Source organism: Malaclemys terrapin, chromosome 1 (genome assembly GCF_027887155.1).
Source record: "Malaclemys terrapin pileata isolate rMalTer1 chromosome 1, rMalTer1.hap1, whole genome shotgun sequence".
In the NCBI taxonomy this organism is placed as follows: Eukaryota; Metazoa; Chordata; order Testudines; family Emydidae; genus Malaclemys; species Malaclemys terrapin.
This window is the reverse complement of record NC_071505.1, coordinates 191,213,991-191,358,169: the sequence shown is the minus strand read 5'-3', so window position 1 is coordinate 191,358,169 and position 144,179 is coordinate 191,213,991.

Sequence of the window (144,179 nt, the reverse complement as noted above, 5' to 3'; positions counted from 1 at the left end):
CATGCGGCCTTCCAGACAGAGAATTATACTAGAATTTAACAACACTTTCATTTTGTTTATTTTTGCTCTGTTGTAGATGATACAAGAATGGTCCATACTCAGGCCTTCTTCAAGACATGGTTAAGAAATACACATGCTGTTTACTTAGATAGTTCAGAGTTTTCCAAACGATAGTAGGGGAAAATGCTGTCTGTATGACTAGCATCCTATCATTTCAATTAATTGAAAGGTAATGTCAAAAAAGAAAACAGAGATTTTTCTTTTGACTGGTGTGACGTTGCACTCCATATTATAAAAATATGTTTATAAGTGTGGATATGATATAGCTGGAATATGTTATATGCAAAAGGTCTATTGTAAGGAATCATTACAAAGCTTATAATCTACTGAGTGTGTTCATCCTATTTGTATGAATGTATCATTCTTGTATCTGAAACTAGAAATATGAAATATAATTCTGAGGTCCTATTGTAATTATGCAAAGTGTGGGCCATTAATGGTTTGGAATCTTGATGGCTCCCATTAACCAGGACAATTGCTTGTAAATCGCTCTGTTTGCTTGTAAAACTTCCTGTATACATGTGTGCCAGCGAGTGGGTAATGAAGTCTCACAGGACATGTGATCATGTCACCTGAACTGGAATCCATCTTTAACTTGGAGCTTTTCCATTTAGAAGAAGGGGGGGGGGGGACCCAGAGGGAGACAAAGGATTCCCGCCTTGTGCCAAAGCTATAAAAGAGGGTAGAACAGAACAAAGGGGGTTGCAGTCATGAGAAATCCCCTTTGTTATCACCTGAGCTGGAACTGTACCAGGGGAAAGGATTGGGCCCAGACTAAGAAGGAGTCTAGTGTGAGAAAGAAGCTTATTGGAACCTCTCTGAGGGTGAGATTTACCTTTGTTCAGTTTCTTAATGTATTAGGCTTAGAATTGTGTGTTTTTGCTTTATTTTACTTAGTGACTTACTTTGTTCTGTATGTTATTACTTGGAACCACTTAAATCCTACTTTTTATACTTAATAAAATCACTTTTGTTTATTATTGAATCCAGAGTAAGTGATTAATACCGGGGGGAGCAAACAGCTGTGCATCTCTCTCTCTCAGTGTTATAGAGGGCGGACATTTTATGAGTTTACCCTGGATGAGCTTTATACCGAGTAAAATGGATTTATTTGGGGGTTTGGATCCCATTGGGAGCTGGGTGTCTGGGTGCTGGAGACAGGAGTACTTGCTGAGTGGTTTTCAGTTAATCCTGTAGCTTTGGGGACATGGTTCAGACCCTGGGTCTGTGTTGCAGCAGAGTAGTGTGTCTGGCTCAACAAGACAGGGTTCTGGAGTCCCAGGCTGGCAGGGAAAATGGGCTCAGAGGTAGTTTCAGCACATCAGGTGACAGTCCCAAGGGGTTCTCTGTGACCAAACCCATCACAGTGACGGGACAATAAAGTAATGGGAAAATTAAGAAAATGTTGAAATCCTATCTGACACAATCTAAAATATGTATCCAAAAATATGGGGTTCCTTTTGGGAAACCTTCCAGACTTGGAACAAAATAAGGAAGGCTAACCATAGGGCTATTTATCATATGTAACTAACTGCCAGTTATCAATAAAATTCCCCTAAAATGCAGTTGGGGGAGGAGGCAAGGGAGGAAAAAAGGGATGGTGCTGGCCTGATAGCCTCATAATGGTACTTGGCAGTGCCACATGTAGCTACTTCTGGGGCCTCACTCCTTAGGGGGCAGGGACTGAGAACTCAGCGTTGGGGCAGTGAGAGTGGGCCTTGCAGGGCTGGTTCAGATAATGCTATGGAAACCCATCGCTTTAACCAAGGGTGGGGGGCAGATTAGAAGTTCCAGCCTCACTCCACCGAGGACAGCTTGAAATACTTGTGTGATAGTTACTGCATGGTGATATTACTCTGGTGTATTGGTGCAGGGTGTGAGCTGGTTCGTGCTGACTGAGCTCCGTGGTGATAGCTTGAACTCTCTGGTGAATCAGGATACCTTCCTGTTTATCACAGCTCCAGCAGTGGCACTTCACAAGTTCCCTCAGCTCTTGTTTAAAAAAAAATCTTCAAAGTGCTCTCTCCCCAAATCTCTCCACACATACACCTTCTAGTTCTGTACATATGACCCATTCCCTGACCTCTCCTTCCTCATGGGCTTGACCCCCTCTAACAAGCAAGTTTGTGGCAGATGGAGCTGGTGCAGAAGGCTGTACACTTTGGTTATGTGGCTGGGGAGTTCAGTTTGCAGGTGGTCCCAGATTTTTTTGGATTGACCTTGTTGTCACTCAGCAGGAACCCAAGGTTGGCAGAAGTGTCAATGAACTCCAAATGGAGTCTCACCCAGTCCTGTATTCTGCCAGGGGACTATGCCTGGGCTTTCGGGAATTATGGGTCTGTAAAGTACACAAGAGAAAATTGGAGGAGGAGGAACACCAGGACTCTGACAGAGTCTGAGGACTCTGGATGAGAAAAAATTAAGTAAACCTTTCCACTTAAAAACATATTGTTGTTGGCGAAATGTAGAGGTTGCAACATTTTGGTTGCTTTAGCTAAAACATTAGCACTGTGCAGTCTTCTGAGAACACCTTAAAATAAAGATTCACTTTGGCAATAACAACGTGCTTGTAAATAAAATATTTTTGAGAAATGTTCTTAACTGAAAATATTTGCATAGAACCCCTGTGGCTATTTTCCTTTCCTCTATATATAGTATGAAGAGTCACAAGCAGATCATATTTTTGTTTTTTGCATTCATGTGTTTTTCATTAACTGTTGAAATCACAATATGACAATCAATTTCTGATTTGTTTATCATGAACCAGTATAGTTTAAGAAACCTGGGCCAAATTCAGAACTGACTTAAATAATGTAAATTACACATCTGTAAATTGGCATAAGTAAATGTGAGTGTAAAATGGTGTAAATTAGAAGGGTAGGATTGTAGCAGGAAAAACAACCACCAAGAGGTGGTAGAGGTGTCCTACCTTAGAAAGATGGCTTCAAAGGAGAAGTTACGAGCTTAGAGAGCTGCGGTTATATTTTAGTGCATTGTCTGTGACTGCAAAATATTGGTATCACAGAAAATTCAAACACTGATTTCTGAGCCTCATTGAATTGGCAAAAATGGCTGCTGGATCATATGCTAAAATTTATGCAAAGGCTTAGGAAAGTAGATGAAGAAAACATGCACACTTCTAGGGTGCCATCAGAAGAAAGAGCTTTTCTCTTAACTGTTAAGTCTAAAGCTTGTGAAAGAGATTATTCAAAGCTGCATAGATAGACCACTCTGGTTTAGAGTCTTTAAACTGCACATCCCAAGTAAACCACAACAAAAGCTTCAAGAGGAAAGGTCAGACCTGCGAAGTGCTATTTGTTTTCACTGAAACTTCATCTCCCACTTTCCCCAGCCTAACCAGCAGCGGAATCAATTACCACTTGTCAGACTGAAACCTGACCCAAGAAATGAAAGAAGGACGCGACCTCTGGGGGAAAAAGAAACCATGAATAAGCCACTTTCTCCTGTAATGAAGGGTTAATAGGCCTGATCCTCTCCTTCTCCTTCTTTTTAATTCTCGATCAATACCACTGCTCTGTACATTTGCTCTTCCTTTCATGAGAGATGGTCAGTAGGACGGTGAGGTTATTGAGATTAGGTTACATAAATTACTCCATTTAATAATTGAAGACAAAAAGATTCCATACTTTTTAATAGCATTTAGTGTAACCATTCAAATTGGTGGGAATCATGGTAGATCAATTTCAACTGCCATTACCGTTTTGGGTTACACTTACCATAGTTGACAGAAGCATGGTATCAGCCTGTCAAAAAGTGGTCATGTTTAAGGTAATATCATCTACTCTCCCCCTTTATATAAATCTGAAAAGAGCATTCGCCAAAGGGTGTCCATGCAGCACCAGGAAAACCTCTGTTAGTGAGGCTAGTCTAATGGCACCTTAGCAGCTGAGAAGTCTTTCACTGGAAAAGGCCCCACAGAATTGTCTCATATTTATTTCAACTTCTAAAAATATATAAGAGTCACCTCTCCAACACACTAGGTCAGGTTCTCTAAGGCCTGATCTATGCTGAAAAATTACATCCGCAAAGCTCCGTCTCTTAGGGGCGTGCAAAATCCACACTATGACAGAGGTGGGTAAGCTGATCTAACCCCTGGTGAAGACAGCACTCCATCGACCTAGATACCGTCTTTCAGGGAGGTTGATTACCTACAGTGATGGGAGAACCCCACCTGTCGCTGCAATGCGTGTCTACGCTGAAATGCTATAGTGGTGCAGCTGTGCCGCTGTAGCATTCTAAATGTAGATGTAGCCTCAGTGGAGCCTAGACAGTGTCTGGCTGTGTACGAAAACAGATGTCAGTTTTAATTAAAATCTTGAAAATAAGGAATCACAAATTGTTGCTTGAGATTTCCTTGTGGCTTTCCTGTGTGCTTAGTCTAGCTCCACAGAAAATCTCTCTCATGTGTCTTGCAGGGACAGAGCAGGGTTTCTCCTTCAGGGTTTCTCTTTTGGCCAGTGGGGGCTGCTGTGATGCCTGAACAGACAGAAAGGAGACTGTCTGTCTGTCCTCTGCTCTCAGTGCTGTTCCTGCCAGTGCCCTGTCAGGATGAAGCTTCTAGAGGGAAGAGAGAGTGGAGACCTGGCCACCACCAGCAGCAGCACCTACCCGTGTCACGGCCTTGCTTGGAGGGAGGGAGAGAAGGAGGCCAGGATAAAGGAACAGGGACTCTAGGGGGAACAGCCTGTGGTGAGGATAGAGCTCCCTTTGAGCCCGTTTCCCTCCATTCTGTTCCCCCTTGTTTCCTTATCCCCCCAGCCTGCTCCCCAGATCATTCTCCATTTCCCCTTGGGTCGATCTTGGCACAGTTAGTTAAGCTCTGCGCACAGCTCCAAGCTCGGCCATTTCGCTGAGGTGAAGATCAGTATAATTGCGTATACTTCATTCTTCTAGTATTTCATCAATAATTGATTTTCTATCTGTGGCTGTTGTCTCTTGGATACATGCTGTTGGGGCCTAAGCTCATTTGTAAAGATAACAGTGGAGACTGACGGTAAAAAACTTTGAGAGAGACTCACTGTCCTAGGCGCCTTTGGTGTAAATTAAAAAAAAAATTCTGAAAGAGGTTTTGAAAATGTAGAACAATCTAGGACAATACAGATCAATCTTTCATGTAACACTTGCTTAAACTTTTTATAAAGATGTATTTCATGCCCACCGTTTGCAGTCTGACACCATACCTCACTTACACATACCAATTCAAAACCAGATGCAGCACCACATACAGTGTAGCTTTTGGAAATTACACCCATCCATTACTAATAACTAACACTCTCAGACGTATAGCCAATAAAGATGACAAGAGTTCCAGGGTGCCCATTGGCTGCCTAGGATTAAGATGGAGAAATGTGAGCTGTGGGGGGACGGTGGGAAGTAGTTGAGATTGAGAAGAGGGGCTGATAAGTGATGTGACGGTGGGGTTCTGAATGATTTAACTGCTTATTTCCTTGATTTTTATGGTTTGTATTAATAAGAGCTATGTTCCAGCAATCTTAACTTTAAAATGACAATGACTTTTTAAAATGGAGTCTATAATAAAAACAATCTGGAATTTCTTACACAGTCTTACATACAGTAAAGTGTTAGAACAGATTTATGTATGAGAAATATGTAATGTTTTCCATATGCCTCCGGTATGGCAGTAGATAGTTTATTCACACACCTATTTAAAAACATCACAAATATGAAGTAGCATAGGAAGGACTGGATTGACTGACATTAGCAGTCTGTGCCCTGATATATATTTAAGTTTACAAAATACATCAACCAATGGAATTGTGATGAGACCTTTAAAAAAGTATAACTGTTTGGGAAAACATTTTAGAGCTTTTAGACTTTCCTAAAACAACTCCTCTTTTTCAAGGGAAATTACTTAACATGCTATAAAATCTTTTCTAAATAGTTTCAATTTTTGGCATCACAAAATAAAGACAGAAAAGATCTCAGACTTTAATACCTATGTGGCTGGACACATCCGCCCAGGATGGATGGGATTTCTTGGCATTGCTTTCTTTCCTCTCAGGGTCTCTGTTCTCTTCCAGGACTCAGAGTAGCAGCCGTGTTAGTCTGTATCCGGAAAAAGAACAGGAGTACTTGTGGAACCTCAGAGACTAACTAATTTATTTGAGCATAAGCTTTCGTGGGCTACAGCCCACTGCAGCTATGCATCTGAAGAAGTGGGCTGTAGCCCACGAAAGCTTATGCTCAAATAAATTAGTTAGTCTCTAAGGTGCCACACGTACTCCTGTTCTTCTTCCAGGACTGGATCTCTCATTCTCTTTCTAGGTCTTTAAGGTCTCAGCTCCACTTCTAACTTCTCTTTGGTCAGGTTTTCAAGGTTGACCTCCTTCTCTGGCTACCATCAACCCCTCCTTTCTTCTCTAAGAGAACATGTACATGGCAGCTGGGAGCATGCTTCCCAATGCCGGCTGACAGACACACACTAGCTCTGGTACGGGGAGATCTGCATGTGGAGGGCTCTATCGGGCAAGAAAACATCTCTACTCAACACATGCTTTGTGCAACATGGATGGAGTTAACTGTGACTTTAAATGCTTTCCTGAGATGACCTAAGTCATGATCAGGAATCATGGCTGAGTAGTCATGTGATTATCTGGACATGTGGCAAGAGTTGAACAGGCCAATATCATCAAAGGAAATGTCTATTTATATGCAAATTGAACTTTGACAGCATTCACATTGCTTTTGGGTTCCTTGTCCATGAATATTCTAGCAGACATGTTTACTAGAAGAAAACTTTGTCAAAAGAGTGATTTTAAGTGAATGTTACAGGATTTTTTGAGAAAACATATTTAATATTCATACTCCACCCCAGAAACATGCTTCTAAGAGTTGTGGTCACCCAGTCAGGTAAGATAAAGATACCATGTGGCCCTCATGTCCAATAAAAACAGTTCATGTTTAGATGACCAAATACTTTCAACAAATGGCCTGTGATTAATCTACAGGCCAAGAAATATTTGCACAAATTGTTTGGCAAATACTTTCAAACAACAAATAAATTCAAGAAAATCCCGATCTGTTTGCAGACAATTCCCAAACAGGGAAAGAGGCTGTGAAATGGACAAAAATGAGGAGCACCTGATAAGAACCCAGAGCACACAAGGGACAAGAGGATCAGATTCTTAGCAGGTGTAAATCAGCATAACTCCATTGAAGTCAGTGAAGTTATGTCAATTTACATCATCTGAGGATCTGGCCCATTGTCAATAATTATTAACTAATCTCTGTCAGTATAAGAACAGCCTGAGTTTGTCCTTTTTAAAAAGAAATTTACTGGCATGAAAATGGAGTGTCACTAAAATAAAACGTTAGTAATGGCCATGTCATGTAAAAGTTTCCGAAGGGGTGTTTCCTTCTTGCTAAACTGATCATAGGTTTCCTAAAGTATTTTCATCTTCTTGGAAATTAATGTTTTACAAATCAAGTGCTGTGGAAATGTTTCCAAAGTCTTTAAATCCATAGCATTGCAATCTGTCTAGGCACATGTGATTAATTCATGACATTATAAGCAGAGTCTGTCTTTCTCAGTTTCAACTTTGCTAAATTAATATAGGCTATCTGTGGATTTAGCCTACATTATAACTATGATAGGAATGATAATAAAATAAGTGACTTCCTTCTACTTGCCATTAAGGTGTATTCAGCATTCCTATGGCTAGAAGCTATTCTCAAGCCTGAGGTGTTAAATTTGGCTTGATGGCGGATATGTATCACATTGCTATTTTTGTGGGGTCTCGCTGGGATGACACATAATTGGATGTGTGAAAGGTATAAAGTTGCCTGTTTCAGTTCACAGAGTTTTAGTTGGATTAGGCTGGGAAAGCACTTTAGCAGATTAGCTGCATAAAACAAAATCTCCTAGTAGAGATTAAAGTTTATTGCTAAATTAAAATTTCATTTGGTGAAGGCCACTTGAATGTACTGTGTATGCACTGGTCCCAGCTGATGGCTTCTGAAACTTGGATTAGCCTTGTTGGTTTTTCTCATTATCAGATTTATATTTACACAAAAGAAATGCCAGTTACAGAACTGACAGCCCAATGTTTCCTAATCTTCCTCCTTGACAGAGTATATAGTAGTTTTATTATGAAGTAATTCATGTGGTAAATCTTAAAAGCCTGAACTGAAGTGCTAGAAAATTATATCTGTAAACACATGAGTACAATATAAATGCAAAGGTTATTTTTTTCTGACTAAATTATTAGAGGATGGAAATGTGACTTGCTAATTGATTTTAAATTCTTTCCCCCTTAATTGTGATTTAAACACCAGCATTATGTATATCTTTTGATTCATGGTTATTATTTTCTCCTTCTGAAACCAAGTTGCATTTTAATATAATAAAGGATATTATTGCATGATTTAGGTGGCATTTTTGCCATTTGATTCCTTTTATGTAGTATCCATAATTTATTTTGCAGCACATTTGTCTATCATGAAAATGGCTAAGCTATAAAACTAAAAGATGGATTCTCAAGACACAATACCTAGATTTTATTTGTAAAGGTTTTTTTCAGTTTGTTACTTGTACTCACTTAGGCTCCAATACTGAATCTGGATCTACTAGTGTGGACTCTGCACTCACCTGGAGTCCCACTCTCTCTTGCTCTGAGTTTTAGATAGTTAATACAGGAATCTTCTGAGTCTATGTTGAAGTGCCTGCTACCCCCCAGTAGCCCCGGGGCATGTCTAACAGCCATATTGTGTGACATCATTTCTGGAAGTACCATCTAAGGAATACTACTACTACTGTATGAAACACTTCTGTTGCACTTTATAAGTTCAGAGCATGGCACAAACATGAATTAACCCTCACACACCCCTGTTTATACATCCAGTTTAAAGGGGGGGAAAGTAAAGCAGAGAATCATTTGAAGTTGGAGGAAGGCTGTGCTTCCTATCTCAATTGATTGGGTAACGTTTCTGGGTGCTGCAATGTCATTTTGGCACTCTTTCTTTCTGTGACAATATTTGGGATGGCATTAAATGCATCCTTCTCCATTCAAAGGAGATGAAGGCAGTAAAACTACATTCTCAGACTTTCCCAATGCCTTTAAACTGGAAGTGTCTATATTTTAACATAATATCTCATTTCCCTTTTATAATTGTTTGAAAAACAGTTTTAACTCAATACGGTACTGTTACCCACAGCATAATACCATCATACTACTGCATTGGTGCTTGAGACATAACGCAACGTTACATCTGGGTATCCCATGTATATAACTGCCATAAAATTATTTTAATGGAAGAATCCAGCAACAAACACTGAGATAGTGCCTGCTCAGGGACCCACAGGCTGAAGCCCTTTGTGCCCAACATAAGTATGCTGCAAAAACAGTATAAATATACAATCAAATTTTGCCTGGGACCAGTACCATGCCCAGATTCCTATTCCTATTAAAATTAGGAATTAGCTACTCAGGAGGAAATGAGGCCATGCATAGAGATCATGGTTTAGTCAGTGAGCATGGGTTTTTTTTGCTGATGCATGTTGATCATCCTGAACTACTGTTGAACCAAAGGGGATTGAGAGCTCTCACCACCTCCAGGAGTGCTCAGCACCTTGCAGAATCCAGTCCCATCTGAGCATAAGTTTGCGAAGTATTTTTTTAAAAAGATGTTAAATGACAGTTGGCACTTCTAAGACTGTTGCCACATGCTGAAAAGTGATTTAATTGGGATGCTGGCAGTGTCAAAGCCCAATAGAAGGGAATGCAAACCAGCTCACAAATTGTTTTAATATTGCTTTAAATTCCAGAACAACCATTTAATTTTAAAATAGTGAACACTGCATTGATTATCAGAAATGATAAGTTATTAATACAGGTCCCAATTGAAATCCCTCACCCCTTGTGCTATAAACAGGGCCACCAAGAGCGGGTTCGGCCCCGGTGAAATTTTTTTTTCGGGCCCCCCAGCAAGGGTGGACTGGCTAAACAGGGCCGACAAGAGGTGGGGGGAAGCCGGGCCCCGGGTCCCCTTCCAGACCGCCGGGCCCCGGTAATTTGTACCAGCTTCCCCCCCCTCTTCGGCCCTGGCTATAAATATAGTAAATATAGTAAAAGATAAATATAAAGATAAATATAGTAAGAGGCAGTCCCTGCCCTGAAGCGCTTAAAGTCTAAGTAGACAAAACAAGGGGTGAGGGTAAGGAAGCATCATTACAGTACGTCAAAAACTAGCTTGGGTTCACACACGACTGGTGTCAAAAATGATAGCCTTGCTAGCACAAGGCTTAGAAACACCACTTGCAATGTGAACGGCATACTTACGCAGTTCATTCATAGTGAGAACTGCTTGTTACCCTGACGGCTCTCACAGCACTGGATTGAACAAAATGGGTGCAGTTTTCCTTTTATAGCATGCTCGTTGTTGCCTCTGCAAAGCATCTTGTAGCGGTAACGCAGACATTGCCCAAAACTTAAACAGCTCCATTATAATGGAAAGTGGTAATTGTCGCTAATGATTATCATCATCAGTTGAGGTCTGTAAATGGCAGCAACACACATATTTGCTTTAAATGTCACCTAATACATCATATTACCTTGACAGGAAGTGACATCACTTCAGAATGACAAGGCTTTATATTGTATCCATTATTTAGTGTATTATATTGTTGTGGGGGAGGGATTGAGCATCAGAGGGAGATATTTCTTGAAGGAAAATAAAGGAAGACAGAACAACTGATTGGTTACTATTATCAGACACTAATGGGTGTCATGTTGATAAGGGTGGTAACCAGATAGCATGTAGAATGGATTTTAGCGCTAAGTACCCTATTGCCTTAGTGCAATGCATCATTTCTGCACTTGGATCCCCTACTCTGTAAATTTTTAATCAGCTTACAGTTTTTCATCGAACATTTCACTCCTTTTTGCTTGCTCTCTTTTTGCCCTGTTTGGGTCCTGAATTGAAGTGGAATGCCTGTGTGACCAGGTGTATAGACTCCAGTCTATTGTCTCCCCGTGCACAATGCCCTTGTGTAGACAAAAAATGCTAGCTGCAAATCCTTGTTTCTTGCCGGGATTATCCATGAGGGAAGTGTGCTAGGACCCAGCTGTGGGGACAAACAGTATTTCCCCAGGACATTATGGGCCACATTCAACATAGTTCAGTGGTGATACCAGTTCAGAGGGATCATAGGGGAGACATAAGGCCCCAAGGTAAATAGCCCTAGGGCAAGTGGTGCAGAGCAGATTCCATCTCTTCTGTGTGGTCTCTGTAGAGGCCCCAGTGCAGGGTGGATTCTGTGGTGGGTGGGAGTGTCTTGGGGCAGGCTATAGGGGGAGGGGGCTTACCAAGGGTGGGAAGGGAATTGACCAGGGCTGTCCTTTGGTCTGGCAATTCTCCATGGCTGCAAGCCCCATTCAATGAGGGGACTGGATGTAAATTAGAGCAGCCCTCTGGGCTGCTGTAGTCAGTGCTAGGGAAACAATAGTTGGAAAAAGCCCCTAGCTTCCCCACATCCCCAAATCTTTTATATATAATTGAGTTCTGGCTGCATTAATATGTCCTTTTGATTTTGATCATACAACAGGATTGAAGGAAAACCTCTTTGAACTCTCCATTTAAACCTCTGACTGTGGGAAACCCTTTGTCTGCTGGCTGGTTTTGATTGGGTTCCAGAGAAGTCCGGATACACTTGGGATTCCATACCCTGGGGAACTGGCTTTTATGAGCTCTCACAGGAGAAAATGGCCTCATGTTGTGGAGACTGCAGTGTTGTTCATAACAGATTTTGTATAATTTATTTCAGGATGCTCATTCAGTGTGAGCAATCAGGATTTTCTGAAGGGGTATCTCTTACCTCAGACTTGCATTGTCTGTTTATAGAATTGATTTTCATGATTTTACTTTGCCAAATTTTTCCCTTGTTATAAGGAATTAATCATCATTGCTTCCTTTCCAAATAAATGAATCCCTAAAAGGGATCCAAGTTTTTCTCTTTGGAAGGGTTTTTTTTTTGCAGGCTGAAGGATACAGTATCACTTCTGTGATCCCCTCTGAAAACATCTGAGTCACATTTGTGTGAGTAATGGGACATAATGAAGAGCAAATGCCATGTCTGGGATAAGTGAGCTCACTGTCCCAGATTGCCAGACTAATGTTTATAAATTTAAATAAATGTCACATTTACCTTTTCAGCTTTTAAGATATGTCTGAGCATGAGGAAGCACCTTGCAAGCTCATGCTACTGAGATGCTCTTTGATGACATCAGCCAAGGAATGGTATTTTTTAAAAAAAGACACCACTTTCTGTGTTGCCTGGCCAATGGTCAGACATGTGACAAAGAACCTCTGAGCAGTGCCAGCTGGCAGGGCCTACAGTAACTGGCAAAGCACAATCCAGCACTGGAATTTAGCTGTCAGGAGTAGGAGTGAGAGGCTGGGAGAAAGAGGAAGATTTACATTGTTAAATTTACTCTGGTTTCCTGTTTTTGAATGCTTTGTGAACCCACCCTGATTTGTACAATTTTATTTGGTATTCATAAAAATCACCAAATATCTTGGATGAATATTTTTCATCCTATGGGTTGTTTGAGAATTGTTCAGTTTTGCACTTCTTTATTAATTATTTTTAGTGTGGATTTCCTCCTTCCCTTTCTTGACTGGATGAATGAAACATTTTAAGCAAGAGAATAACAACAAATGTTGTATGTGGTATGAATTTTCAGATGAATTCTCACATGGGTTAAAATTCATGAAATTTTTTGGATTTGCAAACTGTATCATGAATAAACTAGTCATTCAAACACTCACAAACTATATAACTCCATGAATAACAGTGGAATTAACTCTCCATATTTATGTTACTCCTGGGGGAATGCTGTGCCACTGTGCAAGCGCAGAATTCATGTCTGGTTCAGAATTATTTTTCTGCATGAGAAGCAGTGCAGTTCTGCCTTTCTCCCACAAGAGGCTGCTGTGGTGTCAGAACAGCCAGCAGCAGCTGACCAGCAGAAACACCCAGCAGCTGGCTGCAGTCATCACAACACCCTGCTCATGGAGCTAGTTAGGAAGCATGGGATATGGGAGGGGGATAGACAGAGTGGGGCACATGGGGCTGCTGGGCTAGTGGGGGAAACAGACTAGGGTGGGGGCTCAGAAGCTAGTGAGGTGACAGCATTGAGCCAGGGACAGGGCCACATGGGGACAGGGTAGGGGGGCTTCAGAGACGTGATGATATGTGTGTATGTGGGGATGCAGGGACATGTGGGGGCGGGGTGTGTGTGCAGGAACACAAGGGACAGGAGCAGATGTGCCTGACTGAATGGGAGAGGCTCAAGGGTGAGTCAGGGTCTCCATGGGGGAGGCTTCCCAACTCCCTAACAATCCACCCTCCCCCCCAAAAATGTTCCATACTTCTCCCACTGATACCCAACATCCCTCCAGGTTCACTCCCAGGCTCCTTCCCTCTCCCTCAGCTCCTCCCTCCCCTAAGCCTTTGCACTGCTTCTGAAGGGTGCAGGAAATACATTTCTGTATTGTAATTTAAATGAATTATTACTCAAAGTTGTGTATTAATTTGCCTAGTAAGGAATCTATTTGTCAAAAAACCAAACCATTTCCTGAATCTTTTTTTTGGTCTGTATTATTACAGACATACTTGCTGACAGATATTTTGAAATAAATTACCAAAATAATTGGAACTAACATGATTATATTGTGTTATTTTGTCAAATATGCAGAATTTTTATTTTTTTGATGCAGAATTTTTAATTTTTTTGGAGCAGAATTCCCCTAGGAATCTTATGTACAAATATATTGTCAAATATAGTGATAGATTGAGCTCCTTGAGTCTATTTAGCTTAACAAAGAGAAGGTTAAAAGGTGACTTGATTACAGTCTTTAAGTACCTACTTGGGGAAGAAATATTTGATAATGGGCTCTTTAGTCTATCAGAGAAAGAAATAACATGATTCAATGACTGGAAGTTGAAGCTAGACAAATTCAGACTGGAAATCAGGTGTAAATTTTTAACAGTGAGGGTAATTAACCATTGGAACAATTTAGCAAGGTTCATGGTGGATTCTCCATCACTGGCAACTTTAGTGCACGGTAGCAGGGCTCACATGGACGCTTACTATATGGCATGACAGTGCAGGGTAGATTTACGCTCCAGCTTGGTGAGAACTAAGTATTCACACAGACAAGCCTTTAGAGATGGGGGCCCATATCAAATCCTGAATCCCCCACTTTGGGAAATTTTGGTTCAGGATTTTCACTTTGCCACTCAGGGCCATCTCTGTTCTATAGACCCGTTAAACAGCGGCATTTTTTCTTTGCCTTCTTGTTGTCTTATGGTATTGCAGTGATATTTTCACATTATGGCCACATTCATGCTCCTGTGTCCAAATGGGGAATGGTTGGGCTAGACTCTGGGGGGATGTGTACGTGGAAGAGGAGAAGAATTCTCCTCCGATGACATGGAACTGCTCCAGGGAGGTTACATTTTTAATTTTGGTCCTTAAAGCCAGAGAGCCTGTTGACTGCTATTTTAATCTGCGAGTTTCATTTTGCATTAGCCATATTGCAGTGAACTGAGTTTTTGGATTGTGCTGTGCTATATTAAAATCCATATTTCAAACAATAAATGTTTTCCATTTATTCAGGCAAGTATCCTTTTCTACTGAGCCAAACTTTAAGGCAGCTAGCAAAACCTTTCAGTCATATAAAGCACCTTTTTCATCTTGTGCCAGCACTCTAATGTCTCCAATAACTTACGTTTAATTTTTAATACAGTTATCTATCATGAGTAATTATGTGGGCTGCTCACAGTATTCCATTTTCTGTTATGTGGTTTTTCTGAAGATTAGAATTTTTTTAAATAAATACCTTGCTGATGAATTTCATCTATAAAGAGATATTGAATCATCTCAGAGGTACCGTGTGAGATAGTTTGTTATATCCCTTAAAGTAACTTGAACACCCTTTAGATTTATGCCAATGTGCAAAGGAGTCTAAACTGGTGTAATTTACTCACTGAGGAGCCAGAACAATGTTTGAGAAAATACAAGTTACGGTAAGATGTAGTCTACACACAGATTTTGCACTGGGATAACTGTTCCAATTAAAGGGTGTAAATATATATATTTTCTTTAAATTGAAATAGTTATACAAGTACAATGCCTAGATTGGATGCAGTTATATTGATATAAAGGTGCTTTATATCAGGATAACTTATTCCCCTTCTCTTTCATATTGCTTGCAATGCTGTTGCCACACGCCGACACTCTATAAAGCTTTCACTACCATCTCTAACAGATGACGAAAAGCAACTTGTACCTGAACTTCAGCAAACTCTTACTCGAACATAAAACCTCAACAGCAATCCCATATGCTCTCATATAAACAGATTCATACATCTGACCGTCATGCCTTTCTTTGGGAAGTTATTCTGTCTTAATGTTACTGAGATCACTGTAATTATACACTTACTTTGAACTACATTATAACTACAGCCAGTTTATTGTAGAGTATATCTAAACATTTTTTACTGATCTTCAAGGATGGCTGTAGGGTTCTACCTTCTGAAAGCAAAATGCAAAATATCTGCTCCCTCAGAGCCCTGAGCTACTTACACAAGCATTTTTCCCCTTATGCGACAGCCTGTTTTGCATGTACAGTAGGAGAAGTTTGGTTTAGTGATCTATATTTGGGAATAAACATTGCACATGTATAGAAGGTTCATCTGAAGGGGCTTCTAGTGGCCACATGTGTTTTCTGCCTTGATCTCATTTGTGGATGTCTATACTGGAAAAATATCTGTACAGTAAAAAAAAAAAAAAGTTCTGACTTCCCTTCTGCTCCCTGTCCCCAGCCTGACCTGGCACACTCCCTATGCTGGGGACTCGATGTGGGACTGATGTAGGGCTGCTCCAGAAGCTCTATCTTAGCAGGGCAGGCCTCTGATGCAGGGGTATTTCTAGGGGATGTTTTAACCCTACCAGGGCAACAGAGAATCAGCACCAGCATTACTCTCATCATGAAAAGTGAAATGTTTAGTGTGCACACAATATATTAAAGAAACATTGTTCAGCAGAACCTAAAATCTAATAATATATTCAGAATAAAATACTGAAAACATAATAGGTGAAATCCTGGCCTCATTGCAATGAATGGCAAAACTCCCACTGACTTCAGTGGGGCAGAATTTCACCCATAATGTCTGAACTATCCAATTTATTTTGGTCACAGTCCAGGGTTTAGTTATCATTTCACATGTTGTACCACATATATACATAGCAGTGAATAATACAAGATGTGCAGGTAAATTTAAGGCTGTAATTCAATCAAGGACTTTTGTTGATGTCTTAAACTGAGAGTCGAACAGCTTAAGTAGTTTATGACCAGCAGCAGAATTCTCTCGATTGAATTACTGCACGGGCATTCAATTGTGCAAGTGTATTGCTATTTATAAGGCATGCCAAAGGCTGAGTCTAAAGTTACTGGTGGCAGGTGGTAACTAATGGAGAAGGAACAGTACAGTATTACAGTGCTATTTAAGAAAGGGAAGGGGATGGATTGCATTGTGTTCTCTGTTTATATAAAAATAATTATCAGAGTTTTTTAGTATTCAAAGTACATTCACCTGCAAAAAAACCCAGGGCACCTGTCCATTTTTTGGAATATTAACAATTGATAGACGTACCTGGTCCGTTAACTATGTGCATTTAGAATTTTCCTCAATTTAATACAATCACTAGAAACGATATAGGTATTGTAATGATGCTCACTCTGTAATATGATAACACCCTGTTAAATAGAAAGATCTGTTGACGATATTCCTATATAATATCTCTTCAAACAAAAGCTAATTGTTGTTTTTTTTCTGATATTAACATGGGAAGGATTTGTAAGCTTGTTAAAACTTACTAAATAAATAGTTAAAAAAACAATACTGATCAGTGCGCTATAGGGAATTAATAGTGCTACAGGGAATTAATTTCTTAATATACATTAAGCAAGGGGAACTCAGTGTTTTTATTTAAGAATACTCCCTGGGCCCTATTGTATAATTGGAGGATCTAAGCAATTCCCATTGAAGTTAGTGGGAGCTGCTCATAGACAGTAGTAGGAGAACTGGGCCCAGATATTTCAGTCTCCCTTTGAGATTTAAAGAAAAGGAAGTGAACTGAGGTACAATATATTACACTACAAAAGATACAATAGAAATGCTAAAACCAGGTGAAATTTTGTGAAAAATTTTCTGCCAGAAAATGCAGATTCAGGTGACTGAAACAATTCACAAATTCAAGTCAATTTTGATTAATTGTTTCATGGACGGGGGAGAGAAAAACAATTTTGGAAGTGTAAGGGTTGGTTCAGCATTCTTCCCCCACAACTTCCTCAAATAAAACAAAACCAAACCCCACCATTTTGACAAGATGCTTCATTTCAGAATTTACCTGAATGTTACTCAAAAATAAATTTATAAACATTTAAAAACCTCAAAATTGAAATGAGACATTTAGTTTTGGGTTGACAGAAACTTTTCAGTTGATGTGAACAAAGTTTTTTTTTTTTTTTTTTTTTTTTTCAACCTTTCAGTTTGTCAAAAAATTGAAAGCATTTTCATTTTGGGTTGACCCGAAATGAATTTTTTTGTGTTTGTTTGTTTTATTTGGACCTGCACTTGAACCACATATTCAATTATTCGGACAGCCCGACGGAATACAGTACCTATAATAGATACAATAGAAATACAGTATGCTGCAGTGGTTAGAAATCACTTGGACAGATATTTCTTATTTTCAGCACCTCAGTGTTGTGGAAGTGGGGACGCCCATGTCAGTGAAAGAGTTTATTGAATTCAAGCATTCAAAGACTCTCCCGACTTAGAGCTTTTACGAACTTGCATTAACTTTATATACTGTAACTTAGGCTGCAGTTTTTTCTCTCTCCATTTTAGGCCAGAAGAGCTTCCGAATAGGATAACTTTACCAGCAGCTTTCGAAGGGAGACAGATAGACCAGGCACATTCAAATCAACCATTTTCTGAGGCAGTCAAACCTCCTCAATAACACTGCAAGCTGTCCGTGTCGTGGGCTGTCATTGCAAATTAGAGCTGACAGCTAGGAACTGTTCACATAGATTTCCTATTTCTCCTTTTAAACGGCCTGTATTAAATCGCACCAAAAGGGCTGACGTCCTTAAAATCCATGCTATTATATCACATTAAAGGCTGTAAAAATCTGCCTGCTTTCACAAATTTCAAAGTCACTTGACATATAAGCTTGGTAGACGCATTAGAACCTTGAGACACATTATAACAGGCACACATGTGCATGTTCAACTGTATATAGAGCATCCATGCCCATCTGCAGCTTTCGAATATACACACCCAGCTTTTCACCTACATTTTTCAAAAATTTACATTGAAGGAGGAGCTTTTTTACAGGAAAAATAAGTGGCATCTAATTATGGTAGAAAGTTGAAATTGATCCTGGTGACAATATGAAGTATTTGAACATAACAAACACCTGATCCTTCAAACCCTTATTCAAAGGACTATCCCTTGTACACATGAGTAGTTCCACTGAGGTCAAAGAGGCTACTCATATGAGTAAGGACTGCTTCTGAGAGTAAGCACTTACTTATTGTATTTAGCATGTCTGTCTCTGGAACCTAGAGAGAAAAACAAAGCCTTAGAAGAACAGGGTTTTAAAATATTTATAGTAACTGGATACAAATGAAAAAAACACAGGCATCTGATGCAAATTTTCTGACTTTCTCCTTGCCAAGTTATGAGATTTTTCTGGAAACTAACAATTTTCTAACATACATTATACTATCTATATTTGCATAGCCTACAATAGAATTCTTTCTCTAAAAGAGCGCTTCAGCAAAAAGTCTCCAGAAAGTAAAGCATAGTATTATTATTATTTGTTGTCTGTGTTGCGGTAGTATCTAGCAGCCCAATATATGGACCTGGACCCTTTTGTGGTAGGTGCTGTACAAAAAGACAGTTCCTTCCCCAAAGGTCTTACAGTCTAAGTAAGGATTAATTCATAACCAATAGTATGTAGCATACAGACACGTTGATCAGATTTATATCAGAACTGTATTTTTTCAAGCTTGCAACATACTGCTATTCTCATGTACCACTGTTCTCGCACCTGGCTAGTTCTGGTGGCTGCATAAGGGGTTCGGTTTTGGCTCCACCAGCCCTCTCTTGTTAAGGTGTAATGGACGTGTTGGCCTTACTCTCCTGCCTGCCACAAGCCAGCAAACCTCATGTGGTCCCAGAGAGCCCATCTCTATTCCCCTTCTGTGGCTGCGATACTCCTCCCCTGCCCTCCGGTGTGTCTGCTTTAGGGAAAATTAATTCCTTAATGAATGTAAATATTTAATGTAAGGATTGATAAACAAGCTCACTTTGAAAATATAAACCTAACAAACTAGCCAAACTTTCCTGCCTGTGGAGAGCTTAATTGAGACTCAGGAGAAAAAGCACTTAAAGATGTTCTTGGAGCTCAAGCTGCACTACTTTCTTGTTCAACAAATGAGCGAAACAGTTCAAAATGTTCTTTCGGGGCTGAAACCTTCTGGTTCAAACCGCTCAAAATCCTTCTCATGCTTATGCCTTGACATGAACAAAATGTGCCCAATGCAAACACAACACACATGCACAACATCAGATTTCAGGTGGTATTGTAGTTTCACTGGTTCTTTTGGCCCAGAGACTTTGGAGCCATCTGAAGTGTTATAAGATGTTGTGGGAGACTGGGACCATATTTACAACCTACTTCATTGCAGACTGGCTTTGGCATTACTGCAAATGAAAGTGATCTCTTAAAATACTGAAGGGCCTAGATCACTGGTGTTCAAATCTCTAATAAAACAGACAGACATTGCAATTGCAGTCTGATAAAGCTGATTTTCAGCTATACAGGAGAAAATTTTGCCAGAGCTAGTGAAATCTATCTTCTCTTGTATATATATGTATGATGTATTCTGGATCCACTCCTTCTGTTTCAAAGCAAAGGATACTTTGATAGAAATCTAATTTTCACTGAAAGTGTATTGTCCCTTTTGTTTATCGTTCTGATAATACTGCATGTTTTGGTGCAATAAGATGTGAACTCTTGGAAATCAGAGACTGCATCTCTTTCAAGTATCAGGGGGTAGCCGTGTTAGTCTGTATCTACAAAAACAACAAAGAGTCTGGTGGCACCTTAAAGACTAACAGATTTATTTGGGCATAAGCTTTCGTGAGTAAAAACCTCACTTCTTCGGATGCATCTCTTTCAATTTGCCTCCTATTACTATATTCAAATATGGCTCTTACAGTCTCTTTCTAATGCAGCTGTGTATATACTTGGAAGCCACTTCCATGGTCACTGTTGATTACATTTTCTTTGACCTGAGGGTATGTTAAAGACTAATGTTGATTTTATAGGGACATGATAGTTTTCATTGTGTAGTTCAATATTTAAAATTAAAAACAAAAAATTAACCGATTGATTTTAAGCTTGCAAATGAAAAGCCACTGTCCTAAGGAAGAGGCTAAATCACGGCTTTCCCATGAGAACAGAGTAAGGGTCAGCATATTGTTGTGCTGTCCCATGAGCAATATGGGAGGGAGATTGTGGCTCAAAGTTTTACACCCTAGTGCCTTGCACCTCTATCAGTAATTTACATCAGTAGATAGCTTTATAAGCATCATAAATTGCTTTGAAGGTTCAGTGTCTGACTGAATGTACCAACTCATGGAAAATGTTATATTCATTTGTACCATTAATGACAACAGCAAAGGTATTTGCCAAAGGTTGCCAGGGAGGGAAGATCTGTGTGCTCCCAATCTGAAACTTTAGCCCTCTGTCCCCTGCACTAAGCCTGTCCCCTCCAAATATACAGGTACGGGGAATGTGCCATGGAAGTGGCTGATTCCCCTCTACACATTTCACATGGCTTGGGGGCCGGGTAAATCTGTGTACAGTGGGTCCCTTCAGAGTTTGGATTTATGGGGCATGATCTGGCCCATTGGTAACAGACAAGTAATGTTTTAACAGACTGTGACAATACAGTCTTGTGGAAAACATATGTACAAGAGATAGTCATCACAAAACTGTGGGGACTTGTCAGATGGACTAGGATGTGTTAAAGAAATAAGTTTCCAATACTACTTTCTGCATTTTTCTAATCTGACCACTGCAATTTTTGGGCAATGAACCAAATACAGTAGAATTAAACTATTTCCCAATTTTGTCTAACCTCAGGTATTTTTTCCCCCATTAATGCAGAAGTCAAAGATTTCTTATTGCAGAGAATAATCTGTTTTGCTACTAATAAAGACAGTGAAACCCATTGTTGCCATTAATTGGAACATTTAATCTAAGTATTAAAATACAGTGTTTTCATTAGGGTAATTCTACTGCATAAACGTTTTTGTCTATTTCCCCCCCACAAAAATTAGCGCAACAATCTTTCTTCTGTATTTTTTTAGCATAAAAATGTGCAAATAGTAAATCTAAGCTAAATAAACATAAGATGTACCACAGTAAAAGGAAGATATCAGGACAAATGATGCTGAATCAAACTTCCAACCACTAAACAAACCAGGATGAGAATCATTAAATTAATTCTGGTTTTAATTTTATTTTTCTTACTAAAAGAAAAAAGAAAGAGTCATGAATTCTTATCAAGTTTCCTTAAAGACAGGTTGGCATTGGCTCTGACTTCCTAAAATTAAAATTATATTGATTTTTCAATTTTATTAAATGAATGTTCCTTCTCGAGTTTGCTTTATGAAAAGAAAAATGTTTTCAGTGCAATTTCCCTCTTCAACCATTGCCTGTACTTGGAATGTGGAATGCATATCTGTGTCTTCCAAATTACCTGAACAAAGAGATTACTGAAAAGGGCCCTTTTTAAAGTCTGTGACCAGCAGAACTGAAGTTTTAGTCTCCTCTGTGTTAGGCAAATAAACAAAACTCAGCTAGTGGCAAGTTTTCCCACATGATGTTTTATTATTTTGAAAATCGTGGGTGAATTTTTGCATTGCAAGAAACTGGTGTAATACTGACTACTGAATAAGTGGGATGAGATATCTTCCCCTCTCCCTATGTCCTCTGACAGTGCAGCTCACTTTGAATGACATGAGGCACCTCTTATACTTCAGTTTATGAAACGCATTGATATTGATTCTAAGAGTGCGGGTACAAGACATCTGGAATACCCAGTCTGCCCAAAGCCAAAAGGAACACGAAGGCAGAGCAGAAGGACTGATTCAGCTCCAGTGGCCTAACAAAACAGACAAAAAATTCTTTTCAGGTTGACCCAAAATGATTTTTAGAAAATATTTTCAGTGAAATGAACACGTGGAAAAAAATCTGTTTAAGTGGAACAAAATGTTTTGTTTTGATTTTGAGGTTTTAAAAACATTTTAAATGGTAATTGAGGGAAATTCCAAAAGGGAATGGTTTTCCAAAACAAAAATGCAAAAACATTTTGTTTTGGGAATAACGAAACAAACCATTTAGATCTTTCTTTCTTTCTTAGCTGAAGTAATTCACCAAAATTGGGCTGAATTTGTGAATCTGCATTTTTTGGTGAAATTTTTTTTGTACAGAAAATTTGTTGTCCAGCTCTTCCATGTGGCAGCCTGCACTAGTGCTCTCCTATGGAGCCATGAATAACATTTGATGCTGCCCTTCCATGGGGCTAATCTCCTCTTCCAGTGCAGCAGTTGCTGTCACTGCAGGTGCAAAGGTATGTGGGTAAATGTTCTCACAGGATATTTCAGGGCAATGGAAAGATTCAGAGTGAACATGCTGGTGTTAATTTGGTGCACTCTTATTGTGCTAATGGTGAGATTTTAAGAACCAGTCCTCATTGCTTCGCAATTTCAATTCCCGTCTTAGCAGAGCATTTCACTAGAAGAGTGTTGGGGAAAGAGAAATACTAAATATAGAACACATGCAGTTTCAGGTACCCATTGTGTGAGTGGTTATGAATGTTCTATTGGATCCTGAACTACTCAGTTTCCCTTTTTAATTATTTTACCCCCAATACAAAACAGTAATCTTGTTTTAATTGAGGTAGTCAAGATGGCAAATATTATGGAGAGGCCATAGTCTTGCCATAGTAAAGATTGCAACCAGCTTCCATTGTATAGCCCTGGTTTAGCACCCCTAGAATTCTGGCTTGCAAAACTGGTTCAGCCTGAAAATTTTCAGATTTATTCTGTAAGCAAATGGAAAAAGCTTCTATAAAGTCTGGAGGCTTTTTCAACTTACAGCATTAAAAATTATACTGCTTTGAAAGGTTGAGTTGTGTAACATTTTTGTCTCCCACTAGCTCAAAAACAGCTTGTCACTACCACTACACAATTTTCATATAGTATTATGTCTTTGAAAATTTATGCACCGGCTAGCTTATAAGAAAATTGATTTTAATTAAGCAAAAGTTATGAATGATTTTTGTTGCTAGCCTGTAGGAACAATCTTGCTCTCATTCATTTCAATTTGGAGTTATGGTATTAGTCTTGCTCCCACAGAGTTCACTGAGAGTGGGATCAATCACATATATATATGCAAGAGTATGTTTAATTCTATTGGCTGATTGCAGTTTAGAAAGAACATAATGGCCCTTCTATAGCTGGCAGCTAATACAGTTCTTCCTTTACCTCAGTGGTAGAAGCCTGTTTTTTGGGGAGGACTATGGGACCAAGGTTCTAAGTTAGTCTCTTTAGGTGCTTGTTGTTTGTCATGGAGAATTGGTAGCTTCTGAAGTGAAGGTTGCAATGAGACTGATTTTAACTGCTTTTGTTGATCTTTTAAAAAAGTTCTCATACTGTTGTGTGCTTGAATGTGTGGCCAATTTAACTATATAGTAAATGTGTATCCTGTCAGGTGAACGCTGGATAACTCAGGGCTTTAAAGAAAACTTTTCCATGGCCAGTCATGTTTTAAAATTAATAATGTGGTACCCCGTCCCACCTATCATCTGTTCCAAAGGGAAAAAATGAAAAATGTTAAAATAGAATCAATGGGGAATTCCAAAAGAAAAAATTTTGTTTCAAAAGCCCACTAATGTTGCTTAGTGACATAAATATACTTCTCCCATCATGTAATTTACAAAACTCAAGCACTTAAAAGCAAGGAAATGAATAATTAAGAACATCCTAAATCTTACACTGCCCACATGATAAAGAAACACATCAATCTTATAAAGTACAAGGAAGTACCCATTTCATCACAATGCAAGAACTTCCACTTCGACTCAAAGCAAATACTCTTGTTTCATCAGCAATTCCCAAACGTAAACACAACACAAAACCCCTCTGCAAAACGTAACAATTGTCTATATACACACTAATGCGATATATTGATCAGCCTCAAATATATAGGTCCACCTGCATATCTAATTTGACCATCATGTCTTCCACTTTTCCTATTTCAACGGCATTTGCACTGTTGGTAGGATTTTACTAAAAATTCTCCATCAGTTGATAAAGATATCATCTGATGTTTCCAGTTTAACAGAATTTCCTAAGAAAAGGTTTTAGATACCCAAAGTCAGGATAAAAATAATGCAAAAAACTGCCCAACATTCCAAGGGCCAGAGCTAAGGTTGTTGTGCTGTGATGAAATAAACATTTATGTGTAGCTGATGTAATAATAATGGGTGAAATCCTGGTTCAAATAAAATCAATGGAAAATTTCCCGTTAACTTCAATGGAGCCAGGGTTACAACAAATATGACTCTCGTATGATCCAGCCTCCTTGCAAAGTTCAGGCAGTGGAAAGGTAGTAGGTTCTGGTTGCTGTGGAGGGAAACTCTACTAGGGTAAATCTGGTGGAGTGGCTCCTGTGCCAGCTGCCCCTATTCCAGAGTACTGTGTACCTCTGGGTCAGAGCATGGCTGACTAGAACTCTGCTCAACATTGTAAGATCATGTAGAGTTCCTCTCAGTTGCTCAAACTGACATTGGGCTGGCACAAAATAAGGGAGTAATAGCTGGCTTCCTGTGGCCCCTCTTTCCCGGTGTAGTGAGCCAGGCTTGAACACTGACAGAGAAATGAGTTTTTGTTTATCCAGTGGGCAGTGTAAGACTAATGGCACTCTTATCTGTTCATTTCTTTATTTTTAAGTGCCTGGGGTTTTGTAAATGATCTGATAGGGTATTTTATATATATAAATTTGTTACTTAGCAATCTTAATTGGCTTTGGAAACAAAGTTTCTGTTTTTGTATTAATTTCTGTGTGACAGTCTCATGGCATCAGCAAATAATGAGATGTGTAAAATCATTGTGCTGAGATCCTGATCCCCTCTTGTAAAGAACTGAGGTGTTTCTTTCCATAGAGGTAAAATAATTCCTCAAGATCAAATTTGGAAGTGTCTGTGGCATTGTAGAAGGTAAATATAATTCTAGTTTCTGAAAGAATAATAATTCGTTTACAGACTCTTTCCTCTTCACTGGAACTACATAAGAAAATACCTTTCTTGTGATATTTTTACAGGAAATACCAGGAAACTGAGCATTCCTACCTTATGGTATTTCCATAAGAACACACACTCTTGCTTTATTTTATTGAGAAATGCTGAAAAATAACCTTTCTTGTGTTACAGTATGTTCAGCAAAAGACCCCAGGAATACCCTTTCCGTAACCATTGACAATACGAGCTTTCCAAATTTCATACTTTTACCCCTAGACTTAGTTTATTTCTCAAAAAAAGCTCACAATGCAGTAGCTCACAGCTTTGTGGAAAGCTTGTTCCAACACTGCACTCATATAAGTGGAATGCTCAGCTTGGCTTCTGGGATTCCTAGGTTTATAAGGATGGTGTGATGTCTATAACCATGTGTTCTGAAACTGGTGGTCACCAACAGGTTTCATGGGGTCATGAGGAGGTTTCAGGGGATTGCAACCATCCTGTTTTTTTAATGACTAGATGGAAATTATTTCTAAAATGTTTTTGTGTTGTAACATAGGGCCACATTATGGAAAATGTTGAAAACTGCTCTCCTACGCTGATATTTTAGCATCCAAAATCATAGATGTCATAATCAGTAGTTTCTCATCCTTTCTCCTTTCAGATCCCCTGCCTCTTTCCCTGGGTCTCTCTTTCTTCTGAAGGCTACCAAGTTCCTTTTTCTTCTACACACCAGTCTTCTTTCCCCTTCTCTCATTAGGCCACTCTTTCTCTTGCTTGCTTCCTCTATCTGTGTTATAAGATTCTTAGCCTGCCTGCAGACTACTCCTGATGTTCTCTGTCCTTGCCTCACAGTCTTGTTTTAAACATTTTGACATAATTTGTTCATAAAAGCCCAGGACTAAGGCCTTGTCTACACTACAACTTTGGGATATATTTAAAAATGTTTCAAACATGGTCATGCCTAAACTCTTTTTTAAAACAGTTGGGTGCAGCAGTGTTGGAACAATTTTTATAGTGAGGATGCTGATGATGGAAACCATGTATTTGGTTATTGTTATTACTACTTCAAGTGGGGGTGTGTGTGGCAGCACCTCCAGCACCCCTAGTTATAGCACCACTGGTTGGGTGGGGCTATGAATGGGTCTAAACCATGAGTGAAAATTTGAGCCCATTGAAGTCAATGGGAATTTTACCATTGACTTCATAAGAGCCAGAATTTCACCCCCTGTGCATACACAGTTTCAGAAGGACATAGTCCTGTGCCTGGAACATGGTTTGGCCTTGTCTGCGTGCCTGGACAAACTATGCAAAACTGTTTGGCGGAAGCTGAGTTTAGGAAAGCATTCAGCCAGAGTTGGCAGCATAATTGTACTGGGTGGCGCCCCAGGTATTAGGGGGCCAGGGACACAATAGGCTGTGTTCAACTAAATAAGCATATTTATATAAACACTCACTACACTTCTAGATACGTGGAATAGATTGAAGACTTGAAGCACCAAATTAAATGTTTACCAGTCAAACACTGGCTATAATGTATGGAAGCAGTGTGAAGATTTCTTTACACAGTTCTCCTAACGCCTGGCAGTCCTATTCTTATTTCAGCTCTTCTCTGGCAATTCCTCTTGAGCTATGGGCTGGAAGATCTGGGGGCACAGAGGGGCTTTCATTACACAAGGTGAATCAGCTGAGGGCTGGTAAGCAAATTCATAAAAAGTTCTAGGGTGAAATTCTGGTCCCAATCCCATTGAAGACAATGGGACTTTTGCCACAGACTTTAATGGGGCCAGGATATCACCCACGTTTCCCACTAGAAAGTTCTTAGTTCGCAAATCTCACTTGATCACATCTTCCCTGACAAAGTGACAGTGAAGACTTGGACTGTTTATGCCGCAGGCCATTAGAGCTTCTCATACCTCAGGTGACTTTATGGATATCTTATTTGACAAATTGGATTTAAATGCATGTTGAAAAATGACTTTGTACTGTCAGAGCTCATTAGGTTTTATGCACAAAACAAAATCATTATTCAGAAATTTGGTATTGCTTTACTAAAGTGGGCATCTATTGAATATCTCCAATGCAATTGTTCCTTCTAATATGGTAATTCGTTATCTGTATTTAATTATCTGCAAGGTGAAAGGTTGCTGGGCAGAGTTGTTCAGCAATAGCCCAATGGAAATTTTTAAGTACTTTCACTCTGGGCCTGCTGTCTTTACAAATCAATCTTTCTGCTAATGACAACCAATACTTTCATATGTGATTACAGACTAGCTCCATCTTTTCATGAGCCGAGACTCTTTGGAATCATATGTATTGATCTTTTTAATAGAAGTCAAGAAAAATGAAATTACCGTGGCTTCTTGTTGCAAAACTATGACAAATGGGAACTTGGAAAGTTATGGAAGAAATTTTTTTCCTGATGTGGATTATTTTAATCACTAAAAATGATGGTCTTTTTAATAATGTTTGTCTTTCCATTATGCACATTTGCAGCAAAGCCAAATATTGTTTTTATATTACTTTATGTAACCACATTTGAGCAGAGACATGTCAGAGCTACCTGCTGGGAAACTCAGGTAACGCCAAAGAGGATGTGGGCAGATTTGTATTTTGTTGGCAACTGCAACAAATTCAAAGCAATTTATACAACAGCAATGTTTTAAAGGTCAACTGATAAGTACTTGTTTTTTGTATATGTTTTACCCTCCATTGCTTGTAATACTCTCTTGCAACCTCAAAAATTATATTTCTTTCCCCATTAATTTAGTTCTTTTCCAACTGGCACCCATGAGTCCCCCCCCCCCTTCTTGTTTTCACTGGAAATAAAATTAATGTGGCTTTGATTTAGGTTTCATTTCCCCCCTTGTTTGTAAACCAAGGGCTTGATCCATTAGTAGGGTGACCAGATAGCAACTGTGAAAAAAACGGGACAGAGGGTAAGGGGTAATAGAAGTCTATATAAGAAAAACTCCCCAAAAACATGACTGTCCCTATAAAAATGGGACATCTGATCACCCTATCCATTAGTATTTACACAGCAAAACTCCTATTGTATTCAAAGTGTAAAAACTATAGGACTGGGCCCCAACATTAGATTATGCTCCAAATACTGTTTGTACACCTGTGCAAATAAAATTGTCTACCTTAATTTCTCATTCTTGTGCTATTTGGGTGGCCAGCAAAAACATATTGAAGGTCCTACATAAACTGCAGTTATTCCATTAGTTGATTAAGATAAATCTCAGTGAGTTAGTACCTGACAAAAAAATGTGGCCAAATCCTGAGTGGTGCAAAGGATATATAATTTCCATTGATATTAATGGTAGTTGAGAGTTGCCAAGCACCAAATAGGATATGGTAGATAGATATTTAGAATATGGAAACACTTCTCATCAAATTATACAAATCATGTTTGGGGATCAGGCTATTTTAAAGTGACTTTTATAGATTGTGATGTATTGCAGGTGGAATGTGTTAGGTGACAACATGTTGTGACATTTTGTATCTAGCTAGATAAACTACACTATTCCCAAACTACATTAGAGAAACCTCTGTTGAAGAGAGCTCACTGCTAATAATTGTTGTGAATATCTTTAATTATTTTCATAGCAAATAGTGAATGATTCAGGATGCCTTGAAACCATCCATACAAAACAAGTACCAATATTTTCTGTATCATTCTTAGGCTTCAATTCTCAAGCACTTAATACACACGAATAACTTCGCACCCATGGTTCAATGAGAATATTTACCTCTACGAAGTTACTCACATTCAGATGTGTTTGCAGAGCTGGAGCCTAAACCAGTGATATATCTGACATAGAAAAGTCAAATTGCTCTGCCTGGGCCGTTTTAGTCACAAAATGAACAACGTTGGAAAAAAATCATATGGGCTCTGATGGCTTGTTTTGAACTGTAGGAGCTCATTTTGTCAGCTTGTTTAAATACAGCATCATGCTGCAGTTCTATGCTGCAAGGTAATAAATATTCTTAATGAAGTTCTGTGAAACTGTCTTTGTCAGTGTTTTCTGTTAGTACAAAAATCAGACACCAGCTCCCTATTGTTCTGTGCTTAATGAGGGGGAAAACAGGACAAGAGGAACACTAATGCTCCTCCATTCTGTTTATTTTAGTTCAGCAACCTTCTGGCACACATCTGTTCAGACTACCGTGTATTTCTCTACCATTTATGGCAGAATATATATAATGCAATGTATTACAGTGTCACAATAGTGAGGGATGAAATAATACTTTTATTGTAATGCCTCAATCCTACAAACATTTAGGGTATGTCTACACAGCAAAAAGCAAAACAGAAAAACCTCACAGCAGCCAGTCTCCAAGCCTGGGTCAAACTGACTCAGGCTAGTGCTACGGGGCAAAGAATAGCAACGTAGACATTCGGGCTCAGGCTGGAGCCCAGCTCTGAGGCCTGGTGAAGGGGGTACTCAGAACCCTGCTCCAGCCTGAGCCTGAATGTCTATGCTGCAATTTTTAGCCCTACAGAACAAGCCCAAGTCAGTTGACCCAGGCTCTGAGACTCGCTGCTGTGGGGTTAATTTTTCTGTGTAGATGTACCCTTAGACATATGAGTGTTTTTAGTCATGCAAATAGTTCCATTGAGCTCAAAGGGTTTATTTGCCTGAGTAAAATTACTCGGGCATGTCTTCACTACCCGTTGGATCGGCGGGTAGCAATCGATCTATTGGGGATCGACTTATGGCGTCTAGTGAAGACGCGATAAAATCGATCCCTGATGGCTCTGCCGTCGACTCCGGAAATCCACCGTGGCAAGAGGCGGAAGCGGAGTCGACGGTGGCACGGCAGCGGTCGACTCGCCACCGTCCTCACAGCCAGGTAAGTCGACCTAAAATACGCAACTTCAGCTACGCTATTCACGTAGCTGAAGTTGTGTATCTTAGGTTGATCCTGCCCTGTAGTGTAGACCTAGCCTCAGGAGTGTAAGTTTTGGTAGGATCCCCTGAATAGTCCTTATTTACTTGAGCAGTCTCACTGAAATCAACAGTGGTACTTGAGTCAGTATACAGGGAATATTTGCATGTATGGGTATGCAGGGCTGGGCTTGTTTTGAATTTCTGAACTTTTTTTACCCCCAGTAAGTCAAACCTTTGGGCTTGATCCTGAAAACCATTACATGTATGAGTAGTCCTTATGCATGTGTAAGCGTTTGCAGGATCAGCCTTGTGATATTTTCTCCAGGATGATTCAGTTTACAAACTTAACAAGAAAGGAAGAGTGTGCTACTTATTAGGGATAGAAGAACAGTCCAAAAACAAAGCAGGCATAAGTGGGTGGCCCATATGGGATATGTTGTATTTTCAGTATGTTAGATCATGTACTATTTCATATGAATTTTTTCTCTACTTCTCTCTGCGTCTTCTTTCAAACTCAGTCTGCACAATTTTTCTTTCACTCTGTTCTTTTACTCAATAAAATTATTAGCCTCTTCCCTAATCCTTATTCATACAGTCTATTTTCATTTAGATTTTATGGATATCATTATTAAAACTCACTTGTATAGAGCTGTGCATTTACACAGCACTTTATAAATATACTATAGTTGCTGTTAGAATGTAAGCATTGCCTTTTAGGCAGCACACAGGGGCACCTAAGATATCACAGTTATTTTATTTCCTATTTGAAGTGTAGAGAGAAACTGTGTTATCATAGGTGCCACTTGTATGGTAACTTTTGACTAATGCTGTATTTTTAATGTTAACCAATGTATAAGAAGACATTCTCTTATTCTGGTTTCAGAGTAGCAGCCGTGTTAGTCTGTATCCGCAAAAAGAATGAGACTACTTGTGGCACCTTAGAGACTAACAAATTTATTTGAGCATAAGCTTTCGTGGGCTACAGCCCACTTCTTCGGATGCATAGAATGGAACATATATTGAGGAGATATATATACACATACAGAGAGCATGAAAAGATACTGGGCTATCTTGATTATCACTTCAAAAGTTTTTTTTCCTCTTACTTAATTGGCCTCTCAGAGTTGGTAAGACAACTCCCACCTTTTCATGCTCTCTGTATGTGTATATATATCTCCTCAATATATGTTCCATTCTATGCATCCAAAGAAGTGGGCTGTAGCCCACGAAAGCTTATGCTCAAATAAATTTGTTAGTCTCTAAGGTGCCACAAGTAGTCCTGGTCTCTTATCCTGAAGCACTTACAATGAAAGGCAGACCCAGACAAACCAAGAATGAGAAGCTATGGAACAATAATTCTGGGTAGAAAGCCTACTGTGGAAGAGGTGATAATAGCTACTCTATCCAAGAATACTACCTAAGTAGGGATTTGAAGGAAGAGAGGAGAGAGTGAATGCTTGAAAGAGAAGAGAACATAAACTGTTCTAGGTAGAGGAAGTAACAGGAGCTGTGGCTTTGGTGACTTCTGTGTGTACTGCAAATGAGTGGATGTGATAGCAAAGAGATTAACTAGTTTTCACTGAGAATCTTGAATGTTGCTCACTGCTGTTGGATGGAAGACTGAAACTTAGTGAAAACAGTTCGGTGACATGAAGTGCCAGATTCTGTGAACTCACACAAAGAGTTTCAATTCATCTGAGCTAATTGGGTTTCTCCCCATTTTAGGGTGAAAGAGTCTTTGAAAAGAAGTTGGTTAGGGTTTACAAAGGTCAGGTCTTGACAGTTATACTATAGTTCTTTGTAGTATCTAATACCTTCTGGTATGGCAGAACTAGTTAAATCTCTCATTATCACAGAATGACCAAAATTCTAGTTATCTAAAATGGAAAAATATTTGGGCTTGTTGCAAATTTTCTGCTGAAACTGTTTTGTGATAGAAAATTGATGTTTTGAGCAAAACAACCCAAACAAACCCACCCATTTTTTCATGAAAAGTTTGTCTACTTTCTCTGGAAAATTTGATGTTGAAAAACCAAATACTCTAAAGCTAAAAAAGATTTGTTCAGGTTTTTTGTTTTGGTTTTGTTGGGTGTGTATGAAGTCAGAGGAAAATCAGTCAAAACCCAAATATTTTAATTTGGATATGCTGACATGGCGTCTCATGAGAATTGCAGTTCAAGTGCCTCACACTCCCATTCTCCTTTGTGGACTGGGTTCCCCATCTGTACTATCTCCCATAATGAACCATGGTGACTCAGCAACAGGAGTAACTGTCCTGTATCATGGGAGATGTAGTCCTGTCAAGGGGTCCAGTGTATAGTGGAGAAGAGGGGTCTGAGGCACATTGGCAGCATTTCCAAATAATTTTTTTTATTTTTGGCTGAAAAAATTCAGTTTTCAGCAAAAAGTATTTTGGTTTTTCACTGAAAATTGTCAGTCTTTGATTTTTCAGCCAATTTCCAAATTTTCTGCTGGATTTTTTCCCCCAGACACCTCTAGAAAATACAAACACCCATGACATTTTGATTTAAAAACTTGAAAAACTCTAGCACCATAATGGTTGCCTTTTTGGCCTTTGACTATCCTTTGACATTTCCTAAAAATTGCCTAGATAAAATAACACTCTTAGGGTTAATGTTCTGCTGACTAGCTTTAAATCATTCCCATTGACAGCTAAATATCAAAGCTGTCAGTGGCATGGGGACTATTTATTCCTTTATATACTCAACCAAATTAACAGTGATCATAGTAGCAACATAAAGCTTATCAAACCTCTATCTCTATTTAAGATTCTAATCCTGCTTCCGTTGAACTCCATGGCAACATTTATGACTACAGTAGAAACAGGATTGGGTCCTAGAGCTTGCATGAATGTCCTGTATGCAATGGAAAATGAGTCTCAGCGTACTGAAGGCTGCTGATGGCCAACAAAGAGAAATTCATGTCTGTAAATGGAAGTGTGACAGTTGGCAGTGGTCTCTCTAACAGAAATTGTTTTTCCTCTGGAATTTGATAACTGTTAATTCTTCATATACTTGGTTTCTGCCAATGTACATTGTACTTTTCACTGATAGGAAATTATATTGTTAAACTCCACATGAACTCCAAGTATTAATGTATAATGCTTACCAGCAAAAACAAACGGCAAATGTCAGAGAAAATTTAATAATTAAGCTTAATAAAATAAGCTTTTTGAAATCTTGCTTTATACATTTTGGATAGAACTATCAGTCTTGTTAAAATGAAGCCAGGAATGAAATGCACTGCATTGTTAATTGTCAGATGATCAATTGATTTAACAAGGAGACTGAAAATACTGCTTAGAAAAACTTTAAATGTAAGTTTAGAGTATGGTTGATTTAATATTATCTCTCTCTCTCTCGAGCGGTCAGTATATGCTTATGATATATGAGGAAGAGAGTACTTGTTACTGTAATATGGTATGGGATTGTTATCTGTGTGAATTTGGGGTAGCTACCTTATTCATGACTGAGCGAGGCTGGTCATCCTAACTGAATGCTAATAAAACCTTTGCAGCACATCATCATGTCTTCTGTACGTGCCATATATTAAAATATTTTAGAAATTATATATAACATTTAAAAATGTTAGTGGGCCTTTTCTTTGATATTTCTCTACCTATAAAGCTAGGTGACTTAATTACCATAGGCCTAGTCCTCTTTCTATTAAAGACAATGGCACAACTCTCATTAGGCCGGATTCTCAGCTGCAGGCAAGGATCATTCAGCAAAACAAAGGAGAAGGGAGCAGAGGTGCCATCTATTCACTTTCCCACACCTCTAGCTGAAATGTGGTAGGTTGTGGTAGACACAAGTTAGAACAACCTACAGACAGGAGCGAGGAAGATGAAGAATGAAAGATCTGGAAGGTGGAGAAGATAAGGAATAAAAAGTGGAAAGTCATAGTGCTTTGGTTCTGCTGACTGAAAAGACGAGCAGTGATGTGAAAGGAACAACAATATTTGAATTCTTAGCAGAAGAGATGTGACATATGGGTTATGAAAGGTGTGGGGAAAGGAGGGATGGAGGAAACAGCAAATAAGAAAGATTGGAGATGGAGAGAATCATTCTGGTCACTGGCAACTGGCAAAGGAGAAATACAGAAGGAGACAGAATTGGGGATAGTGGGTAGGGAATCAAGAAGGAAAGAGGAAGGGTAATAACATCAGGAAGTTTGATAAGCATTAATGGTAATGTGTAAGGAGTGAAAAATATTGTTAGGATGGCAACTTGGAGGAAATGATCAGATTAAGAGGTGTGAGATGATAGCTAGTTGTGCAATAGATGAGTTCTATCAAAGGCAGGTTTATCGTTTGGGGAGACTTTGAAGAAAGATGAGGGCAGCTGGTGAGGAAGATATGAAGTGGAGGAGGAAAATATGGGCACAAGACAAATTGAGGTGAGACAAAGGAAGGGGCGGGACTGACTGAAATTAAGGGAAAGAGATGTCTGTATGGAGTAGAGGTAGAAAAATGGGTCTAGGGGAATCCTTTTGCCGTGTCCTGTCTGGAGCTTGAGCTCTATGTGAAATGCTGAAGCTGGCACCAGAGCAGTGCGTGCACAATGCTGGAAAATATTGCTGGTTTTGGCACGCTGCCACAAACATGCTGCATCCAGCAACCCACAGGTAGGAAATGGCAATTTTCAACAGCTTATAACTTGGCCAAACTATGAGGCCACCGAACCTACACAAACATTTAATTATTCTTGAATACTGTTGCTCTCTCTTTTCTGAGGCAGTTTGACAAACCTTGGATACTAGCAATATATATTGATGAAGCAAGTGGCAGTCTCCTCAGAAAAGCTTCCTAGCAAGCTGTGTTCCACTTCAGAGTTTTTCTTGGGACATCTCATAACTCTTGTGGACAATAAAATGTCCAGATGTTACTGAAGAGATGTCAGAGTTTTGATTTGAAGGAAGATGTCTTTGTATTTTTGTTCTAATGATTTCCATATGCCCCTCAAATGAAGCAGTGTTTTTCATCTGTTTCTTTGGACATCCATTGACTAATTCTGTATTAATCTTGAGTAAGTGTGACAGATACCTCGCCAGAATCTTTATGATGATTAAGCAGTGCTGAAGACGACTTTGCTCAGCTGTGAGATGAGAATGTGCTGGAGGGATGGATGGACTAATCTTGGCATTTTACAAAGTTCGAGGTTTATGAACGTGCAACATAAATGTACCGTAATGCAAGAAACTGGGACATACATGGCTTCAGAACATCTATTATGTGCCCTAATGTGCTATTTCAAATTCTGGCCCAGCTGTACTATTAGAGTTGGGGGCGGAATTGCACAAAACTTTTATTAGTTGAAAAATGCAGATTCCGGTCAATCCAAATGTTTAGCAAATTCATGTTGGTTTTGATGAAATGTTTTGGCTTTGAAAAAGAAAAAAAAAAAGAGAAATGTTTGTTGGACGTATCAAAATGGTTCATTTTCAAAACAGTTTTGATTTTTTTCAGTATGGATTCACCAAGGGTCTTAAGCATCTAACTACAACATTTAGGTGCCACTGGAACTCACAAAACTAAGGAGGAGGTGGCAGCAGCTGGTCCCTACTGCCAATAGCTCAGTGGTTAGGGCACTCCGCTGAGAGGTGGAGATACAGCTGTGACACCTAACCACCAGGCCGTCGAGTCATTCTCTCCTTGAGTCTCTCTCTGGCCTAATGAATATTTGTAATTGTGTAATACAATGTGGAACAGCTTCAACAGGAGAGACTGAGAGTAACCTACCCCAGAACAGCCAATATCCTGGTGGTTAGGGGACTCACATCGGATGTGGCAGATCTAGATTCAAGTCTTCCCTCCAGAGCAATGATTCACACCCAAGTCTCCCACATCCCAAGGGAGTGCCCTCACCACTGGGCTGTTGGGCATAAGGGTGCACCACTGCCAGCTTGTCTTCTTCAATGCTGTAAATGGTACCTAGGTCCCCTTGTGAATCTAGACCTTTGTTTCCAAATGGATAAAAATGTCTGAAATCCAAGAGAAACACTTCATTTGACCTGAATTTTTTTTTTTTTGATTTTCAGAACAGTTAGTGAACCAGTTATTCACACCCAGCTCTTGTTCTTAGAGCCTGTGAGGATCCTGTTGCAGGACTAGGGCCTTTCTGAATAGTTGAATGATCAGCCCAGTGTTGAAACTAGTGACTTTCTTATAGCTGCTTCTGACTTTAGGCTCCTGCTGGATCATAAATAAGGCTGCAATTCTGTCATGGAGTTCACTGAAGTCACAGATTCCGTGACTTTACGTGACCTCTGTGACTTCCTCAGCGGCTGGTGTGGCTGATTTCAGGGCCGCCCCAGACACTGCCAGGGCCGCCCTAGAGCCAGCTGCTCGGGCACCCCACGGCCAGCCGCCCCAGCCACTGCTTGGGTAGCCCTGGGCAGCTGGCTTTGGGGACTGCATGAGCAGTGACTGGTGAGGTTGATCCCAGGGACCGCCCAAGCGGCAGTCCTGGGGGCGGCCTCAGGCAGCATCTGAGCAGCAGTCCCGGCAGCTGCACTAGGGACCACCAGAACAGTGGCCAGTGTGGCTGGCTCTGGGGAGCACCCAAGCAGCAATCCTGGGGTGTCCTGGGGACCCCTCAAGAAGCAATGGTCCCGGGGTGGCTGGAGGCCAACCGTAGAGTGGTTCCTGGAAGCAGTGGCCAGGGGGCAGACAAACCCGAGCACTGGAGTAGGGCCCTCCCCCCAGTAAGGGCGCCCTGGAGCATCAGGCCCCCAGAAGTAGAGATTTAGTCACGGGTATTTTTGGTAAAAGTCATGGACAGGTTCACGGGTCATGAATTTTTATTTATTGCCTGTGACCTGTCCATGCTTTTTACCAAAAATAACCGTGACTAAATCTTAGCCTTAATCATAAAAAGTGTTGTGACAAAGTTCCTCCTCTTCCTTGGTGGTCCTGCGCTTATTGGCGGATTTGCTCGCTTCACAGATCCACCCTGTGGGTCAGGAAACAGTCCAGAGACCTTCCCCTCTGGTAGAAGCTATAGTCCAGGTCAATTCCTCCTGTGTTTGATCAGGAGTTGGGAGGTTTGGGGGGAACTCAGGCCCGCCCTCTACTCTGGGTTCCAGCCCAGGGCCCTCTGGACTGCAGCTGTCTATAGTACCTCCTGTAACAGCTGCATGACAGCTACAACTCCCTGGGCTACTTCCCCATGGCTTCCTCCCAACACCTTCTTTGTCCTCACCACCGGACCTTCCTCCTGATGTCTGATAACGCTTGTGCTCCTCAGTCCTCCAGCAGCAAACCCTCTCACTCTCAGCTCCTTGTGCCTCTTGCTCCCAGCTCCTCACACTAACTTCCTCTCCTCTGGCTCCCCCTGGCTTGACTGAAGTGAGCCCTTTTATAGCATCAGAGGGGCCTTAATTAGAGTCAGGTGCTTAACTGCCTCACCTGACTCTTAGCAGGTTAATTGGAGTCAGGTGGTCAATTAGCCTGGAGCAGCTCCTGCTCTGGTTACTCAGGGAACAGAAAACTACTTATCCAGTGACCAGTATATCTCCCTTCTGCTACTCTGCTGTTCCCAACTGATCTGGGACTATCACAGTATGTAACATATTTGTTTTTAATTTAAACTGAACTCAAAATGTAACATATTAAAAATGAGGTTTAATGGGTTAGTATCAAATTCTGGAAGTTTTGCCACTGACTTCGATGTGACATGTAGCCTGAAAACATTAGATAACAACTATTTACATACTCTTCAAGCAAGTATACAGGGCACCCATCAGTATCACTATTTTGCTCTCTATTAGGGCTCATTCCAAACCCCATTGAAAACTATTGAAAAATTCCCACAGCCTGAGTGGGCTTCTGATAGGCCTTAGAGCAGAGTTCTATAAATACATGTGAGTAAATTTAGTTTTGTGCATAAATGTTTCCAGGATCAGAATCCTTAATGTAGACCAAGACCGGTAATACATTTTGCCTCGGCTGGCTCAGTTATGACCTATATTTATCTACCGAGTGGATGATGACGACATTTCCCTATGGGAAAATATTAACTACATAACCTTTTCCCTGTCTTGCATATCATCATCATCATCAACATTGTCAGATGTCAAGTGCACTGTTGTGATGTTAGCTCACATTCCTTCAGTTCAGGCATATATCACTGCCAGTCATACCCTCTGGATTCTTAACTACTGAGTGCCGCTCTTTGTGTGGCTGTGTGACCATTAACCAGGTTTGACAAAAAGAATGTTTTTACGCACTGCTAAGGAAATCCTTGGTCAAGATAGCTTTCCCCTACTACTTACTTGCTGCCAGGAAGCTCTAAATAGAACCTCTGTAGCATTTTTTTTAAAATTACTTCACATTGGAGTTGAGTTATGGACTTTGAGCCAGAAAAATTAAGCTGTATTGACCCTGCTGAAAGGCCATAGAGCTCACTGTCAGCGGCGATGTTTCAACGTTGTGAGAGCATGTGCATATCGTTAATGTGTTAATCTAAAGCATATAGATAGGGTGTGTTTGTATCTAATATATTGGAGGCACTGATATCTTCTCACTCGGTTTGATAAAACTATTATTGCCCAGCAATAAATCCTTTCAAAAGTTGCTTCTGCACTTTGTTCCCATTTAAGGTTTTACCATCACTGCTCACTCTTCCGCTGGAGTTTGGCAACACAATGTTGCCTTCCTCTCACAATTGTATCTGGAGTGGCAGGAGTCAGATGATATTTGTCATACGGGCCCAGCTGCTTGAATAGATTGCAAGAGAACCTCAGTTTATTTTTTTTAAAAGTAAGTGTTGTAACAAAGTTCCTCCTCTACCTTGGTGGGTCATGCGCTTGCCTCAGAGATTCATCATGTGGGTCAGGAAACAGCCCAGAGACCTTCCCCTCTGGTAGAAGCCACAGTCCAGGTCAATTCCTCCTGTGTTTGATCAGGAGTTGGGAGGTTTGGGGGGGAATCTGGGCCCACCCTCCACTCCGGGTTCCAGCCCAGGGCCCTGTGGACTGCAGCTGTCTAGAGTGCCTCCTGTAGCTGTGTAACAGCTACAACTCCCTGGGCTACTTCCCCATGGCATCCTCCCAACACCATCTTTATCCTCACCACAGGACCTTTCTCCTGGTGTCTGATAATGCTTGTACTCCTCAGTCCTCCAGCAATATACCTTCTCACTCTCAGCTCCTAGTGCCTCTTGCTCCTAGCTCCTCACATGCATGCTACAAACTGAAGTGAGGTCCTTTTAAACTCAGGTGCCCTGATTAGCCAGCCTGTCCTAATTGATTCTAGCAGTTTCTTCTTAATTGGCTCCAGGTGTCTTAATTAGCTTGCTTGCCTTAATTGGTTCCAGCAAGCTCCTGCTTGTTCTGGAACTGCCCCTGTTACCTTACCGAGGGAACAAGGGACCTGTTTGTCCTGAGGGCTAATCTACCTGCCTTCCACTCTTTTGAGGTTGTCCTGCTGGCCGGTTGCCCCCCTGGCTGTTGTTGCTGCTGTGGGGTGGTCTCTGCTGGTGTGACCCTCAGAGGGGAATGTGAGGTCCCACTTTTTCCATCATCTCTGGGGCCTCCCCTGGCTAGGTTGCTGCTGCCCTTGCTGCTGGGGAGCTGTTACTGCTGCTGGAGCTGAGGAAGGAGTAGAGGAGGCCTTGTTTTGTGGAGGGGGTTTGTAACATCCTTGCTTCTGTGGTGGTAGGTGCCTTTGTCGTGGGAAGCTGGGGGAGTGGCCTGGAGCCCTCCCCCTAGTCCACCTGCTCCCCTACTGCCACCACCACTGCCCCCTCCACCTTTCCATCTGCCTTCTGGCTCTGTTCTCTACTCCCTGGCCCAGCAGTTTGCTCTGCCCTTCTAACCATCCGGCGGGGCTCTGATCCCCGCGTGCCCGTCTCGCTGGGCCACGGGGCTGGCAGGGGGGTCCAATTGGGATGTCCCGGGGTCCGTGACCCTGGTCCCTGCTGCACAGAGGAGCGAGATGCACTCTTTCTTGGAGGACACTCGTGGCTCCACGAATAGAGTGCATCTTGCTCTTCAGCGCTGGGGCGATTTCCATCTTGTTCTCCAGACCGTGAGGGCCATTATGGGGGAGGGCAAAGGGACAGGGAAGCAGGATGCTGTGGCTTACCAGTGGGCCCGTGGCTTCCGTGATGCCCTGCTGGCTTTCGGGGTTGGTCATGGTTTGCTGCGGGGTCCGATGGGAGCCACTAGCACCCCAGACCGCGAGGATCATCCCCAGGCCTCCTTATGTCGCCGTCCATCTTTGCCACTTTGAACCTCCGCGGCTGTAGGTCAGGTCTCTGCAGGTGCCAGGTGCTCTCCTTCCTTCGGGATGGGGGGTACTCGGTTATTTTCTTGCAGGAAACCCATGTGGATCCAGCCGCCGAAGCGAGCTGGCGGCTGGAGTGGGGGGGGACAGGGTCTACTTTAGCCACCTTTTGGCCCGTCAGGGCAGGGTGGCGACCCTGTTCTCCCCGCACCTATAGCTTGAGGTGCTGGGGATTACCGAGGTCGTGCTGGGTCGCCTGCTGCACCTCCGGGTTTGGATGGAGGGGCTAACGTTGTATCTTGACAATGTCTATGCCCCAGCGTCCGGCCCGGTGAGAGAGTGCTTCTTTCAGCAGGCATCTGCCTTCCTCGATACTTTGGATCCTCGCTAGTGCCTGGTCCTAGGCAGAGACTTCAACTGCACTCTTGAGGAGTGGGACCGCATGGGGATTGAGCCGAGCCCGACCGCTGCAGACGTCCTCAGAGAGATCGTAGTCCATCACTCCTTGGTGGATGTCTGACACGACCACCACCCGGACGACGACACTACGTTCACTTTTGTCTGGGTGGAAGAACAACGGTCGAGCCACTCCCGGTTGGATCGCATCTGTTTCTCTCGTTATCATCTTTCGCAGGCCCACTCCTCCAGCATTCGGCCAGCCCCGTTCTTGGACCACCATTTGGTGGCTGTGACGGCCTCTCTTTCTTCTGAGAGGCATTTCAATAACAGCCTGCTGTAGGATGTGGGATTTGTGGCATCCTTCCGGAAGTTTTGGCTGGCCTGGCGGGAACAGAGGCATGCCTTTCCCTCAGTGCGGTGGTGGTGGGATGTGGAGAAGGTGCACGCCCGGCTCTTCTGTCGTAGCCACACCCGGGGTGCCAGCCAGCGGAGGGATGTGGTGATAGAGCAGCTGGAGCGAGAGGTATTGGAGCTGGAGAGGCGTCTGTCCACCAGCCCCGGAGATCCACCCCTCTGTGGAGGGTACCGAGAGAAGTGGGAGGAGCTCTGGGCCCTCGACGATCTTCGGGCCCGGGGTGCCTTCGTAAGAGCCCGCATCCATCTCCTGTGGGAGATGGATTGTGGCTCCCGCTTCTTCTATGCCCTGGAGAAGAAGAGGGGGGCGAAAAAGCACATCCTCTGCCTTTTGGCAGAGGACGGCGCCCCCGTCACAGATCTGGTGGAGATGTATGAGAGGGCCAGGGCCTTCTGTGCTGGCCTTTTCTTCCCGGATCCAACCAACGCTGATGCCTGCGGCGTGCTTTGGGACGGACTCCTGACGGTCAGCACGGGCGACCGGGACCGGCTGGAGCTGCCTCTCACTCTGGCCGAGTTCTCGGAAGCCCTCTGTCTCATGCCCACCAATAAATCTCCGGGCATGGACGGGCTGACCGTGGAGTTCTACTGTGTGTTCTGGGACGTCCTCGGCCCGGACCTTGCCACCGTCTGGGCCGGGTCCTTGGAGAGCGGGGTCCTCCCTCTTTCGTGCAGGCGAGCGGTGCTCGCCTTATTGCCGAAGAAGGGAGACCTCCGCAATCTTCGGAATTGGCGTCCCGTCTCGCTCCTCAGCATGGACTATAAGGTCGTGGCGAAGGCCATCTCGCTGTGGCTATGGTCCGTGCTGGTGGACGTGGTCCATCCGGACCAGACCTACACCGTCCCGGGCCGTACTATCTTTGACAACCTTTATCTGGTCCGGGATCTCTTGGAGCTTGGGTGTAGGGATGGTCTGTCGTTCGCCCTCCTGTCCCTGGATCAGGAGAAGGCGTTTGACCGGATGGACTACGGGTATCTCCTGGGCACTCTACGGGCATTTGGCTTCGGACCCTGGTTTGTAGGGTTTCTCCAGGTGCTGTACGCCTCCGCAGAGTGCTTGGTCAAACTCAACTGGACCCTGACCATGCCTGTCAGCTTTGGGCGAGCGGTGCGTCAAGGCTGCCTGCTGTCGGGTCAGCTGTACGCTCTGGCCATTGAACCCTTCCTTCGTCTCCTTCGCATGAGGTTGACTCGGTTGGTGCTCCGTGAGCCGGAGGTGCGGCTGGTCCTGGCAGCGTATGCCGATGACATGCTTCTCGTGGTCCAGGACCCGGACGACCTGGTGTGGGTGGAGGCTTGTCAAGCTGTTTATTCAGCGGCCTCCTCTGCCCAGGTCAACTGGGTCAAGAGCTCTGGCCTGGTGGTCGGGGCCGGGTAGCAGGCGAGCCCCCTCCCACCCGTGCTTCAAGCCATCCAGTGGAGTGCAGGTCCGCTGCTCTATCTTGGCGTTTATTTTTCTGCCACGCATCCATCTCCGCCGGAGAACTGGCACAGTTTAGAGGGCAGGGTGACTAGGTAGTTGCGGAGCTGGACAGGACTGCTCCGGTGCCTCTCCCTCCAGGAGAGAGCCCTGGTGCTCAACCAACTGGTCCTGTCCATGCTCTGGCACTGACTCAACACTGTGCCTGCCCCCGGGGTTCCTGGCCAATCTCCAGAGGTTGGTTCTGGATTTTTTTGGCCGGGACTGCACTGGGTCTCTGCAGGGGTTCTCCATCTCCCCCTGGAGGAGGGCGGACAGGGCCTGATGTGCATGCGCACACAGGTCCATGTCTTCCATCTCCAGGCTCTGCAGAGACTCCTTTATAGTGCAGGTGGCTCGGTGTGGAGCATTTTGGTGCACACCTTACTCCGCCACCTGCGAGGGCTCCGATAGGACCAGCAGCTCTTTTTTCTCCATCCAAGAGGTCTTCCGCGAGACCTCTCTGAGCTGCCGGTCTTCTACCAGGACCTCCTCCGGACCTGGAGGCTGGTTTCAGCAACCAGGTCCTTTGTGGCCACCGAGGGGGTAGATCTCCTCGCGGAGCCCCTGCTACACAATCCCCATCTTTGTGTGCAGGTGGTGGAGTCCTCCTTGGTGCGCCGGAGGTTGGTCCTGGCGGGAGTCACCAAGATCGGAGACCTCCTGGACTATGACTTGGGGGACTGGGTGGATCCCCAGGCGCTCAGTCAGCGCCTGGGGCTCTCCACCCTTACGACCCCCCGGCGCATACTCCAGGAGGTGGAGGCAGCCCTGTCTCCCACGGCTCAGATTTTCCTTGAGCGGGTCCTGCGAGAGGGTGCGCTCTGCCCGCCCCTTACTCCAGGCCCTCCAGATCTTTCCATCGGCCCCCTGCCCCATGAGCCTTCCCGGCCTCCCTCCCCCTATACCTCCAGCCGGCTGCATGTCGTGCAGCCAGTTCATTTTCAAACCGCGCCAAGGGACCATCTGTACACGCTCGTGCTACACACGCTTCATTACCCCACCCTCGTGTCCCGCCCAGACACTAAGTGGTGGGATCTTTTGCCGGCAGTGGAGGTGGGGAACCCCGGTGGGCCAGTTTCTATTCCACCTTAGTCCCACGGCCCGCCGGGGACATCAGCTGGCGGCTCCTGCATGGAGCTGTGAGCATGGGCATGTACTTGGCGTGGTTTACCACTGTGCCTGAAGCCTGTCCCTTCTGTGGCGTGAGGGAGACCCTGGCGCACACGTACCTTCAGTGCGCCAGGCTGCAGCCCCTTTTCTGGCTCCTCCAGAACTTTTCCCCTCACTTATTTCTTTATGCACATCCAATCCGAGGCCTCACGAAGTCGCAGGACCACCTCGTCAACCTCCTCCTAGCCATGGCCAAGGTGGCCATTCGTAACACCAGGGAGAGGAGGTTGGCGGGGGGGCTGCGACTGTGGGGCAGTTTTTCGTTCTTTCATCTGTTCACGTATCCGGGCAGAGTTCCTCTGGGCAGCATCCACCGGCTCTCTCGACGTGTTCGAGGAGCAGTGGGTGCTGTCCGGGGTTCTCTGCTCGGTGTCCCCTTCTGGTTCCTTAGTTTTGGCCCTTTGACCCACGCATCTGTTCCTGTTGTTGCCTTTGTTGTCCCCGAACTCTGAGTTCCGGGTTTAGTAGCCCCTCCCTATGCTGGAGGAGGGGCTTTCAGCAGTGGGCGAGCCTGGGGCTTTCCACCCTAGTGGAGCTAGTGCTCGCCCATGTCCCGGTACTCAAAAGGACTCTTTTGAGGCCATTCTGCTGGCTGGTTGCCCCCCTGGCTGCTGCTGCTGTGGGGAAGACCCTGCTGGTGTGACCCTCAGAGGGGAGTGTGAGGCCCCACTTTTTCCATCATTTTTGGGGCCTCCCCTGACTGGGTTGCTGCTGCCCTTGCTGCTGCTGGGGAGCTGTTACTGCTGCTGGAGCTGAGGAGGGAGTAGAGGAGGCCTTGTTTTGTGGAGGGGGTTTGTAACATCCTTGCTTCTGTGGTGGTAGGTGCCTTTGCTGTGGAGAGTTGGGGGAGTGGCCTGGAGCCCTCCCCCTAGTCCATCTGCTCCCCTACTGCCACCACCACTGCCCCCTCCACCTTTCCACCTTCCACCCGCCAGCTCTTTTGATGTTTTCGAGGAGAAGTGGGCGCTGTCCGGGGTTCTCTGCTCGGTGTCCCCTTCCAGTTCCTTAGTTTTGGCCCTTTGACACACACACCTGTTCCCGTTTTTGCCTTTGTTGTCCCCTGAATTCAGTTGAGTTCCAGGTTTAGTAGCCCCTCCCTAGGCTGGAGGAGGGGCTTTCAGCAGTGGGCGAGCTAGCGCTCATCCATGTCCCAGTACTCAAAAGGAACACTCTCCTGTAGCCATCTGGCCTGACCCTATCACAGCGTCTAGCCTCATGGCTGTGGATGAAAGCATGAAGACGTGAACTGGGTCCAGCCAAAAGGCTCAGAAACCGGGAGACAAATGATCCCAAATATATTATTTAAAAAAAATCTTATGATGTTGAAGCCGACTCTCTGATTTTTGTGGTCCAACTCATGATTTTTAAACATTTGGGGTTGGCAGTACTGCAGCTGAAAGGTGGGAAAAGGCTGAAATGGAAAGTTTTCAAGCAGCCTAGGTGTTTGTACATGAAAAGTGGCTGAAAGAAAAATGGTCCTATCTGCATTTGAGCTCATCTTCAACAATAGTGGTTTTTTTTTTTTTTTTTTTTTTTTTTTAGTAAATTTGCTATTAAAATACAAATCTTTACCAACGGGGTGGGCGACTTGGGGAAAGAATAAACATATTTCACTTCAGATTAAAAAACAGCAGTATACAAATACTTTTTATGAGCAATCAGCTTTTAACGACCCTTTCTTAATCTAAGTAGTCAGTGGCTGCATGTATACACCTGTGGCATTCACAATAAGAATACGGGGATAAATTGAGAGGAGGAGGTAAGCCATGGATAAAAGCAGCAGTGGCAATAGCAGAGCAATTAAAGGGATGTGGCATGGGAAAGAATATAAACCATACATCTCTGTGCTGCTGGTAAAGCTGAGAGTGTTGCAAATTGCATAGTCATGGCAGCTAGTGGGGACTGGACCAGGGATGAGACAAAGGTCTTTGGAGGAGAAGGGAGTGGAGCTGGTAAGATTGAGTAGCAAGAGCCTGACAACTGAAGGACTTCCCGTTCTCACTGTGAGCTGGAGCTGTTGCTACATCACCGACTGCCCTTGCCGTCCCCTCCCCTCTAGCAGGGATTGATATTGGGAGGGGGTGCTGTTACCACAAATAGAGAGCCCTCCCAACTAGCCAGGACTGCAGGATCGGGCTAGGAGCATACCTTCAATTTTTTGTTCTTGTTTGTTTAATGGGGTGGTGGAAAGTGGTGCTAACAGTGGACTGGTAAAATTCTACACAATGTAAAGGAGGATATCAGAATCTGGCCCTTCATCTTTCGGTGCTTCAGCTTCCCCAGCTGCTCAATGGAATAAGTAACACCTCTCTCAGAAGTGGGAATAGTGAGTTACTGATCAATAAAATGTCAGGCGCTGTCCCTGAGGAGTGATCACAGCACGGACAATCCCACTGTGGAAGACCAAGAGATGTGTTTAGTGTTGTATGTGCCTCAAGTGGCTTTCCCTTTGCCTAAGCATTCATTTTTAAAATTAAATTAGTGAATTAGGGGTTGTGGGGATTGTGTGTGAAGGTTATACTCAGGGCCCGCCTTAGGGAAAATGGCACCCCTGGCGAACTTGTATTTTGGTACCCCTAGCCCCTGCTGCTTTCCTGGGCTCCCCATCCATCCCCACATCACCCCTGGCCCCTGCTGCCTTCCCACCCTCCCACTGACCCTGGCTCCCCTACCACTCCCCCTCTCATTGCTCTAAGCTTCCTTCCGCTGCCTCACACCCCAGGCCTGCCCCGTTCCTTGCCTCTTGACCATGGCACACCCCTGACCATGGTACCCTGGGTTGGCACCCATATCACCCACTGATAAGTTCAGCCCAGGTTATACTGGAAGACAGTGAAGGGAGGCTGACCAAGAGAAGTACCGTAAGTATAGTGGTGGGTTATGGAAGGAGCTCAGTAAACTCAAGTGTTTCTGAAGTTTTACTGACTTCTGTCCTCATCAGGAACAATGCAGTTTTAATTTGTAGGTTCAGTTAATTGTCCTACACTGCACTCAGTAAATTGCACTGCCTATGTCAGCTCTTTACGGGGAAAAAAACAGTTAAACCCTTTTCTGCAGTGGGACAGAAAAACATATTACTGTGCTTAGATTCAACACGAGCAACAAATGCTGGTTTTTGTGGAAATATTCTATTTTTATTCCCTGATATTCTTTTGGGTAAACACTGAAACACATTGAATCAATTTTTCAAACAAACTTGTAAAACTGGAAAATACAACAGTCTTTGATAAGCAGCATCATTAATTACTAGCAGCTACAAAGGGGTATTTAACCACTGGAGCATTTTGGCAAAAATACAAGAGACGTATTTTCCTTCCATGCCCTTAAAAATAGCTTTTATAAACTCGGAGCTTCCTGTGATGGGGAGTTCACCATTCATCACCTTTATGACATCTTATATGTAGGCCAGGGATAAATCCATGGGCCCTAATCAACCACTTTCCTGAGGAAATTGGCCAAATCCCGACTCTTTGAGACAGGAGTCAGGGGATGAATCACAACAACTTTGCTATTCAGACAAATCTCTTTTCAAGTGCCCTTAAAGCTTTTTTTTCATACATAGCTAAGACAGCCACACAGGAAACAATAATAGTTTAATCTCTTAAAAAATTTCCTTCCTGCACTGCAGCACCCTTTCAGACAGGTAGTCAAAGCACACCAAAGAAAATTAACAGCAGCTGATGCCAAGAGCAGGCTGTTATTTGAGCCTGTTAGCTCTGTCCCCTTTCCATGTGAGTAGAGCACAAGAGACTACTCACGTCTGTGATTCAGCCTGCTCCCAGCTACGTTCTGCTGCACATTAGTAACAGTTACAGACTTTGGGAAATGATAATGGAAGAAAGAAGACACACTGGGCAAGATCCTGCAAACAATTACTAATGAGCGTAATACGGACAACCCTGAATAGTCCCATTGAATTAGGTTCCGAGGATGGGGTATGCAAACTCCAGCACATGTATATACTTAGTAATAGAGCTGGTCAGAAATTTTTTTTGGTGAAACGTTTTTGGACGGAAAATGCCACTTTTGTTGAAATCAAAATATTTACCCAAATGTGTTTATTTTGACGAGTTCGTTTAGACAAAATGCAACGAAGCATTGGGATAATGTCAAAACATTCTGTTTCAACATGTTTGGAAGGGAACATTTTGATTTTTCATTCTGAAATAACTTTTCCAAATGAAACAAATTGTTTTTTATACAATTTTTTTAAAGTTAAAAAAGGTCAAAATTGGAACAACAAATATTTCAGTTGTATCAAAATGAAATATTTCCATCCACCCCAAATTATTTATATTTTATTTCATGGGAAATTTTGAAATATTTTTTGTTCTGTTTTGGAATGGAAATTTAAAAAAAACAACAACTCAGTTCACCTAAACCAGAAACTCTGGTTCCTCACTAGCTCCAAATGGTAACTATTTGCAGGAGGAAGCCCTTAATTACCAGTTGTGTGACACTGGCATTTTCTTCTTCTGATTTTTCTCCATCCTACCATGGATTTCTTCTTAACTCACATGGAGAGAGGTAAACAAAGCCACAAGAAAAAGGAAATGTTTTACAGTTAGAGCTGAGTGGAATTCAAAATGGATGTTATATGGAGTTTGGTGCAGAAACGTTTGCTGTATCATTGCACATCAATTTGCACACTATGGGCTTGATTCTCAACTGTTTTGTACCTTGTGGAGTCCTTTACAGCTCTTTCAGGGAGAATGTAAAGGAGGTGTCAGATGCTACTTTTGTAGCATCATTGTAACATTGTATGCCCACTTTGAACTGGTCTAAAAGGCGGCATAAGATACAAGAATGTGGGGAATCAGGCCCTGCTGAATTTCACTATCTGTGTAAGAGTTGTTTCTGCATCAATACCATGTGGAAAAGCTACATTTGTGTCCGTTTCTCATGCGAAGTCTACACTTTCACCTAGGTCCATATTTGCTCAGAATGTTGATATAGTTTAAAATTTTGCACAGAAAATAGACCCATTTTTGAGTTCAGAACAGAATGCAGAAAACACAGGTTTTCTTTTTTTGAGAAATGTAGCATATTCTCAATGTAGTCTATCCACGGTGTATGCCTAGAACAGGGAGAATACAAATAGGGCCAAATCCTGCTCCCTAAGTCCACCAACGTACATTTGGGCTTGGATTATTCTTTGTGCCAGGAGGAATGAACTCCTGGGAAATGTAGCAGTAACAGATGATTTACATGGCAGCAAAGGAAAAGGCCTTCTGCAGAGCTGGGCTCTCCAGCACTTAGAGATGTGCACTCCCTGCTCCAGCTCCAAACATCCTCTTCCCAAATCCAGTAGGACTACACCAGTTCTTCTGCCTTCAAGTTCTTTGGTAGTCTTAGGTGGGGATGGAGTAGATGGTGAAATTCCTCTGTATGTGGCTATTATAATTGAATGTCTATAAGATGATTGGTAAAACAATGCTTCTATATTCAATGTCATTAAACTTATCAATACTTCTATGGAATTATTACTAATTATATATATATTACATTAGCACCTGGAGATCTCCAAGTGAGATCAGGGTTTCACTATGTTATACAGACACATAGTAAGATACAATTCTTACCAAAAGAGCTTACAGTCTAAAAAAAAAAAACATGTCACAGAACCAAATGACTGACTGATGGAAAAGACATATTTCCTCATCCAATCCACCCCTTGGGGACCAGTACATGAATTTTACCTACAGCATATTTTTTTAATATTTTATTCAGAGTGGAAGGATGGTCCAGTGGCTAGGTTGCTAGCCTGGAGCTTGGGAGACCCGATTTCAATTTTCCGATCTGCCAGGTATTTTCTGCTTGGCCTTGGGCAAGTTACTTAGGGTATGTCTACATTTCAATGTAAGCCCATGGTTAGTAGGACTCAAGTTAGCAGACCCTGAGTTTGTTAGCCTAGGGTTTGAGCATCTACACTCATTTGTAACTCCACATTAGGAATTGTTAGGTCCCAACCTGGGGCGCCAGCGCCTACACTGCATTACGCGGGCCTGAGTCCAACCACTCATATCTCAGACTTCCTAATGCCCTCCCCAAATGTGTCTGCACTAGCCCTTTGCTTGTGGTGCAATATGGGAAAACTTGACTGTCCACAAGTCAAAGGAAGTCAGCCCATGGGATTGTGGGATACTTTTGGTGGACTCCCAGGGCATGAGTCCAGCGGAATTGCATCTACACTGCAAAGCAATAGGGCTTGAACCCTGGGTCCCGGTTTGACTCAGGCGCAGACCTTCCACTCCTGTCTGAGTCCTGGGATAGCATGGAAGGGGGGTTAGGCTTGAGCCAGAGTTTGACCCCTGGGCTTACCTTTCAGTGTTGGCTTACCTTTAGTCTCTCTCTGCTTCATCCCCTGTAAAATGGTTCTAAAGGAATTTCCTTAGTTCACAGGGTTGTTGTGAGGATAATGTTTCAGATAGTATGGTAACGGAGGCCATTTATTAATTATTATTTGTAAGCACTGGAGTGCTTAGGAAATCTAATCAAGAACCAAGACACCATTATGCAAGGTGCTGTACAAACACAGAACAAAAAGACGGACCCTACTCTATGGGGCTTACAATCTAAATATCAGAAAAGAGACAACAGATGGATATAGACAAACCCTTATATAAATATTTTAGATTGATTTTTTTAAATCCAGTCTTGTAAATTACTGAACTACATTTACTGCACCACCAGTATCCAGGGATAGTTTCTGAGAATAAAGTGAAGAAAATCAATTTTATTCTCAAACAGGAAATAAACAATGGACGTATAGCCTGAATGCTTATTGGTTCCTTCATCTCATGTGTTGAATAGCTGTTAATTGTACTTAGTGACAAAGATTCTCCCTGTTATTTACTATACACAAGGATGAATCCTTGTTACTGATTACAAGAAACAGTAAAAGGATGGTGAGTTTTCAGGCCGCCACAGTGAACTCTGCACCTACTGTAGAAGACCGTAAGAAAGATTCCTTGGTTTTGCAACAATGATGAGTTAGTGTCTGCTCCAGGGTAGGGTACGTTACGTTCTACCTTGCATGGCTTAAGCCCCTCCCTCCCTATTTTTCAGCATGTCTTACCTGCATATCACTGAAGATGATCTATATCAGTGTGTCTGATACTTGTCCATAATATGGTTAATAAGTTATGCTCAGGCGACACTATCTAATTTTATGGTGAAAATCTTGAAAAATTCAAAAAGGTTATTTTTTCAATCTGTACTTTTTCATTGCCTCACATTAAAGCACAATGCTATAAAATTATCCCTGTATATCAGGGGTTGGCAACCTCTGGCATGTGGCTCACCAGGGTAAATACCCTGGTGGGCCGGGCCAGTTTGTTTATCTGCCATGTCGGCAGGTTCGGCCGATCGCGGCTCCCACTGGCCGCGGTTCGCCGTCCCTGGGCAATGGGGGTGGCGGGAAGCAGCGTGGGCCGAGGCATGTGCTGGCCATGGCTTCCCGCCGCCCCCATTGGCCTGGAGCGGCGAACTGCGGCCCCAGCCAAACCTGCCAATGCAGCAGGTAAACAAAATGGCCTGGCCCGCCAGGGTGCTTACCCTGGCGAGCTGCGTGCCAGAGGTTGCCGACCCCTGCTGTATATTTTCCTGAGCTGTGCTTTATCTTCTTTGCAAAACACAACTTTGATTTTGCACGACACATATGAGAAAAGAGTGAATAGCTACTAGTTATGCCAGAAAAGAAAATCTTTTCAACCAGCAAGTTTCAAGGCCTTCCAAGGAAGAGAATCTATTGCTGACTTTGAGCCTGATTGCATGCCTGTTGGACACCATTAGAAAAACTCCCATTGACTTTAGTCAGAGCTGGATCAGGCCCTCTATCGTTATCTTCATATGAAAATGATAGAAAATAGAAATGTAAGTTACAATGAGCACAGTGAAAACCTCGTGTTGTGTAAATTCCTTAAAAATAATTTTAAAAAATGACTAGAAGAATTTGTCTTCAAAGCTTATTTTGGTTCATTCCTTTTAAGCTGTTCCAAATGTCTACACATATCTTTCTACATTGTACATTTGTGAACCTCTGTTTTATAAACAAAACAAAACAAAAAGACTATTTCCTGTTGATTATTGAACGAAGAACATGAATGTATTATTTAAATGGGGACATTTTAGCTTGCTAAATAAATGTGACTTCACATGACCTTTTTCAAACATGTTATCAAATTAAAAGCAGATTTGGGTTGCATTTTACAGATCAAGAGCATGTTTGAGAGAGTCAATAACAGGAAAATTAACAGTATAGTTATTCTGAATTGAAACTAATATTAATTAAATAGTGCAATACATGCAGTAAGTGAATGGTGGTTCTGTCTTATTCAGAGAGCAAAGAATGAATGTAGAAAGTTATTTGATCTGTAAATAATTAGCTTCAAGCTCAAAATTTTGTTATTTGAACCAATTCCCCTCCCCCCCACAGGAAAAACAGCACATACTGACCATGAAATGCACTAACCAAAAGCTATTTAAAAATAATTATTGATGTCTTATAATTATTTAAGCTGTCACCTTACCGACATAACTTTTTGTTGATAGCCTTCTGTTCAGATATATACTGTACTACTAATTCTAGAGGCGCTTTCTGCATTGTTCAAGACAGGTAATACTAGATTTGCAGGTCCTTTGTATCCTTCGATATGACAACTGCAGTGCAAATGCCCAGTTAATGACAGTACTTTGAAATGTAGTGCGTAGACTAGACCTTTGCCCTCAGAATTTGCTTGTCCTCTGAAATACAGTAAAATTTTCCAAGCCATATCTTGACTTGTTTGATATATCATGGGAAAGAAAACTCAAAAATAGATTTTCACCTCTGCTGTTAACAAGTTTTGACCTTTGCTCACATTTGTTGGGAGAAAGTAGCTTATACTACCAATTAACATGAATTATTAACTCCCACATTAATAATTAATTTATTAGAGGGCTAAAGGCATCTGTCTTTGCCAGCCAAGACTATTGAGAGAAAATGAAGAAAACAACACAACCCTAATTATAACAGTTTAATGAGGATGTTTGGAAGATGTGATGGGATTCAGTCACTCTAAATGCTCTTTATTTCCTCTTTGAAACCACATTGGGTGCAAAGAGTCAGGCAGTTAACTACAGTTCCTGTAGTGCAGGATTTCTCCCTACTTTCTGAAGAAAGGAAGCCCAAGAAGGAGAGCTCAATTTAGATATTATTAAGGACTGACCAGAATGCCATTGCCTAAACATTATGAATGCTGTCTGTTTCAGTAATGAACTATGTCTGAATCACTAATGGACTGAATATGCTGGTGAGAAAGCTTCCTTGTCTCAAAATTACACCTTTGTGGCGCTTTCTCGATTTCACAGGTAAAAGGGGTCTACTTACAGTACCTTTCACTGCAGACTGTACTTTTGGACTCAGAGGCACAGATTATTATAACAAGTTTATATTACCTGAGTTCTTTTTATAGGTCTAGGTCAAAATGCAGGGAAATGAGAAAAAGAACATAATTAAATATAATGCTCAGGAAATTTCAGGTGAAGGAAAAACAAATGAAGAAAAACATTATTCCACAACACTCAGGTGTTATAATGATGCTTTTCATTCTCTCTACTGGAGTCCTCTTTGTGTAGGCCCCTGGACCAGGTTGTCTGTGTCCTTTCAGTTGATGACTGTCCAGAATTGTCTATGATGGCACTGTGTGATGCAGTGTACTACAACTTTTGTCAGCCACTGGTATGGTAGTCTTCATAAGTAAAGTTTGTAGGTAAAAAAACAAAACAAACCCCACCCTACCCCCAAGCCCCATAAATGGTGCATGAAACTAACAACTTTAAGCATCTCCACATTATATTTTTGGCAATAGTTTTCTTTCAGTCCATGATGTTTCCTTTTAAAAAACTGCTGGACGATGCAATATGTTTTATTTTCCTCTGGACCCTAACCACAAGCCCCATCACACACAGTCTTGCTTAGCAGATCAGCAGTATTAGACCAACTTAGAAAGACTAAGATGAACATTGAATTAATCAAACAATGCTCTTGGGGAAATGGCCACTAATTTCAGATTTTTCATCTCCTGAAAATCAATTATTATTATGTTTATTGATATTGTACTTGTCACTACTTTCAGTATTTTGCTTGTGGTGACAGAGACTAAAACAAGAAGGATGCTTTGAAAGATATATTAAACCAGTTATAATCTATTCCTAAAGCAGCAGAACTTGGTAACCAACTTAGTTTGGGTCAATAAATATGCTGTAATAGGAAAAACTACTAGGATATATTTTGCATAGTCGTATATCATTTTATTGTCTTAACATGTCATAGCCTCACTGAAAGTGTGGTTTCAGGTTGATATTTCTCCTAAAATTTATTAACATGGACCCAAAGGGCAACATTCTGCTCTGTTTTCATGGGTGTTCCAGGAAGGCAAGAGGATACAGAAAGAGTTTTTCTCTCATCCCATAAGTGGGCTGGAATGGGGCAGAATGTGGACTTAGAATTCTCAGGAGCACAGGAGTTCCAGACAATGCACAATCTCACAGCAACATGGCCAGATCTAAACCTTCTTGCAATGTATGGTACTTTCTAGCAGTGGGCATTATGGGTAGAGTTCACTGCTTCTTATGCACCTGATTCAATGCCCATTAAAATAAATGGAAGCCTTCAGTGGGCGTTGAATCAGGTCCTGATGGAGCAGCAGCAAGTCCCCCCAGCTAAGCCTTCCTGCCACACACAGGCAGAATAGGATGGACTTCTTTAGCTTGGCTGCTACCGCCCTCCACTCACTCTCTCCCAGGTGGTAAAAAGGAGCAAGAATGGAATTTCACCTTGTCTCTATGCTTATTATTAAACTCAGATGCAAACATAAAGATTAATTTAAAATCATTTTCACTCGCCAACACTTAAGGTGGTATTCTCTTCAATTCTTCCTGTCAAAGGTAGGGGCCCGGGCAGAGACAGATGCATCATGGAGGTGAATGCCTGGCTGCGAAGATGGTGTTGCCAGGAGGGCTTTGGCTTCCTAGACCACGGGATGCTATTCGAGGAGGGACTGCTAGGCAGAGATGGCGTTCACTTTTCAAGGAGAGGAAAGACCCTATTCGGACACAGACTGGCTAACCTAGTGAGGAGGGCTTTAAACTAGGTTCGACGGGGACAGGTGAGCAAAGGTAAGTGGGGAACATGGAGACCGGGGAGATGGGTCGGAAACAAGAGGGAGTGTGGGCTATATTGGCAGAGAGAAAGGAGAGTCAGGACAAAACTGTGAGGAAAGATCAAACCAGTATCTTAGATGCCTATATACAAATGCGAGAAGTATGGGGAATAAGCAGGAAGAACTGGAAGTGCTAATAAATAAATACAACTATGACATTGTTGGCATCACTGAAACTTGGTGGGATAATACACATGATTGGAATGTTGGTGTGGATGGGTACAGCTTGCTCAGGAAGGATAGACAGGGGAAAAAGGGAGGAGGTGTTGCCTTATATATTAAAAATGTACACACTTGGACTGAGGTAGAGATGGACATAGTAGACGGAAGTGTTGAGAGTCTCTGGGTTAGGCTTAAAGGGGCAAAAAACAAGGGAGATGTCATGCTAGGAGTCTACTACAGGCCACCTAACCAGGTGGAAGAGGTGGATGAGGCTTTTTTCAACCAACTAACAAAATCATCCAAAGCCCAAGATTTGGTGGTGATGGGGGACTTCAACTATCCGGATATATGTTGGGAAAATAACACAGCGGGGCACAGACTATCCAACAAATTCTTGGACTGCATTGGAGACAACTTTTTATTTCAGAAGGTTGAAAAAGCTACTAGGGGGGAAGCTGTTCTAGACTTGATTTTAACAAATAGGGAGGAACTCGTTGAGAATGTGAAAGTAGAAGGCAGCCTGGGTGAAAGTGATCATGAAATCATAGAGTTTGCAATTCTAAGAAAGGGTAGAAGGGAGAACAGCAAAATAGAGACAATGGATTTCAGGAAGGCAGATTTTGGGAAGCTCAGAGAGCTGATAGGTAAGGTCCCATGGGAATCAAGACTGAGGGGAAAAACAACTGAGGAGAGTTGGCAGTTTTTCAAAGGGACACTATTAAGGGCCCAAAAGCAAGCTATTCCGCTGGGTAGGAAAGATAGAAAATGTGGCAAAAGACCACCTTGGCTTAACCACGAGATCTTGCACGATCTAAAAAATAAAAAGGAGTCATATAAAAAATGGAAACTAGGACAGATTACAAAGGATGAATATAGGCAAACAACACAGGAATGCAGGGGCAAGATTAGAAAGGCAAAGGCACAAAATGAGCTCAAACTAGCTACGGGAATAAAAGGAAACAAGAAGACTTTTTATCAATACATTAGAAGCAAGAGGAAGACCAAAGACAGGGTAGGCCCACTGCTTAGTGAAGAGGGAGAAACAGTAACAGGAAACTTGGAAATGGCAGAGATGCTTAATGACTTCTTTGTTTCGGTCTTCACCGAGAAGTCTGAAGGAATGCCTAACATAGTGAATACTAATGGGAAGGGGGTAGGTTTAGCGGATAAAATAAAAAAAGAACAAGTTAAAAATCACTTAGAAAAGTTAGATGCCTGCAAGTCACCCGGGCCTGATGAAATGCATCCTAGAATACTCAAGGAGCTAATAGAGGAGGTATCTGAGCCTCTAGCTATTATCTTTGGAAAGTCATGGGAGACGGGAGAGATTCCAGAAGACTGGAAAAGGGCAAATATAGTGCCCATCTATAAAAAGGGAAATAAAAACAACCCAGGTAACTACAGACCAGTTAGTTTAACTTCTGTGCCAGGGAAGATAATGGAGCAAGTAATTAAGGAAATCATCTGCAAACACTTGGAAGGTGGTAAGGTGATAGGGAACAGCCAGCATGGATTTGTGAAGAACAAATCATGTCAAACCAATCTGATAGCTTTCTTTGATAGGATAACGAGCCTTGTGGATAAGGGTGAAGCAGTGGATGTGGTATACCTAGACTTTAGTAAGGCATTTGATACGGTCTCGCATGATATTCTTATCGATAAACTAGGCAAATACAAATTAGATGGGGCTACTATAAGGTGGGTGCATAACTGGCTGGATAACCGTACTCAGAGAGTTGTTATTAATGGTTCCCAATCCTGCTGGAAAGGCGTAACGAGTGGGGTACCGCAGGGGTCTGTTTTGGGACCGGCTCTGTTCAATATCTTCATCAACGACTTAGATATTGGCATAGAAAGTACGCTTATTAAGTTTGCGGATGATACCAAACTGGGAGGGATTGCAACGACTTTGGAGGACAGGGTCATAATTCAAAATGATCTGGACAAATTGGAGAAATGGTCTGAGTTAAACAGGATGAAGTTTAACAAAGACAAATGCAAAGTGCTCCACTTAGGAAGGAAAAATCAATTTCACACATACAGAATGGGAAAAGACTGTCTAGGAAGGAGTACGGCAGAAAGGGATCTAGGGGTTATAGTGGACCACAAGCTAAATATGAGTCAACAGTGTGATGCTGTTGCAAAAAAAGCAAACATGATTCTGGGATGCATTAACAGGTGTGTTGTGAGCAAGACACGAGAAGTCATTCTTCCGCTCTACTCTGCTCTGGTTAGGCCTCAGCTGGAGTATTGTGTCCAGTTCTGGGTGCCGCATTTTAAAAAAGATGTGGAGAAATTGGAAAGGGTCCAAAGAAGAGCAACAAGAATGATTAAAGGTCTTGAGAACATGACCTATGAAGGAAGGCTGAAAGAACTGGGTTTGTTTAGTTTGGAAAAGAGAAGACTGAGAGGGGACATGATAGCAGTTTTCAGGTATCTAAAAGGGTGTCATAAGGAGGAGGGAGAGAACTTGTTCACCTTAGCCTCTAAGGATAGAACCAGAAACAATGGGTTTAAACTGCAGCAAGGGAAGTCTAGGTTGGACATTAGGAAAAAGTTCCTAACTGTCAGGGTGGTTAAACACTGGAACAAATTGCCTAGGGAGGTTGTGGAATCTCCGTCTCTGGAGATATTTAAGAGTAGGTTAGATAAATGTCTATCAGGGATGGTCTAGACAGTATTTGGTCCAGCCATGCGGGCAGGGGACTGGACTCGATGACCTCTCGAGGTCCCTTCCAGTCCTATAATCTATGAATCTATGAATCTATAAGAACTCAATTGCAGACTTTTGGGTTTTGGGTTACTTCTGTAACTACTGGAATGTGGGTATAGATTGTTGTGGCCCTCATGCAGTGCATGGGGAGGGCAAAGGCAAAGGCATACTCCCTCTGTCCTCCTAAATGACCCATTTAAAAGCCAGGCACAATTAGCTCAGAAGAGTGCAGCAACTTTTTCCTGCCAACATTCTTAGGGGTACAGTGCCCCACATGGGTGGATAAGGCAGGAAACTATCCCTATTCATAGAATCGTAGACTCACAGGAAGGGACCTCAAGAGGTCATCTAGTCCAGTCCCCTGCACTCATGGCAGAACTAAGTATTATCTAGACCATCCCTGACAGGCGTTTGTCAAACCTGCTCTTAAAAATCTCCAATGACAGAGATTCCACAACCTCCCTAGGCAATTTATTCTAGTGCTAAACCACTCTGACAGTAAGGAAGTTTTTCCTAATTTTCAATCTAAGTACATGCTTAATTTAAAAAACATATATTTATGGCCTGTAGGAGTCAATGGAATTTAAGCATATGCTTAATTTAAACCATGAGCTTAAGTTCTGTCCTGAATAAGAATTGGCTTAAAGATGTGTTTAAAAAAGACTTCCTATTCAGGGAGGCACTTAAAGGTGTGCTTAAGTCACACTGACTTCAGCATGTACTTTGGTGGAGCACATCACTATGTATGTTCTGAATAGAGATGGACTCAAGCAGATGTTTAAGTGCTTTCTCGAATTAGGGCCCAGTGACCCAATCCTCAGAGGTATTTAGGAACCTAACTCCCATTGATCTGGGCCTCAATGTCCACTGTTCTCAAGTCTCAAGAATGCCTGCTTGTAAACTGGGCAGCTAAGAAGTAGGGGGAGTTGAATTTCAGTCCCAATAGTTCATTTCAGTGAATAGAATCCTGCAATAGCAAGGTAGCCTGTTAAACAGGGCAAAGTACAGGATCATTAAAAAACAAAGGAGAAGCTTGCCAGTGAGTTCTGTCTGTGTACCACCTTAAAAGGGAGCTGCAGTAGTTACTTTTACATCATCAACATTGCATGCTTTGGGCCAAATTATAATCTGCTTACACTGCACAGCCCTTACCCTAGGAAAATGGCCACTACCGAAAACAGTGGATGGGTCTAAATTCTGTTTTATGCAGGAGTTCAAACTATATGATCAGTAATGGTCCCTTCTGACCTGAAAAGACCATGACTCTGTTAAAAGTTCTATTGAAATCAATGGCATTTTTTATGGAGTGAAGTGCTACTCAACGTAAGTAAGGGGACCAGAATCTGGCACTTTGAAATCAGGGCTAATTTTATTTATAACTATAGATTCAGGACAAAGTGTAGTTAATGTTGCAGCATTATAGAAATGACTTTCCGTTAAATTAGGCTTTCTACTAAGTAAATATTAAGATTCAGCTTTTATGAATTTAATAATAAGTTTGACTTTAATAATAAAATATATGAAATATTTCTATGGTTACAGACTGATAACAGCTATTACTGTAGCAGTCACTAAATACTGTTATAAATTTCGCTAATGAAATAGCAATATTGTAACCTTCCAATCACTGTGCAGGATTTAATGCTTACTCTTTCCCTGTGATATAATGTAACTCTAGCTTGTCACAAGCAAAAATGTGCCTCTATTAGATTTAGGAATTGTCATTCAATTACCTTAACATTCCTTGGTTTTAAAAACATAAAACGGTGCTCCAGTGGTTCAAACAAACAGATGTTCTAGTTTGCCTGTACCATGTCTAACTTAGGGTATGTCTACACTGCAATTAAACAGCCCGTTAGTCCCACCCTTGTGAGCCTGAGTCTGCTGGCACAGGCTAGCTGCTGGTTTTAAATTGCAATGTAGACATACCCTTAGATTCTAAACGGAGGCACTGGAACAATTTGTATAGCGGGGGTGCTGAGAGCCATTGAACCAAACTGTAAACCCTGTGTAAGGTAGAAACCACTTCAATCCAGGGGGTCCTGCAGCACCCCCCGCATCCCTAGATCCAGCACCTATGATTCTAAAACTCTTCAGGGCAGGGACCTTTCTACATACGTTTATCTGTGAAATGCCATACACACTTGTGGTACAGAAATAATAATGAAATAAAACCACTTGACCTAGGATTGTCAACTTGGATTCAAGCCCATTTAGGTAAAATGAATTTGATGTTTCATAATTAGTTATACAAGCAGCTCAGAATGAAACAACACCCTGAGCCACATTCTCAGCTGGTATAAATGAGTGCAGTTCTATTGGTTTCAAGGGAGTGACTAGTGGGGAAGGATGGTTCAGTGGTTAGAGCACTAGATGGCTTCAATTTCCTGCTCTACCACCTGTTCTTAAGTCACTTAAGAACTCACTTAAGCCCAGAGCCACAAAGGGATTTAAGTGATTAAATCCCAGTTCTACCACCTCCCCAACTCCTTGCTCAGCTGCTGCCTAGCCTTGTAGGCACCTAAATTTCTGCCTCTGGGCATGTGCACAATGCCTCACTGTTGGCCTCCAGATGCCATCTCACACCTAAGCCCCAGGGGCATCCTCAAAGCTGGTGAAAATAGGCATTGCCCTGCTTATCTCACTTGTAGGCATGCTCAGAGCACACTTACCAGATCGGCCCATTCAAGATTTAGTGGCAGGCAGAAGAGGTGGCCTCTCCCTTAGAATTTTTTTATCCTACTGGTTACAGCATTCACCTGGGATCTGAGTTTAATTGCCCCCTCCGCCTGATGGGAAGAGGCGTTTTGAACAGGCGTCTCCCACCTTGCAGGAGAGCTTTCAAATCACTGAACTATGGGACACCCTGCTGTGGGGCTCCCTCAGTCTCTCCTGTTGAAATTGTCCCACTGTGGAGAAATAATCAAATACTTGTAGAGCATGGGGGACTGGAGACTGGGCAAGTGTCCCACCCACCATGCTATGGAGACATTCAGTCTCTTTCTCACTTGTACCCAAGGATTATTTAAGTATTTGTACAAAATGGAACGGCTTCAACAGGAGAGATTGTGGGAGCCCCGCATCAGAATATCCTCTAGCCCGGTGGTTAGAACATACTCCTGAGAGCTGGGAGACCCCTAGTATTAAAAGGGGATAACAGGACTGCCCTATCCAGGAGGATGCTGCCCTAGGCAAAAAAGCCACCCGCCGCCCCCCAGCACGGCAGGGGAGGGCGCTGAGCCTGGCCGTGGGCCCGCAATCCCCAACCGGCCGGAGCGCCGGGGGGAGGGCAGCGAGCCCGCCGCAGCTCCGCTCTCCCCGGCGGCCAGAGCGCCGGGAGCAGGGCGGAGAGCCCGGCTGAGGCTCTCTGCTCTCCCTGGTGGTGAGCCCCTGGCGGCCAGAGCGCCGGGCGGAGGGCGGCGAGCCCGGCCGGGGCTCTCCGCTCTCCCCAGCGGCCAGAGTGCCGGGAGCAGGGCGGAGAGCCCGCCACGGCTCTCTGCTCTCCCCGACCGGCTGGAGCGCTGCGGGGAGGGCGGTGAGCCTGCTGCGGCTCCGCTCTCCCCGGCAGCTGGAGCGCCACGGGGAGGGCAGCGAGCCCAGTCGCGGCCCCGCTCTTGGGCCGGAGCGCCCCGCCACGCCGCCCCCCTCCAGGCGCCGCCCCAAGCACATGCTTGGTGGGCTGGTGCCTGGAGCCGGCCCTGGCCCTATCTCACAGGGGTAGTGTGAGGAGATATATGTTAAAGACTGGGAGGCACTCAGATACTATGGTAATGGGGGCCAAACAAATACCTTAGGCAGATAGATTCTTGCAGTAATAGTGACTGCAGTGCCCTGATGCGGATTCACACCAGCTGAAGAGTTGGCCCAGTATACCTTTCCTGTTCTGTGTAGTTTCAGAGTAACAGCCGTGTTAGTCTGTATCCGCAAAAAGAAGAACAGGAGTACTTGTGGCACCTTAGAGACTAACAAATTTATTAGAGCATAAGCTTTCGTGGACTACAGCCCACTTCTTCGGATGCATATAGAATGGAACATATAATGAGGAGATATATATACACACATACAGAGAGCATAAACAGGTGGGATTAGGTCCTATGATGATGTCACTTGAATAGATATCACATCAGCCATACCATCAGGGGCTCGTTCACCTGCACATCTACCAATGTGATATATGCCATCATGTGCCAGCAATGCCCCTCTGCCATGTACATTGGCCAAACCGGACAGTCTCTACGCAAAAGAATTAATGGACACAAATCTGACATCAGGAATCAAAATACTCAAAAACCAGTGGGAGAACACTTTAACCTGTCTGGTCATTCAGTGACAGACCTGCGGGTGGCTATATTACAACAGAAAAACTTCAAAAACAGACTCCAAAGAGAGACTGCAGAGCTAGAATTGATATGCAAACTAGACACAATCAACTCCGGTTTGAATAAGGACTGGGAATGGCTGAGCCATTACAAACGTTGACTCTATCTCCCCTTGTAAGTACTCTCACACTTCTTATCACACTGTCTGTACTCGGCTAGCTTGATTATCACTTCAAAAGTTTTTTTTCTCTTAATTAATTGGCCTCTCAGAGTTGGTAAGACAACTCCCACCTGTTTATGCTCTCTGTATGTGTGTATATATATCTCCTCATTATATGTTCCATTCTATATGCATCCGAAGAAGTGGGCTGTAGTCCACGAAAGCTTATGCTCTAATAAATTTGTTAGTCTCTAAGGTGCCACAAGTACTCCTGTTCTTCTTTGTTCTGTGTAGGTTATTATACTGTGTCCAGCACTGGAGTGAGTGGACACCATTGGCAGTCTCTGATGCCTGAAGCTTATTAACTCATTTTCAGGCATAGGCAATATGTAAACAAATCATTTGTACTGGGCTAAATCTTGCCATGTCGTCATGGATCATGGAAGTCCCTGATCCCACGGAGCCAGTGAAGTTTCTCTGTGGAAATTAGGGGCAGAACTGGGGGACCTGCACAGGTACAGACTCCTTTTATAGGCTGTGGAATTGAACTCGGTGCAAGTAAATTGCATTGGAAGGTGGGAGGTTTGGGACAAAGCAGAGGCAAGCGTAGAGGAAGCAGGCTGGTCATTCCACGAGTCATACTCCCTCACTGGAGAGAGCAGCAGTTGCAGGGGCTTCTGCAGGAACATTTGCAGAGTATCTCCACTGCCACTGTGTGGCTTGGAAAAGGATTCCTCCCTTCCCCCAACCATAGGTAGAAGCCTACTGCGCATCCTGGCCTCTCAAGATGTGTGCTGCATCCAGGACTTGGCCCAATAAGGGCTAGACTGTACCATTATGCATAGTCATGAGCAAAGAAAGGTGCATAAGCTGTACCATTCCAGGAGTAACCCCAAAGTCATCGTGCCTTAGAGACACTCATCTGAGATAGTTCCCTCCCTGCTTCTCCCTTCCTTCAGAGAATAATGATTTATTGCTGGGCTGAACCTGTAGGAAATCACCACATTTCTTGCACTGGCTCTCACTCCACTGTGCTAGGGTGACCAGATGTCACGTTTTTATAGGGACAGTCCCATTTTTAGGGACTTTTTCTTATATAGGCACCTATTACCCCCCACCCTCTGGGTTGCTATGTGGTCACCCTACACTGTGCTGGCCAGCTTGTTGAGAGGCGGAGTCAAGGCTCCACCTATTCCCCAGGAGTCAGGCCTGGGTGCACAGACAAAAGGGGAATCTAGCCCAATGTAAATATTCTGGGCCTTATCCATTAGTTACATTTCCTACAAAACTCCTAGTGACTTTGGCAGTTATGAATGCAGGTTAACTATAGAAACAAATTTTAAATAAACTTCAAAAAGTAGTGGGCTATCTCTGAGTAACAATTGGTTAAAATTCTCCTTACTTGATATCTACTTTATTGCCTACTTTATAGATTTTGTTTGAGACACCCGACACCATAGGTGCCGACTTCTGCTCCTGCCGGTGGGTGCTTGACCCCCCTCTCCGCCCGCCCCTACTCCACCCCTGCCCCCCATTCCAACACCTTCCCCAAAGTCCCCCCCCACCCCTATTCCGTCTCCTTCCCCAAATCCCTGCCCCGGCCCCACCTCTTCCCTGCCTCCTCCCTTGAGCACGCTGTGTTCCCGCTCCTTCCTGCTCCCCAGCACACCGCCAAAGCAATGCAGGAAGTGCTGGGAGGTAGGCAGAGGAGCGGGGACACGCACGCTCAGAAGAGGTGGGTCGTGGGGGGGGGAGGGGAGCTTGGCTGCTGGTGCGTGCAGAGCACCTACTAATTTTTCCCTGTGGGTGCTCCAGCTCCGGAGCACCCACGGAGTCGGTGCCTATGCCTAACACGATAGTAGGAACAGTCTTTGCTTCTGTGAGGAGAAGTTAATCAAATGTCTGAACATGTAGGCTTCTGATGTGAGAAATAAAATTTCCAACGTAGTTATATATTTATTTCTCTTGGAGTTAGTTATTTTTGTGTACTGAAAGTCCTCCTAACTTCCGTTGTAACCTAAATATGCATTTGTGACTAGCTAGCTGTGCAGTTTTAGTTGGCTTTGTTTGGTAGGAGTATACTTCATAATTCAAACAAATGGCTTGTTCTCTCTCTGCCATCAAAAATGGAACCTCCCTACATTTGTTTTAGAAAACAATGATCTCAGTTAATTAAGAATTTGGGCTTGTTACTTGCACATAATAAATACAGTAGATGAATGAGAAATTTAGTAGATTATGAGAGGATCTGCCAAGAAGTTGGAAATTATTTAGGCAGAGCACCATCAATATACAAAGGTACTGTATTTACTAACTGGCTTTGACACCACTGTTAAACTTTGACTGCTTAGTGCTCCTGTACCTGTCTCTATCTCTAACAGAGGTGCATGGAATTATGTAGAGTAGGTTCCTTGTGTTTTGATGGAGCTTTAGTTTCAGGTTAATTGAAGCAGAAATGTTCAAATTTGCTTTGATGTCAGATTCCTCTTGAATCCTAAATTGAATTTCCTAATCTTCTTCTTTCATGAATATTTCCAGTCCATCCTGGACTCTTGCCAGCCCTCCCAGTCAAAACCTCAATTTCATTACCTGTTCTCCTTCAGTTATGCTCTAGCTCGCTCTTTCTGAATGTCCTCTGGCTTCTCTATCGCGCCTCACTCACTCTCTCCCCTTCTACCGCCATTTCCCCAGGGCTGATATTTGTCTAGATATTGACAAAGGGATTCCAGACTCTGGATTTTGCAAAGATGCTTTTCTTTATTTTTTAAACTGAAGCTTTAATTAAACAACAAGGTAAACTTCTTGCCTTTCAAAATATAGGTAATACAGCAATAATAAATGGTTACAGCAGGGGTCGGCAACCTTTCAGAAGTGGTGTGCCGAGTCTTCATTTATTCACTCTAATTTAAGGTTTCGCGTGTCAGTAATACATTTTAACGTTTGTAGAAGGTCTCTTTCTATAAGTCTATAATATATAACTAAATTATTGTTGTATGTAAAGTAAATAAGGTTTTTAAAATGCTTAAGAAGCTTCATTTAAATTTAAATTAAAATGCAGAGCTCCCCAGACCAGTGGCCAGGACCCGGGCAGTGTGAGTGCCACTGAAAATCAGCTCACGTGCCGCCTTTGGCATCCATGCCAGAGGTTGCCTACCCCTGGGTTACAGCCAAGGAGTTCCCTAGCTACATATAACACCCTTTCTGGAAAATAACTACAGAAAATAATAATCTAAGAGGGTTTATGAACAATCCTATAGAATTTAATAGAGAATTATATCTTTGCAATAGACATCGATGAGATGATTAACAAAACTTATAGAAAGCATAATTCTCTATTATGTTCTATAGGTTTTTACAGTAATTTCTCTAGAACTCTATTAGGTGGCTATCGAACTTGGTTGGCTTTATCCTTACAAAATTCTATAGGATTTTTCCATAAGGAATGAATCTATTGAACAATTCAGTAGCAAAATAAAATGAGAGGATCAAAGAATGAGGTTTCTCAATGAAGCTGAAGAAGGGTAGATTATTAATGGTTCCTACTTAGCATTTGTCACTTCAGAGAGGCAACAGCTGGCAGTGGTCAGAGTGTTGAGCAGGAGAAAGCAATAGCAGGTGGCTCATTTCACAGAAGATTTGTGTCAGCTGATGCTGGGAAGGACTAGAAATGAATTAGGTTACATGGAGAGGAAGGGAGGGAGATGAATCTTTGCCTACAACACCTTGTTGGCTTGGCCTATTGGGTATGGCCACATTGTGACCCAGTGCAAGGAAGAAAGAAGGAGAAAGAAGCAGGCAGTGTGCCTCACAGCTGCTTTCTGCAGCTCACCTTCTGCAGTGCCGGGTTTACAATGGCACCAGTGGCACCATGGAGCCGGGCCCATGCTCAGAAGGGGCCCCAGCCTGCTCTGCTTGCACTGCGCCCTGAGACCCTGCTAGCCCGCTCCCCCACCCCACCCACGACTTGCTCCTCTTGGCCTGCCTGCTGAGGGCTCCTCTTCACCCCCTGGCCCCACCCGCCGGCTTCTCTCTGCCCCCTGGCCAGACCCCAGTGCACCTCTGGCTCCGGGTAGTCTCTGCTTCCCACCCCTGTGGGGCCCCACCTGTCTCCTTGGAGCTGAGCTGCCTGGGACTGGTGCAGAAGCCTGGCCAGTCTCAGCCAATGGGGGGGGGGCAGTGTGGGGGGGTTGACTGGGCCCCTCCAGGCAAGTGGGTCCTGAGGGAGCCCGGCTGAGGCATGCTCTGGCCTGGCTGATTGCACCACTCCCGAGGGGCTGGAGCAATTCCCCGCCTCGGGACCAGCCCTGGCTACACTGACAGCTCAGCTTGGCAGACAGTTGCCTCGCAGCAGGGCTGGTGAGTGTGGCCGGGAGGCAGGGCATGGGGGAGTGGGTGTCTGGAGGGCCTGGGGGGGGAGGTGCTGGGCTGTGAGGGGGCGGGGAAGATGTGTGTGCTGGGGCACTAAGGAGTGGGGGTTCTGTGTGGAGTGCTGGGCAGTTGTGGTGGGGCTGTGGGCAGGGGGGCGCTGGGCAGGGGTGGTGTGGTGCAGGGTGCTGTGCATTTGTGGCAGGGTCTGCAGGGGTGCTGGGCATAGTGGGTCCGGGAGGGCTCTGGCCATAGGGAATTGGAGAGCTGTTCCAGTGTTGGGTGGGGGGGCTCTGTGGCGTGGCATGGGCCCATCCCCAAGGGGAAGGGGCATGCTGGCAGCACAGGGTTGGGCGGGCCACTGAGCGTCTGGTAATTGCTGATTTGTAAATAGTGTCATCTCACTGGGTTGGGTAGAGTAGGACCGCCCCTGCCATGCCATGCCATGCCCCTGGCCAGCCGCTTGCTCCAGGGACCGACTCCCCCGCACCATGCTCCATTGCCCCCAGGGGGCCCCACAAATATGTTGGGTGCCAGGCCCACAAAAGGTTAATCCGGTTCTGACCTTCTGGTTGCTGCAGAGTACATGAGCAGAGAATGACCTATGAATGAGCACACAGCGGGAATGAAACTCAGGCCATTTGTCAAGGAAGGAGACAGGCTGGGACAGCTGGGCAGTTCTCACTTGTGTCAGTTCCTTAATCACATGACTGAGTCAGAATATGTAAATACTATGCCAGAGTTTGTCTTTTGGACCTAGGCAATAAGGGCCACATCTTCTGGGCATCTTACTCACTGGCACCAGATACAGGGTCAGACTTGGGTAGTGGCTCAAACATAAGTCTAGAAAATATTTGGTGCTGTCTGGACAGAATGTAGTGCAAAGAGGAGGCACCTTGGCAAGATAACAGCAGTTGAGAGAGCGAGTGAGGAAGTCTCTCTCTTTGGAGTGGATCCAGATCTCAGCTAGGCTTATTCCATCCTGAAATCTGAAACATCATTTTTGGCTTTGTGCAGACTCCTCAGCACATTAATCTTAACTAGGAGAAGAGGGAGGCACTTGGAAAAAACACATTGAATAATTTAAATGTTACGGTTTGGAAGCCATTTCCCCTATGTCATCAGAATGTCCCAGTTAGTTTGCTTATAGATGTGAGACTGAGAACAACTACTGGCATAAAAGTCCAACACACTTATTTTCCTTAAATGTAGATAGAACAAGAAGTATCAGGAGGCCTATGCATGTAGACAGACAGACAGACAGACATGTATGCATGTGTGCACACACACAAAGAGAGGGAACAGTGAAAATTCATATTTTTTTAATAACAAAGTAAATCAGAGTAAAAAATATTTCAGATCAAAACCTATAGCTATAGTCAATGTATTGAATAATCTTGTGAATTGACAAAACTAATGAACATGTGTCTGGTTATTAAGTTGGGCTCTTTAAAACAACTCCAGTGTCCTGAGCCTCAGAAACACACAAGCCATGGAAAAGAATTACAAAAGTAAGAATTATAACTTCCCTCTTCCCCTAATGGAGCAGTTAATAGTGTGCAGGTGGACAAGCTGGCCAATTGTCATTACAAATGATGTAACAATCAGATAAGGCAGTGTTTCCCAAAGGATAGGACAAGACCTCTCAATTGTTCTCTGCAGTCTCAGCTTGTGTTTTGAAAAAAAGTCTGGTGTGAGGGCTGTAGGAAAAAGCTTCAAAATCTGAAGCGAGTGTAGCTAATGTAGCAAGGGCCTGCCTGAGTCTGCAGAGAGCATCAAACAGTACCTCTGAGGTGGGAACTGCCCCATTCATTTCAATGGCTGCCAACTCAGATGCCAGTGACAATACTCTCATTGATAACAGTTTCATTGCTTATTGAAGCATATAAGAAAGGAGAAGAAAGATCATACTATTAAGAGCTACACCAGTGTTTTTCAAGGCTGGTCAGGATTGTGTGAAGGATTACAGGGGATCATGGAAGCTATCTAAACTAAGATGGGTAGGCCTTCAACACCGCATGCCAGGATTTAAGGGGGGGGGGTACAATTGGTTTTGTTCCCCTGAAGCTGGGAGGTGGGTATGGGGAGGAGGTTGGGGAGAATCAGCTTTCAGAAGTCTGGGAAACACTGAGCTAAGGAATTAGTTCTGAACTGCAGTGAGCCTACTCATCTTCTAGCACCGTAAATAGATCGCTTATTAGCCACATTTTGAAGATGAGCTGCCATGGTAGTTTGAGAAAGAGGCAGAGAGACACCCATGTTTGTTGGTACTAAATTACAATTTCTGTCCACGGCCAGATGACTGCTCTGAGTCAGACCTTTGGCACTTTTCCAATGACCCCAAATCTCCTACTTTCACCCCATGGCAATAATCTCTTTCCCCCATTTGGCTCCACATTATCTTTAGTAACCTTACATTGTGGAGGAGGAGGGAGCTTCCAACTGGTACTCTGTGGAAAGGCAGGTTGCTTTGGGGATAGTTAGAGCAATGGAGGTGAAGTATTTATCCTTTTTCAGATCTAATAGAAGTCCAAGCTGGGTTCAGTTCATTCATTTAGCTCATTCTTATTTCCCTGTTCTGGTTACAGTTTTTGCAATCAAAAATGGAGGGATCACCATCTTTTCAGATTGCTGTTCAGCACTGGACCCATGCTGGACAGTTCCCCATTAATAATGGCCATTTGCTGCAGCAGGAGCAGAGGAAGTGCAGTATCTACCTTTTGTCTGGTAGGTTTCTTCCTTAATCTGACAAGCCCAGTGTCTTATGATGAAATGAGCCCTTCAATATAGTGAAAAAAGGCATGAAGGTGAAATGTAAGGGTGATATATAGAATGAGATTACCCCCTGGGATCTCATTTTTTGGGGGGGAGGGGGAAGGGTGTGTGTGTAGGGGGGAGGAGCTGAGGGGAGAAATAAAGGAAAGGGCACAAGCCAAGAACTGGAGTGGTGATTATGTGAAAGAAGTAGAGAGAGAGAAAATGTGGCTTGAATCTTAATATAACTTGGTTTCAGTGCAGGAAACTCCAAAGTTCAAAGCTTATTGAAGTGGAAAAGTTACGAGGAGCTGCAGGATAGCATGGGCAGCACAGAGTAGGGTTTTTGACATATATAAAGGAAATGAATTAACTTTTGATAAGAGGCATACAAATATTGAAAATGGAGCATTTTGTATAAATTAATGATTTACTGTATCTCAGGCTAGTTCATGATGCATGATAGTGCAACCCAGAACTCAGCACTTTTGTTACTATTATGCTGAGGAATGTTGTTCTAATACACTTCAACTGTGGGGTAAGAAAAAATGTAATGCCAAATGCTGAAGAAGTAGCAGGCTCTCACAGGCCAGTGGGCATGATTTAATGAGACTTGAGAAGCCTCCTTTGGAAACGAACAGCAGATTTACTGGTCAGGTTTTGCTCTCATGCCCCAAGAGATCCCACGACTTTGCATTGATCAGCAATATAACCACACTACTTGCATTTAATTGGGTACACCTTGTTTGGAGAAGTCCAGATTCATTTGCCCCGTCTCCAATATAAATGGCTCCTGAAAATGCCTCATTATGGGCCTGATCCAAAACTCATTGAAGTCAATGGGAGTTTTCCATTGACTACAGTGGACTTTGGATCAGACTCTCTCAAATTATACATGAATCCCCATTAAAATAGACAGATCCCCTCTACTCCCAGCCACACTGTTCCTTGATACATCCTGTCCAATACCTTCATGAGACTTCATCACACTCAGCATTCAATTAAGATTTTAAATGTGAACTGCGGAATGCCACTTGTATGTCAATACTGCCGTTGTACACACTCTCTCTTCCTTTCTGGCTCTAAAATCTTTATTGAATTTTCATCCATCATTACAAGGGATCCATTCAGCATGGCAAAGGTGCCATTTAGATGCAAGCATATTCAGTCAGAGGAGGTTAAACTCTTAATTTATTGCTTGTTAAACATGTCAGTTTCCTTATCAGTGTCAGTATTGCTGATATAGCACTGACTAGCCCTCTTGGAAGGCAAGCACAGGAGCTGAGATTGGAAAACCATGAACATGTACAGGGAGGTGGAGCTGATACTCAAGCTGGGTGTCAAACACTGCCAGATCAGAATTATAGCCTTTAAACCCACTGTGCACAGCTGGGAATGGTTACACAACATGAAAGTCATTGGCAAATGAGGTCCTGTGCCTTTACCTGCATTTAGCTGAAGTGTTAAACCACAGTAAATGTGAGGTCAAGATGTGCCCATAGAACTCTTGACTGGTGAATTATTTGTGAGCTCCAACAACTACCTACTCTCCTGATTATTAATTATTATTATTATTATTTTATTTTGCCACTCACTAGTCACCCATAAAAATATCGTATAGGATTTTCCCAGATGCTTAGAGGATCTGGATGCCAATAACTGGAATAGAAACTGAGCCTCCAAATGCCTTAGGCAGCACCGAAAAACTCGCCTATCAGGTAAGACATCTACTATTTAAAATTAAAGGAAACTTTAAAAAGAGAGAGAGTCCAGTGCACTCATTGACTTATTTTGCATGATATATTCTGTTTGCAGATGTACACCCAAGAAGCTTTAAAATTAACAAAACAGTGCAAAATATACAGAAATATTGTAAGTCTTCAAGGCCTGGTGCTGTAGATCCTCCCTACATTTTGTTTAGGCACACCTTGCTAAGCTTTCTGTTGTTGCAAAGTCCATCAAAGATGTCTCTGTTTCTGAAATGCAATGTGAAATTATGTATTGCCATTTATAGCTAACACAAGAAGCTAGTGCTTTGTCCTTTTGTTTCTGCTGGGTTCTTGGAGGACAGATTCCATGATTATTATGGTTACTTATTATTTGTGTTACAGGAATGCTTAGAATCCCTAGTCATGGATCAGGAATGCATTGTGCTAGGTGCTGTACAAACACAGAACAAAAAGATGTCATCCCCCCCTCCCTCCAGGACCTTACAATCAGTATAAGATGAAAGACAACAGGTAGTTACAAGACAGATTAGGGAGCACAAGAAAACACTCAGACAATGGACAGTGGATGAGTCTATCATCAACAGCTGCAACACATCATAACTTGTCAATCAGTTCTTCAAACTTCAGTTTACTGACTTCCTTAAGTCTCTTCTGTCTTCCCTTAGGGAATTTCAGTTTGCTACAGAATCTCCATTATGTCTCTTCTCAGTCTGTTTTGATTTTTTTGCTGTCAATTTATTTTCCTGGCAATGGAGTAGAAAAGGGAAGCGATGGGCAGAGGCATTCTTAGCAGGTTCATATGACCAGAGGTTCTCATCTCCTGAGGTTATAAGTCACAATATCACTCTGACTTTCCCCTTTATAAGGCCTTGTCTGCATATAAATTCACACTGGTTTAACTAACATTTTTTCTCTCAAACTTCTTTGTTTATAGGATTAAGTTAAATCATGATAAATCACTGCTAAAGTGAAATTAGCGTGTCTACACACAAACAAGTTTAACTAAATTCATTTTAAAAACATACCTTTAGTGCAAATTTTTGCATAGGCATGGCCTTAGAAGCGGATACTTTTTTGTGATTTCAGGCCCCCAGTAGCAAAGTTTCATGCCCTGCATTCGGATGACTAAGCTGTTTTGGAATGGCTGGATGCTGTTCTATTGCCATTTGCATAAGAACAATGCCTTTTACTTAAGAACAGTGTGCATGTAAATCATTTAATGCTCCAGACTGTTGGTCTTTAAAGATATAAAAAAACGGGCATCTCCTCACTCTTCCCATTTGCCTGCTGGGGGCTGCTGCAGCAGGCTTTACAGACCCTTTTCACCTGCAGGCTGTGACCTGAGGTGATGACTGAAGGACAGTGCAAAAGGGTCCATTTGTGTCCACTAAAGAGCAGGTGGGCTCTTCCCTTTGTATAGATTTGTCCTTTTCCTCCCCTCATCACCCTATAGTGGTTGTGCTGTTGGCCCATCTTGGAGTCTTTCTTTCTTTCTTTCTTTCTTGATGCGGAGACGAGATTATAGTCTACACTGGTTTTCATAACAGATGTTAAATTGTGAGGGGACAGTGACCTCTCTCACATGTGTTTTACTTTTGGTTTTGTTACCCCAGAAATGTGAGCAATGGCAGTGAGTGTTATGATGAGAATGTTCTTTTTCCTTCATATGTTACTAAAAGCTAATTATGAACAAACATGAGATTCTCTCAGTCCAGGCTGAAAGAAATGGAAAAAAATAAGCCAGTGGGAGAAAATGGTGAAAAATAAATTAGATGTTTTGTAAAAAATATCTATTTTAATAATCTAAATTATGTTGTTAGAACCATATATAAGGAAATTTAATATTTAAAGATATGATTTGAACCTGACAGTATCCCTTTAATTTCAAAATTGACTGCTAAAACTAAAACCACAGCTTGTTTTTTTTTATTTTCAAATGTGTACCACAATGCACTGCTTTTCATCATGAGTTTTTTAGCCCTGTGGTAAATTTGTTTTGCACCACACACACCCCAGCTTGACACAGGAACCACAGAGAATCTTTTTAGAGTTTATAAAGCCCTGTTCTCTAACCAGAGGTTACTGCTGTCGCCAGGTCACATTCCTGAGTCTGAGAACCCATTATAGCTACTTTTTACAAATTCTTCAGACATTTGCTTTTAATGACCATTTTCAATTTTCTTTTGAAAGGCCTTGTCTCCATTTCCTTCTTCCTTGTGAAATGGACCTTCTCATCATTCTGGGGTCAGTGAATGAATGTAGAACCTCTGTTTCTTTGGATGTTTAAAAATTCTGCAGATAATGGTCAGAGATAGGGTAAGCAATTTCCTTATTCAGGCTTTTAACAAACAAACAAACTAACTAACTAACTAACTAACTAACTAACTGATACTCTTGTTCAATGTCATAAGTTTTAATGTAGTTTAATGAGTTTTCACAAATTTTATCTCTTAGGTCAAAGAATTCAAACTCCTTTCATGACAGTGTCCATAGCTCCACATTACTTTCAAAGAGATTTTCTGTGCAGTTTAAGCTATGTACCATTAAGTTACAAACTACGCCTCATCTGTCCCTCCAGTGTTTCCTTGCCTGACCTTACTACAAGTTTCTGTTTAGGGCTTTTTCAGGCAACTTGTTTTACATATAATATTATTTGAAATATCTGGACCAACCAAAAAGGAATCACATATGGTGGCTTTAAAACGAAGTTATTGCCATCTGACAAAATTTGCCATTAAATAATGTTCTGTGTCCACAGTTCTTTTTCAGGAGTCTTCTCTATGCAGCTCTGCTAACCCACTTGAATCCTGCCCACTCTTCTAATCCAGAGATCTTCTAGTTGGATCTACACCCAGCTACATCCCTCAGGAGTGGGAAAAATCCACACCCCTGAGTGATGTAGTTAAGCCAACGTAAGTCCCAGTGCAGACACTGCTAGATTAACGGAAGAATTCTTCCATCAACCTAGCTACCGCCTCTTGGGGTGGTGGATTACCCAGCACTGCAGCTGTGTGGTTGTAGTGTTTCAAGTGTAGATAAGCCCTAAGTTAATTGAGCTAAAAAGTTCCAAAAACATAGAGGCTTTGTGAAGTGGACTACTTCCAATGGAGGCTTGCCAGATACATCACTGCTACAGCCTTCTGACTACTGAACTATAACTCGGAACCTCTGGAGGTTAAATGCAAATTCACTGAATCTTCTCCAAAAAGGCCAAACCCTTCTGAAGTCTTTCTCTGCAGAAGGAACTATGGGATACCTTGTGTATGCACATAGGGTGTACACTGGGGGTGGGAAGGTGAAAGAAGCCTTTCTTCTCCCTTTGAATGGCTTTCACAAGAGCCAGACACAATATTAGTCCCTGCATTTAGGGAAGCACAGAAACTGGTCCTTTCCCACTCCCCTGAGCAGGCACTGTGTGTAAAAGGGGTGGGGAGAAAGCAGGGAGTAAGATAAAATGCTATACTCTTATTTCATATGAAATTGAAAAAGTTTGTAGGATTTTGGTCTCTGACATTTTCAACAGATGAGATCAACTGTGAACTTTAATGAACATGAATTCCACTTGTGTGAATTTCTTCTAGGGTTCTGTAACTGTTGCAGAAACTCTTCAGGTGAAATCAGTGGGTCCACTGAAATCAATGGCAAAACTCCCATTGACTTAATGGATCCAGGATTTCACCCTAAAAGAACAGGGTATGACACAAAATTTATGATATCATTTTCCAGATGTCCGGCCATATCTTCTTTAAGTAATGCTATCTTCATTTTTAACTATCCTGAACCTTAGAATACAAATAAGATTTCTGTGGTATTGAGTCTACAACCCACACATAACAGCCCAGTATATCTTCATTAACAAGAAACATTTCTATTGATTTCATTTTGCAATGTTTCATATTACACATAACAAATATGTATGGTCACCTAAGTGAATTATTGCAATTCAATTTGGAATGATTGCATCAGGTTATTGTATTATCTCTAGGATGCCTCAGTCTCTGGGTGTCAAAACTGTTTTTATTTAATGAAATAACATGGAAAAGTTAATCAGAGTAGTTAACCTCTGTGGAACTCAAGGTCACATACATTCAGTCTCAGTCGTAAATGGGGAGCTTTAATTTTTAACTTTTTTTTAAAAATAGTCATGTATGGGAAAAAGCCAACGTGGAAATACTTAACAGACTCACCCCTCTCAGTAAGTTTATTGGGCTTTCCACCACGGAGAATTTCTATGTAAAGATTCTCTGGAGCAAATAGATTTAACAAGGCAAACTTAATTAAAATCTGTATCACAATTAAGCTTTTTGAAATAAATCCCTCCGAACGGATTTCAGCTTGAGGTTTAACATCACTTTTGCACATGCAGAAAGTGAAACAATTTTGTTTTAAAGGAGAAAAATGTGGGGTTATGTTGAGATTGCAGTTTATTATGCTAGTAACAATTGTTTCACTAAAAAGCAACAGAGGGTCCTGTGGCACCTTTAAGACTTACAGAAGTATTGGGAGCATAAGCTTTCGTGGGTAAGAACCTCACTTCTTCAGATGCAAGAACCACACTTGCATCTGAAGAAGTGAGGTTCTTACCCACGAAAGCTTATGCTCCCAATACTTCTGTTAGTCTTAAAGGTGCCACAGGACCCTCTGTTGCTTTTTACAGATTCAGACTAACACGGCTACCCCTCTGATAATTGTTTCACTGTTACTTTAACCTTCCTGCCTCCTCCTGATCACTTGCTTTATCCAGCTCTCATCCTATGCTAACACTGCACACCCTTGGGTCAGAAACGAGCCCCTAGGCTTGAGGGGTCCTGATTCCTGGTTGGGGGCCTCTAAGCACTACTGTTGTACAAAAAATAAGTAATAATATTAATAAATAATACACTTGCAGATCTATCAGACTGAAAATATAAATTCTTGTACCCCTGTTCTACGGAACTCTCTTATAGGCCCTGTTCACAAAGGCTGGTCAGTTAGAGCATGAATAGGGCCATAGGGAAGACATTTAAAAAATTATAACAGGAATGGCATATGCCCACTGCAATGTGGTAAAACAAACTGGGGCAGAGGAAGTTCCCACTTCACTTGGTGCTATTATTTAATCTGTTTGCAGGTGCAAGTGGTAGCAGTTTGCATTCTGATAAGTTTGATGTTTTGGTGAATTTTAAATGGAAGTGTAGATTCTGGCAAATACTGCAAACTTCATAGATGATCTGGGGTAAGAATCAGTCTTTGGAATGGAAAGATTTCTATTGTCTCAGTGATGGGCATCCTTGCAATGGACAAGCTGGTGTGTGTGCAAAATGGGACTAATACAATTTCAATAAGAAAACAAGTTTTGGGTTCCCATTACCACTTCTGAACAGAGCACTTTAAAAAAAAATTAACCATAGAGAATATTTTAATGAAGCAGAAGGGATTTTGGGCATTTGCAGATGTTAGAAATGGGGTATTTCCTTTAACCATCGATAAATGTGTCAACATTGGAAGGGACGGACGCCTACTAAGCAAGTCCAAGTGCTTCACAAGTCCACTCCATCACCTCTGACTCTAACATCCACCCCTGTGCAGAGGGCCAGCCCAAAATTATGTATCACTTAAGTCTCATTACAGCATGCAAAACAGGGCATAAGTGGGACTGAACTGGACCTCGGTGTTATGTTGGCTCTCTGCAGAGGGGTGTATTGCAGCCATAGGTAGCAGCCGTCAAACCGCTGTGAAGCTTGGTGAGTAGGCAAAAAACCCAGAAGGTAAAATGTAGGTGTGGGGACTCTGAAATCCTCTGATACATAGGTGCTGGAACTAGGGGTGCGGGAAGTGGTGCAGCACCCCCTGGCTTGAAGTGGTTTCCCATATCTATATATCTATATCTATACCAGGTTTGCAGTTTGGTCCAATGGCTTCAAGCACCGCTGCTCTGATATATGGTGCCAAATAAGTGCCATGTACTATTCACACAAGATTTTTTGCTGCCTTTTCTCTTCTTTAGCATCATCCTCTTAGTTATTTATATCAAGTTGGTGAGGCTGTGACTAGTTGATTGGACCCTTTGGAAGAATTGTCTCCAGTTGTCTAGTTCTGGATGACATTTACTTTTAGGTTCATCCTTTTTGTTAACACTTTAGATTTTAACTAGTGACATGCAATAACATGTTGTTAGTCAGTGTCAATATTTCTTCCTCTCCAAATGTACCAGCAGTGGACATAGTATTCTGCCTGGAGTTCGTTAGAGTGCAAACTGACAAACCGTTTCGTGTTCTGGCCTGGATAGCATTCCTGCCAAATCCTGCAGCTGCCGCACAGCCTGCTGTCTTCAAAGCCACAAAGTTTTGGGTAACTGTGGATATTGAATCCTGATGCTGATGACAATGGATAGACATAGAGTCTCTGAGCTCTTTTGCAAACAAGAAGAAACTGCTCTCTGTCACTGTCACACAATGAATGATTTCCATTCACCGAAAGGTTTGACTGAATTTCAATCACAGCCTTATAGAGTTGGCATTGGTTTACTCCAGGGAATAGGGCTGTTTTCAGTGGTCAGCAAAAGAAAGGCCAGAACTGATCATTAATATTTTAAAAGCTAAACATGGAAATGACATCATGAATGATGTATTGTGCCTGCTGTTTCTATATTAAGATAATGATTTCTAAAGCAATCAAGATTTTTCTAGCTTGGGACATTTAAAAGAATGTTCCCTTAGATTCTTTAGTGCCTCTGTGATCAAACTCTTAAGCACAAAACTGTGGGTCAGATTCTCAGCTGGTGTGAATCAGCCCAACTTCATTGAAGCCTGTCCAATGCTTGTTCTCCCAGTCTTTTATCCCCAGGCCAGTATTAATGAATGCAGGTTTCCTTTCTCTTCTCAGATCTATGTACTTGTTGTCTCTCTAGAATCTATTTGATTTTATTGAGAATATTTTGCTTTTATTGTTATACTTGTTACATACATTATATAGATTGATATGTTGTTTTTCATCCAAAATGTTACATAGATGTGGCATTTTAGCATAGCAGTAAGTTTTTGTCATTATATTTGCAAAGGAATACTAATCATAAGAAGAAGAAAAGTGCACATGAGACAAATTAAGACAGACATTTTAAGAAAACTATTAAGAGAAATATACATATATATAGTGAAAGAGAGAGTGATATAGCTAAATAATTTGTTTTACAATTCTGAGTACCCTGTAGCCATTTGAGAGAATAATAAAACAACTCTCCAGAATTTCTAGTTTAACATATGTTACTGATTTAGGGTGGGATTTGCAAAAGTGCCTAAGTGCCAGATTTGCCATGGTATTTACGTGCCTAAAGATGCAGATGGGTGGGATTTGCATAAGCGCCTAAGTGAATTAGGCATCTAACTCCCATTGACTTTCAAGTTGATTTCAATGGGACTTAGACAGCTACAGATACCTAGGTAGGGGCCTAGTGGGCTTTATAAAACCAGCTATGTATCTAAGTCCCATTGTAAAGCTGGCCTAATTGACTTCAGAGCACAAGTGCCTTTGGAAAGTCAATTGAATGTATGCTCCTAAATCATTTAGGGGCTTTTGAATATCCCACCTTTAAATAACATTAAAATTTGTCCTAGAGGGAAAATAGCTGGATAAAAGGGTAATTGTATATTTGTAATTTCAATGATCTTTCATCACTCAGGAGATTATATATTTAATATAAAGTGGCAGAGCCACCATAAATGTGCTTATGTTGCAGTTTTTGGACAAGGAGAATTAATCTGGTGATTATTCTGTGATATATACAATTGAAGCATCAAATCAATATGTATTTGAAATTGCACATTTAGGCATAAAGTTCCAAATTTTCTTCCCACCAGGTTGTGTAATGGTAAAATGCAAATCTTCTTACTTTCTTTTTTTATTACTTTCTTGTACAGCACCACCCTTCTATGCCCAGGCTCTGAACACTCCAAGGAAAACCTATATTTCATTGTACTGTTTAAAAAGTCAATTGTAAATTTTTGCAATTTTATTTTCTCTGCTAAAATTCAAGGATTCAGGAAATGTCATATTTTCTGCAGATTTTAATCAGATACAGACAGCCACATTAGCATATATGTTTCATACAACATGAAAGATATCAATTTAATGCTACAATAGATTTCTGAAAAACATGCAGGTTTTGATAATGCAGTGAACCTCTACAAAATACCACGCTGATTAGGCTACTTCCTGTTTGAGGACACCACTCCGAAGTATCCATCAGCATGCAGAGTAGAGTTCTGCTTCACTGTTATTGGAGGGCTATCTCCATTAAGCTATGAAGGGTGGTAGCTGACAAGCTTCATGATACACTTTACTGTACAGATCCACAGTTATGTTAACCATTTTGGCCTAGATTTTCAAAAGTGACTAGTGATTTGGGGTGCTATAATTTTGGGACACTCAACTGGAGATACCTTAAAGGGTCTCCTTTGTCAGAGGGGTGCTCAGCACTTTTGGAGCACCCAACATCACTAGTTAGTTTTGAAAATGTAGGCATTTATATCCTCATACAAGTACATGTTCCTAGTTTTCAATATTCAGATAACATTTAAGGGAATTGGTTTTGTAAAACTGATAAGACAGTGGTTACACTTTTGACACTCAGGACAGACCAGCAAGTGTTGAAGTGTTTTGCTGAATCAGGCCTGAAATCATATTTGCTCTGAGAATATTTATAGGGAAAGGAAGGGATGCAAGGGCAAAATTGTGGAGATAATGGAAATTGTAACCTTAATTATGGAGAGACTACCACCACTCTATAATATCACAAGTTAACACCCTGTCAATAAAACCACAGGCAAGAAAATACAGTAGAGGAAATGGAGAGGAAATGATTGTGAATAATGCTGATGAAAAATGATTCCAAGAACATTTTAAAAGGGGAAAACTGAGATGGCTCCAAGCACTGTTCTCTTTCTAATATCTCTGCTGCTGAGTTTCCTCTCTCTCTCTCTGACCATCACCTGGTCTCTTGCAGTGTTGTCTATAAGACCCCTCCCTCATGCACTGTCACTTTGTAACTTCCAGTCCATTGGTGTTAATGACTTCTTGTCTGCTCTCAACCTTCTCCTCCCTGTCTTCTCTTCCCTTTTTTCCATTGATATGGTTGTTAATTCTCTCCATTCCTCACTCTTCTCTTTGCCCTCTCTCCCATCACAAGGTCAGCCCTGCCAACTGTGAGGCTCACCCCCAACATCTGCTTCCTCAGCTCCTGCTTTCATGCTGTGGAGTATCTCTAGCACAAATCCCATGACTTCCTCAACTGCAAATGTGTTCTCTCCCACTTTGGTTCTGCCATTGTCCTAGCTAAACAACTCGACACTGTCTATTGAATCTCACATCTGTGATATCAGCTACCTTTCCACCATCTTTGACTCACTCCTCAAACCTTCCAGTTCTCCTGCCTCCAAGTCTTTCTCTGCACAGGATCTCACTCCTTCCTTTCAAGAAAAAATTGAAAATTACCGCATGACTTTCTCCCTCAACTTGTCAAGTACCAGAGGGGTAGCCATGTTAGTCTGAATCTGTAAAAAGCAACAGAGGGCCCTGTGGCACCTTTAAGACTAACAGAAGTATTGGGAGCATAAGCTTTCGTGGGTAAGAACCTCACTTCTTGCATCTGAAGAAGTGAGGTTCTTACCCACGAAAGCTTATGCTCCCAATACTTCTGTTAGTCTTAAAGGTGCCACAGGACCATCTATTGCTTCCCTCAACTTGGTTGATCACTCTCCTCTTCCTCTGCTACAAGTCTCTCCTACTCCTTCTGGGTCACAGGCACAGATGTTTCTCATCTGCTGTCCTCCACTAACCTCTCCACTTGTCTCAGTGACCCCATCCCATCTCCTAATCTCCCTCACACATGCTCTCATCCCCTCTCTTACTCTTATTCTTAATTTCTCACTCTCCTCTGATGTTTCCCCTCACAATACAAGCATGCGGTAGTCTCTCCCATCTTAAAAAAACCACCCTTGAGCCCATTTGCCTCGTCAACTACCGCCCCATCTTTCTTCTCCCTTTCATCTTTAAACTCATTGAATATGCTGTTACTGTCTGGAGTTCCTCTCCTCCAATTCCATCCTAAACTCTCTCCAGTCCAGCTTCCACCTTTTATATTCCACTGAAATTGATCTTGCCAAGTGATTAAACTGTTCTCAGAAAATGTAAGTGATATGATCTACAACTATTTATTCAACTATCAAAATAGTTTATGTGGCAATAGGTTCATATGGCAAATTTCCCATCTTAAATAAACTTACCAAATGAAATGTGAACTTTGGAAATGGGGTAGCTGAGAAATTTTACTTGATGGTGAATTGATCCATTCTACGGATGGACCCAAAGCCTATAGAAGTCAATGGAAAGACTCCTGTTGACTTCACTGGGCTTTGGAGCAAGCCCCAATTCCTCTGCATTTTGGAATTATATATATGTGGGCTGCAGACATTTTTATTAGTTTTTTATACTATATTTTATTATTATACAGTCGTTCACTTGAAGTTGGTACTGTGTTAACAAAAAATGCACAGATTATTAAATGGTTGGTCTCAGAAATAGCTTCCTTTGCAGAAGTGCTATATCTTTCTTTAATTTCCACATTTTGGTAAAACTGCCTCATAAGATTTGTGTTCTCTGTTCTCTCTGTACTACAACCATCCTTCATAGCAGGTTGCCTTTCCTCTTACTGTTGTTTGTAAGTGCCAAGCTTCCAGCTCAAGTATAATAAATGTTGCTAGCTTCTTTCTATTTCATACATGGGACTCCTGGTTTAGGAGGTAATATTCTTGTCAAAATTCTTTCCTCTGGAGAAATTATCTCCTTTTCTAACCATCATTGTACTTCCTTCAATGCTCCTCCATTTCATTTGTTGGCTTCACTTGGTCACCTTTACTTTGATACTGTGTCACCTCTTATTCTGAATTTAAAAGTGTTCAGTACTTTGTCTCATGCTCAGATTCTTCCATCTTTACTCTCGCAGGGTTAAAGAAGAGACAACAGGGGGGATTTTCAGCGACTGAAAAAGATGGAGGACTTTGAGTGAATTTGCTCAGTAATGAATGAAAAAGCTTCACTGGGAGGATAAATTGACCAATTAGTAAACATAATGCATTGAACATTTTTTTTAAGACAGCAGATGCAGAAGGCTGACGTGAAGCCCTACATCTCAAAACAGGAACATGATGGAGTTCTAATTATTCTGCAGTTGGAAGAACTGATAAATGAAACTGTCCATCCCCAAAATATGCAGACTATCTAACATGCAACTGATCCTGAATTTCAAATCAATAGGGTTTAATATTTCACTAGCAATCATACATTTGAAAATCAATGCTGTCATGATTGGTAATGCTGTCTTACAGAAGAGATGCTTACAAGACAAAAGGGTTGAAGGCAGTAGTCCAAGGATGAACTAATAAAAGCAGTTCTGAAAGTTATTTTAGTTTATAAAAGCAAACTGTTCTACATAGTGGCTTAAACTTTGTGCCCTAGGTTTTCATAGCTGCATCACTGGATGTCTAAGGCAATGGCAAGGTAATTTTCAAAAGGCCATGAAGTTATACAACACCTTTTTTAGCAGCTTGAAATGTGGATCAGATATGTTTGAAAATGAGCCAGCTGGGCATACACTAGTGTGAACTTGCAACAAGAAGTATTGTGAAGGCTAGCGATCAAAATTCAGGCACAGCACACTAGCCAACACCCGCCTAGTAGAGCTTGCATATAATTGTGTCATGAAACACTGCCACACCGCATAGAATGTAGGAGGCTGCAAACTTTTCAGTTTGATATCTGTATTCTGGCTAGCTTTAGCCTACCATTTGTAAAGATATCATAGTCTCCCATGAGACTATCTTTCACTCCACTGCCCTCCTTCATCCCTAGTCTCTGTCACATGCCTAGCCCATACACATAGACCCGAGGAAGAACAGTAAATACACATAGCAGGCCCTACTCAGTGGAAAGGGCAAGGCTTAAAATGGGATGTGTTGCGCTGGTTGCAGATGTGGCCTGAAGAAATACTGACCTATGATATGAGTTGGTCCCAAACACAAATCCACCATTCAAAAGTAGTGGTTTTCCTTTGTTTTCTTGACCTCTGGCACCAGCACCATGTGAAGCCATGTAAGGGGGATGATCTGTCTTTCAGTACAGGTCTCCTAGGGAACCCATCAGGGTTTGAGGAGGCCTAGCTTTGAATGGAGGAAAGTTTTCCTCCATCTTGTTGGGGAGAAGGAACTCAGCAGTACCAGATATAGCTAGGGCCTGAAATAGGGATACCACTGGACCCCTATTAGCCTCTAGAGTCTGGAACAGTGCTATTTCAGGAGTTTCCCAGCTTGCTTCCTTGTGGACCCAGGAATCCACCCCTCTGCCTCTGGAGATCCCACCGCCAATCCCCAGCCTCTACAATTACTAACTCCACTTGGCTCATCTTCATTTCCGGCACTCTCTGGGGTTTAGTACTTCCAGGAAGGCCGAGAATATCATCAAGACCCTGCGGGGCGGTAGGGGGTGGAATGTAGGAGGAGGTCTCTAATAGTAGCTTAGAAGAATCCTAGCTCCATGAATCTTAAAGTAATAGTTATCTAGTTAACATTTCTACACTGACACATTCTAGGACCAAAAAGATGGTAAGTTGTTTCTGTAATTGATACCTTATATATTTATTGTTCTGTGAGGTTTAAGAAATTGATAAGTGCGGAGAGGTGTAAGTTGATCCATAAATCAAGTTATCTGTGGTTGATTGAGCCATCCTTTCATTTAAGTGACTTCTCTCCCTGAAAATGAACACATACATTTCCTTAAGCTAAATATAGAAAAGGATCAATGCTTTCCACTTCTTTCTGAGAATACTGTCTGATTGCAACTTTACCAGGGCAGAGGTGAGCCTGATGTTATTTGAGCACAAGTTCGTGTGTTGTCTTAGAAGTGCAATCTTAACTGTGAATTTTCTAGGTTTCTGATTTTTTTTTAAAATTCTCTAACATTCTTGAAGGCTAATGCACTCTGATAACACAGATATGTGCCTGCAATTTTAACTTCATCTTTACAAAGCTTTTTGTGTGGGAATTTCTCTATAGATCCAGGTGTTCAGTTAGGGATGAACTTTCATCTAATTTTCATCTGGGCTAGTACTTGTGCGGTAATCATTGTAATGCTTAGCTAATGCGGCATTTTTCTCTCTCTCTGTCTCTGAGTCTTGGGGGCGTGTTTGGACATGAAGCTGAGAGTGGGTGTGCTTTGCTGTTCTCTCTGTGTTTTTGTTTTTTTGTGTTTGTTTAGTTTTGTGGTTGTTGTGGGTTTAATTTTATCTGCCCTCTGGGCTGGCATGGCTAGTCCAGAGGGACAGAGACCTCCGTTTGTTGTGGTTTCTGAGGGTTTAAACCATGGCCATGGGTTGTGAATTTTGCCTCCAGACTCTGCTTCTGTGGAAGAGTGTGTTCTAGCTGTGGGAAAGGTGACTGGGTTTAAAAACGTGAGGTACGCCTCCCACATGAGCAAGGCTTTTGTTCTGTTTGTTGCCTGCTTAGCCTGTTTGAGCCAGTGGTTGTGGAGGTGATTGTTGTGCAGAGTGTTTTTCCTCCTTGTAGTTCTCTCAACAGCTGCTGTTGAGGTCATGATCTCTAATGTTCCTGCTTTTTTAGGAAATGAACAGCTGGCTAGAGACCTGGTGGGTTATGGTAAGGTCACCAGCCCTATTAGGATTCCTTTAGGCTGTAAAGCACCAGAGGTTTGGCATGTCTTGTTCTTTCATAGGCAGGATTATATGATGTTAAACAATGGTTCCAAAGTAATAAAAGTTTCCCTGCAGTATAGGATTGGGAAGTGAGACTACATTATGTTTGTTACCAAAGAGGACATGGCCTGTTTTCATTGTTGGAGTCTGACACATTTAGTTAATCAATGACCTAAGAAGAGGCAGGCTGCACCTAGGAATGGTGACCCTGGGCCTGGGAATGTGGGGGTTTCTGAAAGGAAAGCACAGGATGGGGTGGCTGTGGCAGAGACTGGTCCCAACAGGCGCCAGATGTCTCTGGGGATGTTGCTTCCGGGGGGTTAGTGCCCTCTTGGGGAGATGGCGTTGCTGGTTCAGTGGCTCCTGGCCTCTCGGCTTGAGCCTGACTGCAAAATGGAGGCTGAACCTGTTGCTCTGGAACCTGCAGCCTTGGATTGCGGCTTGCTGGCAAAGCCACAAAGCAAAGCACTGAAGGTGGAGAGGGCTCCAGTTTCTGAGGGTGCGATGAAGTGGGCTAGTTTGGTCAGTGCAATTGGGAAGCACACTGCTGAGGATGGTTCCTTAGTTGGGGACATGGAGAATTCTCAGGTAGTAGTTTTGCCCCCTGGGTCCCAGCAGCTCCCCATTCCTGCTCTGGTGTCTCTGAGGTCCCCCACCTTGAGGTCAGTAGGGACTCTGAGAATGTGGGGGCTGACAAACTCATCAATTGTTGGTTTCTGAAGTCCCTGGGGATGGGGGGGGATATTTTTTGCAAGAGATGCACACAGATACAGGCAACCAAACAGACTGGCTTGTTGCTTGGATAGGGGAGGTTTTTCTGAGTCCTGGTTCCACTGCAAGTGCAAGAGTTGCCATGCTTTTTGTGGACAGAGTAAAGCCTGATTTGGTGGTTGTCTGGGAAGTTGTTCCAGGACGTTTATTCATTGTTCCAGCTACTTTTGAGTAATATCATATTTTTAGATTAATGTCTATGCTCATAATGTAGGGAAAGACAGGGTGTGTTTTTTTCAAAGCTCGGGTGCCCTTTTGACAAATTGCTTGACAAGTGATATTTAAATTTTGGGGGTCAATTTTAATTGTAGACTTAATTAGAGATTGGATAGGAATCATTTGGAACAACACCCAGTGTCTGCGCAGCAATTTGCAAGTCTTTCACAGGTTTCTGACGTGCTTGGTGAGTGGTGACATTTTCACTCTTATGCGCAAGCTTATGCACCGGGTTGAGTGCTCGTGTCCGTTCTTTCTCTATGGCCCGTTTGGATGATTTTTATGTTTTTACTCATCATTTGTCTCATTTGCTTTCTAGTTGTATTGTCCCTTCTGGGATTTCTGATCATGGTTTGGCCTTCTTTGTGTTGTCTCTTCTTTCTATTCAAGACCATTGTCCACACCGGCCTTTTATACTGGCCTTCTACAAAGTGTTTACTTTAGGACTCTTTCAATTATTTTTGGGGAGCCTGGGTTGGCTCACAGGATGTTTTCCCCTCCTTGAAGTAGTGATGGGAAGTGGGTAAAGTTAGTATTAAATGTGTTTCTCAGCAATACACACAGAAGACAACCTTGTGCATTCTCCGGAGTATGGAGGAGTTAGAGTTGGGGATTGTGGAACTTGAAAAAGCCTTTCATGGCAGTAATGATGCTGGGTTGCATGAGAACTAGAAATATTTAAAAAAACCAGCTCTTGCAGGACCTGTTGGATAGCAAAATTCAGGGTACACTGGTTAGGGCCAATTTCAGGACCATTTTCAAATGGATGTGCCTATTCAGTTTTTCTTCAGCCTGGAAAAGAAATATGTGGAACAGAAAATGATTGGCCACTTCAAGATTTTTCTAAGCTGAGGCCACAGGCAGCTGGAGTTCCCAGGCTGCTTGTTGAACTCCTTGTTTATAACCTTGCTTTGAGGATTCCTAGTCTTGTTTCTATGAGTCTTGTCTCTTCCCGTATTGCAACAGGTGTAACAAAACTGGTTCATTTAAATGATTTTACTAATTTTACCTGGGTATCCATGGATATTGTGGCTGCCAACCTTGGTTTTCATTCCATTTGCTGCTGGGTTTCTTGGTTTTTATTAGAGGTAGAATCAGCTCTTCTTAGGGGCAGTATTGCCAGTCTGGACAGTTGCCTCCTTGAGTGAGCAATTCCTGTTTATACCAGTGTTTTTATTTTCTTCCCTGTTGCTTCTGCTGTGGATTGGGATGTTGACAAGCCTAGCAGCTTGCTTATCTTCAGAAGGTCTTCGGAATTTACTTTTAATAGCTTAGGCCGAAAGTCACTGTATATGGTTGTGGCAAAGAGTAATCATTTTTGAATTCTTGTTGATTACCCTGATACGGTGTGGAGAAGACAGCTCCATCCAGCTAGCCTGGCAAACTATGTACAAGCCTCCAACTGCAAAGAGAATGGGTGATCTCCAGTGGAGAATTCTTCATGGGGCTATTGCCATGAATGTGTTTGTGCATTGTTTGACTCCAGAGGTGTCTGTGTCATGTCCTTTTTGTGACAGAGACTGTTTTTCATATGTTTCTTTCTTGTTCCCAGTTACAGCCATAATTTGTTTTACTTTGGGGTATTTTTCAATTATTGTCCCTTGATTTTTCTCTTACTGTATTTATTTTTACTGTTAAGTATAGGTTCACAAATAGATCTGTGGTAAGCCTTGTAAACTTTATTTAGGGTCAAGAAAAGATGGCCATTTAAAAAAGTAGATGACCTAAATTCTTTGGTAGTGGGATTGCGTATGTTCTTTGTTTTTTTGGCGGTTTTATGCCTTCATTTGAAGTTTAGGTATTATACTCTTAGAAGTGATTTGAATCAATTTATTCAGTAGTGTGCTATTGGAAATGCAATTTGTACTGTCTGTGATGGGCAATTATTTTTAAATGTGTAATTTTATTTTATTGTGTTTCTGTACTGTTTTTATTAAAAGTGTTTTTCAAGTGAAAAGTCTCTCTAAATCAAAGGGCTCATAATGAAGATCTGAGGAAAGTAAGTGTGCAAACCATTCTGTTTGGAGCAGAAGGCCTGTCTTGAAAAATGTGTAGCTCCATTAGTGCACCTAAATGGGGAGATATTTTCAGTATACCATGATCCTGGACTGCTCTATAGGTCTGAGCTGGGCCATTTCAATCTTGTACTTTGCCCTTCCCACCTCTGACTATGGTATTCGAATCCCTGAGTTGGATGTGAAACAGAGCCAGTAGCAAGTGCAATAATTTGAAAATCTAGCTTCGTGTATTAAGGATCTAGTCTTTCCTTAATAAGTGTACAATGCCCATAGATGTCAACAGCAGTTACATGCGCCTATCTAGCATTTTATATTCTAGACTGTGTGTCGCAGATGGTTAGACATGTATTTCCTGTAGCAGTTTCTCAGAGCTGTAATCTACTGTATGTTCTCAATTACTGTTTCTAATGTATCTCACAGTTAATAACTAGTAAAGGTCCTTCTAGTAAGGACAACACTACAGTACCTACTTGAAGTTAAGCTTCAAGGTAAGCATATGCTTAGATACAGCTGTGAATAGGGTTGTTTTTCTGAATCAGAGTCTGTACTGGCTACCTTTCAAGAATGTTAGGGGTCTTTAATGAAATCAAAGGGATTTAAGCTCATGGTTAAAGTTAAGCCCATGCTTAAGTGCTTTCCTGAAGGGAGGAGGGTCATAGTTTCCCCAAATGAACTGTATTATATTACCTTGTTCAACAAAAGAAAAACAATTTGTGGTTTCAATGATACACGACATATTCTCTGAACAATGGGTGAACAGCTGTGAGATTTAGAACTTTTGTACTCATGTGGGTATAGATGCTTACGCAGTATTATTACCAGACTGATATTAGCTGACACTGAAGTAAAAAATGAAGTCAGAAGGTAAAAGTTTATATGTCAGTCCGATTCTTTCATAGCGTTGTCATTCTTGTGTACTCCTTTTATTGTTGGCTCTCGTTTCGCTTCATAACTCTTCAGTTTAGCCTGGAAATGTCAAGGCTTATCTGTAACTGACTGACGGTGACTAGCCTGCTAGAGAACATAAATGAGAAGGGTGTTACTGGCCATGTGGTGTTTTCCCACTGGGGTTTCTTTTTAAGAGTTTGTTCTTTAATAACAGAACCCATTTGTGTCATCGTGGAAAGATCTGAAGGTCCTGGTGAACAGCTTTTTTGACACTGGTGCAGCACACGTCCACTACTGGGGATACAGGAAAAATAGTTCCCTTGTCTGCTATTCTATTATTGCTGCGGGGGGAGGGCAAGAAAAGGGGGGATGCAGTGCTGCCACTGTGACATTGTTCCTCTCACCGTGGGCTCCAGTAGAAATTCCTTCTGGGACAAGGGGCGGATTTTTGGGGGTCAGGGCTAAAGCAAGTGAGAGGAGCCACACATTTTTCTCATCCCATCTGTGCCTAAGTTAATGCTGCTTTAAGATTTTATGAGCCTGACTCTCGATGATAGTAAGGCCCTTTTATACCACCAGAGAGTAACCGAGAAGTAAGCCTGATGCCTGCTTCCCCCTAAGGGAGGGGAGTTTCCTGCAAGTGTGGGGTGCACTATGCTGCCAGGTGGTTGGGGCAGGGACACTGCAGCAGCTTGGAGAGATCACAGCACTGGGGGATTCTCTTTTCTCTAGGAAATGTGGGGTCAGGAGGCCACACACCCTATTTTATCTGTGGCTCCCCAAACCCCTGTGTCCTCAGGTGAAAACTTGTAGGAAACGCTGTTGGGTTCACCTTGTGGAGTTTTTTGCATCCCCTCTGCCCCTCCTGTAGGCCTCTCCCCTAATGTCAATAGCTAAACTCCCATTGGCTTCGATGAGGTAGGATCAAGTTTTAGCATTTCAGCAAATGATCCGGAGTAGTGAGTTTTATAGTCATCCAACCTATTTTCCAAAGGACTTTTAGTTCTCATATCAACGTAGAGGAAACAATAGATACGAAACTACCAAAATCTTTCTGTGATCAGAGCATTTTAATAAAGAATAATAATAAAAAAATCACATTCATCTGACGAAGTGGGTATTCACTTACGAAAACTTATGCTCCAATATGTCTGTTAGTCTATAAGGTGCCACAGGCCTCTTTGTCGCTTTTTACAAAAAAATCACTGGAGATTCCTATCCCTAGAAATGGTAGAGGGAAGAGTGTATCAGATTCTTGGTCACCCTATGTGCTACTAGAACACTGACGTAGCAAAATTTGCAGATGATACAAAATTACTAAAGATAGTTAAGACCCAGGCAGACTCTGAAGAGGTATAAAAGGATCCCTCAAAACTGGGTGACTGGGCAACAAAATGGCAGATGAAATTTAATGTTGATAAATGCAAAGTAATGCACATTGGAAAACATAATCCCAACTATACATATAAAATGATGGGTCTAAATTAGCTGTTACCACTCAAGAAAGTCATTGTGGATAGTTCTCTGAAAGCATCCACTCAATGTGCAGCGGCAGTCAAAAAAGCGAACAGAATGCTGGGAATAATTAAGAAGGGGACAGAAAATAGAACAGAAACTATCATGTTGCCTCTATATAAATCCATGGTATGCCCACATCTTGAATACTGTATGCAGATGTAGTTGCCCCATCTCAAAAAAGATATATTGGAATTGGAAAAGATTCAGAAAAGGGCAACAAAAATTATTAGGGGTATGGAACGGCTTCCGTATGAGGCAAGATTAATAAGACTGGGACTTTTCAGCTTGGAAAAGAGACAGCTAAGGGGAGATATGATTGAGATCTATAAAATCATGACTGGTGTAGAGAAAGTAGATAAGGAAGTGTTGTTTACTACTTCTGATAACACAAGAACTAGAGGTCACCAAATAAAATTAATAGGCAGCAGGTTTAAAACAAACAAAAGGAAGTATTTCTTCACACAATGCACAGTCAACCTGTGGAACTCCTTGCCAGAGGATGTTGTGAAGGCCAAGACCATAACTGTGTTAAAAAAAGAACTAGATACATTCATGGAGGATAGATCCATCAATGGCTATTAGCCAAGATGGGCAGGGATGATGTCCCTAGCCTCTGTTTGCCAGAAGGTGGGAATGAGCTACAGGGGATGGATCACTTGATGCTTACCTGTTCTGTTCATTCCCTCTGGGGCACCTGGCATTGGCTACTGTCGGTAGACAGGATAGTGGGCTAGATGACCTTTGGTCTGACCCAGTAGGGCCATTCTTATGTTCTTAACAGAAGCTATAGCTGAAGAGAATAGATTGGGGGAAATGTATTTAGTGAAAAACAATAAATACTAGGTCAGATTCTCACTGATGTAAATTGGTCTGGCTCTATTGACATCAATAGAGCTATGCTAATTTACACAATTGAGGATCTGGCCCAAAATATGCATGAATTTCTTTACTAAATGATGTTGGGGATTGCTCATTTATGTGAAGTTAATAGTGAACACCTCCTAGGAGCTTTACTTTTTTCAGATCTCCCTCTAAGAGCAAAGGTGCTGGCAGAGAAATGAAAAGAGGAGGCAGCAGACTGATTCATATGACAGTATAGGAGGCCCCCCCCCCGCCTTGATTTTATTCTCCATTGATTGGGGTAAAGGAAGACCAAATAAATGGTGGGATAAGGGGATGTGAGACTGGGTGAGAAAGTAGGAAAAAGAGAGAGAGGGGCACACACAGGTCCCAGGAGAGGGGTGTAACACTGAGGATGGGGGAACTGATTTCTATAGCTGTTTGTAATTGACTTTGTAATGTGGATCACCTCTATCCACCATGGCCAAGGACAGGGGTCGGCAACCTTTCAGAAGTGGTGGGCCAAGTCTTCATTTATTCACTCTCATTTAAGGTTTCACATGCCATTAATACATTTTAATGTTTTTAGAAGGTCTCTTTCTATAAGTCTATAATATATAACTAAACTATTGTATGTAAAGTAAATACGTTTTTTAAAATGTTTAAAAAGCTTCATTTAAAATTAAATTAAAATGCAGAGCCCCCCGGACCGGTGGCCAGGATCCGGGCAGTTTGAGTGCCACTGAAAATCAGCTCGCGTGCCATAAGGTTGCCTACCCCGGCCAAGGAAATCCTGCCCCCAAGAGTGAAGCTTGAGCTTAATTTGGGACCATATGATTCCAGTGCTAGGATAGATAGGACTCTCTATGAAGGCCCACTCCTTTTCTAGGGTTGTCTTTGTGCTGTCATACAGACCCCCTGTTGGGCTCTTTGGTGAAAATACTTATTTGCTGTGGTTTGAGTGTGAGTTCTCTGCTTCTGATGGAGTTCACCACCTCTCTGCATGGTGCTAACTCACCCCTTTCAGAAATGATTTCCTAATTAACAATGGTGCAGGAGAAATTGGAATCTGGCCCAGTCTATTTTTTTGGAACACAGTATAAACCTTACAAACAGGTTCCCGTCATACACATTTATTTGCCAAGTGCTGATGCCTGCTTCCTTGCTTGTGCTTAAGACAAAGTGTTATTTCAGGTGGGAGCCTGAGGCAAGTGCGTTTCATATTTATCTGAAGACAGCAAGTTTTTCAAATCAGTCCAAACCCTAGAGTAAGAAATAATGGGCCTGATTCTGCTCTCACACTGTTTTAACACCATTATTTTCAATAGTTACTCTGATTTACACCACTGGGAGTCCAGAAACCCCATCCTGCTGTCAGTGTAAATCAGGAGTAATTCCACAGAAGTCAACGGCGATACACTGGGGTTAAACTAACGTAAGTTCAAAAGCTCATCTCTCTCACCAACAGAAATTGGTCCAATAAAAGAGATTACCACACCCTCCTGTCTCTCTAGTATAAATGAGTGCAGATTCAAACTCAGTGTGTCCTCATGAAAGGTAGCATTTGAAAACATGCCAAAACAAAGAGGTACATTCATTTAGCTTTACTGTGGATTTTCATAACAAGGAGGGTTTTTCTTTCTTTCAGTAACCGTGATTGTCACTGCACAGGAGGAAACGATGCTTGTGTTACTATATAACTTGTTAACTGCTTTAACGCCAATTTGGGATCAGCGGGCTTTGTAACATTTAATTACACGGTACTTAGGCTGCTCTATTAAATAATATAAAGTACTGTCTGAAACAGTTTTTGTGGGATCAGCACAGAGGGAAAAGCTTTATAGTATTTTTTCCTATTTTAGAAATATGCACCACAGTACAAATACCAGTGGGCATTCTCTTATTGATCTAGAGATTTCTCTTTCCACAGTGGTTACTAGCCACGTCCTTTGCTGCTAACCCCAGTCATTTGTGGCTAGAAAATGAAGACACCCAAGTGTGCTATTGTCAGTCCCTATCCCCCATCAGATTGAACTGAGGAGTCTTTGAGAAGGCTAAGACTGCAAGGCCCTGTCGCCTGGCTCGAAGAGCAATCCTGATGCCGCCAGGCTTCAAGATGACAACATGAATTTCTATGATCCAAAAATTAGAGTTGATTGATAGGAGGATACTAATAAAATGTCATAGCTTATAGATGTGGAAGGACCACAGTGCCAGTGATAAAGTGAGATTGGTCAGTTCTGACAAACATGCATCATAGCCTTATTATTGACAGTGGGAGATAGTATTGATTGAGCTGCCAGGCTTATCAGATTACACAATTATGATATTAGATTTGCATTTTTAATTCTTTTAGAAGAAATTGGCCCATGGCAATTACGGGAGAAAAATATTATGATGGATCCAATGCTTCAAAAAGGAGAAATCAGAAGCTTTTAGGAAGATGCAGTCATTGTCAGAGAAAAGTTTTCCTTAGCAAAACCATGACAAGGAAACAATGAAAATATGAAGTCAATAAGCTTTAAGGGATTTGTTCAAGGCAATGTGCTCCCAGGGGAGAATAAAGTATGGCAAGATGACCGTTAAACATGGGATAGAAGAGATGGGGAGCTTGATTATATTTAAGGACTTTGCACAAATCAGAAAAAATGTAAGCAATCTATGAAATAGATGAAAACTTGAACAGAGAATAGCTTCTTCTCTTTCCTATAGCACACAATATAAACCGGCCTATTTTCATGTGAATTTCAGGGTCAAGAATTTCTCAAAAAGATTGTGTGGTGCAGGTTATAAGGGTTACTATAGGCTTAAGAATTGGAAATTAGTTGGTTAGGCAGCTAATTACTACTGATACAGCTGTATTCCTATCTTGTTTTTATACCCCACCCTCTTGCGGTCGAGGGACCAGGGCACTGGCTTGGGAGTCAGGAGAAGAGAGGCTCTGTTCTCAGCCACGACAAACTTATAGCTCTAAGCTCTTATTTCTCTCCCAATGCTGGTTTGGTCCTTAGCACAAATTAGAGCAGCCACAGTGCTGCTCTTACTCATGCTGGCTAGAATGTCCCACTCAGCTGTTCCACCCTCCTTCCTTGGAGGAGCTGTGTTTTCATTGGATGTTGGGGATCTAACCAATTGCCTGTTTTGGGGGTCAGGAAGACATTTTTCACAAATTGGCAGAAGCCTGTTGGATTTTTTGCCTTCCTCGTATCATTGTGGTGGCAGTTTGGTTAAATAGGCACAGGACTTACAAATTACTAATGTTAATTTTTTAAGAATGTTGAGTTCATTGCTTCTTGCAGCCAGACTCCAGTGTGGATAAAGGTCAAAAGGGCTAGCACCCAGAACTAAAGATACCTGGGATTTCGCTGGTGGACTTTGTGCCTACAGGAGAGAGCTGATGTTTTTAAAGATCAAAAGTCCCCCTTCCTTGCTCTCTGTCCGCTGTTGTAGGATTAGGGAGGGTAAGATGTTTCAGAAGAGTGAGCTGAATCCTAGAGGTAGGCCAGGGAGATTCTACCCTGAATTATGGGTTGTATGTTGGGAGCTCTGTAATCCTGCAATGGACCAGTTAAATGCCTGGATTGTTAGTTAGGACGAATAGTACCCCTCCCCCATGCTAAGTTAATAAAGTTGCAGCCTGCCACTTAAATCCATCCGTGTGTCTGTCTTCATGCACCTGAATGGTCTGATCAATTGTGCGCATCATGTCCGAACATCTGAAATGCATAATCTGAAGCAATTCTGTTATATCATATACAGTAAAAGTGTACTAATTAATCCCCCTTGATACATTTTAGTTTAAAGGTATATTGACACTGTGCTTGGAATACTTTAAAATATTGTGGCCATTAGCATTACCATTAACTGGTTGATATATATAATATTGTATAATCAAAATATAAATCTTTGTTCATACAAAATTAAAAAGAGACTTTTTAACTTTAAAAATCACACCTCCACTTGAACATTTTTTACTTACTATTATTGCAAGTAACACTAAAGACAACTGTAACAAATAAAGAAATTAGAGGGAAACCCCTTCTATTTTCCTGTATGCTTACATTGTACATTTGACAGCATTTAACATATAGTCAGCTTTGCTGTGTCCCTCATATATTCAATTTCCCCTTTTGTTTGTGCTGGTCTTTCACACAGCAACTTGAAAGAGAAAAATGTTAAAAAAAATTCCAAATTGTAAAACCACAAAAATTGGCAGAGGAATTCAGGGGCAGTTCCTGAAACTTTTTAAACACATCTTTTGCGATTGACTATATTTCAAGTTGCTGATGTTCATTTGATAGGAAAATGTTGATTCACATAAAAGGTAACAATTAAAATGTTTAGTATCAGAGGGGTAGCCGTGTTAGTCTGGATCTGTAAAAAGCAACAGAGAGTCCTGTGGCACCTTTAAGACTAACAGATGTATTGGAGCATAAGCTTTCGTGGGTGAATACCCACTTCGTCAGATGCTGCTCCAGGCCAATGGGAGCTGCTGGAAGCGGCGCGGGCCGAGGGACTTACTGGCTGCTGCTTCCAGCAGCTCCCATTGGCCTGCAGTGGCGAACCGTGGCCAGTGGAAGCCACGATCGGTAGGATCTGCGGATGGGGCAGGTAAACAAACCAGCCCGGCCTCCCAGGGGCTTTCCCTACACAAGCGATGACCCCAGTTTGAGAAACACTGTTATAGCCTATTTACTCTTTGTTGACTCAGGTGTATTCATCATTGCAACATAAAAGCAATAATGAAAATAAAAATGGATTAAGTGATCACATCACAGACAGCAAACGGCCTCAGTGGAAATATGAAGACACTATCAAAACACATGTGCAGTATTCATCACCAGAGTGAATGCCTCCTATACGTGACTCTCTGCTTGGAGGAAAAAGGGGAGATGGTGAAACCTTGAAATGAGCTCCTTCCCCCGCCGACTATGCTCCTGCTGCCGTGCCTGTTTTCTGCTGCAGCAGTTCCACAGTAATATCACAACAAACAGCTGCAAGGAAAAAATCATAAACCACAAATAGAGTATTCTAATTCACACACACAAATACAACATCCACACATATTAAGAAATAAGAATCAGGGCTGGGCAAATAAGGGATTTTTCAGTTTGCTGGCAATCCTGAAAAAACATAATAATAAAAAAATTAAAGTTGAATCAAAAATATATTTTTTTAAATTTTCAGCAAATTGAAAATTAAAAAAAAACCATTCTAGGCTGAATAAAAGGTTTCATTTTGACAAACTGAAATGTTTGTTTTGATTTTGACCATTTTAAAACATTGTTTTAAAAATAAGATTCAAGGACATTTTGAAATAAAAGTTGGTTTGAACTGAAAAACAAACATTTAATTTAGAAAGTATCAATGATGGCTTTTTAGTTTTTTTTTTTTACTGAAACAATTTGGAGAAACTGACACAAACTTGCAAAACATTTTGGAGTTGCCAAAGTTACATTTTTCACTGAAAACAAGTGTCATCTGAAAAATTGCATCCAACTCTCATAAGAATATCCACATAATGTCTCTGCTCAGCGCTGTGTGAAGAATTGGCTGGAGGATGACAATTCAGTTTTGTGACAACTTTAGAGGTTTTGAAATTTGTTTTTTTTCTGCTTTAAGAATGGAAACAAAATCTTTAGAATAAGTGAAATGGAATTGTATCAAAATGGCTGATTTTGGATAGAAAAGCTCAGGTTTTTGATTTGGGTCTGTTTCTCTGCTCACAAGAGCACAGTGAGCTCTGGGCCTCAGAAATCTTCCCAATGAAATCTTTCTCCAAACCAGGATGTCCCCACAAAGTGTTTCGGCTTTGACGAAATTGCATATTTCCATGAAATTACATTTAATTGAAAATGTTCTTACCAGCTCTGACTGTGACCATTGTGAAATTGGGCAAATACGCTTTTGTCTTTTTTAATAATTTCAGAAGATTTTTCAAAGAATACAGTTGTTCTTGACACTCCTTGGAACTGGGGTTAGTATTAATTAGTGTGTGTGTATGGGGGCGGGGCAGAAGCGAGGGGAAAGCTGGTAAATGTGCAAATGAAGTTTATTAGACCCAGGGCATGGAATATTAATATAGTGCTTACTTTAAAACCAAAAACACACCGCAATTTAGCTTCTTACTCAACTCTTTCACCATAGTGCTGCACCAAGGTGTAAGGGCCCAATCTAACTCCCACTGAGATTGATTGAAAGTCTCCCATTTGCCTAACGTAGGACTTGAATTGGGCTATCAGTGCAAAATGGCTGCCGTGTTTGTTGACAATAGTCCTCATTCAACTGCCATGGACACTGGGGTAAATCGGGGTACACCCCACAAGCAAAGCCAGTGGAATTTCACTAGTGTAAAAATCAATGTACAGTGAGAGCAATGTACAGAGAGGGCCAAGGTCACTGCACTATCCATATCTAACCTCAGCACTTTGTAAACTTTTTGGGATATATTGAATAGAGAAGGCACAAATTCTTTTCTACTGTAATGAACTAATATGTGTAATGAACTAATGCTTTTGGGGAGCTCTGTCTCCCCACTTTAAAGAATTTACCTCAGAAACAAAACGCTGCCCTGAAGATGCATGTGATTTTGTTGGCAATAGAGAACCATTTCAGTGGAATGAGAGATTATCCTTTTGTTAACTCAGAAATACCCAGTGCTTAGCAATAAGGGTGCCAGATAAATATCTGTTCAATGGAAGGGCTATAATGCAACTTCCAATTTCTAGTGAATTTGATCTATGCCACAGCCTAACAGGAGCATTTCAGCTACTGAAAGCTCAATCCTACACAAACATTGTGTATCTTGTATATATGTGTAGAAGCTGATTTCATTACTGATTTTGGCTCAGTAGGCCAACGGAAATGCAATGCAATGTACTGCCAAAAGGGGCTTTGTTTTTTAAGGTGTTGCACTTGCTCCCTGAGCATGAAGAGGTGTTAAAAATTAAAATGTGTCGTGATATTTTTGGACTCCCTTGGACTGACTCAGGAAGTGTGCTAGCACTGGAGAGATCAATCCATGTCCAGCTCCCCATGGTCGGAAGGGCAAGTCTGCTTCATGTAGGTGTTTTAGTAGAGGTGAGGGGAGAGGATGACCCTGAATCATATCCACTCCCCAAAGAAGCTACTGATTATGTGGCAAGAGGCACTTAGGTATTTCAGGACAGGACCAATCTTAGGTTTAATAGTCTTACATTCTAACATCTTCTGTAATACTTTGTGATGGATTATTATGTTACTTAAGGATATCTGAGCATAGATTTTGAATTGTTTGTGTTCTCTCTCTAATTTAAATTTTTAGTCTATAGTGGAAAAAGTAGAGAAATTAACACTTCTTTATGACTTCTCTCTCTTTCTGGTATGGTAACAAATTTTACATATTCTTTGGAGTCATTGCTAGGGAAAAGGTATAACTCAATGTCTATGCAAAATTTGCATATAGTTCATATCGTAGTATCTAGTAACAAGATATTTTTGTGCAAAACATTTTGGACACAACTTACAGCTCATGTAACGTTTCTCTTGCCATGGATCAACATACATACATACACATTTATTTATTTATTTATTGAGTTTAGCACCAGATCCTAACAAGAGATAATAAAAACCCATTCACAGGAAACAGTACAACAATAAGACAAGACAGATTTCCCTCTTCATCTTCGCTGGAAGTTAATTTGCTGGCAATTATTATGTCTTTACTATACACTTAGAATCACATTCATTTACACTACAGGAAGAAGGATGATTTTTATGACTTTTTTAATTTAAATTATTGATGATGACTCAAACTATGAGCGATTCATTTCCTGCTTTCTCTGCAATGATAATTGATGGGACTCCAAGTCAGGTGGGGTATGTGTATGTATGTAGTTGGTTTGGCATTAGACGTTAGTACAATAGAAGCTGTTCTGTTAATTTTGCCTGTAGGTTATCATTCATATAACCATTCTGTCTTTGCTTACTGGGCATATGGGAGATATTCTATCATTGTGTCTTAAGTGGCACAAGATTATATTGAAATAATACTTTGAGAGCAAATTGGCTTTTCATGAAGTGTGCTTATTTCCAGTTGATACTGTATAGCAAAGAGCAGAAAATTATATGGTGAGATTATACTATTGTATAGACACGTCATAGTTAAGAGCCAGAGTGTTATGGGACAGAAAGAAGATGAGATAGAAGAATCTTTGTCAACAAATGTCTTGGAAAAACATGGGGTTGGGGGCCTAGCTCCGATTTCTGTGGCAGAAATCAAGGGGAAGATTTTCAAATAGTTTAAATTTCAACCTCAATGTTCAATTAGGGCCAACACTTGAACCACAGCATGAAGCCTCACTAGCCAGATTGTGTTGGAGATCACCCTATAGCTTAGTGCTGCAGTATATCTCACAACCAATATGATCTTTGCAGGAGGGAAAATGGTCAGTGGATCAGAATAGTTGTGGATCCACTGAACCTAACCCTGTTCCTCCCACAGTTTGTGGTATCCTCCTAAAACGACCTATATGTGGGAGAATCGGGAGAAAGAATGACAGGAATCCCACAGGAAGGCTGTACTTACATTTCCAGTTACAGTGAGTTGGTTGGGGTAGATAGTGGTGAAACCTGCAACAGCTTCTAATCAGATGGAAATTCAAATAAAAAAATATTGTAGGGTAAGTATTTTATGCTTTGACTACCTGTAACATTATGTCTAAAAATATTCCCTGATGTGTAGTGAGAGGATTCGATGGAATGAGATGGTTATAAGGGAGCTCTGGGCTAGAGGAACAGATTCCGGTTTGGAGTTCAGGAAATTATCGGTCATTATGAAAAAAACAAATGGTTTCACTTGGCAGTTCCATGGGAATCCTTGTTTGTTTCCAAATGTGGATATTCTAGTTCCCAAATAAAATGTTAATCTGTTTTAATCCTGTCGGTTAGTCAGGTATGTGATAAGAAGGTAGAAACAGCTGCTTCCATCTGCAGAATAAGCACAATGGAGACAGATTTGGACGGTTATTGAAACAGGAAAACTAGGTTATGAATTGATATGGGGAAATTTTGCTTATCAAATATTCTATGTATCAGTCATTTGCTGATCAGAATTCATGCAAGACTGGCTTGGATTCTGTGCGGGAAGCTGTTGTCCTTACGTAGTTACAATTTAGTATCATTCAAGTTAGTAAATAATGATCATAGTTCTCTTGAAATACCAAAGGCTTTGGTTGGAGCTACACAGAAAATTAATACATTGTACACTCAGTGTAAATAAAGCTCTCCTGTCCCTTCTGGGATAACTAAAGAGACCATCAACATTATGCTTTCAGTCATTCAAGTTCTGTAACTCTGTCACTGAGCCTATAGCCTTTTTGAGTTTCTGCTCTTAACATAACATGAAACTGTTACAATAAAAAGAGTCTAACAAGCGTATTAGCTTCATTGATTTTCTGAGGCTGAAAACCCCCAGCTAAAATCCAGGGAAGAGATTAATATAACTGTCTTTTAATAATATTAAGTTTCCTGAAATCAATATTTTTTCTCATATTACACCATAGGTTGCTACACACCAGTAACTATATGGGTGAATGGAAATCAATACAGAGCCTATGTATCTGCCAAGACATTTTCAAAGGCTGGCATAATGGAACATAGATTAGGAAAAGTTGGACTGAATGTTAAGAATGCCAATACTGTGCTATTGTTCAAGAAATACAGATCATGGAGTGCTCTGGGGTCAGTGGAACCAAGACACATTGTGATGACGCTAACCCATTTAATCTGTGAGTGAGGAGTGTATAGGACTGTGAAATTATGGTGTTAGTGGCTTCTGTAAGCAGTGATGTGCTGTTGTAGGGGTCATGTTGCAGCCCTTTCTTAAAATTCTGCTACCAAACTCATAGAAGGTTTGGAGTGATTTCCCTATGTCTGATAGAGTTCACTCGTCTCTGGATACCGCTCAAGCATTTCTACCAGAGGTGATGTATCCCGGGTTTCATAAAAATACTTCCCAATTCCCAAGATCCTATTTTCTGCTTTTCAAACACAACAGGTTTCACTAAACCTCAGGCATTTTCAAAATATTTCCACTGGGAAAAAAAATAGTTCTGCCCGGGATGCTCTGACAAAATCTTTACAACCTCTCATCCTTCTGCAAACTACTATGCTTAAGAGTTAGTGCAAGCAATTCACTACATTATTCCAGAAGAGAATAAAACGTTATCAGCAAATGAACTGAACAGAAGTTGGTTAGCACAATGGAGTTGCCTTTCTTATTGGTTATGTTTGTTAGAAAGCCTTCTTTATTCAATTTCCCTGCAAGCATATGCATCCCTGGGACATGAGGCATGTTACAGGTTGACAGGGAACCGTATGTGGGAGCCCTTGTTAAAATATCGCAACACATCACTACTCCACAGAGAAACCAGTGAATTATGTTGTGATCAGCAGCTATTGCTGTTGAGGTAGCCTGCAATGAAATATAAAATGAAACTTTATCACAGAAATCATCATTGTGTATACGCTGAATAATCTAAGAGGCGTCCACTGGGTAACAGAGAGGAAGGTTTCATTCTTCAATTTACCCTTGATGTTTTTAAAGTGTCTGTGATCCTGAGAGGACTTTAAATGGTTGTTGCCTATAGCAGCCTTTAGAATTTAAGAAGAGGAAGGATGGTTTATGCTTAGGGCAGTGGTATTTGTCATGTTTTCTGTACACAAAGACCAACTGCTGATTAGGTTAGGTTCAGCAGAGTCAGTGTTTACACAAAGATTTGGGCCACAGCCTAGAAGAGTCCTGAAAACTCATCACTGGAATGTCAGTGGAAGAAGTAGTTTGTGTTTAACAAACACACCAGACTTGAAGGCCAGCTGCAGAACTTGAAGGCAAATTTCTCTGGGTTCACCTATTTCTAAAATCTACCATGTATCTATATCATATATAATTCTATAGCTTAATAGTAGTAGTACTTAGCAGATCCCAAAGTAACTACCATGTAACAGACACTCTTCATTAACAGAGAAATAAATACATGGTTATTTCTATCTTGTAATTAAATTATACTTACCATGTGAGGAAATGTTCAAGAGCTATTATGTACGATTACGGTCCTTACTGCATAAGATATTTCTATAATGTAAAGTAAAGTGACATCTGATTGTGTATATGTCATTTTGCTTTCAATGCAGCATCAGAAAGAATGTGCCCAAGTTCCTTATGCATCCTAGAGCGTGAATGAGACTAAAGAAAAGTAGCAGCTGTATTGACAACTCCAGTAGCAGGAGCAGCATAAAAATTCTGACAAAGGAGGTGCTGTCGTCATCATGAATAAATTGGAATATGACCAGGAGGCTGCTAGACAGCTCTCTAACACCACATTCTACAGGCCATTATCCTCTGATCCCACTGAGGATTACCTAAAGAAACTACACCATCTGCTAAAAAAACTCCCTGACAAAGCACAGGAACAAATCCGTACAGACACATGCCTAGAACCCCGACCAGGGGTATTCTATTTGCTACCCAAGATCCATAAACCTGGATATCCTGGACGCCCCATCATCTCAGGCATTGGCACCCTAACATCAGGCTTGTCTGGTTATGTAGACTCTGTCCTAAGACCCTACGCTACCAGCACTCCCAGCTATCTTCGAGACACCACTGACTTCCTGAGGAAACTACAATCCATCGGTGATCTTCCAGAAAACACCATCCTGGCCACTATGGACGTAGAAGCCCTCTACACCAATATTCCACACAAAGATGGACTACAAGCTATCAGGAACAGTATCCCTGATAATGTCACAGCTAACCTGGTGGCTGAACTTTGTGATTTTGTCCTTACCCACAACTATTTCACATTTGGGGACAATATATACCTTCAAGTCAGCGGCACTGCTATGGGTACCCGCATGGCCCCACAATATGCCAACATTTTTATGGCTGACTTAGAACAACGCTTCCTTAGCTCTCGTCCCCTAACGCCCCTACTCTGCTTGCGCTACATTGATGACATCTTCATCATCTGGACCCATGGAAAAGAAGCCCTTGAGGAATTTCACCATGATTTCAATAATTTCCATCCCACCATCAACCTCAGCCTAGATCAATCCACACAAGCGGTCCATTTCCTGGACACTACTGTGCTAATAAGCGATGGTCACATCAATACCACCCTATACCGGAAATCTACTGACCGCTACACTTACCTACATGCCTCCAGCTTCCATCCAGGACACACCACACGATCCATTGTCTACAGCCAAGCTCTAAGATATAACCGCATTTGCTCCAATCCCTCGGATAGAGACAAGCACCTACAAGATCTCTATCAAGCATTCTTAAAACTACAATACCCACCTGCTGAAGTGAAAAAACAGATTGACAGAGCCAGACGAGTACCCAGAAGTCACCTCCTACAAGACAGGCCCAACAAAGAAAATAACAGAACACCACTAGCTGTCACCTTCAGCCCCCAACTAAAACCTCTCCAGCGCATCATCAGAGATCTACAACCTATCCTGAAAGATGATCCTTTACTCTCACAGATCTTGGGAGACAGACCTGTCCTCGCTTACAGACAACCCCCCAACCTAAAGCAAATACTCACCAGCAACCACACATCACTGAACAAAACCACTAACCCAGGAACCTATCCTTGTAACAAACCCCGATGCCAACTCTGTCCACATATCTATTCAAGTGACATCATCATAGGACCTAATCACATCAGCCATACCATCAGGGGCTCGTTCACCTGCACATCTACCAATGTGATATATGCCATCATGTGCCAGCAATGCCCCTCTGCCATGTACATTGGCCAAACCGGACAGTCTCTACGCAAAAGAATTAATGGACACAAATCTGACATCAGGAATCAAAATACTCAAAAACCAGTGGGAGAACACTTTAACCTGTCTGGTCATTCAGTGACAGACCTGCGGGTGGCTATATTACAACAGAAAAACTTCAAAAACAGACTCCAAAGAGAGACTGCAGAGCTAGAATTGATATGCAAACTAGACACAATCAACTCCGGTTTGAATAAGGACTGGGAATGGCTGAGCCATTACAAACATTGAATCTATCTCCCCTTGTAAGTATTCTCACACTTCTTATCAAACTGTCTGTACTTGGCTAGCTTGATTATCACTTCAAAAGTTTTTTTTCTCTTAATTAATTGGCCTCTCAGAGTTGGTAAGACAACTCCCACCTGTTTATGCTCTCTGTATGTGTGTATATATATCTCCTCAATATATGTTCCATTCTATATGCATCCGATGAAGTGGGCTGTAGTCCACGAAAGCTTATGCTCTAATAAATTTGTTAGTCTCTAAGGTGCCACAAGTACTCCTGTTCTTCTTTTTATAAAAATTCTAGAGTGCCATCGTATTTTGTCATCAGTCCAGAGAGAGGCAGCACTTGCCAGATAAACCCAAACAACATTTGTGTCAGAAGTAGAATAGTTCCATGATGAAGCTGGAGAAAACCCTGATTGTAGTGAGAATATAGAAATCAGATGTGGACTATTTTGGTAATAATAGAAGGCCTTACTCTTCCCAACATCTCGCCCTTTCCCATCACTGATGCTATAGCTCACACATATAATTAAGCACCAGGATTAAGAAATGATGTACAATATGAAATGGGGGAAAAAAATCCCTCTCCGGTACATGGCTAAATAAGCTACATAATGTTAAGCAGTCACTGCTGGAGACACTAGAACACATTGAAGAACCCTATTTAGTACAGTAGTGTTGAGTACCTCTTTACCTTCTTAATAAGATGTTATATAACTATGCAACCTATTAATCAAGAGTATTTGGGGAAGTGAGAGATATTATTATAAAATGGCTTTCAGTACAGTGTTGCAGACATTCATGTGAGGGGCTATAACTGCATTTGGGTGAAGTGGTGTACATCTTTCTCCTCCACATGTAACTCAGTCTTTATTAGAGGAGGCTAAACAGGGGTCCCCTCCACCTCTCCTTTCCCCCCCCAAAGATGATGGCTACTGCTGTTGACTAGTTGGTGAAAACAGAATCAGACCCTTCTGAGATAGATACACAGAGCTGTACAGTATATTTATACCTGCTGATGATCTGCCTGCAGTGAATGCCACATAGTAGCTGCTTTGATGCATTGGAGAAGAGAGCAGAGAAGGAGGTAGGGAAGTGTGTGTGTGTGTGTGTGTGCGCGCTCGCGCGCGCGAGAGAAAAAGAACTCATAGCACATTTAGGAATCATTTGTTACTTCTTTATCTCTTTCTTATTTTCTTCCCTTCCCCTCACCCACTCCTTCTCCAGTTCCTGTGCTCTTTCCTACTATGGCATTGGTACTGTGAATATTTTGGTGGTAAGGGCAGGTAAGTAGGAGGATGACTTACTTCTTTCTCATTGTTTCTGACATCCTAATGAACACACCCCAGACATCATCCACTGCTGCAGTGATCCTTTAGCACAGGGATATTCAAAAGATCTATTTTTTCTGTCATATAATTCTATACTTTGCTAAGTAAAGCTTCCAAATAACTTTATTTTTTAAAAAAGTAATTGTTGCTCAAGCATAGATTCAGCCATATTCAACAGTCGTAGCCAATAATTTTGAACCTCAAAGTTTTTGTCCACACCAACATTTTTGTCATATTTCCCACTGTTGTAGTAACATTGTTGCAGGAATTCAGGTATAGGCCAGGCATCAGAATTCTAATAAACACTGCTGTCCAATTCTGCTCAGAGCTGGTCTAAGTGTTTTTAATAATTCTAAATAGCATTATGCACATATGATTTATGTGCAATACACAAGAAAAATGATAAAATAGCATATCATTAAAAATAGCCAAACTGCAGAGTGGATTACTTGCAAGGAACAACAATGAGTATGCTATGCTTTGCCATAGATATCTCATGGTGTTATTGAATAAAGCTATGATTATCAATTGTGTATATATGTATTGTGACAAAGTTCCTTCTCTATCTTGGTGGGTCCTGCGCTTATTGGCGGATTTTCTTGCCTCAGAGATTCATCATGTGGGTTGGGGAACAGCCCAGAGACCTTCCCCTCTGGAAGAACCCACAGTCCAGGTCAATTGGAAGGTTTGGGGGGAACCCGGGCCCACCCTCTACTCCGGGTTCCAGCCCAGGGCCCTGTGGACTGCAGCTGTCTATAGTGCCTCCTGTAATAGTCGCATGACAGATACAACTCCCTGGGCTACTTCCCCATGGCCTCCTCCAAACACCTTCCTTATTCTCACCACAGGACCTTCCTCCTGGTGTTTGATAACACTTGTGCTCCTCAGTCCTCCAGCAGCACACTCTCACTCTCAGCTCCTTGTGCCTCTTGCTCCCAGCTCCTCACACTCACACCACAAACTGAAGTGAGCTCCTTTTAGAACCCAGGTGCCCTGATTAGCCTGCCTTAATTGATTCTAGCAGCTTCTTCTTAATTGGCTCCAGGTATCCTAATTAGCCTGCCTGCCTTAACTGGTTCTAGCAGGTTCCTGATTATTCTAGTGCATCCCCTTCTCTGGTCACTTAGGGAACAGAAAACTACTCATCCAGTGACCACTATATTTGCCCTCTACCAGACTCCTGTACCCCACTGGTCTGGGTCTGTCGCAATATATATAAATGCATTTCTTCACTTGCTAGGATGAATGATGACAATATTAAAATATAGCAGGGCCTTCATCAGGACCTAAATTCCTGAGCATAGTGTTGTAATAAAATTCCGCTTGTAGTAAAATCTGACTCTGGATGGAAGATGTCTATGATAAACTGCTTTCACTGTATTATGGTTTTTGACTCTGAACAATTTGCAGTGTGCATACAAGTGAAGTTCTCTTCCTGTCCAGAGCAGAAATGCACTGTTTCCCAAATGAACGATTAGTGCTTGAAAAAAGTCTGAAAAATGGCTATCCCTTTGACCTTTCTAAGGTTTGTCATTTAGTTGACATACCCATTACCTCAAAAATCAAATGTGTTTGTCTAAACATTATTCTGATGTTTAGTTTGGGCACCAAAGGTCAGACAGCTGACCACTAACTCGCTGACAGTGATCAATTCAGTCTCAAATCTTGTCACTTTCACTGTTTATTCTGCTATCCATCTCTGCTTTGCCAGCCACCACAGCCACTTTCTGCTGCTGAGGCGCTTTTAAACCTAACAATAATCCAATTTAGAATTGATCAATGGGAATGTGTGGTCAGTAAGCAAAATGACAAAGTCTGCATACAACCGCTGACCACAATCCGGGGGTAATTTACATAGGGCTGTATACAAACTTAGTAAATGTAAACAGCTCTCAACCACAATTATCCCTGCAAAGAAAAATGGGTGATTGGTCCCTACGTGTCAACTGTACAATGATGAAACTTGTCTTATGGAGCAAGTTTGTCTGACACCATAGTTCTGTCTGTCATTGATTGATTGTATTGTAACATTCTGACACAATATTTCCTACAATAAAATACAGAGTCCAAGATATTATTGTGCTTTTCCAGTACAATATTGTAAAAATCTAACTCTCTTATTGGGAAAGATGGCTGGAAACTATGCTGAAACAGTTACTGGGCTTACAACAGAACAGAACACATAACTACACTGAAGACTAAATAGCGATCCCTTTTCAACATAGTGAAAAACAAAAGAGGACTTGTGGTTTTCAGTATGTATTTGCTACAGGATTATTTTCACTGTATTCAGGTAAGACTTAATAGGACAGTGTAGTAACAAGAAAAAAAAAAGTAAAACCTAGTCCTTCTGGTTATATACACAAAGATGTCATGATGAGTTCATACCATTTATGATACTTAGGGTAATATTTTGGGAAATAAATGTTAACTCCCAATTTTCTAAGAACTTTTAAAACGTTCCCTCCCGCCCTTCTGACCTCCTCATGAGACCACCCAATCTTCAATGTGTTGATGTGACAGGCCATAATAATCCGTGACAAATTATCAAAAAGTAGAACCACTTTGTATATTGTGTATAACAACATTTTTCATTAACTGCTAAATCTAGCCATACGTATACTTTGCTTGGTTGGATGTATGATGATACGCAGAACGTTAGACTTCAACCTTGGATATGTTAGAAATCAGCCTTGTTTTGAGATTGATTCCCAAAGGTGGCTCAACAGTGGTTTGCTCAAATTTGGGTTGAGTTTTCCTCAAAAGGGGATCTTTGATCATATCTGGCAATCGTTGAACCTTTGAGGCTGCTGTTTGCCAGCGTGTTTTGAGTTTGAACTATGTTTGCTGGGAAAGGTTACTTGATGCAGTTCACATTCCATTTTCCAATATGGACGGTAGTTTAATTTTCTGTCCTGGCAAACGAATGAGCAGTCGAGCATTTGTGCAAACCCACTGTACCCAAATTAATACTTATTTGATTTTGGCTTATGTGGGGCAAAGAGGATTAAGTGGGCTGGAGAATTCAGCCCCTAGTGTTTCTCTTCAGAATGCTACATGAGCTGGGGCCTCGCTATCTGAGAGGCCGTATCATGATCTGTATCCAGTGTGGCCTATATTCAGAACTTTAAGACTGATTGATGCTAGGTTTGCACTTGTGAAGGCTAGGGAGAAGGGGTTCTCAGTGGAGAATCGTTGGCTGTGGAATTCACAACCACCAGAGAGCAATCTGAGCTGGAGACTTTCCCCATTTATGGAATAAAATAAGACTAATTTCTTAGTTAAGCCTTCTCCTAGGAACAGAGTTGTAAAATTCCCTGACTGGGAGCTCTTAGAATTAAACCAACTAGCTGTCATTCTGCTTAGGTAAGTAACTATAGTAGATGGGGAAAGGGTTCTTTTCTGTCTTGCATGGTGGAATTGATGTACTTCTAAATACAGGCAATGACACTCAAATGCTACGGGGATAGATGCCTTAGAAATTTGAGCAATAATATTTCCAGCTGGGTAAATAATGCAAAATAGTTTCAGCAAGTATTTGTATTTTTTTAAATGAAAGTGCTTTGCTTTGTTCTTGTTTATGCTTTTTGAGAAAGTGATGTTTGTTAGTTCTCTTACCATTCAGGCATGTACAATGGGTGCCATTGAGAACTGGGCTCACAGCAATGTAATCAAACCTACTGAAGTATCTGAGGTATTTCCTATTTTAGCACAGGGAATACTGCAAATATTATTTATATGTTATAGCACCCTTGGAGTGAATAGAGAATTACATACATAGAAAAAAGAAGAACAGGAGTACTTGTGGCACCTTAGAGACTAACAAATCTAACACGGCTGTTACTCTGATACATAGAAAAAGGTATGTGCCTGGTAAAGGTAAGTATCTCAGTACTATAAATGTGCATTTTTAAGAACACCTATTATAAGAGAAGGAAATTGGTAAGGAAATATTTTTGGTTTCCAAGCTTCCACAGAATTATTAAAATTATGTAAAAAATACATAAAATGTAACCAAATATGATTATATATATTAATTGTTTCTTCAAACAAGTTCCAGACAAGTCTGATCCTGGGATGAATCCATGTAGTTTCATTTAATTCAATGGGGCTATACTAATTGATACCACTGAGCCCATGTGCTTTAATACAGTCTACAGGTTTTCTTTTTTGTATTTCTCTTAGGAGATAGATGTTATTTTTTTAACTAAGAAAAGTTCTACAGATTAATTAAGAGGGTTCTAACTGCCTATCCTAATGTTAATGAACTACGGGTAGAATTTGAAACTCATAGACTTTCAAGTCTGATTTCTTTTGTATTGCATATTTTGTGTTTCTTATTGGAATAATAAACAAGTCAAAATATAACATTTAGATTCATACCAGCTCCCCTCATTTATAACTAAGCTCAATCATTCTCTCATACATACATCCCACTCAATGGACATTGGTTTGTTGTTAAGATAATAACACGTTTCAGCAATATAGTCATCTTCTGATGGTCTGTTCAATATATTTATAGAATGTAATTAAACCATATCAGTACTGTGACAGCAAATTGATGACCTTTTAGTTATTTCAGGCCAACTGAATTCAGAATTGGTTTTTCAGACACCTCGAGAAAGCACAGGATGCTTTGTGAATGAATTAAGTTAAAATATGCCAAGCTTCTTTTAGCCCCCTCGATAAAATTGATCCTTTGAAGTACTGTGTCTAGTTGGTACCGTGCGCTGTTCTATTATCTGAACAGATATATTTTCAGTATTAACCTTTGTCTTGCTAGGAAATTCATGCCCAATTAGTGAAAAAGTAGATTCTTTCAAAATGGAAGAATCCTTAAGTATGAGACTATACCTGGGTATTATTAGGATTTACTTTGCACTGAAGTGGATCGGAGCCTTTCCCATTTACTTAAATGGGCATTAGCTCAGGTTTGTATTGTAGGTGCTGAGCTCTTTTGAAAATCTGGCCTAGTGTGTTTGACCCTCTTGAGCCTTCAAGATTGAAGTCATCCCTCCACACAAAGGAACAGTACATCATCAACTGTAGCACAAGCTGCCTTCACATCCCATCAGGGTCCTACAGAGATGCTTCTCAGGGTGAGAAGTTGGCCAGCCTGCTTGCTGGCTTAGTCCCTGATCTCTCTGCAGACCCTGGCCACAAGAATGGCAATTGTTAGGGTGGTTTTTGTGAAGCCCAAATCTCAAGTACTTGGAAGGTTCAGTTCAAATAAGGGTCCAAAAGAATGGTCAAATAAGGGTCCTAAATGAATAATAGACTTAACTGCTTGGGTTCTGTTATAAAGATGGATAAGAATGCAGATAAAGTTGATCTATTAATCCAACACTTAGTCTGTGATCCTGTAAGCTGATCTGCATACTTGGACTGTTAGGTGTCCAGAATCCTGTTGAAGTCAGTGAGGTCTACACGGTTGTAGCGGTCCACTTGCAAGATCAGGGTTTAATATATTAGGGTTAATAATCCCTGAGACAGATGTACTGTCTGCATCATTGACCTTTGAACAATATATGCTGGCTAACATATATCATATTGATGTCTTATCCACACCATATATATGTATACATTAAGAACTAATAACATTAGGCTATATCACTGTTACAATATTTGTGCTTAAACTAGCCTATACTATAATCCTGTTCACTTATGCCATAGTATCCCATAACTCTTTGCATTTGCTGAAATAAGCATTTGGCATAATCAGATAGGAAACTTTTAAAACAAATCAAGATACATTTGTTCTACGTCTTAGCGCAAGCTAAGGGGAGGTACCTTTATGGACCAGTACCTGAAATGCTAGTATGCAAAACAACGATAAGAAAGGAACAAAACAAGTTAGGGAACTGGGACAAACTGATGGGTTGGATTTTAATGACATGTGAAGAGACATGCAACTTCTAAAACTATCATATAAATAATACCAGCTGAAATGTGCAACACTGGGAGCACACCTTCTGTGTAAGGTGAATGTAACATTGCTACAGAGATGGCTTCTTGGAGACAGGTTCTATACAATACCATTTTCCAGTACTATATTAAGAAACATGACTGACGTTGGTTATTTAGTCTCTTGAGTATATTTCATAACAAACCAAAGTGTGGTCAAGCAATTGACTATACAATTTATCAATAGACCCACGTGAGCATGTGAAGTCAATTTTTTTCTGTACACCATTTTAATTGTATTAAGAAAAAAGGATATGTTCCCTATGTCCAGTTCTTTTTAAAATCAGCTACTTAATCTTCAACAGAAGTTTTAGTCAGCACAATTAATTTAAACAGAGAGGTATGATTGCTTTACAAAGTACCCTGAGCAGGCAATTTTGATTTATTAGTTTAAATATGAAATATACACTACCACAAGTAGCTCTTTGCTGGATACATTTTGTAAGTAAATTAATGAAACTCATTGTACTTTAATATACTTAAGTTTTGGGTTTCCCCTGGCCTCTTACAGCTACTTTTGGCAATTTCTTAAATGCTTCCATTCCAGTTTTGATTTTACTAATTTCCATCAAGGCCACGTTCCCATGATTACACAGAGACTTTTGACTTTGTTTTAAATGGCAGGAAAGGAGCAATGGGGCTCATGTGAGAAAGTGCCCTTTTGCAGCTGGCTTTCACAAGTTAGCCAAGCAGTCTAGTCACTGCAGACCTGTGACTCCAATCAGTGGCTTTTCAAAGAGCACTATGTTGTAGGAAGGGCCATTGCTTTTGGCCAGAACACACCTTTATGAAAGTGTTGGGATAAAGTCTCCTAAACTGCAGGACAGGCTCCTTTAAAAAAATTACTTGAATGTTTTAATTTTGGACTGCTTATCTATATTATATGGAAAGAATATTATGCTAGAAATTAGAATATACATTATATGTTAGCCAATTATAGGCTATTAGCAAAAAATACACACAGTGTAAATGCATATTCTTATTAGTTCGGTAATTCTGATTTTAAAGATGTTCCTCAAGATTCATTGCACATGCCAGATGTTCTTTACTTCAAACAATCTCATCTGTGCCCTACAAGTTTTGCCTTTTTTTAAAAACAGATGGTGCCGCATCTATACACTTTACTGTTTAGATTAAAGCAGATGAAGCTCTGAGTAACATATGATTTACATGCACCCAGCCTATGTAAATATAGAGATAATACTGAAGTCCTTAGTTCAACCAAAGTATTGCAGCACATGCAATATAGTTTACAATGTAACCCACTGTTCTGAAAGCCTTTGCAACAGGGAAAATGGCATTAGAATATCATAAGATTTCTTCCTTAACTCTGAATTTCCTTGCTTTTATTAATGTTTTTGACTAGAGCTGCTGTGGTTTAATTTCCTGTAGGTATCAAATAACAGTGAATCAAGCCAAAGGCCTTAATCTTTAGATCCTTTTAAGTTTAGAACTGCCTGGTCTTGACAGTTTTTAAATTGATGTTAATTCCCCACCCCCTTACTGCCTGTTTTTTAGCACCATATGAAAGTTAACCTACTCTTCATATTAATCCTAGTTACCTTTATTCGCCTGTTTTTTCTAACAGCATCACTAAGCTCATATACAAAGTAGTTAATGTTCTTAATACAATAAAATACAATTGATTTTACCCAGGTGTTGCTTGGGTCAAAAGCCTGTACCGTGCAGAGCTGCAACTAAATCTTTTCACACACAGGATAGTCAAAAGTCACTTCTCTCATGCCACTCTTTGGCAGCGGTAGCTCATTGTGTGAGAAACATGCAGTCAACATCAGCTCTCTCCCTTTTTACTGGGCCTGCCTCTCCACCAGTTTACACAGCGTAACTTTATTTCAGTGGAGATAGGTGAGATTTACAGCAATATCAGAAGATGGTCTGGGGCAGTGTCCTTAGGAGTTTGAGGAAAGACATCATCATGTGTGAAGACACAAACTTTGTCCAGAAAACCTTCTCTGATTCCCTTTTGTTTTCTTGACTCCCTTCTGGATCACTTTATTGTCAAGGCCCCCTATATTTTAATACAAAATTAAGAATTAATAGGTTGTCCCTCTGAGGAGCCTGCTGCCCACAGTATTAGTGAATTGCAGCTTTAGGGCATAGGCCCTGCCAGAATACAGCCTTTTAGAGAGGCAGAGCTGCACAGGTGTGCAATGCCAGAGTCCGTGTTAACCAGCAGCACCTGTGTTCTTTTAAAATCCTTGATTTAAAAGCTTCCTAGGGATTAAAAAGGATCTTGGGGTGGAAGGTTATAGAAAGAGGGTCTTTGCTAAGGGCTCTGAGGAGAATTTGTTTGTGTTCTATAGTAGGAAAGGGATTTTAAGAGTTAGATTGAAAATTATACTCAATTTCCAGCTGAGAAAAGCTTAGCAAAACTCCTATAGGCTTGGCCAAGGGCACACTTCCTTGTAGTTCACCGGCTAGAAATGCTGTAAGGGTGACTATTTAAATAAATGTACCGTACCATGTTGGTATATAGTAAGTCAGACATCAGCGGGGTATCCTCCACTAATTGGTCAAGTCCACTCTAGTAATTCACCACCAGTTAGAAACACCCCCTCAAACATTTTGGAAGATTTGTTCCAAGGGGCTTGAGAGCTGAGCTCTTTTAGATGATTACTGTGGGGATGAGAGGTGGCTGTAGAGATTAAAGGAATATGAGAGCATGCTTATGCCTTGTTTACTGTCTTGTTTCTTTTAGAGCTTGATACATCTAGAAAATAAATCTGTCTCTGGAGAAGACTTGCCCAACTCAAGCAGGGATATGTCCCTTTGCATCTTCCTTCTGCATGGCTCTAGCCTTAACTATGCCCACAGGACAGTCCAAATCCATGACTCACTTCAGGGCTGTCCAGAGCAATAGGTGCAATGGTGCATTCCACAGGAGAGTGGGGAATGGGTGAAGTCTGACTACTTCTATTTTTGCTTGAAAGTTTCCTAAATTTTAAATTCAGATATTTCACCCCCTGTAATTTAAATCTAGTTTCCCCCCTCCAAATATGATTAGTTTACAATATATATAAGCAAACAAGTTTCTAGCTGAAGGGAAGCCTGTGCTATGTATTATAGAAGACCCCCCAAAAGCTGGGCTGGCACAAATAAGTGCTCTGTATACAGAATGTATATTTTAATCAATTTCATTAGTTTTTCCTCCTTTCCCCCCTTTCTGCTATTTCCTCAGTCTCTCATTCTTTGACTGCTAGTCTGCATAGCCTCCTGGGTACCAGGTAGAAGCCTGACTCTAGGACCAGCCAGTGTAGAGCTCCACCACCAGCTCCAATGTGCGCACTGCCACACTGGTCCGTAGATGCTCCACTGTTTCAGGCCAATTGCCAGGGCTAGCGCCTGTGCAGCTACTGAAGCTGCAGTCATCCCTGATTCCTGTGCCCTTGTTGTTTCTGCCATCCAGTCAGGTTTCCCATATACCCAGGGGGCAGCCACGACCCTTCCCAAATGGCTGCATTCTATCTTCTGACTCACAGGAGAGCCGATAAGCCTCCCTGGTGAGTACGCTGGACTTGGAAGTGTTGATCTTAGCTATAGGTATGCACCTCTTGTCCCCATGCGTGAGGATGGAGCACAGTACTGACCCAGCCCAGGCCAGGACCCTTTGTACCAAACACTATGGACCCTGGTGCTGTACAGAAGCATGTGGGCCCCCAGGGAACTGCACTACTACCCAGGCCTGCCTCCCCATCACCCCCCACACCAGAGGCTGGACCCATTCTCATGGTGTCCTCGAAACCAGATCCAGGAGTGGGCAGCACCAGTACAACAGGTCCAGGTACCACTGAAGGACAGATGGTATCACCCACAACCTAGTTATCTCTGGATGATGTCTGGCTCTGGAGTAGTAGCCTCCCCCCACCCCCTGGACTACAAGCTATGTCAGGACCTCATGAGATAGGTAGCAATGGCCTTGGAGACACCTACTGAGGAGGTGCAGGATGCACCACACAAACTCCTCAGTATCCTATGCTCGTCAGTACTGGGATGCATAGTGATCCTCATCAATGAGGGGCTGTTACAGCCCATGAAGGCCCTATAGCTGACACTGGGATCATTGTCACCAACCTCAAAATGGGCAGATAGATGGTACCAGGTCCTGGCTACCAGCTGTGAACAGTTCTATTCTATTCAGTACTGGGATCCCTGGTGGTGATGGTGGCCAACAAAAGAATTAATCAGGGTCACCAGAAATTGACCCCCCAAAAGACACTTACTTAATCTGGTGGGCCAGAAATCCTACTTCACTTTGAACCTCCAGATGAGGATCTTAAACTACCAGGAGGTAGAGGTGAAATACAGCAACATCAACTGGCATGCTTTACAATGATTTATTGATGGCCAATACATCTACAGCACCAGACTAGCGAGAGAGGGACCACAGAATGGGTGATTGAGGTAATGGGCTGAGTGACTGCAGGATGGGGCATGGACAGTGGAGAACTAATTCCCCAGATGAGACACAAAGAGCCACAACTGAGCAGTGAGTAGCATGCACCCCATAATAGGCACCCATCTATTTATGTCTCCTTGCAATGGTGTTGAACTACCTCAGAAGGACAGGCGTCTAGGTGTTCACATACTTTGGCTGATCATGGACAACTCAGAATCTCAGGTCTGGACCAGCATTGTGTCTGTTCTCCAGCTGTTCATGTCTGGGCTGGCTGGTGAATGAGACAGAATCAGTGTTAAAACCTACATGGCAGATTGTGTTGAGTATGGCCCTAATGAACTCATAGACTTTAAGGCCAGAAGGGACCACTGTGATCATCTAGTCTGACCTCCTGTACATTGCAGGACACAGAATCTCACCCACCCACTCCTGTAATAGACCCATAACATCTGGCTGAGTTACTGAAGTCTTCAGATCATGGTTTACAGACTTCAAGTTACAGAGAATTCATCATTTACACTAGTTTCAGCCTGCAAGTGACCCATGCCCCATGCTGCAGAGGAAGGCTAACCCCCTTCCCCCCAGGGTCTCTGCCAATCTGACACAAGGGAAAATTCCTCCCTGACCCCAAATATGGTGATCAGTTAGATCCTGGCCTTAAATACAGTTTGGAAATCATCAAAATAGAACACCAGTGCCAAACTCAAAATTTATCCGAGCTGTGTACTTTCAGCATTACTTTATAGTGCAGAATGCTGGGGAATGACAAAGTAAGACATGTCCAAACTGTCTTCATTCCATACAATCTGCCTCAGAAAAATCCTCTGTATCTTTTGGCCCAGAATAATCTCAAACCGAGATCTAGTCACACAGTGCAGCCAAAAAGATATGAGCACCATCATTTCCAAGAGGCATTGGAGATGGATTGGCCATGTGCTTCAGATGGAAACTGATTCCATCACCAGAGTGGCAATAAGATAGACACCTGAAGGCAAGAGAAATAGAGGCCTCCCGAAAACAACATGGCAAAGAGCTGTGGAAGATGAGCTGAAAAACTTGGGGCACAACTGAGGAACCATTGAAAGAGTCTCCAGAAACAGACAGGAGTGGAGTCAAACTGTGTGGATTTAAATGAGGCTAAAGGAGTTCCCAGCTTCTACAAAAGGAATTAGTTATTTCCCTCTTTGCAGTAGTTTTCCTCCATTACATGGATGCTGTATTTTTAAACTAAACCTTTTATTCACATTTACTGCCTGCATTTTTTCCTCTTGGCCTTTTGGTGTCCTTCTGTGATTAACAAGTAGAGCATAGGGGATGCATAATTGCTTCCTCCCCCATGCCGCTTCCTTTCAGAGCGGTTTAGACCAGTGTCAAACTGATACTCTTAACAAAATGCACTGAGCACAAATAATTTGATAAAAATTGTTTAAAGGTTATTGGTTGGATTCTCAATTCAATTTAGACTTTTGTAAAAGTGGAGTTATTCTACTGATGTCAGTAGAAGTATTCTGTATTTCCACAGGTGTAACAGAGCCCCTTGACGTCTGTGTTCAACACTTTTTTAGGGACAGATTTTACTCAGCTGAATGGGTATACAAATGAAGCAAACAGCACCAGGAGACTGTCCCCTACATGTTGCAAAACAGGTGCTGGGCATAATGGCAGTCCTTGTGCTCATGTAGTCACCTTGGACCCAATCTGCAAAGGGACTTGGGGAATTGCAACCCCTAATTTTTAGGCACCCATAAAAAAATCACTGGAACAATACTGCACTCCACAAAACTTGAGTTAAGCACCTAGACACTCTCTGCAATGAATGGAGAGAAGTAGGCACCTAAGAATGGGCTCCACAAAAAAGCTACCATGCAGTCAATAGGAGATGTCAACGAGAGGTGTGTGTCTTAAGCCACATCCCTCTCATGGGGATAGGCGGCAGCTTGGATTTAAGCACCTATCTCTGTGTGTGATCCACAGCCAGGAGTCTGCTCCTGGACTATAGAGTGACTCTCATTTTTTCTGGCCCAAATGATATTTAATTAAAGTGGAACAGCTCCAACAGGAGAAACTGAGACCCCCATATCAGCAGATCCCATAGCTCAGTGGTTAGAGCATTTACATGAGTGGCAGTTCCCAATTCAAATCCCTTCTTTTCAGTAGGGACAGTGGGAACTTCAACCAGGGGAGCCTCCCACATCCCAGCTGAATGCTCTAACCCAGTGGTTCTCAACCTGTTTATCATTGTGGGTCTGCAGATGCAGCCCACAATGTGTTACATGGGCCACAGGCTGAGAACTACAGCAAACCCCTCCACAATCCCCTATGCCTAGCACCCCACCCAGAGTGGGGCCAGAAGCAGACCCCTGCCGCGCAGGGCCGGATGGCTGGACCCAACCCCTGGCAAAATTCTAGATTCCAGCAGCCCCCCCCAATCACAGATGCACTCTCCCATCTCCTGAGGCACTCACCAGTTCCCTGCTGGCAGAAGTGCTCCTGCAGCCTGTCTTGCTCTCTCTCCCCATCAGCCAGCCCCGCCCCCTGCCAGACCAGAATGGCAAATATAGAATTTTTTTAGCACACGGCTGGGCCACACCTGTGCGCTAATTGGGCTGCAGGGTGAGAACCCACTGCTATAACCAGTGGGCTAAAGGCTATAAGGGAGTGTCTTGTCCTTCTCTATAACTTCCCTCTGGGCTGTGTTGTATGGAGTTAGCCTCTGGGCACGTCTTCAGGCTCTAAAGGTAAGATAGCCTCTCCTTTACCTACCTTCCCCGATTCATGGCTTGCCTTGGGGCCTAGGCGGGAGATAGGCAGTTGGATGCATGGAGTGAGGCAGCATCTAAAATATTAGATGCTGAATGAGCACCAACTATTGTCACCTAGTCTATTAACCTCTCTCTCTCTCTCTCTCTTTCACACACAACTCCTGTAATATCAACCAAGCTTTTTTTTTTTTTAATAATTTGCAGGAATGGTGATGGTGTGACATCTGTATTTACCCACAGGAAAGTACCGCTTGGCCTGCAGTAGTGTAAGCTTGCTCATGTCACCCAACAACCTTGACCAAGATGGACCGCACTTGGGATGAGAGAATTCAGTCTTCATGTTTATTCTTTTCTTGGCCTTGGTGTTGGTGATGGCAACAGGAGTACCAATGTACATGTGATCTGGACTTGTAAGTTTGCATATTTACCACCAGCGTGCTCCCTTGTTTGAGTGTGATATTGCAGGGGTTTTCATCTCCAGTGCCCTCTGCAGGCCATCTGTCTTTGTGCAGCCCTCAGCCCTCCATATGAGAAGCAGCTAGTCCAAATACCTTTTAGGTAACCAAATATCCAGGTATAGTCCCAAAGAATAAATCTATCCTTGGGGCCCTGTGGTCAATCCTTTCCTGGGGTTCTACTGCCTTTCCCTGGCTCTGGTACTGAGCACTGGCCCATCCAGCTTAACTCCTCCTGAGGCTTCTCATCTCCAACAATCTCTGATGTTTCACAAGATCCAGCCTTTCTGAACATCCCTTGTGGCTTCCTCCCCTGACTGAACTCTCTCAGCCTGCTTTTAAGACCCAGGTGTCTGAGTTATCACCTCATCCTTCCTTAGTCCTGCCTTCTCTGGCTGCCAAGTAATGACCTAATTACAGTCCAGGTGAAGTGTTTATGATTAACTGGGCCTTTAACTCCTCCTCACCTATGAGGGGTTTTCACTCCATCTTAGGACTTCTCACAACTGGGGATGTGGATGGAAACCACAACACATACACAGATCTTTCATTAGCCTTGAATAGAAACAACTTTCAGCCACAACTGACCTGAACCAACTACAGCAGAGATTGATAGAAAAGACCAACAGGTAACTCCCACTGAAATCAATAGGGCACTTACCTGTGCATGGTGTCAGGAGACATTGGACTTGGAAGAGAGTGCTAAAGTTTGGTTATTTAAGGGAGTTCTTTGATCATGTTTTATTTTATAAATGAATTTATATCAGTTAAATCAAGCAACACAAGAAGCCTTCCTGGAACATAACATGAGTGCCTCTACTGGGTCAGACCAAAGGTCTATCTAGCTCAGTATCCTGTCTTCACAGTGGCCAATGCCAGGTGTCCCAAAAGGAATGAGAAGAACAGGTAATCATCAAGTGATCCATCTCCTGTTGCCCTTTCCCAGCTTCTGGCAAACAGAGGCTAGGGACACCATCCCTGCCCATCCTGGCTAATAGCCATTGATGGACCTATCCTCCATGAATGTATCTAGTTCTTTTTTGAACCCTGTTGTAGTCTTGGCCTTCACAACATCCTCTGGCAAGAAGTTCCACAGGTTGACTGTGCATTGTGTGAAAAATATTTCCTTTTGTTTTAAACCTGCTGCCTATTAATTTCATTTGGTGACCCCTAGCTCTTGTGTTATGAGAGACTACATAATACTTTCTTATTTACTTTTTCCACACCAGTCATGATTTTACAGACCTCAATCATATTCCCCCTTAGTCGTCTCTTTTCCAAGCTGAAAAGTCCCAGGCTTATTAATCTCTCCTCATATGGAAGCCGTTCCATACCCCTAATAATTTTGTTGCCCTTTTCTGAACCTTTTCCAATTCCAATATATCTTTTTTGAGATGGGGCAACCATATCTGCACACAATATTCAAGATGTGGGCATACCATGGATTTATATAGGGACAATATATTTTCAGTCTTATTATCTATCGCTTGCTTAATGATTCCCAACATTTTGTTTGCTTTTTTGACAGCCACTGCACATTGAGTGGCTGTTTTCAGAGAACTGTCCACAATGACTCCAAGATCATTCTTGAGTGGTAACAACTAATTTAGACCCCATCATTTTATATGTATAGTTGGGATAGGTCACTGTACACTGTTCTGTGGAAGGAATTTCACAATCTCCCTGTTTGTGCTTCTCTACCCCAATTACTTCTAGCTAGTCAAAGGGCCCCTCTGCCACATTCATTGAGGAATAATTTCTGCACAGACCAGCATCAGGATAATGCTGCCTAATCAATCCCGAAATCTCTCTGTAGCCTAAATCTCACGTTAATACCTGTGTGGGCCACTGTACCATTCCCTACTCTGCCTCAGATGGATAATTACTGGAATTTGCAGTTTCCCCAACTTTGAGAGCACAGAGTGTGGGGTGTTAGCTTGTACCCAAGAATGCCCATATTCTGTGTCCTGACTATGGCAGGATCAAATCCGAGCTGTGACCCATGCCATCAACTAGCATCTGAACAAAACAATGGCCAAAGACCCAGATGTTGCCAGCAAGATTTGCAGATCGTAGCCCTAGCAGAAATATCATGTATTAACTTTGTCCATCATTATTGACCAGCATAGCTATGTGGAAAAAAAACTATTCTCTTAAACAAGAATTTAAGATACACAGTGGACTAGTACTGTGAAACAATGGGTCTGTTGGCTAATGCAAGAATTGTCAACCAGGAAAGGTTCACTGAGAGAATAAGTTTGTTTTTTAGTTCAAGTTGCCTTTAGTTTAATCATCATTCATGTGTATTTCATCATTAAAATACACTGGAACTGAAGCATGTCAGAAAAATGGCATTTCATTATAGCTTTTCTTTTGAAAGAGCAAGAAGAAATATGGGGCAAAATTTTCAGGTCCATTAGGGCAGCTTGGCATCAGTCTTCTGGCCTTTGGTCTGCCCCAAAGTCAGCTTAGCTGGCAAGTGGAAGTTTTATCCCGCTCTCTGCTTTCAATAACGTTCAACTTTGATTTTATAAAACTATTGGTAGAGTCCTACGGTGAAATCTTGGCCCTATTGAAGTGAATTGTAGTTCTGCCATTAACTTCTCTAGGACCAGGATTTCACCCAGTGTATTTAGTAACTTTCAGATTCCTTAAAACATGATATGTAAAGTTGTGTGTGATGGGAGCATTTCATAATAACGGGTAGTAAGGCACATATTTTGAATTTCCTAGACTTGCTGTTTCACTATCAGCTGGAACAAAATGACAGGCCATTTGGTTCATCTCTTCATACTTTTACTAAAACCCTTTTGTTTTGTTTAGTGCCAGTTATTTGATGTTGTTGACAAGTAAAAATGACTAATAGGTGTTTCACGACCTACATATTTGGAAGCTATTTGAGACGCAATTACATACTCCTGCCAGCATGTTTCAAATGAATCCCTTTCTTTATATGGAGGTAGCTCGTAGAAGATATGGTTCTATTTGCCATCTTCCTGTAACCTCCTTTTTGAACTAAATACATGGAGAATTGCATTAGCACCAGAGCACCTGACAAATGATTCATCCTTTTCTGATGAAGATGTACCATCTCCCCCTCCAAAAACTGGATTTTCAAGTGTCTGGCTTCTCTGAGTATAAACCTGAGCAATTTTAGTAATTTGGGTTGGCACAACTTGGGAGTGTGTTTGGGTGGCACCACAGAGGGCTTCCTCATTATGGTTTCCCTTTACGGTTTCCTAAATCACCACCTCACAGTTAAAAGAAAGATTTTATAACTGTTTACTTTTTAAAAAATTTAAACAGGAATAAAAAATCTCTTTGAATATTTTCTAGACATATTGGAAATGCTGTGAAATATTAGACCCTCATAAAAAAGTCTGCTTGGTGTAGAACACATGCAGCAGTTTGGTACAGATTGATACCATGCATTGCATTCTGTACTGTAGAAGATTAAAGTTAATATGAACAACTTCAAGTAACATGAACAAACAATTGTGTTTTTGCTGTCTCTCTTCCTCTCCACTGCTGGGTTACATACTCCCTGTCTCCGAATTCTCAACATGTTGAAGAAAAATAGTTTGTGATTAAAGAGTCAAAACAGGTGCAGCTTTCACAGGTTCATGTTACAGGAATTTTTTTAGAGTACTGCAAAGGTTTGAACATTGCTGTTACACTCCATTTTCACAAATATATTTTTGGCTGATTTTATATTGACATTTAACAGAATAGAGATTAGTGCTCCTGGTCTGAAAGCATTTCACTACCAAATTACAGGGCCAGATTTTTATTTCTGCTGACTTCAGAGGGATTATTTGTGCAAAATTCTTAAAAACACTTAAGAATGTGCTTGTCTATCTCTACTCAGCAAAGAAGTCAATCATGTGTTTAGTTTTAAGTGCATGCTTCAAATGTATTGGCTTCAACTGGATTTTAGCACATGCTTAAAGTTATGTAGGTGCTTTAAGGCCTGATTCAAAGCTCACAAAGGTCAGTGGAAAGATTCCCATTGACTTTGATAGGTTTTGGACAAAGCTCTATGTGCCATCCTGAATTGGGGAACTTAGGTACTAGTCAAGATGAGCAAGTGTATCAGAATCTGGCCCTAAATGTTTGACAAATCCTTTTCTCCACACTCTTTGCAATCCCAAAGAGACCACTTGTCTTTCCTGATTGCCCATTACAGTATTTTGTGGGATTTCCCTCCTTCATTGGCTGTATTGCAGATGGGAGTGGTTTTCGGGAGAGGTTGAGGAAATTGGACTAGAAATCAGGTGGCCTTTTGGGCTGTGAGGTAACTTGTTGCCAACTCTAGGGGAAGCAGACTCTGTGTGTGAAGGCTCTGACTACCTTAACATTGTTGGGTTATTTTTTTCCATTGTGGTCTCCCCTGTTCCTTCAGATCCCTTGAGGCTACAGGACAAATGTCTAATGTATTTTTGTTGTTTTTAATTTGTTTCTGAATGTCTATTGCCACATTCTGACATATTGCAAGAAGAAAAAATTGGAACTTCTATCACCTGTTACCTGGTGGCTGGCCTCCTTCCAGAAACTCTATTCTCCATGGAGATGGCAGGCAGGCATACTTTTCAGAATCAAATCTAACCTTAAAAAGTATATGATTTTGTTTGAGGTTTGTGCTGAGGTTTAGAGCGACTCTTATGTTTTCTAACAGGTTTTACTCATTAAAAAGTGATGTATTCCTCTTTCAGAGTTAGACCACCAATTTAAGATAGAAATATGAAAGCTACAGTAGAACCTCAGAGTTACGAACACCTCAGGAATGGAGGTTGTTTGTAACTCTGAAATGTTCATAACTCTGAACAAAATGTTATAGTTGCTCTTTCAAAAGTTTACAACTGAACATCGACTTAATACAGTTTTGAAACTTTACTATGCGGAAGAAAAATGCTGCTTTCCCTTTTTTTAAAGTAGTTTACATTTAACACAGTACTGTACTGTTTGCTTTCTTTTGTCTCTGCTACTGCCTGATTGTGTGCTTCCGGTTCCAAATGAGGTGTGTGGTTGACCGGTCAGTTCGTACCTCTGAGGTTCTACTGTAGTACATAATGCATGCCTACCCACTGCAAACCACAAGTTATTGAAAAAAGTTAGAGTGGGGAAAGCTTCTGGGAAAAATCAAAATAATGACGTTGAATCATGTGGGAATATAGTACTAATGTTATTATATATGCTGTGTGCCTTCAATCAGTGCTTGAGATACAAATATTCTTTCAATGGCTTTCAATGTGGTGCAGGTAGAGTTAGTTTATAGGAAATATATACCCTGGAGAGAGCATTTTTATTCTTTTCCTCAAAACCTTTGCTTTGCTTTTTAAGATATCTTTGAATTTGGGTGTGAATTTATCTTTTAAATAATAACATCAAAAGGGGATTATAGAATTTACTGGGAATTTTGCTGCACAATTTTAGAGTTTTTGGAATGAGAACAGGAAAGAAAGAGTAAGGTAAAGTTAATGGGAATAGACGATTTTCCACATTCTTTAAGAAAAACAAAAGCAGCTGCCACGATTTGCTGAATGGTATCTCTGATTGGACTGATTCTGTACTGTGCTATTCTTTTGCTCTAATGGGGTAAGTAAAATATTCCTCTAACACCCAGGGGAGTAGTTAGCTATCTCCCCTTAATTTGAGTGATCTTTAGATTTCTGATACAAGGTTCTGAATCAGACAAAGTGCTTGGAGTCAGCTCTTATCTCTACATAGTAAATAAGATTGAAATAAAAAAAAAAGCCATTAGCAATCAATACTGCTTGGAGATTTAATTTCCAGCACATGCTTGTTTTGTTGTTATGTACCCTCAGAATTCCAAGGGATTCTTTCTTTATTAGTATTGCATTTTCAGCATTTCTCTGTATCATTTGCCATTTCTAGTTACACTCCTCCCTATCTGACTGTCAGCTGTTATTGTGGTATCCCTAACCAGTGGATGGGGAAAAAGAGAATGATGCCATCTCATGGATTGGATGCCAGGGGGTGCTATAAAAAGAAACATGGCCAAAGCCCTCCCTGGAGATATTAAATACTTAGCTTTGCCAGTGTGGGGATTAAAGCCAATTCACTGATCTGGGGTTTCCATCTGACACAGAAAAACACGGTGACTGTGCTAACAGGTTCCAAACGAAGCTCCTTGGAAATTGCTCTCCAGGATAAAAAGCAGCCATTCAATATAATGGCTTAATAATAAAATGTATTTGCTGTAACCCGCCAGACAAACCCCAGCCAATGTAGATATTGGAATAGTTATAAATATGCCACTCTTTCCTTGAGAGCATTTTATTTCAAAACAGAAATATAGGAAGTGGGTCAGTGCCCACCAGTACTGTTGTGAAAAGAAAGGAAATGGAGATAGGAAAACATGATAGTGAAATTCATAGTGCGCTTACTCTGTAAAGCTAGAGTAACAACTGGCTCAATGGCTAGGACTAGAGGGATCTGCGGCAGGGAAAAATGGGGTTTTTTATCACAAGGGAAAGTAAATGAGCATTAGAGAAAAAACTTTTTCTGTAAATCGTGGTAGTACAGACTAAATCCTGCATGTTTTACCTGTGCGAGCAGCTGTGTTAGACAAGATGAATATTTCAGTTATTCACCTAGAAAATCCAGAGATTCCTTTGAGTTAATGGAGTAACTTTGGATTTACACTGGTATAAAAGAAGTCAGAATCTGGTTCACCTACTTCACTGGCTTGGGAGCCCAATCCTACAAGAAATGGGATGAAATGGAAACTGGAAAGCATGCACCAACTCAATGGATTATGCCCCCATGAGAGTAAAATCAGTAGGATTTGGCCTTATGTCAACTTTACAACAGCGTAACATGATGATTCAGGAAATCAGGATAAAAATAAACAGTTACAATAACAAGTTGCTGTAGTTATACTGCATTCTGCTTAGGAACACTATGAAAGCCCAGCAAGTGAAACCAAAATCTAGATCCAATTTGTCAGATTATAGCCATATAGTAAAACATACACTTGACGTATGTTTGACATGCACATTCAAAAACAAATTTTATTGCTATAAATTCTGTACGATTACAATCTATATGGCATATATTAAACACTACTAAAATATTATCCTTTAATCAACATTACTGTGCAAACAAATTCTATTGTATATTATATAGAAATTTCCATAGCCCTGAGTATAGATAATGTAAGAGTACAGAATATTTTATTGTTTACTTACACACAACATATTTGGGATATGAAATTAATTGAATCTTGTGAACAAAACATCTCTCAAGTCTCGTTAGATCCATGGTACATCCTGTCCATGTCAAATTGGTCTAAATTTGCATCAGATCTTTCTCAGATATTGTATGCATTGGAGTCTTCTGGGGTACTGAAGTTTGGAAAAACGACCAGCCACTTTATCAGGAAACTATAGTTCAAAGACCCAGTAAATGACTGTGGCCCAGTGCTCTGCTACTGTACTATGATGTTTGTGATATTCTAACATCATTATTCACTGTGGCCCCAATTAGCAAAACTCTTAACAGGACGTTTGGGAACTTAAGCATACATTTAAGTGCACTGCAGAAAATTTGGACCTTTATCCTTGACATTTGCTACCAGTCAAGAATTAGCCATATCCTTGGGTGTCAGTATGATAAAGAGTACATTATTTGCCATATGTTAATTTGAGATGCAAGCATTATATAATTTCAGAGAAGATCCCTTAGTAACACAAAAGTAGAGAATGAAGCACCTGCCCTAAAAAGCAACACTCAAATCCTTTTTGTTAGCTATTCTGTTTGTTCCAGCTTCCTGTAGGCAATTCTTCTCCCTATGAGAAGCATAGGTCTTACATTGCTTCCATGGCATCTTGAACTTTTCAAATGGAAGGGGTTTGAGTCCAGGAGGGGAAAAATGTTTGATTGAAAGCACAAATTCTGTGGCCCAGTAAGCCATGTGCTTGTGTTGTGTTAAGTGGTGAATGAACTGTCTTGTATCAAGCATTTAAAGGGATAACAAATGTTTTAATCGTAGGTTAAAGTGAGTATTAAGCGCACATTTCCCACTAATAGCTTGTAAGAGTGGCTAGCAGTTTTTCCTGCACTGAGAACATTTCCAACTAAAATCACTGTGGATCCAGAATGTTGTTTTGAGGAGGATCATTTCATTTCATTTCCCCCTCTCATCAGGTTTTTAAAAATTTAATTTGAAAAATGTGTTTAGATTAAACACTGTGTAAACAAACATAACAGACAATAATTTTTGCCTCATGCCAACAACATATGAAAATGAGTGAGAAAGGCCAAAGGCCGGGAAGAGTTGGACTTAGCGAGGGGAATTAAAAGTAATAGTAAGAGGTTTTACAGCCATATAAATAGGAAGAAAGCAAAGAAAGAAGAAGTGGGACCGCTGAAGACTATAGCCGGAGAGGAGATTAAAGATAATCTAGGCATGGCGCAATATCTCAATGAATATTTTGCATCGGTGTTTAATGAGGCCAATGAAGGTATTAGGGATACTAGCACTGTTACAGAGGGGCATACGGGATGGGGGATTACCGCATCCGAGGTAGAAACAAAACTAGAACGCCTTAATGGGACTAAGTCAGGTGGACCGGACGATCTTCATCCGAGAATATTGAAGGAATTGGCGCGGGAAATAGCAGGCCCATTAGCGACTATATTTAATGAATCTGTAAACTCGGGGGTAGTCCCGTTAGACTGGAGAATAGCCAATGTGGTTCCTATTTTCAAGAAAGGGAAAAAAAGTGACCCGGGTAACTATAGGCCTGTTAGTTTAACATCAGTAGTGTGCAAGGTGCTGGAGAAGATTCTGAAAGAGAAACTAGTTGAGGACCTTGAAGTTAATGGCAAATGCGATAAATTACAGCATGGTTTTACGAAGGGCAGATCGTGCCAAACGAATCTGATCTCCTTCTTTGAGAAAGTAACGGACTTATTAGATAAGGGAAATGCGGTGGACCTAATATACCTGGATTTCAGTAAAGCGTTTGATACAGTACCCCATGAGGAACTATTGGTTAAAATGAAAAACATGGGGATCGATATGAAAATCCAGAGGTGGATAGGGAATTGGTTAATGGGGAGAATGCAGCGGGTCGTATTAAAGGGTGAATTGTCGGGTTGGAGGGAGGTTACTAGTGGAGTGCCTCAAGGTTCGGTTTTGGGACCCATCTTATTTAATCTATTTATAACTGACCTCGGGACCGATTGCAAGAGTGGGCTGATAGTTTGCGGATGATACGAAGGTGGGAGGAGTTGCAAACTCGGAGGAGGATAGGGATACTCTGCAGGGAGACTTGAATGAGCTTGTGAATTGGAGTATCAGAAATAGGATGAAATTTAATAGTAAAAAGTGTAAGGTGATGCACTTGGGGACGAATAATAACAATTTTAGTTACAAGATGGGGACGCATTGGTTAGAAGTAACGGAAGAGGAGAAGGACCTAGGGGTCCTTGTGGACCGCAGGATGACTATGAGTCGGCAATGTGACGTGGCGGTGAAAAAAGCCAATGCGGTCTTGGGATGTATTAGGCGAGGTATATCTAGTAGAGATAGGGAGGTCCTGCTTCCGTTGTATAAGGCGCTGGTGAGACCTCATTTGGAGTACTGTGTGCAGTTCTGGTCTCCAATGTTTAAAAAAGATGAACTCAAACTGGAACGGGTGCAGAGAAGGGCGACTAAGATGATCAGAGGAATGGAAAACCTGTCGTATGAAAAGAGATTAGAGGAGCTTGGGTTGTTTAGTCTGACAAAGCGAAGGCTGAGGGGGGATATGATTGCTATCTTTAAATATATCAGAGGGGTTAATACAAGGGAGGGAGAGGAATTATTCCAGTTTAGTACTAATGTGGACACGAGAACGAATGGATACAAACTGGCCGGGGGGAAGTTTAGGCTTGAAATTAGACGAATGTTTCTGACCATCAGAGGGGTGAAATATTGGAACGGCCTTCCGAGGGAAACGGTGGGGGCGACGGACCTGTCTGGTTTTAAGATTAAGTTGGATAAGTTTATGGAGGGAATGGTTTAATGATAAAACATAGTAGCCAAGGAAAACCAAGCAATGGTACATGAACAGCATAATGGCCAACAAGGGTCAGGCTAGAGACTCTTGCCTATATGCTCGGGGTATTACTGATCGCCATATTTGGGGTCGAGAAGGAATTTTCCTCCAGGGTAGATTGGCTGAGCCTCTGGAGGTTTTTCGCCTTCCTCCGCAGCATGGGGCAGGGATCACTAGCAGGAGGGTCTCAGCCGATTGAAGTCACTAAAACACAGGATTGGGGACTTCAACGGTAGAGTCCAGGGAAGGGTCTTGCGGCCTGCAGCATGCAGGGGGTCAGACCAGATGATCATAATGGTCCCTTCTGACCTTAATGTCTATGAGTCTATGAGTCTATGAAAATGACCCCCTAACAATGTTTCTACCTCAAAGAACAGAATTATCAGAAGAGGTGTTGAGGTTGAGTCATCTAAGAGCTAATGATTTAAAAAAGAAAAATACCGAAAATTAAAGACAGCAGGGCCCAAATAGGGATGGCTGCCTCGTGATGATTTATTATATTTATTGTGGTTAGCATCCAAAAGTCCTAGCCAGGATCAGGGACTCAGTGTGCTAGGTGATGCACAAACATCATAGGGGGAGAAGTTTTCTGTCCCAAAGAGCTTAAAATCTAATTTAATTCAAAAGGTTGCAAGTGAGAGTGACCTCTTCTTTCCCTCTCTCCTATTGTCTGTCAAAGATAACCACACAATCATAGTATTGTTATGCACTACCTAAGGCGGTAAGGTCTAGGCTACATAGGCTAGCTCTGTGCATGAGGCTAGTTTTGTGCATTAAATGCTTAGACATGCTAATTAACAATATCTATTGATTTATCTATGGTGCTCATCAGGTCCCTATTACTGTGGTATCTGAGAGCTGCACAATCTACTGTACTTATCCTCACAACAACCCTATGAAGTAAAGTACAAATAGCCCCATTTTACAGACGAGGAACTGAGGCACAAAGGGCCAGATTTCAAAGGTGATTAGGCACCTTAAAGATGCAGATAGGTGCTTAGTGAGATTTTCAAAAGTGCCTCAGTACCTAATTTCCTGAAAACCTTTAAAAAGCTGGCTGTTAAGTGACTTGCCCAAAGTCACAGAGGAAAACTGTGGTGGAGAAGGGAATTGAAACCAGGTTTCCCATTCCCAGACTTGCCCCCTAACCACTGGCTCATCCAACTGGAGTTCATAAATAAAAGATTTTTTGATATGACTACAAATGTTGTAGAGGTTGAAAGTGAAATGCATTCTGACAGTCTGTGGCAGTGTAATGGAACCCCAGACACAGCACCACACTGGACCAAATGATCCCTTCTAAAGTAAAAACGCCCTTAAGGCATAAATTACCATTAGCTGCAATGGGAACTTAATAAGGAATGAGAAAAGACAGCAGGATTGGGCCATAAATGAGGACATTCATTTCTACTCGCAGTCGTTTTCAACCTTTCCCATAGAGGGGGGGTCTTCTTCCCATCTAGCAATATGGGAAGGCCAGAGTGGTCACAACTGTCTGACATGTATTTGCAAACACCAGGTTGAGAACCTCTGAATTGTGTGTGTATATATGTATCCCGTGACCAACTTCGCCATAGGGGCATAATTTCATGATGTTTCAATGGGCAGTTTTTAATTCTGGCAGTGCCTGTCTCCTCTCCTCGGGGACTCTCATTTTACAGATGGGGAACTGAGGCACGAGGAGGCTAAGTGACTTGCCCAAGGTCACACACACAGTCTATGGCAGAACAGTTAATTGAAGCAGCATCTCCCTCATCCCAGGCCTGTGCCCCAAACACAGAGCCATCCTTCCTTCCAACTCCTGGCTCAGAGTATTGAAAAATAAAACAACCAAGAACACGGTTCTTAATTTCATAGGTTCCCCCCATTAATTTTAATAATACAATATAGTGTTTCTATCCTTTTTATTGTATAGTTTTCCAAACTATACAAAGCTCCTGGATTTGCAAATCTCTTGTGCCAGAGATTTCTGGTTTGTGGTGAGAGTTTTTATATTCATTAGTGTCCTCCCCAGTTTCAATCTATATAGAGCATATATATTTTTAATAAGACACCATAGTTAATGTCTCCCTTATACCCAAGCTGTGCAATATTTCTAAAAACAATTAAATGATTTGGCATTAATCGAAATAATGTTACTATCGTAAACTGCTAATCTAAGGGGCAATGACTCTCTCTTCCACTATTAGGTGAGTTGCTGAAAATCTACAGAATGTTACTCAAGGATACAGTGTGTTTTCTGAATTTTAATTTCTCAGGACCAATATAATCATTAGAGTCAACAGTTACATTTTTATATTCTTTTTCAATGGTTTTAAGGACCTTCAAAATCCATTTTGAATTTTCAGGAGGAAAGAGACAGAGCTTTATCCTTGAAGCTTGGAGATATTCCCCAAAAGCCTTTGTTTGCCCTAATATTCCATAATGTTAGGCTTTTAGTGTCAATAACCCATTAGTAATCAAGAGATGTATCATTTATTAATTATGCTCCATATTAATATTTAATCTTTTGGGTTGCTGAGCGTATTTCTAAATCTACTTTTTAATTACATTTAAAAAAAATAAATCTTCAAGGCAACCATTATAAAAGTAATTTTTCTGCACATTATGATTTCAATTACTTTGAAACAGCTGTTTGTGAACTCTTGTACTGGTACTGTACTTGGTAATGTGGCCATCTCAGCTCATGCAAGCTCTTCATTCATTTGAAAGCTAATTGAATATTAGCGCAAGGGGAGCGTTGCAAAGAATTTCCTAAGAGTGCTGAAGTAGTTGGGAATTAAAATTGGAAATATGATGTCCACTGCTTGCTATCTCTCACTGGTGCCTGAATGGGCGGGCAGGGGTCCATGGCTCCCCCACTTTTTAACAGAAGAAACATAAGTGTAGAATTCATGTCCATCACAGATTCCCTTCCCCCCATTCCCCCGCAGAATACTAGATTCTGCCAAGGAGGCACTGCAATTACACCTTTCATCCAGCAGGGGCTGCTATGGTGCCAGAATTGAGCACAGCTAGCTCACTGCTGGAGCAGCCAGCAGCAGAGAGGGAGGGGGCACTTTGGCCTTGGACCCAAACTTCTACATAGGTTCTGGTGCCCTTACCATCCCCTGCTTTGCAAGGAAACAGTAGCTGATTGTGGACAATGAGCTGCATCTAAGCTGAAGCAGAGTTCCTAACTTGGCATTATTCTATACAGAGGTATTTAAAGAGATCGCATTGTCTTTGACATTAGCAACCACCCTTAGAGGCAAGTGGATACAAGGCTGGATTCCTTAGCCTTTAAAATAGACATAGCCAGTAGAGAATTCTCAGTTGCCATAAAACTGGAGGATGCAGCTCTGCCACTTCCTGCACCAGCCACCCACAACCCAGCATAAGCAGAAGGAGGTAGGACAGGGTCGGGTAGGGTGGGTGGAATGGAGCTCTGCAATGCCCGGTCTTCAAGTAGTGTAAGGTCCCTGATCTTGTGAAGCTCTAACTTGCACTGGGGTTGTGTGGCTGACAATCAGGGAGCTGCAATTTGCTCCCTGTGCTCCCCAGCCTCCACTGGACCTAGGTGTTTAACTCTAAGGATCTGAGTTCTGTGCACAACAGTACCTGAAATTGCTTGTTTTTTTTCTCCACAATATTACATTTAAGTTTTATTATGATAACTATCATAGTAGCACCTAGAAGCTCCACTCATGGACCAGGACCCCATTGTGGTAGGTGCTGTACTCAGAACAAAAAGATGGTCCCTGCCCCAGAGAGTTGAACGTCTAATAAATAATTTCAGTGACAACCACCGCTTCAGCTGAGCAGTTTGTTTAATGTGCTCCTTGAACTTGTGTATAGGATTTTCCAGTAACAGTCTGTGCACCACAGAGATTGGGAACGTTTTCAGTTTTCAAAATTTTGATGAAATTTCAAAATTCTAAATTTAAAAAAATTGGGATTTTAAAATTTAATTTTCACAATTTTTTTGTTTTCCAGCCAGTTCTAGTGCATCAATCATCATGCATTACTGACTGCTTGCCCACAAAATGTTAAACACAAAATGTTTAACTTCAGTAGTGCCCCGACCAAGGAGATTAGCCACAAGTGGTTAACGTCAAAAGGAATATTTCCCCAAATTGGGAAAATATAGTTTGATAAATCATCTGTAGAAACTCACTTCTTGCTCACTTACCTTTCTGTCCTTCACTTTTCTGGCCATAGATTTTTGCCTAGTGTCCCTTTACGTCCCTTATCAATTGTCTACAATTCCTAGCTTCTGATTTATATTCATTACTATCAACTTCCCCTTTCTTCCATTTGTTGTATACTACTCTCTTTTTATTTTTTAGCTACCTTCATTCCCCCTCTAAACCAGGTCATTTTTTAAAAACAATATGGCCTTCTTCCTTGATTGTGGCTTTTTGGACATCTGTTAATGTGTTATTAAACAATTATGAAGGATGGCACTTGTTAGGCCTCAGCTGGAGTACTGCGTCCAATTTTGATCACAAATGTATAGAAAGGATTTAGAGAAACTGGAAAGGATTCAGACGAGAGTGACAAAGATGATCAAAGGGATGGAATGCAAGCCATATGAGCAAAGGCTGAAGGAACTGGGTATGTTTAGTTTGGAAAAGAGGAGATTAAGGAGGGACATGATAGAGGTCTTCAAATACTTGAAAAGCTGTCATAAAAAAGATGGAGAAAAGTTGTTCTCTCTTGCCTCAGAGGGCAGGACAAGAGGCAATGGGTTCAAACTACAGCATAGGAGATTTAGATTAAATCTCAGGAAAAAAATCCCAACTATAGGACAATGGAACAGACTGCCTAGGGAGGTTGTGAAAGCTCCTTCACTGGAGGTTTTCTAAAGGAGGCTGGATAGCCATCTGTCTTGGATGGTATCGGTCCAACATATCCTGCATCTTGGTAGGTGGTTAGACTAGTTAGCCCTTGCGGTCCCTTCTAACTCTGTGGGTCTATGATTTTTGCCATACTTTAAATTCATAATGATTTCAAGAGGTATTCTAACCTATATAAGGTTCTTATATTTATGCACATTTATCAAATTCAGATTAAATGTGGCCTTGTGATCTTACTGTATATATACTTAAGACAACTGTTTCTGAAATTGTCATTTTGTTTGGTTAAACAAAATTAAGCATCCCAGATGAGACAGCTTCTGGAAACTGGATCATTTTATGATCTGGAAAAGATTGTGCTTTGTGGGAGTCAGGACTCCTGTGTTTAGTTATCAGCTATTAACTTTCTGTGCCTCATTTTCCCCATCTGGGTCTAAGAACTTACAGCAGTTGCAAGGCTTAAGTCATTAGAGCAGGGACCGGCAACCTTTGGCCCGCGGCCCACCGGGGTAAGCACCCTGGTGGGTTGGGCCGGTTTGTTTACCTGCCTCGTCTGCAGGTTCGGCTGATCGCAGCTCCCACTGGCCACGGTTCACTGCTCCAGGCCAATGGGGGCTGCGGGAAGTGGCGGCCAGCACATCCCTCGGCCCGCGCCCGCCAGGTTGCCGATCCCTGCATTAGGGTAATGTGATAATGATGTTGGGAAAGTGCCAGGGAAGCAACTGAGCACCCCTTCTGCAGCAAAGAGGGGAGAACAAGTGCTTGGGCTGAGCCCTGGCAACTCTAGGCTTGGCAGTTCATAGCTCCGTCACCTCTGAGCTTGCCATGTCAGTTATGAAAGTAAAAAAAAAAAAAAAAAATAGCTTGGCCCCCGGCACCTCTTTCATTACAAATTAAGCACTGGGGAGAGCCACACATGGAGGATGCTTCCACATGTAAATAAAAGGGGTATTGTCTGAAAGACTGGGCAGATGGAACGTCCCTGAGCTCTCCAGGAGAAAGGATTCTATATGATTGTTAACTTATCTCTAGATTGTCTTCTTCTAATGATTACTGTTAATGCTCTTTGTACCTGAAACAGGAAAAAAGATCTCAGTACTTAACTTTCATTGCATATATGATTAAACTGAAAGTTGATTTGTACATTAAGCAGTGCAATAACAGCTTCCCTGACTCGTCACAAGACATTAAAGGAATGAAGCAGATCAAAAAGACAATCTGTTATAAAAGAACACTAATCAATGCTGAGAACATTGGGGTATAAATTATTCATATTTGTTATAAACTACTCAAACCTTTTAGAAATTAACAGTATATATGGCACTGTAAGTTGGAAACAAAAGATGGGCTGTCTCACCTCGGAAGTTCTAATATAAGTGTGCTGCATCTTGCAGTGTCCCAGCAAACCGAGCATTGAGACGCTCGTTTCAGTGGATTATAAGAAATAAATCACTGAAAGGCCCTGCATCTGATAGAACCTGATCCCCATTCCTTGTTGTGTATTCTTCTTTTACCACACATTAATTTTTAATCCAACCATTTCAAAATAAAGTCATAATGTGAGTCATAAATCACAAAACAGTGGCAATAAACCACTTTGTTCTATATTAGCTGGGTACAGAGGATACTTAAGCATTTCCACCATTAGCAAGGTCTATGTGAGCATTCGCCATACAACATTTCCTCTATTACTTCTACTTTAAATTGTGGAAATGTGGGAAACAAAGCCAGTTCCAATCAACTGGGGGATGCTATTTGTTCTCTAATTGAATGATCATATTCAAATGGGTGAAGATTTTAGCAGTTTTCTGACAACTGCAATGTATTTTACTCTGCTTTATCAAATAATGAGAGTCTCACAATTTGCAGTGAATGACCCCTCCCCCAACCAATCAATAATCCCCCTTCCACACTCCCACCAACTACAACTGAAATGGAAAATAGACAGAGGGGAAAAGTAACTCACATCCGGAATGGTTGAGAGTGAATACATACCATTTGTTTATACTTAGTACATCTAGATTGACCTTTCAGGCTCAGCCTTGTGTAAGGGGGAGGAGCCCTATGAAGGAATTATAACTCAGAATTACAATTCCTTTGCCGCTGTTTCCTTACTCCTGGGGGGGAGTAGATTACGGCAGTCTTTTACTGGATTCATCTCAGCTCTACTGGCTGGCATGCCAAGGCTCTGCCCCATTCCCAATTTCTTTCCTCCCCCTCCCTGCCCTACAATAGACCTAAGCATGGGCCTATTTTTACCTAGTGGTCTGGTCCCACCCACAAAACCAGCTCTACAGAGACTTCAAAATTTATGGACAGGAAACCCAAAGCAAAGTAAGACCCTGGGTCAGAGCCCCACATCTCCCAGACAGAGTCCCTCTAGTCTGTTTGTTGGATTTGGGCTCACTACCCTGCCAGTCAGTAGCTTTTTAGTTTCTTTCCTCTTTCATAAATACCTTTATATTCACCATTTTGTATTTCTAGAAACAGGACACCAATTAACTATAAATGATACAATGAAAATGCATTGGTGCAAAATTACAAATATGTAAATTAAGCCCGCCAGCAATTTTTCTTCTCTCCTTTAGGGGGAGCAGACTTTTTTCCCCTTTGTCATCTCGCTCTGGGACTTACACCCCATTGCCCAGCCTGATAAACAAAAATATCAGTTTTGTTATTTTAATTTTTATTCAGTCAATTTCCACTTTGGGGGATTCCGTTAGGCTCATCTACAATGCTAGCGATGCACTGATGAAGGGAGAGTAGAGTAAATCTGAGTTGTACTGTGCAATTGGTTTTCCATGCTGCTCTGAAATCCATATTGCCCAGCTTAAAATACTTGCCATTGTATAAAACAATATTCTGGACTATTGAGGACTGGAATGCAGGAATCCAAAGACAGGTCAGATAACAAACAATGGAGGAGTTCTAAGAGGAGATTGGAGACAATGTTAGGCAAAGAAATAATCTAGCTAGAAGGGTTATAAGATATTATGTTTATTTATTATTAGCAAGCATTGCATGGAAAGGACTGTTCATGAATAAGTAAGAATTCACTTTGATGATGCGGGACAGATTGTAGTGGTAGATGGTTATGGATAAGAAAGAGAATCTTAGGACCAGATCTTTCTCTTTATATGTTAAAGGCATTACAGGAAAGTGTATTGCAAATTTAGAATGGGGAGCTGTTTAGAAGAGTTTAAGAAGGTAGGATCCATAAAGACTGCTCCACAGATTTCTGGTCTTGAGCACAGGCAGATCTTGGCTATGCAACTCTCTTGGCTCCATCTTAGCGTGAGCAGTTTTTGGGCCCTAGATACCCAAATATATTTCCCTGTATAAAAATCAACACAGTAGCTTACAGTGATAAATGCATTGTGAGTTATGAGAGCATCCAAAGGGAGCATGCTGCTTAGAATGGCTCATCCCCTTCCCTGGCCAGGACCCTACTTAGTTGCAAGGAACTGAGCAACATAGAATCATAAAATATTAGGGTTGGAAGAGACCTCAGGAGGTCATCTAGTCCAACCCCCTGCTCAAAGCAGGACCAATCCCCTGCTCAAAGCAGGATAAAACATGATAGTAATCAGTGAGTGGACACATGCAGCTACATGGGATTGTGGCTAATGGGCTGGATTCTCTGATCTGCTAAGGCCATAGATTGGCCAGAGTGGTATAAATGGGAATAGCAGGGTTAAATTCCCGTGCACCGCGCCTTCATTAATCTCCTATCTGAGAAGTGCACTGAGAGCACACTGAGCTGCTTAATTTGTTCAGGTTATTTAAACGGGCTATTATGGAATAGCTTTGTGTTAGTGTCAGAGCTGATCTACGTATGTCTAATCCTGTTATGCACGTAAGCAGGCTGGATTCTGTAGTTCACTTGGGCAATAAACTGGCCATAAAGTCCCAAGAGGGAATCCCCCGTCTACTCTAGATGCCCTGAAAACCTGGCATAAGGGGGAGCAGCAGACATGTCAAGGGTGGGATGGGGGTGTGTGGTGGAGCTTAGCTCAGGACTCATGATCATCTCCTGCGCTGTTATGTGCACAGCATACACAGAGAAGTTAGATAATGTCATACTCTTGCTGGCAGGTTGCAGTGTAATGCTCTTTATTTCTTAAAATTCAGAACGATAACACACAAGAACCCCAAAACAGACAGAGAGGAAACAAGCTGCTTACCTGGGCAGCGAGGCGTAACTCACCATACCTCGCTTTAAACTGGGCTTTTCCAGACTTGCTCTGCTTGCACTCTGCCCTGTACAGCCCCCTAGCCTGCAAGCGGAACCAGAAATCCCCCTCTGCCACCTTTCCCACCCACGCAAACTCACTCTGGCAGTGATAGCTTGCAATTCCAACAGTCCTCAATACACCACATGAGTTTGCACGAGTGGCGGAAGTTAGAGTACACCCTGTGCTGTTTCCATGGGGTAGGGTGACCAGATGTCCCAATATCTAGTTGTTTGTCCCGTGTCCTGACTGATGTACGGTTGGGATGCCATTTGTCCCAATATTTTGGCATGGGGCTGGAGTGGATTGATCACCCTAGCTGGCAGGCTCCCGCACAGCTTCCGGGAAGCAGCCGGCAGGACCCTGTGGCCTCTAGACACAGGGGCAGCAAGGGGGAGTCTCTGCATGCTGCACCCGACACCGGCTCCGTCGCAGCCAATGGGGCTGCGGGGGTGGGGCCTGCAATCGTGGTTAGCCAGGGAGAGACCTGCCAGCTGCTTCCTGGGAACTGCCCCAGGTAAGCACTGCCGGGACCCCACCTCCGCCCCAGGCAGGTCCTTCTGGCTCCAAGGGTCAGGGGCAGCCAGGGGAGCTCTGCAAACTGCTTGCGCTATGCAAACCCTTCCCCCACAGCTCCCATTGGCGTGATTCCCACCAATGGGAGCTGCGGAGCTGCTGCTAGTGGCGGGCGCAGCACATGGAGACCCCCTGGCTGCCCCTGACCCTAGGATTCAGAGGGACCTGCCGGCCATTTTCCGGGAGCTGCCCAAGGTAAGCCCTGCTGGGACCCCACCCCCGCACCTCCTTCCCCTGCCCCAGCCCTTAGATGAGGAGGCGAGCAGTGGGCGGGGGTCGGCCAGGGGCAATGGGGCATACATGGCATGATCAGACGCACACTAGTCTTCCTGACCCTGTGCTGCCAGCATGCCCCTTCCTGTTGGGGCCTGGCCCATGCTGCACCACACAGCTCCCCCACTCAGCACTCCCTGGACTCGCTATGCCCTGCGCCCCCACAACCCTTCCATCACAAATGCATAGTGCCCTGCACACCACCACCCCTGCCCAGTGCCCTCCCAGCCCCACCACAACTGCTCAGCACCCCACACAGAACACCTCCACTCCCTAGTTCCCCAATACACACAGATCTCCCCCTCCCCCACTATCCAGTGCCTTTCCCCACGGCCCTACCACCACAACTACACGGTGCCCCACACAGACCCTTACTGCCCAGCACCCCGACACAAACAGATCTCCCCACTGCCCAGCGCTCCTCCCAACAGGCCCCCCACTGCCTAGCACCCCGAAACACACAAACCTCCTCCACTACCCAGTGGCCCTCCACCCCATCACAGCCCAGCACCCCCCCCCCGATCTCCTAGACACTCACTGCCCCACACACTGCCCCCTCTCCTGGCCACACTCACTGTCCCTGCTGGGAGGTGAGGTGACTGTCAGCTGGGCTGAGCCAGCAGCACTCAGATCATGCACCCCTGCCCCGTGGCTTTTGCCGGGGGCTGGAGCTGGGGCCATGAACCCCTCGCAGGGGCAGCAGCAGCAGGGTTCTGTATGCTGCCCTCGCAGCTTCCTAGGGCTGTGTGCCCCCCACCCCCATGGCTCCGGTCAGGGCTGTGTGTCTGTGGCTTGCCCCTCCCCATGTGTCCTGATACTTTACTCTTGCGATCTGGTCACCCTACCAGATGTGGGGCCATGCAGCTGAGAATCAGGGAACCACAGCTGGCTCTCTGCAGTCGCCACTGTCCCCTACATCTGAGGGCAGCTTTGACCATAGATGAGAACTGGAGCCAATGGCTACAGTTAGGATCCATAATAGATGCAGTTAGGAACAGAACCCAGGGTTACACGTATCCTCTTGACATGTAGCACAGCCCTGGTGCAGTAGGGATTGGCTCCAAGGCCCACTGAAGTCACTGAGAATACTGCCATTGACTTCATTGGGTTTTGGATCAGGCTTGAGGTACACAACATTATAAGGTTATTTTCTCTCATTGCTCTGAGTTAGGGGTTACAAAATTTAAAATGTACAACATAAAGTTATCAAATAAATGACAATTATTTATTCATTAGACTATGCTCTGGAACCATTAGCAAAGTTTTTTTTTTAAATGTAAACATTGAAATATTGATTAAAATGCAAGTGAGTGCATATTGACTTCACAAAACTCCAAAGCGTCTCATAACGTGGATCAGCATAACCAGATTCCTTTCTATGCCTGTTACCCTCACCTCTTGTTAAAGCTGTTTAAGCACCATTACCACTTAATATGAAGCAGGAAACAATTACAGTGAATAGGTCTATGCACAGTTCCGATGTTCAAGCAGATTATTTTTAAAAATATATATTTTTAAGATAACAGTTTTGATAATGATTGCAGGAAGGAAATATATTAGCAATTAAAGCAACGTGTTTTAGCACAACAAGCAATAAACTGCTTAACACTGAGCCCCTGTGAATTAAAAGCCGGAACAGCATTGGACAAAAGTCAAGGTTACGCTGACACATTTATTTCTCAGTAAATGAAGACTGTTTAGTTTTAATGCATTTGTGGTTAGCAATTGTTGCTAAAGATCAATGTAAATTCATTTTGAACTCGTAAGTAATGCTTTAATGAGACTTCTAACAGCATGCTTTCACACCTTACAGCTTCTTACCTTTAAAATGCCTAAAGGTGAACCGATTTTTCCTGGCATCTGATGATACACAAATAATATTGTGCCATATTTTATGGGGTCTGTTTGATGTGTATTTGATTGATGGAGTTGCTATTTGATTTTTAACAGCTACAGTACTTAACCATGTATTCACCCCAGAGTGTGATATTGTTCTTCTCATATTCAACCTTAACTTTGATTTCAGAGAAAAGTTAAATTATTCCTTTTATACTATTGCATAAAATAATTTATGCAGACTATAATTTGCCACAAACCTCTGATGCCTTCCATGACCTAAACCATTTGCAAAGCAGAAATTTGCTGATCTGGTTTTATAAATATACTTATCTTTTCCCCCTCTTCTTAATATAAAGCCCTATTCAATTCCCACTTAAGTCAGTAGGAGTCTTTCTGCTGACCTTTAACAGGGGTCAAATCAATCCCATACATGGTGGTATACTATAAAGAGTTCATTGGTGTGAGTTCGGGATGGCTCCTTTACTCACAAGAGACAAAGCCAGGAGTGAGTTGTACAGGTCATCCCAAAGCACTGTCAACGAAATCTTCATAACATCATCCTGTACGCTGTATATAACATACATTTCACAGAGATGTATGAGACTTTCAAAAATACTCTTTCATATGAATCTCTTTGTAAAGCAAACGGCTTTAGGTTTTGATTCAGCAAAGTACTTAAGCACATGCTTACCTTTAAGCACATGAGGAGCTCCATTGACTTCAGTGTGTTTGCATACCTTATAGAATCAGGTCATTAGTTACTACAGGTATGTCTACAGAGCATGTAGCAGTGAGCCTTTCTGTCCAGGTTGATAGACTTGGGCTAGCAGGGCTCATGCTAACACTCTAAAAATAGCTGGGTAGGCATTGGTTTGATGTTGAGTCTTGGGCTTTGAAGCCCACCCTCTGTCTAGGCTTCAGAACCCGAGATCCAGCTGGAGCCACAACTTCCAAGCGCTACCTATAACAGCTATTTTTAGAGTATTAGCGTGAGCCTCGGCAACCCATCTTCTCAATCTGGGCTGGGAGGCTTGCTGCCACGGGCTCTATGGACATACCCTAAGAGTCCAACTGTACAAAGCTGAGAGAGAAGAAATTTAAATCTCCTAAATGTTAAGTTTCAGAGTAACAGCCGTGTTAGTCTGTATCCGCAAAAAGAAGAACAGGAGTACTTGTGGCACCTTAGAGACTAACAAATTTATTAGAGCATAAGCTTTCGTGGACTACAGCCCACTTCTTCGGATGCATATAGAATGGAACATATAATGAGGAGATATATATACACACATACAGAGAGCATAAACAGGTGGGAGTTGTCTTACCAACTCTGAGAGGCCAATTAATTAAAAAAAAAAAAAAAAAAAAAAAAAAACTTTTGAAGTGATAATCAAGCTAGCCGAGTACAGACAGTGTGATAAGAAGTGTGAGAGTACTTACAAGGGGAGATAGTCAACGTTTGTAATGGCTCAGCCATTCCCAGTCCTTATTCAAACCGGAGTTGATTGTGTCTAGTTTGCATATCAATTCTAGCTCTGTAGTCTCTCTTTGGAGTCTGTTTTTGAAGTTTTTCTGTTGTAATATAGCCACCCGCAGGTCTGTCACTGAATGACCAGACAGGTTAAAGTGTTCTCCCACTGGTTTTTGAGTATTTTGATTCCTGATGTCAGATTTGTGTCCATTAATTCTTTTGCGTAGAGACTGTCCGGTTTGGCCAATGTACATGGCAGAGGGGCATTGCTGGCACATGATGGCATAGATCACATTGGTAGATGTGCAGGTGAACGAGCCCCTGATGGTATGGCTGATGTGATTAGGTCCTATGATGATGTCACTTGAATAGATATGTGGACAGAGTTGGCATCGCGGTTTGTTACAAGGATAGGTTCCTGGGTTAGTGGTTTTGTTCAGTGATGTGTGGTTGCTGGTGAGTATTTGCTTTAGGTTGGGGGGTTGTCTGTAAGCGAGGACAGGTCTGTCTCCCAAGATCTGTGAGAGTAAAGGATCATCTTTCAGGATAGGTTGTAGATCTCTGATGTTGCGCTGGAGAGGTTTTAGTTGGGGGCTGAAGGTGACAGCTAGTGGTGTTCTGTTATTTTCTTTGTTGGGCCTGTCTTGTAGGAGGTGACTTCTGGGTACTCGTCTGGCTCTGTCAATCTGTTTTTTCACTTCAGCAGGTGGGTATTGTAGTTTTAAGAATGCTTGATAGAGATCTTGTAGGTGCTTGTCTCTATCCGAGGGATTGGAGCAAATGCGGTTATATCTTAGAGCTTGGCTGTAGACAATGGATCGTGTGGTGTGTCCTGGATGGAAGCTGGAGGCATGTAGGTAAGTGTAGCGGTCAGTAGGTTTCCGGTATAGGGTGGTATTGATGTGACCATCGCTTATTAGCACAGTAGTGTCCAGGAAATGGACCGCTTGTGTGGATTGATCTAGGCTGAGGTTGATGGTGGGATGGAAATTATTGAAATCATGGTGAAATTCCTCAAGGGCTTCTTTTCCATGGGTCCAGATGATGAAGATGTCATCAATGTAGCGCAAGTAGAGTAGGGGCGTTAGGGGACGAGAGCTAAGGAAGCGTTGTTCTAAGTCAGCCATAAAAATGTTGGCATATTGTGGGGCCATGCGGGTACCCATAGCAGTGCCGCTGACTTGAAGGTATATATTGTCCCCAAATGTGAAATAGTTGTGGGTGAGGACAAAATCACAAAGTTCAGCCACCAGGTTAGCTGTGACATTATCAGGGATACTGTTCCTGATAGCTTGTAGTCCATCTTTGTGTGGAATATTGGTGTAGAGGGCTTCTACGTCCATAGTGGCCAGGATGGTGTTTTCTGGAAGATCACCGATGGATTGTAGTTTCCTCAGGAAGTCAGTGGTGTCTCGA